A 144179-nucleotide genomic window follows, 5' to 3' on the forward strand; every position below is an offset into this window, starting at 1 on the left:
GTCCTTGAGATTCTTGTCATTTATTCATTAAAGCATATCATTTAAGAGCCTAAAATAGATAATTACTGTTTTCGCCATGTCTGTTCTGTATAGCATATAATGTAGCTTGAGGTCATAACATATGAGTGGTAGAAGTGACTCAGTAAAAAACAGATCCTGAAATCATTTCAGTGTCACCCGAAAAAATGTATGAAGGTTGATTCAGTATGAACTTGACGCTGCTCAGCTATTTTTAAGGTGTGTCATTACGTAGTTATCAGTATAAATCACTCGGATACTGTAAAGATATTTTTGCGAAAATATATTTTTTTAATTATAAAGGATGTTTTTCAAGAGATACTTTCTTAAATTTTTGTTAGTGCATTAATCAAATAATTATATAAATGTTTTTATTAACAAGCTTAATGAATAATTGCCCATTTTTAATCAGATTTCTTAATCTTAGGTATAATTAACATGAGAACAATATAATTGATAATATACTAATGGTGTAACTACTTAACTTATACAACTGTAAAAATGTTTTTGTGAAAATACATTTTAATTGCATAAATATACGCGGTTGTTTATAAGGTAATTTAGGGGAGCTGAATCCTTATTCTTTTAAGGTGGTTCTGCTTTTCGAAATACTCAGTAATTTGATTATTTTGCGAGTTTTGATCATTGACGGTAATTTATTAAATTAAAAAGTATAAATAAGAAATTAACAGAGGTTAAACTGAGATTTTTATATTACCTGGGATGTATTCCGCTCGTCATGCTTTCGTCCCAAAATCCCTGGTATTGCATTTCGGTTTTCGCTATTTCTGGGTGTAGCTGCTATCCTTGCTCATCGCTCATTTCGTCCAAGATTTAAGAATTGTGAACAACATTTTGAAATAATGCCCATGCTGCTGCTTCAGCAGGCGTTAAACATTTTATAAGCTTTGCGCCAGCCATTAGTCAAACAAATATCTTATATTATTTCGACTGTTACCTGTGATCTCTAGGGTAGAGAAATATTATACTAGACCATCAATTGGCTTCCGCAATAAACACGGAACAACTTAACAAATACATAGATTAGTCAACCTAATTAACAAAAACTTAAACGATAACCAATATTGCTCCGCTGCATTTCTCGATATTTCTCAGGCCTTCGACAAGGTGTGGCATACTGGACTGCATGTTAAATTGAAAAAGCTTTTGCCCCATATGCACTTTCAATTGCTGAAATCAGACTTACGCTCAATATATTCGGGAGTTCCGCAGGTCAGTGTTCTTGGCCCATTGTTATATCTATTGTATACAGATGACCTACCGACCTCAAAAAACGCTACTGTTGCAACATATGCTGAATACACAGCGTTTGTTATCCAACATCACAAGAAACCTCCAACTTCATATTAACAAATTCGAATTGTGTTTGAAAACTTGGCGTATCAAAGCAAATGAGACAAAATCTACCCATGTGACATTCACTCTCTTTAGAAGAATATTTCCCTCAGTAAAATTGAATAACCATGAAGTTCCGCAAGCAGACAACGTTAAATATTTGAGAATGTATTTTGATCGACGTCTAACGTGGAAAAAAACATATAGTAACAAAACGAAAACGACCTGGACTTATATATATGGAATTATATATATATATATGTATATATATATATATATATATATATATATATATATATATATATATATATATATATGGATAATCTCTAGAATAAGTTAGAACAGTTTATAGAATAAGTTAGGATAGACTTTAAAATAAGCTAGAATAGTATCTAGAATAAGTTAACTAATTTATAGGTATAATACATAAAATTATCTGTGCACTGTTACCTTTCAAACACGCTATATAACGTTAATATAACTTCATAGGATAAGTATTACTAGAGATACCAGGCTTCAAGGTCATCCGTTAGGAAAAAATTGAAATAACTTTTTCCCAACCAAATATTTTAGATGAATTCAAAAAATGGTGGTAAGCCGAGTAAATAATACGAGGACCAAAAGAATTTTATAATGCTTTGTAATTGCGAATGTTATGTATATCAACACGTGTCTGTCTTTCATTATATACTCGTATGTTTGTAGACATTTAACAAGTCAAATTAGAAAAATCACCTGAAAAATTGGCACTTTGAGAAAGCGCCTTGGCATCTTTTATTTAACGAAAGCGTTTGCCCAGAACATTTTATAAAAATTAATCTTGTTCAGATTTATCCCAACGTATAGAGTAATTTACTGATTATGAAAATAATTTTTTTATTACTCTTCGTAATTACACAATTTGCCCTATAGGCAAGAAGTATTTATTATGTCAATATTATATATACATGGCATGTAGAAAATCACTTCATTAAGCAATCTTCTGTATCAAATATTATCTTAATTTATTAATCTTATTTAAAAACTTATTCTAAAGTATACATAAGTCCAGTAATCAGATCAGGTGGTGTTAAACGTTTCAATCTATGCACTTCACTATCACGTCGCATATTTAGCTGATTAGCGAGTACATTGGGATGCACTGACACTCTCTCGAAATACTTCACACAAACACGTTGAAGTACACTCGTTATAGGTTCTAGAGGAATATCGCGTTGTATCACTTTATTTGAAATATAGTACGGAGCATCAACAATGGCACGCAACATCTTATTTTGGAACCGTTGAATTATGAATATATTAGATTTGCTAGCAGTATCCCATAGTTGGATTCCATATAACCAAATAGGCTTGAGTATAGACTCATACAGCAATACCTTGTTATCTAATGATAACTTGGATTTGCGCCCGATGAGCCAATACATTTGATACAATTTAAGTCCAAGTTATTTCCGTTTAGAGAGTATGTGCTTCTTCCAGGTTAGGCGTCGATCTAAGTGTATACCAAGATATTTAACATGCTCTGCTTGGGGGAGTTGACGATGATTGATATTCACTGGTAGACATGTTCTTCTACGCAGGGTAAACGTTACATGCGTGGATTTTGTTTCATTGGCTTTAATGCACCATGTCCTCAACCATAATTGTATTTTCTCAAGGTGGGTTTGTAGGTTTATTGATGCTGTTACTGGATCTTCATGGGATGCTAAGATTGCTGTGTCGTCTGCGTATGTTACCACAGAGGTTATTTTTGTGGTGGGCAGATCAGCCGTATACAGAAGATACATTACTGGACCCAGTACATTACTTTGGGGAACTCCTGAATATATGGCATTTAATTCGGTATGTTCATACCTTCATTTACAATAAAATTTCTATGAGTGAGATACGATTTTAGTAATTGATAGTTCGGATGAGGGAGAAGTTTAGTTTAACCTGCAAGCCAATATGCCATACTTTGTCAAAAGCCTGAGATATATATAGATAGGCAGCCGAACAATACCTTTTGGCATTTAGGTTAGTGTTTATTTTGTTTACAAGTCTATGCACTTGTTCTATAGTCCCATGCTTATTGCGAAAACCAAGCTGATGTTCTGGAATAATTTTTCTTTTTCTATTATATAGTTTAGCTTCTTTATGTACAATTTCTCGAATACTTTCGAGATTATCGGTAATAAACTTACAGGTCGGTAGGAGGTCACATCTTCTGGTATTTTTCCTGGTTTAAGAATCATAAATATTTTAACTACTTTTCAGATACCAGGGAAGTAATTATTTCGTAGCATAGCATTAAATATAAATGTTAATAATTTTATACCCTTTTCTGATAGTTCTTTTAAAATTTTACCAATAATTAAGTCATAACCAGGAGCTTTTTTAATATTAATCTCTCTCATTATTTTTGTTTAACTTTTTTGACCGTTAATTTCTCGTGCGGTAAGTCCATTTGAAATGTTGAATCTGGAAAGCTAGTAATTTTATTATCCTCATCTTTATGTAGCTGAGACTGGAATGGTTTAAAAACATATTTTAAATGTTTTGAAAAAATGTTGGCCTTCGCTTTATTGCTTCTAGCCCAATTATTTTCGTTTGTTTTAATAGGTGGGTTATGCTGCTGGGATCTCCTAAGCTTTTTTGTTCCTTCCCACAACGAATAGTTTGTAGCCTCAGTTGGTGTCAAGTTTTCTAGGTATTCTTGAATGCCTTGGTTTTGTTCAATTTGGATTAGTTCTTTCAGCTCTTTTATTGCCCCGTTAAATTTTCTTTTATTCTTTTCAGTCCTTTGCTGTTGCCAATTCTGTAATTGTTGTCAATTGTACATATATGTGTATTGTCAATTGTACATATATATGATATATGTGTATTTTTTCTTGGAAATGTTTCACTGCTGGGAGTCTCGGAATGTGCTGCCTCCTGTATATTTTTTGTAATGTTTATTGCTGCTATTTCTATATCCATTTCAGTTTTTAACGGTAAGTTTAGAGAGATGTTTCGGTCTAAGTTTTCTCTAAATGAGGGCCAGTGAGTTCAATTATTGCACAGAGAAGGGGGCTTATCTTTGATGGTAATTTTTGAAGAAATTGTTACTATTATTGGTGATTGATCAGAGGACAGGTCGAAACATGATTCTGCATGACACTTTTTTGTATCAATATTTTTTGTAATAGAGAAATCTATAGTATCTGGTTTTTTATTTCTGTCTGAAGGTCAATATATTGGTTCACCAGTAGATATATGTTGTAAGTTATCTGTCTTTATTGGTTTTAGCAGTTCTCTACCTTTTAAGGTTATTGTTCTTGAATCCCACATTAAATGTTTTGCATTGTAATTTCCTCCGGCTATAAATTTATTACCTAGCATACTGAAGAATTCTTGAAATTGTTCTGCCTTGTTGTTATGTTTGGGTGGGCAATAAATCGCAGGCGTTGTTAATGGTCCATGGACTTCCTCTATGGTTATACTGGTGGCTTGCAGGTAGTCTTTGCGGAATTTTTCTTTTTCGAAATGCTTTATATCATCTCGAATAATTATGGCTGTACCTCCATGTGCTTTATCATCAGGGTGATTTGTATGATAATGTTTATATTTGGGAATTTTCAAATAATATTTGTCCTGTAAAATGTGTTTCGGAAACCATCATAACGTCAATATTCTCTTCAGTTATGAATATTTTCTGTTCCCTGACGTGTTGTTGGCGCCCATTGGCATTCCAGACGGCCATTTTGTAGCTAATGGTTTCAGGTATTAGGCAAGTTTGCTGACGACGGTTGTGAATAGACCAAACATAGCACTCATTTCATCCATTAGTTTGGTCATCATGTTTTCTAATCTAGAAATGTTGTTGCTAGCTTCAGTAGGTTATGATGTGATTTCTCGATTTTGTGCTGAACCATTTTCAACCATTTGGGCATAAGTTATGTCTAGTTAACTTGGCCTGGTGGGTGACTAGTAGGTGTGGATTGTTTTTGTTGCGGTTGGTGCCTATTTTCTCTTAAGACAGCGTAGAATTTCCGCTGTAGTTGCTTGTGAACTGCGCAACCATTGTAGTTCGCAGCATGATTTCCGTTACAAACGTTAAACGTTGTCTGTAAATGCGCCTTTTCGGCGCTTACAGACGCTTTCTTTTGAAGTAGGCACTGGTGGAAACGTGATAACGGATCGACCGTCTTAGAGAAAGTTTCGGGTGATTCTCGAAAGCGCAGGTAGGTTCGACGGACTGGACACGACCGTTCTCTTCGAGAGCTAGCACGGAACTAGTGCATCCCAATACACTCTCACACTATATGTGTACGATAACAGTGAAGTTCGCAGGTTCAAACGTAAACTACCATATGAACTGATTAACAGACACATATGTGAGTATACACACATAAAGTGAGATATAATAATCTCTAGAATAAGTTAGGTGAGACTGCAGATAACGGAAATCATATAATAATACTTATTGCCCACGGGCAGATTGTTGAAGTTCTAAGAGATTAATAAAAAAAGGAAATAAATAGTTTTTGTTTTCTTAGTGTGTACTTAACGTATCCTTCACAATTGTTGAAGTATGTGACGGACCGTTGCCATGCAAGAGGATTACTTTGTGTATGTTTCTTACTATTGCTGCTATATTGCTGTGGTTGAATTTGTTCAATTAACAATTGATTAGGTAGACATGCTGCAATAGTTTGTAAATGAATTTTAGGAGCTCGATATATACTGCTTATTGATCCCACCATATACACAATAAGACGTTATTGTCGTAATAGATACGCTTTTCATCACTAGTCACAACAAACCTCTGAAAAATCTTCTTTATCTAGAAATGAATGAAACCACGATGTTGAAAAGACTCGAAATGACATTTTCAGTATATTCTTTTCTTAGCCAATTTTCCTGCTTCTGGATCTCCCTCATTGTAAGTAGATATATAACTGTTAAGTCGTCTAAACATTTTTGAGACAAGATTTTGAGACAAGATGAGATGAAATATGACCAAACGACATCATTATAAGTTTCTCAAAGCATTCGATGTGTTTCGGCAGAAGATTCCTTCAACTCAAACAACAAAAGTAAAAAATTTTTAAAATGTCGACTTTACGCGTCTGATTCATTGAATAATGCAACGATTTTAAATTCAAAACTGTTATTTTATGTAGAGAAATGTTAAAACCAAAATAGCAGTAAACTCACATCAGCACTAGATATGTTATATTGCCTATTGCAGTTTGTAAATTTGTTTTAATGCCAGACAATATGATCTTTCTCATTTTATTCCATTACAACATGTAACCGAATCAACCTATAAAATTTGTGTAGTTGTCAAATGTCTGCAAAATTTCTCTAAACATTAATGATATAAAACATAAAAGGTTCTAAACTGGCAACGATTATTTTGGAGCGTTGCTTATTTTGATACATTTCAAATCGTTGCTTAATATTTATAATTACTCTAATTGAAGCTGTCGAACAGTAACGAAGTAATGGAGGCCTCCTTCTTACCAGTAAAATACGTTAGAGAGATAAGAATTTTTTTATTATTTAATTATTACATTGTTACTAGTCGGTTCCGACTAACCTACAATTTGTCTTTATGCTAACTTAAATCTAGATATATAACTAGGAAGACCCATCGGCCCTAACTCAGTCTCTGGTGAAATAATGTTTATACATGTCACTGCTGAATTTTTTAATATATGCACTTCACTACACAACACTACACAAGATCAGATGGTTTGATTCTTTTGAGTCTGTGTCCTTTTCTGGTGGTATCCAAAGGTTGCAATACTTCAATATTCTCATGACAATGGAGGCTTTCCGCATGCCCCGTTGCAATTCTCTGGATTTATTGACTGACTGTGGATATTTGAAGGTCTCAATGTAGGTAATCAGTCCTATAGTATTTGGGTGTGCACACGATACCTCTCAGGACTTTATTCTGAAAAATGTGTATTTTGTTTATGTTACTCTTTGCAGAACATCCCCATAATTGAACTCCGTATGTCCATATAGGTTTCAGTATTTGTTTATATAATAGCAATTTATTATATACTGATAATTGTGGCTTTCTTCCTATTAGTCAGTACATTTTCCTATATTTCAATTCCAGTCCTTTCCTTTTCTTCTTTATATGTTCCTTCCAGCGAAGTTTTGCATCAAGATTCACTCCGAGATATTAAGCGTTGTTGGTATATGGAATGATAGTATTATTTAATGTTATTGGTGCTTGTACTGTCTGTTTATAGGTGAACTGCACATGTACAGATTTACTTTCGTTAATTTTTATTTTCCAAGCTTGTGTCCAATTATTTGTATTGTCACTTGTCTGTTGTAATTTTCGTGAGGCTTCTTCACTATTGTCTCCGACAGCTATAATCGCAGTATCATCAATCAATATTCTCCGTTTCTGGTATATCACAATTGTAGAGTAGATAAAGCATTGGCCCCAGTACACTTCCTTGTGGTACATCTACTTTAGCTTCTTTTATTATAGAGTAAGTTTCTTCCTGTTTGACTCTAAACATTCTGGTTGTAATGTACGATTTTAATAGTTCTATGTGTTGTTTTGATAACATTTTCTGTAGTATGAACAAGGCCTTCATGCCTAGAGAGGTAAGTATTGATTCCACTAAACATTAAGTAACTGGGATTTTTATTGAAAATATTTTATTGTGTTGCTGGCGAAGAGCTCTAACGAAACATCCAGACATCAGCTGTTAAATATCTAGAAAAAACAATCAGTTCAGTCATTATCAGTTCTTATTATGGACAATGCAACATACTATAGCATACTGGTGGAAAAGATACCAACCAGTGGATCGGCAAAGGCTATAATTAAGGAATGGCTTACATAACATAAATTAAGTCTTCAAAATACCATGTTAAGGAATGAACTATTTCAAATTATAATTCAGTGCTGACAACTACCAAGACAAGGGATAACTGTAGAAAATCACTTTATAACTTTAATTATTTTATTTATCTTATTTATTTGCATGTTATGCCCAAATTGACTAAAAATCAAAGTTAAATGCGGCAACATTTCAACTTTATGACGTCATAAGTTTAGATGATTTGAGATCAGTGTTTGCTAGTATAGACTATAGCAATACAAACAAAGATCTAATACTCAGGGTACACTCATAAGTTTAGAGATTTTTATTGTAAGTTTGAAGTTTCATTCATTACTTTCTAAATTGTATTTAAATTCTTTGACAACTTGGCTTTTAATTCAAAAGTTATAGCTGTTTTACTGAAACGACTTTTTAATGAATTTTTAGTCGATTAAATCAAAATCAACGAACTACATTTCGAATTGCTTTGCCTCCCACATTATAATTCAGACCCTGTTGTGAAGTTACCCTGTTCTGTTGTAGGATCTAAGAAAACCATTTGCACAATCATATATTCTTATTTAACGACATATTATTACGAATATTGCCACAGTATTATTCAAAAAACGAATAATTATATAATTACATTAACGAAATTGAATGTTTACCAATAACGTTCTAAAAATAGAGTGATTGATATATTTTTTAATATGGCTAATGGGTAATGGGTATTTATAATCTCTTTATATATAGAAGCAAAACAAATTTCCCAATATAAATCTTCAATATCCTACGTCAGGAACGTTGTCAAGAATGTGTTTATGTTTTTTATATTGATGATCGGTCTCAATAGTTTATTAGTGACGTAAAATAAAACTGAATCGATTCTGTTTTCAATTCAAAACCGCCATTTTTGATTATATTTATATCTGTGATCTTGTTGTACTATTTCGCGATTAAAAACAAAAACATAATTTTAGCTTGAAGATTCATTGATCTACGACTTTGTAGTCAGCTTTTATTTTCACGTTTCATGAATCGACATTTAATGGTCACGAAAACTTAGGAAAGAATTCTCTACAAGGTATAGCAGAGAAATTTGAGTTAAAACAGTGTTATTTCAAAGATCTTCTAATCGAACTAGTAGATAAAATTTTACAAGTCCAAGCTGTTCAACAACCACGTACATCCCGTTGATCACTTCTTTAAAAGCGAAGTGTATAGCCGTTCGAAAAGTCGCCTCTGTGCTCGAAACCTTTTCCTATTTTATTAAAACACTTAGTATTGTTATTGTCTATAGTATAGCTTCATTGAATTAATATTACTAGAAATATGGACACTTAATAATTAACATTAATAATTACATTTCTAATACACATACATCTGGTATCCCATAGAGAGAACCCCATATCCCAATTTACAGAGCATCAAAATCATATTATTTTTAGTGTTGGGAACTATCGACTGAAATCGACTATCGACTGTTTAGTAATTGACTACTTTAAACTATCAACTGTTTCAGTGGCTATTTTTGGTTCGACTGATATTACTACTTTTTACCACTGACTGTTTTTAGTCGCTATATTCGGTCACTATTTTAGTTAGTATTTTTGGTTCTACTTGTTTTTTGGTACTGCCGTCCTAGCCGGGACCTTGACAAAAATATACCCAATTTATGCTTACATAGATTTATATGTAATATATATAGTTTTATGATTTTTTGGTAGTTTGCTTGTAAATAACAATATATTGTATATTAATATTATAGCATTTTGTTACGATATTTTTCAAGATTGGTAATGTAAAAGGGTAAAAAGATTAAAATTAGGAATAATAAATAGTAAAATATGTTTTTATGGCAATAATAGGTAATATTTCGATTACTCTCTCGATTTTTGTTAAAAAATATTCCCGTTCAATAATAAATACAGCATTTATATCATCTCATTCAGATCATTTTTAATTATGCCATGGATTTTTTTTCTATGATTAGATATATGTTTAATTTGTATATAGTACTTATGGTTATTGTACATCTTTAGATTTTAGGTTTTTTTTTAAGTTTTATTGTATTGTCTATATTTATTATAGTATATTACTTAAAAATAGCAATTTAACACATTAAAATACAATAAAACATTTGTGGGGTATTATTCCATTCCATAGAAAAATTCAATTCCTTTTTACAGATCCATAGATCATTCAAATATAAAAGTGAATCTACTTTGTTCAAAATTAAATTATAAATTGGATGTTATGTATAATTATTATAATAATATTCAGTAATTATTTTTTTCCTTCTCTTTTTTAAAGTTAGTTTGTGAAGGAATTTATACATCTCCATCTCTCTTACCGTTGGAAAATATAACTACATATAAAAATAACTACCCAATCAACTATCACTATTTATGCAAAAAAGGATTCGTACATCTTCATCAGACATCACGGTTTGAAAAAAACAGTCGAATCGTGCATTTGACTGAAAATAGTAATTACTATTTTCAGTCGCTAGTTTTTTGACTATCCATTGTTTCAACTGTTTTGCGACTTTCGACTGTTTTCAGTCGATAGTTCCCAACACTAACTATTTTAAACCTTAAACTGAATTAATATAATCAAAATATTTACGATGTTTTTACAATTAATTTCTACGAAATTCTAATTCCTTCTGACTTAAGGAGTACCTTTCCAATTGGTTATAGAATAGCTTCAATGAATAAATATAACCAGAAATATGTGACTTAAAAATTATTTCACCCTTTCCCCATTTACATTATTTTACGTCAGATAATTTTAATATAATTTATTTGTGACGTCTTGTTTACTGAACGATTGAAACTTATTTGTACAACTAACGACTTAATATAGACCAAAAATGTTAGGTTATATTAGACCACCTTGTACAAGCAATAAACACCAGACTAGTCATTAAAAATGACGTTAACTTGTTTTTAGTTTTTAGTTTTTTACGACGTTTGATACACATGTAAGCAGATCGTTGACAGTTATTGCAATCGAACGTCATTCTATAAATTATATGTTGTTGCGAATAAAATTTGTTATATATTTGTTGTAAATTTTGAAATATATGAGCTAGAACTGACATAAATTATTTTTGGACGAAAAGTTTTAGAAGTGTATGGTTTATAAGCTCGTCATAAAATAAATTTCAATATTAATTTTCCTGATATTGCTTTATATTTTGTATTTCTGTTAATGATAACTAATACTACTTATATTACTTTAGTTAGGTATATTTAATATTATAAATTAATATTGTTAAGTCAGAAAAATCAGAAGAAAAGAATTGGTTTAATTTTTATTTTGAAGGTTCATGGGAATGTTTCATTTTGTAAGAGTTATAAAGGAGATCGTGAAACTAATGTTTTACATATATAAATAACTAGAAAAAAGGTTTGTACAGTTTGCTTTGTCAGAAAAAGACTAAGATAAGTACTGCAATTGTTTTTGTAAGTCAATTCACAATCTTGTATTAAATAAACGGTAAACTACAACTTGCTATTATTAATATTTTGTCGTTAAAACTTCAGGAAACTACGATTATAATATTCGTGAATAGCACTGAAAAATTGATGCATTATATTTTATATGAAAATTATTGAGAAATTATAGCAAATAACTATAAATTAATATTAATAGATAATAAAAACAGTGAATTTAATTGCTGGCTTGATAGGTGCAGTGGTAAAGGTCCGCCTGCTGTTGCTATAGCTATAGTCACAGATTCGAATCATGCAGGGGCATGGTCATAACTTCATGTTTGTGACTGTTTAACATTTGTGATTGTCCTTAGGCGACAGTGCAAAATCCGACAAGGAAAAAGATTACTGTCAAGCCTGTAACCACACTGGGTAAGACCGGATGTCTTCTTGGATGATTTCTGCCGAAGACCGTGATTTGGAGCCCACGTTAAACTGTAGATCCAGTCCAGATAAACCCCAGTTGATAAAAAGGAGATTTTAAAATATATAAAAAAGTGACTTTTAATTCACTCGTTTATATTATATAGAACGGAGAGAGCTTACAGCTTACTCCAGGATAATATTCATGAAAACGAAAATAATTGAAAAACAACAACAAAAAAATTATATGTATCTAATATAACTTTTCATTATTAATTATTATACATCTTACATTAGATATCATTAATAAAATCTTAATTTACAAATTAATTTATTACCACTGTTCTGTTGTACTTGTATTAACAATACACAAGCAAGGCACAAAGTAAGCAAGTAAGCAAGTAAGCTAAAGTTATAAATACATTTATACACTAAATTAGTTCGATTCGTTCTTCTGATTCCCTACACGTTATCCGGTAGTTGTACTGCTTCCTTGTTGCTGTGATTTACAACCTTCTATAATGTTTTAAGAACTAATCTTGGAAAACTTCGTGGATTCATTTGATTTCGAGGTCTTCGTTGGTTACATAGAGATCAGCACTGATAATTAATCGAAGAACACTATGTTCGCAGGGTTAGTTTAATGTTTTAGTGCAAACCCATAGGTCTAACTTAACTTTATGATTGACTGATAAACCAATCTCGAAAGTATAATTATTTCATTTTAAGTGTGATCTGCTCTGTTTTTTGTTTAGCATGACAAAAACTAATGTTTGAAATAAAGTAATTTTAAATGCACTCTAAAAGACATGAAATGTGTGCGTGAAATAGTTGTTTTGATCGCACTAACCAACTTACGTGTACGTAAGTCTTATTTCTACATTATTTTAATAAGTTTGTATTATAACTAGGCATACTCAAATATAACGATAGTGTAAGTTTCTCTAATGTAATTACACAATGGTAGAAACTCCAAACAAACTATAGTTTATCCAAAGTTTGTTTGTACATACGTCATCAAGATGTCTAATGTATTGCCTGCCGCAATTTGTAAATTTGTTTTGGAATTGGACAATATTTTCGTATTCATTTAATTCTAGTTAAAAAAAGACACAATACTGTCTGATACGTTCGGACGCGTAACCGAACTAGCCTATCAAAATTGTTCGGATTTCAAATGTATGCATTATTCAAAACAATAATCATAAGAGACTATAACGCTTTGCTTGTTTTAATAAATTTCAAATCGCTGCTTATTTTTACTCTGATTAAAAATTCCGATGTCAGACAAAACAGATTGCATCAGTTACCTTGAACAGGAACGAGATAATGTAGCCCCCCCTCTTGCTAGTAAAATTCGTTAGAGAGATAAGCATTTTTACTGTTAAATATTAAATTGTTGCGATTTTTATTGCAAATATTTTTAGCGTTTTGCCGCTGCACTGAATATTAGTATACGGTCACTGAAAGAGATTAAATATATGAAATGTATAAATACAGTGAGCAGTTTTTGAATACAATCATAATATAATACATTTATTTCAAAAGAAACTGTTAGTCTGAAAAGTATCGAAGAGATCTAATGGAACTTCCGGATATTACTTTTAAAAGAATAAAAATTTTAATCAAATGAAGGAAGACTTATTATTCTAATTCATATATTTAGTTAGGACATGAATATTTCAGAATGGGAATAATATACTCAACGGCCAGTCATGGCAAGATGATAATAAAAATAGTGTTATGACAACAAAAGTTGAAAAAGGCAAATATTGGAATAACAACTGATTAGGCTTTATGGTCATAACATTTATTAATAATTCATTGCAGATATATGGACTTCGTGCTGGAAATGGAAATGGTTTATAACACCTTCGGATTGGATGAAGTTGATAAGACACATTGAAGAAGAAATTGAAAAATGATGGAATTGTGAACAAATGCTAGATAGATCGAAATTTATATAACTTACTTATTCACTTGAATAAAACATTCTGAATATGATATAATTCAGTGCTGGCAACTTCTGCAGATTTCTTACAGTTATCATATATTAATTATATACTCACCCCCACCAAGAAAAGAGGACGGAAGCTTTGGCTTTACTTGATGTAGTGAAATGGAGTTAGGGAAAAAGTATCGCCGCTGAAACTGTAAGGTTACAAAAGGCTCAACGACTACTAGCCATGAACTATTCCAAATCAGAAACATTCCTTTGAAAACGCCCCTAATCCGTGGATTCCTAGCACACGTATCACAGTTGTTGGTGTAAGGCCACCAAAGAGGGATTTAAATTGCTGTGAGTTAACATAGTTTACTCGAAATTGGACAGAAACTTGCAGTTCAGGGTGAACGGCCATTTAACACAACTCAATTTCTTAACTATAGACTATTGGAGTCTGGAGTCACCAAAACTGGTAAACCATTCCATAGAGATATACCATGGAAATTTTAACAAAAACAGTGCCATTTCGAATATCTGCAAAAGCAAAATAGCAGACCGAAATGCAGGCAATACTCAAACATAATTTTACAACAACTTAATTAATAGTTTTTTTATATATATATTTTAAAGTCTCCTTTTACCAACTATGGGTTTATCTGGACTGGACCTAAAGTTTGACATGGGCTCCGAACCACGGTCCTCAGCATTAAGCCTACCGACTGGCGAGTGACCAACTTTAGAAATCATCCCAGAAGACATCCGGTCTTACCCAATCTGGTTACTAACGTGACTTGGATCATTTTCCTTGTCGAATTTAACACTCTTGCCTAGAACAATCACAAACATAAATGTACGACCATGCCCCAGCAGGATTCGAACCCGGGGCTATCGCAACAGTCGGAGGACCGTCCCAGCGCCTTTACCACTGCGCCACCAAGCCGGCAGTTTTTATCTTCTATATATATATATATATATATATATATATATATATATATATATATATATATATATATATATATATATGTATATATATATATACATAATCAACCGCCACTATTAAGTTTTTTCAAGTAAACAGACATTTTTCATTTAGGCGAACAGTGCGAATTTATTTTAATATGATTAATTCAAATAATACTAAATAAAAACAATAATGTTTAATTGCGAACATGCTAACACGTCTACCAAGAAATTACTTATCCGTTATTTTAGGATTTCGGAACTTGAAAACGGCGCAAAAATAGACCCAGTTCCTCCCGTTGCATCACCGAAATTCGGGATAAAAAACGACGAACCGGATGGAATGGGGCCCCCCTCTTCACGCCCCCCTGAATGCACCCCGTCACGGATATGGGCAAGCGCCGAATCGGCGGTCAAGACCGTTGTTTTTCCAAAAATCGGCCGGTTTTCGCCCAAAAAAAGGCGGCCGGGAAGGCCGCCCCCGCAACCGTCTACGTCATCGAGGCCTCGTAAGACGTCCCAAAACGACGCCGCTCGTCTCGACGCAGTCAGTGCCGAACTACAGTCGCCGATCTCGACTCGTTTTATCGCCAACTTAGTAGGTTAGTAGAGAAAACTCCCCAAAAAAAACACACATACACTCACAAAATATATCGATATTAGTGATTTGTCATATTATTTGAAAGTGTTAGAGAGTTCAGCTCAGTACCAAGCCCGTGAGTATGTAAACTAAGTATTTTGCAGCCGCTGGAAGTGAAAAATCAAACGGTATTCAAACGGTTTTTAATCATATTTATAACAAAAAATCGATCAACTTTCTATTATAATATCTAGTGATGAAAGCTTAGTAAAATATTTACATAACGTATTCTATAAATAGTAATTCTTACCCAACAATATCTATCTCAACTCAAAAGTTAAAATACCGCACCATTATTACTCTATAAAAATAAAATTTTCTTAATTAAAAAAAAAACAAAAAAGATTTGAGACTAGCCATTTAAATTATATAATATTTAAAAACACGGTTTCATAAAACCCACAATTAATTTTATTTTCCAATATTTAATTAAAATCTTAATTAATGCTAAGAAATTCATAATTTTTAATCTTAACAAATTCAGTAAAATTTTTGCCATATAGTCACAAGAATGTTTCAATTAGCATTACTTACTGCAATTAAAGATATATACTTAATATATACTTAATTGTTAGACTACTTCAATTATACCATTAAATATACTATAACATTAAATATAAATATATTAAATAAAAAAAACTCAGTTCCGTAGAACCTACAAATAACTCTATTTTCTAATACTTAATTAAAATCTTATTTAAGGTCTGGAAATTTCTAATAATTAGTCCTAGTAAACTCAATAATTTTTTGCCATATAGTTATAAGAATGTTTTATCAGTCTATGTATATTCACTGAAAATATATACTTGATTGTTAGACTATTGCAATTATATCATGAAATATACTTAACTTAAAATTGTAAAAACTCAGTTCCATAAAACCTACAATTAATTTTAATTAAAATCTTATTTACAGCCAAGCCAAATTTATAATGTTTAATCCTATTAAATTCCGTGACATTTTTGCCATATAGTCACAATAATGTTTTATTTAGTACTACTTTAGTAAAACTACAATTAAAGGCTTTTTGAAATTTTAATAATATAATTACTAGTACAATTAGTTGATATGAATAACCAATCTACTTATATTATTTAATTGTTGGACTTATACTTGAAATTATATCAATAATTCCTTAGTATTGATCTTAGTAAATTCAACAATATTTTTGCCATATCTCCAAAAATATTTTTTTTTATTTAGAACCACTATAATAAAAATTTTAAAACAAAAACTTTGTTTGTATTAAATGACATAATTATTAATACAATTAGTTAATTGATTGCTAGATTATTGGAATTATTTTAGTTAGTTGATTGAGTAAAATGATTATATTTTCAAACAGGAAATAAATAACAATTAAATGAAAAAATGAATAACATTATTTAATGTTGTTATAGTTTTTGCAACCTGATTTATAAATAAATGAATGATTATATCTCAGATTATTTTCGGACGAAAATATCTCATTTCGCGATAGATCTGGCCGCGTGTCTTTTTTCACGATACTCACACGTCTTAGTGTCTAAATCGGGCCGGTGTACAGGCCGCACAAAAATAGTAGCGACGTTATATAAATTCGTGTTAGCGAAATTTTATACGATTACTTGTAACTCTCGGTTAGCCGCAGATCCGGATAGTCTTGGCAGTGGCTACAAATGGACATTGTCCGTTACGTAACCAAGAATGTACTATAGATAAATATTTACTCATTCATGCGTATAATATGCCTCCTAAACACAACGAAAATAAACAGATCTGTCATTCAAACGGGCATATATAAGAGCGCGATCTCTATTTGTGCGAGAATCCATCCATCTCGGATACAAAAACATTTTTACTAAGTGTATTTTGATTTACAAGGTTATATCCGAAAGAATACCGAAAAAAATACAGTAAAACTCAAAGGAAAATAACACAGAATACCATAAATCTATCTCTCTCTCTCTCTATCTCTTTCCGTGGACCTTTTAATTCAACTAACGAGTCTTCTTCCCTCGGGGCGATTTTTCCTCGAACCCCCCACCCCGCACGGGAATTTTAATTTGAGACAAAACTCGAGCCGGCGATGACGTCATCGGACCTCGCGATTTTCAACCGGCCGAAATCGTCCGCGGTCTAAATTTGCGCGTCTATTTTCGTAGAGGTTTTTCGATTTTTGGCATGCCATCGCCCGCGATGGGGAGGCTCTCGGATCGGTTTTGTTTTTCGTAAAAATCAATTTTGATTTATCGAGAAATCCGTAAAGCCCGGCTCCCGCGCCATTTTGTCGTCGAATCAATTGAAACTACATTTTAATATACTTATGAAAGGTGTTTAAACGAAATAATGTAATTTTTATGTATACTAGTTCATAATTTTGGCATAAAAAGTAACTAATATGTAATAAAATAATATTAGTGCAAGACCTTTTAAAAAATGAACCTAAATGATTATTATATCCACGACTTAAAATGAATAGTGCCAAAATAACATAAAATACGCTAAATAGATACTCACCTTGAAGAATATTCACCACCTGTACAACAAGCGCTCGAAATAGATTGAGTATTTTAAGTTCTTTTTATAGCACAGTTGAAAACACGTTGGGATTAACTTGTTATTCGAAATATAACTTTCAGAAAAATACACATACAATAGTTAATTTCCAGTAATATTGATATATCATATACGTATATTTTATACGTAGTAAAAATTATAGTCAAAATATTCTAATTATATGACAGTAATGACAGTGACAAGCAGAATTGTCATTAATGTCAACTTTAAGTCATCACAAGAAAGATCAATTCTTACGTTATCATTTTTTTTTATATAAATATAATATTAAATTTACTAAATTGAATAATTGAAAGTATTATCTTATTTAAAGATGCCAAACCAATGACTACGTTACGTACAAACAGCCAACATATTCTGACTAATTTGATGTAAACAAACGGTTTCACTCGATCGGTATGCAATTCATGTGCTATTTTTGGTCAAGATGGCGAGACCCAACCACAGTTCAATCTGTCAGTAGTCTGCTTAGTCAACATTCGGATAAGTCAACTTAATTATTACTGAAAAATCTAAAATTAAGCCTAGACGTTGTTAGCTGTGCTGTAATTTTAGTTAAAATAATCGAGATTATTAGTGGTTGCTTATACGACAGTATAAATACATGGCGCCCTAGTTGATTCATAACAAACTTCACTAAATGCAACTAAATAAATAATAACAGTTGAAACAAAATGAATGAAAATCGGTGATGTTTCGACGTTGTCGGATCTATTAATAGGATGAGTGAGTAGATGTCGCTATGATCGGACAAATGACGTCCGCGCGATATCAAACGCATTTGCCTTGATGGAAAGCCGAATCGAACCCACGTCAATGATATCAAGTGCGTTAAAAATAGACGAAAAAAAAGCCGGGCCCGGCTGCTCTCCGACATTCGCCTCTAATCCACACCAAAATAGTCCGCATCGGTCATCTTACTGCCCGATACGTTATGGGTTCGAACGAAATTTGGGCATTTTTTATTTACTCGCTTGCGATTGTACTAATCGGCGTCTATCTGGCGGTCATCAGCTGAACATTCTCATCACAATCACACTTACTAACGAAACTAATCAGGTTGAAGTCTTGTCGAAATCGACGACCGTCATTTTTTCTAACGCAAAATCTCTCCTTTCCAGACGAACGACTCTAACCAGTAGATAAGTAGCCGAGGACAGAGAAACCGCCATCATGTTCAAGAACCATTTGGAAATGATCAGTCTCAACGAGACCCCCTCGAAAAAGGCCAAATTCTGGCAATCTTTTGTCAGATCTCTTAAAGGTCAGTTCCTAACATAGACTAATAGGTGGCGCGCTGAATCGTCACTTGTTGCTACATTCACTACAGTCACAGGAAGCAAATTACCACCTGTGAACAACTGATAATATCGTTTTTTTCTATTTTTAAGAATCACAACATAACCTAACTCTTCTCAATTTCCATCAAACTTTATGGGTGTTAGTTTTTTCCCCGTGAACGTTGCAATCATTCCTCGGTGATAACCAACGAAACATATTCTAACCAACAGGATCCGATGATTTGAGAGCTTCAGACTCATACTCAGCCAGACCAAGAGGTATCTTCAGACCCCTCAGCGATCTGCCCGAACTGTCGTCCGGCTGGCCCTATGGCAAATCCATCTACGACGAGCCCAGCCATGCCGCTGAACGCATCCATGTTCCTGGATATCGTTATGATCCTCTCCACCGTGACACCTACGGTTACTCACCCAGACCAATCTTCCCACACAACTTTGGATCCTTAGACAGATACAGGCCTGGTAAGTCCACCTCTTACAGGCGCTAAATGATACCGATTTGTAAACAATAATTTGTAAAAGGGCTCAATATATATATTTTAGTCTATAGTTTAGATTTTTATTACAATTTCTTTTTTGAAATTCTTTTTTTTAACACCAAAGCCCTATCTGTAACTCTTTTTTTTATGTAAACACGCACACACATATACACAAGAAATCTGCCTATATCAGTGCCTTTAAAGAACAATTGTTATACGTTAATAGCTTGTGTCGTTCGCTAACGATGATGTCACAAGGATCATTACGTTTTGTCTCTAGACCACGTCTATGTATGTAAACAGGAAAATACTTAGATATGTATAAATATGAATGTATATTAATCTATATATAATATAATTTGATAATGATGATTGTACAGCCTAATAACCAAATAAAATATTTCGTAAAAGTCACATTGAGTGCAAGCCCCGCAAAAGCTTGAGCTGACTCATATCACGTGATACATCTTGTTTAATTCCAGTCCATATAGCCTACTTTTTCATGTCGTTAACAAAGAAAACGTGTCTTCTAACAACACTCTATCGTAAACACTTTGTCGTCTTACTGATTTGTTATTGTTTTCATGAAAAGGCCACTACAAACCAAATTGTTTCATATCTAGATACAATACATTAATATTAATATGTCGTGAGTGTTAGACAACCAAACCTACAAATTTCTATTCTCTGTACAAGTTAATTATGTTTAATCAAAGATATAATTAACGAAACCTGTGCATACTGTTTGTGTATGCAGTCAAGCAAAAAGTAGGCTCTAATAAGATCATAATCAATTAATTCTTGACTAACGTGGCTTTTTAACAAAATATACCGCTCCAGCATTTGCCAGGGCGATCACCAAACTGTTTTTTTTATATTTACACTCAATCCCCGTCCTCATATAATCTACGATCACCTACGATTTTTTTTTGGTACTGGACCATTTTTGGAGAGTCGAAACTCCGAAGAAGTCGCCTTGGAGGTAAGAACTTTCATATCGAGCTCATCATTTCTCTTTTTGTCACTAACATACCCAGCATGCGATACTCCTGGCTTAAGCAGCTTTGGTTTCGTTTGTGTATATCGTTAATTCAGCAAAATGAAGGCAGATTTTTGCGAAAATATAATACAATAGATTACCTTTTCAGAAAAACCGTATATACTATTAGGTACAGGTTCCACACTAACCAGGTTTGCTAGGTGGTTGTTGGTAGGCAACCAATAAAACAATGGTAATAATCGTAAACTATCCCCGTATATATATACAGACGCATATTCCTTGGAACAGCTGGAAGGTCATAACAACTATTTATAAATTCTATTAATACATATTATTTTGACGATATGGGAACCGTAAACGTTCAATTCCTTTATTGTACAAAAAATATATTCCAATTTTCTTGCTCTATATATGCCGAAAAGTCAAATAAACATATCTAAAAATGTTACTACGACAAATAGCACTAATGCACGTTGTAACTTATGACCATACGATCTACTGATCGGTAACCCAATAACCTTTAATAAAAAAAATCTAATTTTAAACCGATTCAAATAACATCAAGGCACAGAGATAAAATTGCATAACAATGGGACGTTCCAAGGAAATGTCGAAATATAGAGAATGACGTCAGGTAGTGGCGAGCAGAGTGGGGGGATAGGGGGGCCACTTCTCGATTTTCTTAAACGCCGTTTATTCTGTTCGTGTTCAGTCGGTGGCTGGTGAATAGAAATAGGAATGGGTAAGCTTCCGTGGAGTTTTTATTTTTATTTTTAGTTGTCTCCTATATGTACGTTCTGTTTGTCGTCGATTCAATAGATCATTCCAATAGATTATTATATTTACTTTGTCTCGAGTTTGTAGTGATTGAGTTCAACAGTCGTTAAATGAATTAGTTTTTTTTTAAGAATTAAGAACGGAGTATCAGACCTTTACACATTATGACTCCGATACTCTAACTTAGTGAAAAGTAGTTTTCATTTGTATTTATTATTTACTCAATACTTTTTAATCATGTAACACTTTAAATAGTTTTATTTGTTATTTGCTTTTACTGTTTGGCATATTTTCCCAAATTCTAAATTGAGCTTTAAATTATTTTTAATGAATTCTATATTAGATTTTGTAATCTTCAATAACTTATATATGATTGCTTTGATTTTATAAACACTTAGAATCATTAAGAAATAAATATGTTAACTATTTCCTAACTAATTTTCATATTCCAACACCAAACACAAAACATATTCGACGAGGACAGCTCCCCGGCTCTGTTTACTGACAGTTGTGGAGACATTTATTAAATTTACATCTTCCATTGATATAGCTTTCCACGTCACTAAACCAAGGCCCTTTGACGCCGACGCAGCTTGGAGAGACCACGTCGACCGTGTGAAGGGTCGTGAACCAAGCCAGTGGCCCAGCAACATCTTCCACACCACTTATCCATTCTCGCGCTACCCACTCTACTTGGTCTACAGCAAAAGGCCCCCACCAGCTGCCGACAAGTACGACCCCCACCGCTCCTGGTTGGATCATTTGGACCGCCTGGCCGAATTGGACAAACTCTATCCATCCCTTTGGCCTCTGTCCGGCAGCAAACTGAGCCCAACACCCATCAAGGTACGTGTTATCGACCGAATTAAGCTTTACAGTAGCTGGACTTATCCGAAGTGAAAGTATTTTGATTGGTGCCTATAAAAAGATTCTACTTGGAGGATATTTTTATCCAGGTATTTTAATGATGAATCACAGTTCGTTAATTTCAATTAGTGTCGACTGAAAGATCATCAGCTATTTTTAAAATAACAAAACTATTATATTTAGCGATCTAATATTAACTTGGATACATTTCCATTTCTAGTATACATATATTCCACACTATACAGAGTTGCATGTATTAAACCAAACATGTTCTAGCTAATTCTTACCACTTCTGTAAAGCTCCAATTATTTTACCTCTATACATTACTAAATAAAGGCATTTTCATAACATTTATGTCATTGAAGAATATTGTTTAAACAACTTTATGTTAAATGTTAACGTCAAACAAATGTTAGAAGTAAAGACAACCCATGGAAATATATTATTTAGCTGCTTTAGTTAAGTAATGATGTGAGTTTTTATGTTTTTTACTACTGCTATAATATTTTATAGTCTATATTTATAATAAATTCCAATATATTCTTAATATACACGATCTGTTTACAAAACAAATGAAAAATTGAATCAAATACTAAATTAAAATGAAAAGTGTTTTTAGCTCAACCCCTAATAAGACTTCATCCTATTTAAACACACAGTACATTGACAAAAATATATTTAGTTCCATTTTAATTAAATTATTTTACTTTAACTATTAACATATATTGTAATAACTCCCTTTTACTATTTCATTATTTAGTGTTCAGTCTTTCAATTATAAAGATATATATTTAGGAAGATTGTCTCAATATGCAAGAAATATTACTATATACAAAATTACAATAATACAAAATGTTAATTTGTTTCCTATATGTCAGGCAACCAAAAATGCGCATAGCACAAAAGAGCTTTATTGACAACTTTCTGACAAGCGACACTGACAGATCGACAATATTTTTTAAAATAACAATAAAATAAACAAATTATTAATTTACTAGCTAACTCCAGCTAAGCTTGGCTGTAGATATTCACACAAACATATATAAACATAACTAAAAAACAATACATAAAATAAAATGATTTCCAAAATAACACACTGTATAAAAGTAACACATCATTTTTCAGAAACAGATAACATAATCACATTATAGTTATATTTTAATATTTAGAATATTTGGTCACTCAACTGAAATTCTAATGTTTGATGCTCTATTAACATTAATTATGCCTAAATATCCAATGCTAGTTTTACAGAAACATACTTTATAGTTATTTACATAAAACATATTAAAAATTCTGTGTTTATAAAAGTTCTAAAAATAATTCTTCAACACGTTAACATTGGCAACGGATTGACTAATTTTATTACGGCAATATTTTAAAGCTAAACCTGAAAATATTTAAGCTGAATTATATACATATACTATAAACAGACTAACCACGTCATCGCCCGGTTCAAGAAATAAAAAAACGACGTTCAAAGGAAGAACAAACACCAATTAACGATTCGATTTCTATTACAGCCTGGACGTTTCGCTCCCCGTCCTTCTGAGGTGGCCTTCAACTATGCCGGTCAGCCAATCTGGTCCCCAAGTAAGAGTCTTTTCGACGATCTTTTGAACCCCTCTCCCTCCCTGCCCATTTCGGCCGTAACTCGCGACCCCTTCTGGTGGGATTCCCCCTTAAGACCAGTGTCAGCACGCACCCCATTCGGCAAGTCGCCCTTCTATCTACGCGACTCATACCTGTCGCCAGTCAAAAGGACGTTCCTCTGGGACAAGCACCCCATCAGGCCATTCGGTAAGTCGAACGCTTGCCGACGAACCCAGCCGTTCGGGTGGTCACAGTAGGCCACTGATGTAACCAATAACAAGCTAATGCGGTTTTGTTTTAAAGTTATTAATTGCACACGTCTGCCATTTAGAATATATCAAGCGAGAACTTCAAAAATGTTAGCACCTTTTGTTAGACAACCAAATACACATCTACATAAGACAGAAGATCAGAACTACCCAAATATCCATTGGATATTTTCGCTAATCGGCTATTTTATTGCATAAAGGGTTATAAAATATTAAAATACTAGAATCGATTCTTAAAATTTACTTATATATTAGATATTAAATTATTTTAAATAGCTTATAGTACGACATTCAGTTTTTATTGTCTAATTGAATGTTAATATTATCTAACCCTTCGTACTCCAAAACTTTTTATGAAATTATGCAACTGAAAATACACAAAAATAATTTTACTATAATGTGTATTCTCGTAGTGACATAGATAAATATTTTTTACATCGTTTAACTAAATACATTTTAACTAAATGTCAAAAATTAATATTAATTTAACGATAATAATAAACAGTGTTTAGAGTGGTGCATATATTCTAAATAGGCAGTGATAAATATATTTTATAAGAACGTTTTACGTCAACTAAATAACCTTTGAAATACAATATCAACATTGCTTTCTTATGCTAAAAAACCGCTTAAACATGGCTTATTTTATTTTTTTATCAAAATAGTATAATTATACTGCTTTCGAATGTAATATTTAACCTAATACATAACCAATTTGCTTGAATATAAAGTACGGTATATCTTAATGATTTGGTAGTTTCGGACTAACATTTCATTAAGATATCTTATCAGTACGAACACAACATTATTTTTAATAAATAAGCATTTATTTACATAAACCAATGACTATGGATATTTATTGTGTTAGTAATAGAACTTAAAATAGATTGAAATAAAGAATGAATTAAAACAAAACTCATATAAATTAATTAATGTTGCTGTATAAGTAATATTGTGTAATTTACGTTTCCAAAATAATTTTCGGGATATAGCTACCATCATGACAACCACCGAGACAAGGAATAATTAATTATTATAATTAATTAGAACATTTTCGAAGAAAAAGAGTCGATAATCAAAAAATAGTAACTTTTTAACAATAATCTCAAATATGTTTCCTCTTAATTGCTTGTGAAGTGACAACGTCTCGTAATGACACGAAAACAGCCGAAGTTAACCGATAACCGATATCGACAAAGAGTTACTGAAAGTAGACACTACTTAAAATTAGTTACATATTTTAACGCCACTTTGAATTTATAAAATATCTATCTATCAAAAATCATCAGAACTTTTTTAAAAATAAATAAAAAGTATTATGTATTGTTAATCGGGAATATTTTTAAATTAGTGTTTACTAAAACTTCAGCAGAAGAAGTACCTTTATAAGGATTGAACAAACGTCGAAAGAGTTAGAAAAAGTAACCAAAAGACGCGTTACGTAATAGTTTCCAAGATAATATAAAAACTATAAAACTATATAAATACAAATACATTATTATCCATTATACTTTTTACCCTATTACATTAATAAATATTCATAAAAAATAGAGTTTTTAAAGGCTGTTATACAAAACATAAAACCATATTTTTAGATATAACATCTCAATTGAAAAGTCACCGGCCCACCATAATAAAACACATTTTCTTGGCAATTTTTTTTGTTCAACATAATTCCGTTCAAGGGTGATATATTGATTATAGCGACCCTCCAACTTCTCGATACCATATTTGTAGCACGGTTTGTCCTTTCGTCGATTACCTCTTCATTCGACAAAAATTTCTTCCCAGCGAGCATTCCTTTGAGATCTGAGAACAGGAAATAATCGCTGTGAGCCAGGTCTGAAGAATACGGTGGATTAGGAACCAATTCGAAGCCCAGTTCATGGATTTTTGCCATCGTTTTCACTGACTTGTAACATGGTGCATTGTCTTGGTGAAGCAGCACTTTCTTTTTCTGCATATGTGGCCCATTTTCGGCGATTTCGTCCTTCAAACGGTCCAATAACGCTACGTAATAGTCGCTGTTGATGGTCTTTCCTTTTTCAGGGTAGTCTATGAAAATTATTCCTTGCGCATCCCAAAATACAGACGCCATAACCTTGCCAGGCGACTATTGCATTTTCCCACGCTTTGGAGCGGGTTTATCGTGTACAGTCCACTCGGATGACTGTCGATTGGACTTCGGAGTGAAATGATGCAGCCATTTTTCATCCATTGCCACATATCGACGCAAAAACTCGAGTTTATTACGCTTGATCATCTTCAAACACTGCTCCGAATCATCAACTCGTCAATCAACTAGTGCCATCTATGTGTCAGGCCGGTGACTTTTCAATTGACCTATTAAGCCTATGTAATCTTAAATTCCGTCCTTTATTTACATCAGGCCAGGACCAGAATGACAAAACCTTGAAACTTGAGTCAATACAACAAATCAGTCACTGTACGTCATCAAAATTTATGACGTCAACACGTCGCAATATTACCGCACTAACATAGAATTTTAGTTCACAACGTTTGCTGGTTTGTGACCTCTAATTATTATCACTAATTTTTTGAAGAACTTTGTAGGCATTTGACAACAGTGTTGGCCAGTACCAATACAAATCCAAATTTATAGACTGAATAGATTACGTATTGCGACGCATCAGGACACATTCTGTCTCATTTTAACTAAGATAAAACGAAAAGGAAATATTCGCTCCGAGTTTAAAACGGATTTCACATTTTTACAAACTGCATTTGGCAGTATATTTGGCGTCATCTATGATGTGCATTGGCTGTTTTAATGGAAGAACCATGGTAATGACTGAAACGTTCGAGTGAAGTGAACGTGAATGAAAATAGTGACAAATGTTTCAGTTGATAGTAAAAAGTAGTCACGAATGAACCGTCATTCGATGGTGATTTGTTTTCGCATTCGAAACTTCCGAACAGTACTAAATATCCTCATTAAAAGGATGACATGCCGCTTGGTGGTACTTCTTGTACAAGCTAATAATGTCTTTATGATTGTCCGCACTCCAAATGCAGCAAAAGTACAAAACACAATTATATTTCTTCGTATTAAATCAATTTCCATGGAATAACACTGATCCGATTCAAAAGTCAAAAAGAAAAGGTTATGGTGACACTATAGGTTATGTTGTTGACATTGTCATAACTGATTGGTGGCGCCTTCTAATTATTACTAAATTTAAGTATCGAAACAAACTGTCACTGTCAGACAAAATTATTTACATAGAATAAAGAAACGCAGAAATTAGAAGCGCATCTCCTATGTTAAAATTCGTTCTAAGTTACGCTCGGAATCCCCGTGTGAGGGGCCGTTAAAAATATGAGCGGGAAATTTAAAAATGTATAGTTAAAAATTGTAGCGGGAAATTTAAAAAAATTACGTGGGACCCAAATTTTCCATATAACTTTCACTTCTAAATTTCTTTATTCTGTGATTATTTAATTCAAAGTTCTATTACTTTATACATAATTATACACCCAATAAGTCAAATGTTTGGTAAATACTCAAATATTAATTTTGAAATAATACTTTTTTTCAATGAAATAATTAAGATGGTGAATATTACATACAGAAATCATTATAATTCTACGAATAATAAGTATACGTGTTTTTTGTCTGTTGTACCAGAATATTTTTAGTGATTTGGTTACATCAGTGCTTACTTTACACCACAATGGGGTAGCGCTGTTGACATCGTAAACGATTTGGTAATTTTTCAAAATTGTCGTTCGCAATTTTTCAAAATCCAAGCACCCGCAAGCGTAAGAGTATGGCCATCGCACTTTATTTTGCATTTTTACCCATTGACAGCGACCCAAGCAAACTTCTTTTTGGTTCAGAGGAACAACGAGTGGTGGTAATATAAATATCTTTAAGAAATATAATCTACGCCTGTCAGTGATTTCTGTTTAGTTTCTCGTAGAGTTTTTTTAGTTGTCCCTTTGTCAAAATGTATCGAAAAACTAATATCGAAAAAAGTTATGTAACCCTCAAATTAATTTTAGATATGTTTCCTGCTTGTCCTGTGCTTTGGTTTGATTTCGTTTTATAAACCGCAAATGACCAAACATTTCCTCTTCATCTCATATAATGTGATTGTTAACAAGATTCTGTTTCAGCTGCCGTCTACTAAGTCATAAAACCATAAGACGTCGATGATCATCAATTCAACAATAATAACAAGCAACTGACTGAAACAATAACTGCTCTTGAACCACATGTTCGTATTTTGAACTTGTGTATCAAAACGATAAGTGTTCATTTACTAATTTGCCACCCTTATACACATCGAATGAAGTGCCTTATAATATACAAAATAAATACTTCTTTGTTATTATAAGTTTTTCTTTCTTATATTTTGTTTTGTGATCGCCGTTTGAGGACCATATATCAAAATCGTGTCTCTCCATTCCATCCTCATTTGTGTATGGTCTCAAATGGTCGAGTTCATATTTTAATTTATTGTTACAATATCATTATTATTATATTGGTCTAGATTTTCAGGCGTATAATAAGTCAATAAAGGTGATTTAAACACATTAACCGTATTTTTATTTTTCTCTAAATACAATTTATAAAAAAAATTACAAATGTAGAAACAAATATCCACCCATTACAAAAATATCAATGGTTTAATACATTAATTAAACAATTTATAACATCTTTGATAAGACCCTGGTTTTTTTTTTTTGAATATATAAGAACTATTTATATCAATCAAAACTTTTATTTTTCGAGATAATATATAGACATTTAGATTTCCTCATATATGACGCTAGTATATATAAGATATAAAAATATGCAACCAGAATCAGTAAAGTGTAAACATTTATTCAGATAAATAATTTCAGATCAGAAATCAATTATTTTTGGGATATAAGTTATAATTCTATGGCGTAATGTCATTATAAGTTTCAAAATCAACATGTCATTAAGACAGTTCATTAATAAAATTTATAGATTGGATAGTTATTGAACACAAAGTAATAATGTTCTGGCAAAGATATCTTTTTGATATCATTAACTGATATTATATATTATTTGTTCCACATAAAGAATATTTTATATTTTCAGGTATATAATAAGTAATTTTATGAGAGAAAATAAATTTTTATTAATATCGATATTTTTAAGAAAAAATAAAAATAGTTTAATATTAGCCTAAAAAAAGATATATTTTTTCTAAATATCTTAAAAAGTAGTGATATTTTTTATAGACTTTTAAAATTAAGTATAATTTATTAAAAATTTTATTTAATTTATTCTGAAAAAATATGGGCTAAAAAAATTACAATATCTAGATATATCGGCCAAAATCGTGGTGGCTAACACCCCTAGTTATGATTATATAGGGACGTCAAAAAAATATTTTTTTTGATAAGGCAGGAGATAGTATGCCTAAGCCAGAAAAAGAAGAAGACGTCAAACAAGATATCCTAACCTAAAACATTTGTTTTTGTATAAAAAATATAGTACTGTGTTTTAACATATAGATTAGGAACATATATTAGTTTTGTGCTTATCGAATATCTAAAATGTACAGTATATTTAACACAAAATCGAGGAAACGTTATTATTTAGAAGAGGGCGAAGCACCACCAAAGAAAATTGTAACTGATGGTGACATTCTAATTAAGAGCTTATCTGAAAAACAGCTAAAGACTAGCACTTCTTTAAATGAGTAAGGTGATTTTAATTATATTACTACCTTAAATTGTAATGCAGGATATTCTTATTACAGAGAATTAACATTGAAAAAAGATTTTGTATCAAGTGAAAAATATACAGATATTTCCAATCACATTAGTGGAAAGATTAACTTGAATACATTCAAGCAATCACTAGATAATGTTGAAAAATTAAATATATTAAAGAATAAACATTTAAGTGAAAGGGATATAGAAATGTTAAGGGACTATAATGAAATGGATGAAAAATTTTGGGACAAATATAAGCATATGAATAAAGATATTTTGATTGATCAAATTACGAATATAATTGATTTGCTTAAATCTAGTGAAAAATCTAAGTAAGTATCTATACTAGTTTTACACATTTATATTGTTAAAGTTACTTCTTGATTATTTTAGTACATATATAAAATCATCTTTATCCAGGCATCAGGAGCAGTATTTGAATTCCTTGAAACCGGATAGTTTAGAAACAAAACTGTTAAAGTTTGTCAGTGAAACCCAAAAAATTGTTGATTTACCAGGGCCCATGGATGAATTACCCGATATAGAAAAACGATTGTCTGAAACAATTAAAGATTATTCGAGTATTGATTATAAAAAAATTCAAAAGAAAGCTCGTTCTATTGGGAATAAAATAACCAATTTAAAATGTGAAATTAGAAATATTGATAATTTTAAGAATAATTCCATTATTCCTTTGAAACAACTTGGTACTGAATCTAAATGGGATGTTCATGAGGAGAGAGTTTCTGGTGAATCTAGCAAAATAATAAATAAATCTAAAATATACGATTGCAAACCTCAAAAGTTATATACTATCAGAAATGGACAAATTGTTCAGTTAAACTCTACACCGCAAGGAAATCAGGTTTCTATAACTGATAAATCAAAATTGACATTAGATGAAATCAAAAAAATTCCAAAGTTTGCTAATTATGAACCCGGCATTCCTTCAAAAATATTGTTTCTAAAGAATCTGGCAAAAAATACTAACCAAGATGATTTTAATAATTTGCTAAGATGTTTAGGTATATCTTTTACCATTCGATTGATGACTGGCAAAATGAGAGGACAAGCTTTCATCCAATTTGAAGGTAGGCATTATAAATATTTATTTTTAATAAATTATATATTATAAATTCTAGATGTATCACATTCAACTCAAGCCCTGGAAATACTAAATGGTGTAATATTGAAAGGAAAACCTGTTATTGCACAATATGGTAATAAAACATAAAGTCTCTTCTGTTTCTCCACGAAACGTCAACTTTTGTTTTTCGGTTTGTCCGGCAATGCCGCGATAATGCCCGGCGCATTCATCAAATTGTGGAGGTTTATATTTAAAAACCTAATTAAAAATTACATAACCTACTATGCACTGTGATATTAATATTAATTAGTTGTGGCTTATATATGGAAGCCAGGCATCAAGTTATTAACAATTTAATCAATATAATTATAAATATATAAATAAATACATACAAACAAAAAGATAGAAATTGTTATTGTAAAATAATTAAGTGGAACCATATCAATTTTAAATATTTTCTTCCTACTATTCAGTGGTTAAGATAACAACTAAATATATCTGGAAATTTTGTGGTGTTTGTACAGTAAAGATTAAATATATATATATATATATATATATAGACTAGATATGATATGATATATATAGACTTTGATGATATTTATATGCGGTGATTTATATATTTTCATATTATTTCTAATATGCATATTGTGAGCCTAAAAAATTATTAATTGATGATATATTACAAACGACTGTAATTACATTATTTTACTAAACAATGTTTTAATTAATGTGAGATTATTTACCAATTTAAAATACTGTTACATTCTGATTCATAATATATTGAGGTAGAATATAAAACAACAATATATAAATAACGTTTTATATTTTGCGGGTTGCATATATAGATCATTAAAAAAAGATATTCTATTATTAAAATATGTCAATATTATCAATTATGCACATTATACTGTTAATATACTGCCCGTTATACTGTTAATATACTGCCCGTTATACTGTTAATATACTGCCCGTTATACTGTTAATATAATGCCCGTTATACTGTTAATATACTGCCCGTTATACTGTTAATATACTGCCCGTTATACTGTTAATATACTGCCCGTTATACTGTTAATATACTGCCCGTTATACTGTTAATATACTGCCCGTTATACTGTTAATATAATGCCCGTTATACTGTTAATATACTGCCTGTTATACTGTTAATATACTGCCCGTTATAATATTAATTATTAATAAGTCACTGTGGTATATATAGGCAAGTCTTGAAATTCAATTATTAATCATTTATTCATCGTAAATATTAAGATAAATAATAGCGAAAAAAACAAAACTTGGGCCATCTCCATAAAACATTGAAATCTGTCAAATCTATATATTTTGTGGCCATATCATAGAAATAATGAAATAAATTCATAGCAACTTTAAATATTCCATTTTGTTTGTCCTTTAGCGGTTAAGATAAAAGCATGTATGAATTTTTGATGTTTATACGATAACAACTATGTAAATAACCATTAACATTTAAATAAATTTAAAGAGAGTTTCTTCCAATAATATATTGTAGTAATGCACATATTAAATTAATGTTGTGTATGATTTTTCTCTTTTATAATGGTTACTTAATTTTAAAGGTTTTCTCAGATATATTGATCTTTTCAAATATCGATATTTTTCTCAGTGACCAACACCCCTAAACCAACGAATAAGTTTTATAGTCTTTGTATCATAAAAATATTAATTTTTCTATTAAAGGGGCTGAATTTGGATCGCACAACACCCAGGTTTAATAATTTTCGTTCGATTAAGTTCGTGAAACACCACCTATCCATAAACAATAGAACCAAATATTTCGCAGCATTTTAATATGTCATTTTTCATAACATTTAATTACATGAGTCTAGTTCTGGAAAATATCTGCATGCGCATAAGCGCTTGAGCTTGCAACGTTGCCAGCTGTTGAAAATTATACGGATATTTGAAGAATACGTTAATCAAGTTAACATATTGTCACAAGCAAATAAATCATAGGACCTAATATTTCTGTTGAGATCCAAGTTAAAATGTTTTTATACATTTTTCGACCCCTATAATATATATAAAAATTTAATATGAAGAACGTTTTATAAATGTTTCATTTTAAAATAATTTTGAAAAGAAAAAATAAAACAATACGTAATTATTTATCAATATATAAACACTGCAATAACAAACAAAAATTGTAGTTCAAAATTAGCCTAAAATCTTACTTGAAACTCAAGTTCCAATTTATCCAAGTCTATTATTTTAAGCTTATATATTATGTCTGTCTGTATTTTTGAACTCATTTACCCATGCCTGCACACTTATAGCCTTGTACCTGTAGAATTAATTTGGTTTGCTTGCTAAATATTACAAAATTAAAATAAATATTGAATGGATACACACCTAGACACGGCATGTCCTCATATGTTCAAAGTAAAAGTGGCGTAATAGCGTTTTGACAATATTAAAGGATGATTTATCCATTACAGCCTACCATTTATATTCAAAATATGAACAGTACAAGAACGAATAAACTATAAACAATTCTTAAACTTATAAACCAGCACTCTTACCAACTGTTGCAGTACGTTCGATTCAACCTCTTGATTCCTTGTAAATAGCAACGTCGCATAATCCCAACATCCAGAGGGCGTCATAATTTAAATTCCCATTATAGGCACCTGTAAGAAGAATATTTTACTGTGAAGACATTTGATTGGCTCATTGTTTGTTGACTTGCTCATTGGCTCATGTTTGGCATGTGACAGCCTTGATGTCCTTGTTTAATTGACCAATGAACTTTAAATAAAAAACAATTTTTTTCTGAAATAAATTTATTAAATAATAAAATTCAATTAAATATAAATAAAAATATAATATGTAGAAATAATATATATATATATATATATATATATATATATATATATATATATATATATATATATATATATATAATCTATAACAATAAATAAATATGAATATATAATATAAATTTATGTATAAAATATAAATATTATATACATATATACAAAACCATAAACAAAAAGCTTTGCTGCATTGCAAATCAAAATTATCTCTTCCATCTATTTCCTCTTTCATATTTGTTTAGTGCCATCAATTTAATAGGATCTATCTAGGAGTTCTGTCTTTGAGTCTTTCCCTCTTAAAATTCTGTTCACTTGTTTTACTCAAAAGTATATAGCGCACCTTGTTATTACTTTTAATATTCTATCTGAAAGATCATTATGGAATGTACAATTGAAGGGTTTTAAATTTACTTTTTTTTTAAACATTTGATACGAATGTTGTTATATTATCGACGTCGCTGAATAAAATAAAAGAGATAAGTCTTAGACCTACTGACAGTATAATACAACAATTTTGTTGAAGTCTGGGACACAAGATATTGTTTTGCCTCTATAATTGTATGTAAATAAAAATCACACTTAATTTCTTTTTTCAAAAGTTTTACTAAATAACCTGAGATGTACATTAAGGTACAACGTTAAACTTTGTTTGCTCCTGCAGGAACTTCTGGAACTGAAGTTATAGAGTCAATTAATTATCGGTAAGAATGAGCAGAAAGGGGGGTACTGGCTTAATTAATACAAACTTTACCATTACTTTCTGGAGTTTGATCAAATGTCGATGACACTTGCTTCGAAGACTCAGGTTGTGGGTCTGGAACCATGGAAATAGGCACTAAAAATAGAGTAAGACCGTTTAGGAATTAATGCTAACAATTATGAACAGAAATGTGACTCCTTCAATATGCCTTCCATATCATTTTGATTTTGATCCACCTCGTGGCTGGTGGTATTATTTTCACCATCACTAAATTGTTCATAAATACGAAAATGTCTATGACACACGCGGTAACGATCATAAACCTGTTTCATGTATAAACCAACCAACCAGTTTAGGATTTTTAATGTTTTCTGTCCATTTCTTAAAGATCGCCGGGTACTTTTTTAACGAAAAACGATGATGCATTTCATCACTATCTGTACATCCGAGCACACAACACTTTCCAGAACAATAATGCATTTCAACTACCTACTTGTAAATACTAACAAAATAAAATAACGTTATAAAAAGCTGACCACACTGTTCTCTATATAAAGCACATTGAAAATGGTGTACAAAATAATTAACAAACCATAGAACGAAATGAACCGATCAGATCCAGCGACGGCTCTTAGCATAGCGATTAGAACAAGTAACATGTTAAAAGCAGCAACATCTACATGTTGGACGTCGCGAAACATTCCCCGAAAATTTCCTATAAAGTTAAATCTTTATTTTTCTGTGGCCACTACACATATATATATCAGTTCATTCGTTGTTGTTAAGCTGATGTGTTCGCGTGGGAAAAGTATCAATGTGCAGTTAAGAGCATCAACACCAAAAATACAGAGTATTATTTGGGATGGCCGTGGATTCAAATGGAGAGATTTAGTAGAATTTCTTAGCATTTTACTAAACACAGTGAGCAATATTTTAATTGAATTTTTGAGTTTCGTAAAGTTGTGCCTCTAAAGGGTACGACAGTCGCTAATAATTTTCTGTATAATTCTTAATAATTTGGTGTTCTAGTCTTCTTCAGACCCCTGGAAGGCTTCTCGGAAAATACAAAGATGAAAGAAAATGAAAATGCAAAAAACAGAGCCAAATAATTCCTTGGGACTGGCTCTTGAAGCATATAAGTTACTTCTTAGAGCAGCCTACAAGTTTTGCTCCAACTAGAAGTAACCCCATTATATCGTCATGTAGGCCACTATCTAAAGACCAGTTTTTTTAAGGTTGTATAAATTATCGACCTTCACATACTACCCCCATGAATTTTTTCATCGTTACCTAACAGCATATAGTAGAATTTTAGCATCCTCAAAGGTCTTTTTAACCATCTTCTTTTACGACATCCGGGCTACCAAATAGACATCATGTAGAGATAGACGATAATGAGAAAGAAAGACTGCATGCAGCCTGATGGAAGTATAAATATCAATCAACAGTATTAATAAAAAAATTATTTCATTTGCAATCGTTCAACTTTTTTGTCGTCAAATTACCGACATTGCTATCGTAAAAAAGATCGAAAACTGTCCTCAAATGAAACAATATTATTAAACAACTTAAATTTAAGACATCAAACAAAATACTTCCTAATGGAAACCAAAAATCAATCATCATTAGATCCCTACCTCACTGTAAGTTTCTAACACGCGGTATATGCAGGGTAGACGATACATTTTGATGATTGAAATGTGTGAAATTTATGGCAAAACAATCGAACAGCATTACGAAGCTGCGGGTATACTTTGTGAAATATAATGTATACACATCTTCAGATATATTATATTAGATATGATTATCTAAAATATATGCACAAGACGCACTGAGATGAACATATTTTATAATCTGGCAATGAAACAACAAATAATAATATTTCCATTAATAATTTTTTTAATAAATGATACTACATATTGCAAAATCCAATACCGTATACTATTTATATTTTCTTAAAACTAATTCAGGACTTCGCAGAGGACAAGCACTCAAACTATAAATAAATATTAATTCACAAAAATACAATTTTAATGAGTATAGCATATTTCCGAACCTTGTAAAAAATACAAATATTTATTAAAAAAAAAGGATATCGTGGCCTTTCCAACACAAGTATTTCGAAATTAATCAGTGACATGGTCAAACGTTAATTAATAAAGGTCTCACCACGATATACTTACTTTATTTTGCCCATAATCTCAAACCCCATTATGATATTTTTAATCATATAGTATTTATCACTGATAGTTTAAATCATACAAAGTTCATTCTGGTACCATAAGCAAATATACATAGTGCTATAGGTATGTATAGAATAAAAACATAAATATATTTAAGCGTTAAACCGAATAAATTAAATATACATTTAACATGCAAAGAAAACGTTGGCTCACGCTATTTGCAACAATTTTTGAATATAAACTTTACGCTTTAGTTAAGACCAGGATTTTTACACTACCTATGTTTAAAAACAACACTGTAACATGTTATGTGAAGTATAAATATCCCAGTCAATAATATTATAAAGTATGTTTATTAATATATTTTTTACTATCTTCCAACATCTGTGTTTCTATTTACATTTTTATCATCTAATTACATAGTTTGTTTTTATTAATATAAAATGAATATCGAAAATTGGCCTGAACACAATGTTGCAAATAACTTATATTTAATAAGATATTAAACAAAATATTTCCTGATGGTAATAGAAGCCATAGAGATTAAAACGAAATTATCATTAGAATCTAACTCATTGTAAGTCTCTTACATGCGCCTTTTGCAAAATTACTCAGGATTGGTGAAAATTTTTGATGACTAAATTGTGTAAAATTTAGATTCATAATGTAAAACAGAGGAGTAGTCTTTCGAAGTGGCCAGATTCCTATATGAAAAAGGGAGTATACATGTCAAACTATTGTTTATTAAAAATAACAGTGGATTCACGTACCTAAGATATATTACCTAACGCAAATTGTAAATTCATTTAAAAATCTAGTTAAAGAGAGACACAATGCCATCTGATTCGTTTGAATATGTAAACGAATCAGCCTACAAAATACGCCTGGATGTCAAATTCCAGCTAAATTCTTCGAAACATCAGTGATAATAACTAGAGGTTGGCAAACGTTGTTTTGGCGCTTGGCTTGTTTTCATAAATTTTAAATTGCTGCTTATTATTGAAGCTGTCAAATGTCAATATGTCAAAGCCAAAGTGAACTAAAACTAAACATTTATGCGGCAACATAGCGACGCTTTGACGCAATAAATTTAGATGACGTGAGTTCACTGTTTTATTGAACGTATTATATATTAGGTTAGGTATGATTATCCAAAATATATACATGACACCCTCCAAATTGACGAAACATTACATACAGTGAAAACATCTATAATCAGAACTATATTGATAAAGGCAATGAAACAACAAACAATACTATTTCCATGAATTATTTTTTTATTAAATTATACTGTGTATAGCAAAATCCAATACCGGATGTGTACTTAATATTTTCCTAAAACTAATTCAGGAGCTCGCAGAGGACAAATCACTTCCAAACTATAAATAAATATTAATCCATAAAAATATAACTTTAATGAGTATAACGTATTTCCGATCCTAGTAAAAATATACCTATACTTATTTAAAAAAAGGATATCGTGGAGAATAAAGTGGCCTTCCAATAGGGGTATTTCGAAATTAATAAGTTACATGTTACGAATACTCACCACGATATACTTAATTTATTTTGCCAAAAACTATATTTATATATAACGACCTGACTATAGGTTTTAAACTCTAAACTCTATTCATGATATTTTATCTTTATAATATTTCTCACTGAAAACTAACATTGTACAAATTATATAAGTCCATTATGGTATCAAAAACATGTATATAATGGCATAGAGTTGTATAAAATAAAAACATATAAATAGCTGCTGTCTTCCGATTATGTCCTACTTAAACATAAACCATTTAAGTGTTGAATCTACCAATTTAAATATATACTTTGCTTGCAAAGGAGCCTTGCAGCATGCCGTTTGCGATCATTTTTGGACTATACTAAACCTAACTAACTTAAGACCAGGATTTTTACACTGCATACATAGGCTTAAAACAACTTTACACTATTTGTAACATATAATGTGAAGCATAAATATCCTAGTCAATAATGTTAATATGCATGTTTATTAATATTTCTTCAACTATTGTCTAATATTTTCTCATTTATATTTACATGTTTTTATCATGAACATATTTTATCAAAAACATAATTAATTCACATCCATACATATTCCTTCTTATTCATCTGCAACAATTAAACATGTATAATATGCGATTTTATTCGCTAGTACGGTATAATTTCAAACCGATACAGTACCTTAAAAAGAAATCCTCGTACACCTCCAGATACACAGAGGATATTATAAAAAGACTAATGTACATTTCACCGCCTTCTTTTCTTTACTCTCTTCCATCGCACAGAAGTGGAATAACGAAACAATATTTTTGTTAATATAAAACGAAGATCGGAAATTGCACTGAAGACAAACAATATCACTAAACAACTTAAATGTAATAAAACATCAACGACATATGACGAATGAAATTATCATTTTTATTACCAACATCGTTAGCTCCCTACCTCATTGTAAGTTTCCTACGCTAGCCATACTTCCGCTGATGTGCGCGGAACTGCCCAGGGTCGATGAGAAATCCTGATAGCTGAACTGCGTGAAATTGAGGAGTGGCTCTTCCTGAATGAAGCCCAGAGGGCCGCTGTGATCGGGTGGCGTTAACTGCACGCTCTCTCCGGTGAATTCCTGATCGAAATATCTGGTGTCTATGTCGGACGTGACTTGGGGCTTGAATGGGGGCGTTATCTGGAAAATTACGTTACGGCTATCACGCGGAAACCTTAATAGATAGCGGGATAATTTACCCTTTTTAGTTCCAAATCTTTCCAGTTGATACTGCTGAAGAATGCATGGGCCATGATCTCTTTGGCATCGTCAGGTCCACCGCCCAACCTGAAACAAACGTTTGCGCTCGACAAAAGCCGCAAAACAAACCGTGACATAAACTTACCGCTTTTGCGGATTCTTAACCAGCAGGCCGGACAGCAGATTCTTGGCTTCCGCGCTGAGATTTCTGGGAAATTTAACGTCCGACATTAAAATCAAAGTGAACAATACATCATGGTCTCTGTTATAAAACGGCAGTCGACCGCACATCTGAAAAACAAAGCCCATGTTTACCAAGCCTCGGATATAGGAAAACTATAACCGAATCAAATATATGCGGAGTACAAATAAGTTTTCATGATTTTTGTTCGTCTCAAAAAGGCCCCTCTTTGAAGCGACCCAATATTGTTACCACCGGAAAAAGCGGTAGTGGGAAGGAGTTATGCCTGGGGAATACGGCGATTTGGATATGACTATATCAAATGCTATTGGTAATTGTTTCCAGAAGTTCACATTGCCAGATGTTGATATAAAGTGCTAGCAAAAACTCTTACAAATATATTAGACCATCAGTACCACCTGCCTCTTGGTAGAGAGGAGATTTATAGAAAGCCAAATCTCATCGTCAAAGTTATATGAAAAATTTAGACAATCGCATCATATTTGTCGGTTTTCTGCGGAATAAGCGATAGTCTTACCGATTTGAAATAGGGGACGATATAACATAAAAATTATAACGATATACATATATATATAACAGGTCCTCAGACTGATACATAGATAGTGCTACTAGAATTAAATCCATATGTTTTTAGTTAGCCCTAACCCTCAAAAGATGCGTGTACAAATTTGACAGCTGTCGGATCATAAGTTTGTGAATTATAGCATTTTGAGTGAAACAACTTTTGTTACTCTGAAAAAAATGGATAAAAAGGAATTTCGCGTGTTGATAAAATATTGCTTTCTGAAGGGAAAAAATACAGTTGAAGCAAAAACTTGGCTCGATGCCGAGTTTCCGGATACTGCCCCAGGAAAATCAACAATCAAGAATTGGTATGCTAAGTTTAGACGTGGTGAAATGAGCACCGAACACGGTGAACGCAGTGGACGCCCAAAAAAGGTTGGTACCGACGAAAACATTAAAAAAATCCACAAAATGATTTTGAATTATCGTAAATTGAAATTGAATGAAATAGCAGACACTTTAAAGATATCAACTGAACGGGTACATCATATCATTCACGAATATTTGAGTATGAAAAAGCCCTGTGCACACACACACACACACACAAAACAACGACGAGTTAATGATTCGGAGCAGTGTTTGACGATGATCAAGCGTAATAAACCCGACTTTTTGCGTCGATATGTGACAATGGATGAAACATGGCTCCATCATTTCACTCCGAAGATCAATCGACAGTTATCCGAATGGAATTCACACGATGAACCCGCTTCAAAGCGTGGGAAAACGCAACAGTCGGCTGGCAAGGTTATGGCGTCTGTATTTTGGGATGCGCATGGAATAATTTTCATTGACTACCTTGAAAAAGGAAAGACCATCAATAGCGACTATTACAGAGCGTTATTGGACCGTTTGAAGGACGAAATCGCCGAAAATGACCGCATTTCAAGAAAAAGAAAGTGCTGCTTCACCAAGACAATGCAACGTGTCACAAGTCACAAATCAGTAATAACGATGGCAAAAATCCATGAATTGGGCTTCAAATTGCTTCCTCATCCATTGTATTCTCCAGATCTGGCTCCCAGCGACTATTTCCTGTTCTCAGATGTCAAAAGAATGCTCGCTGGCTGAGGCAGGAAACAGGCCTATTTTGAAGCAAAGGACAAATCGTGCTACAAAAATGGTAATAATAGGTAATGCTCTTTTTGATTAACCTTTTTGATTCGATCTAACTCTCTCGATGTTCGTTTAAGCCTTTTGAATGTTAGAAAGTCTTTCAATGAATAATAGTCTTAACAAAATATTAGTCATTTTAGTTCAGTTTAACGATAAATAAAATTACTGTATTTAAAAAGGATGCGAGAGTTAGATAGTTGATAAAGATTTCATGAGAAAATACATTTTAAATATTTAGTGGTTATTACTCCATTCCTCTTTAAACTCAAGTCAAATATCTAAAATATAAAAATAATTTTACATCATTCAAAATGAGACTTTTTCTTAACGTAACAGAATCAATTACCTCTTTCTTTCTCTTTTCCCAGAGAAAGTTCGAGAGGGAATGTGTACATATTCGTCTCACTTATGGCACAGTTGAAAAGAAAAACAGAACACGTTGGAATGAAATAGAAATAAACCAACTACTTTTATTATATTATGTCATTGTTACTATTAAAATATTAACATACTATGAAAGATATTTGGTACTATTATTCCATTCCTTTTTTCACAGTCTTTTGTCAATTTAAAATCATTTAAAATTAACTAATCTATGCAACACAGATAATTAAACAATTCTTTCCTCTCTCAAAATTAAAACCACAAGGAATTCGTACATCTCCTTCTGTCTGCCACACTAATAGGAAAACAGTGGAAGCGTGCATTCGACCGAAATAGTAGTTAGAATTTCCAGTCGCTATTTTTTTACTATCGGCTAGTTCGATTGTTTTCAGACGGAAGTTCCCAACGCTAATTATTACCAATTGGCACAATAGCACCTCTAACTTAACGTCACAAATGTTTCCCTCACGTTCCTTGTCACTGACGTCAAATCGTCGCTTTTGAAACGCCGGAACCTGTACTCACCTGGCTTGGCGCAAAGATGACGATGACGCTTTAACATAAATATAAAACCAAAATGGATCCGAGTGAACACTGATCGCGTCATCCTTCAAAACTTATTTGCACAGCATATACATATAACAACACAACATGCAAAAAGCGTCCTACCATTTCATACATAACAACGCCAATTCCCCACCAATCAACGGCCCGACCGTAATCGTTATCTTCCAGAACTTCGGGCGCCAAATATTCGGGCGTACCTAAATAAATTGTGAAATAGCATAAAAGCGACAAAGCCATGTTGAAATGTTACCGCAAAAGGTTTTCGTCGTCCTGCCGTATGTAATGTCCTCCTTGCACAAACCGAAATCCGTAATTTTTATGTGGCCATCCTGATCCAACAACAGGTTTTCTAACTTTAAATCCCTGTAAACGGCGAAACAATCAAAACACGGCTAAATATACAGCAACTACGACAGGATCTTATCTGATAATATATTAATTCGTTATTAACCAAAGCAACAATATACTTGCCTATATATAATGCCTTGCGAGTGTAAATAAGCTAAGGCGGAAATGATTTCGGCTCCATAAAAACGGGTCCTGTCTTCCGAAAATACTTTTTCCCTAGATAGATGGAAAAACAATTCTCCGCCATTGACGTACTCCATTACAAAACACAGGCGGTCATTCGTTTGAAACGAATATTTCAAAGACTAAAAATATATCAATTATAAGCTTACGTTTAATCCTAAGCCATCATTTTCCATAAGGTACCGTTAAGAAAGGGTGATTTGTTGTCCGTAATACTCTGTTTTCGGTTTGGGTGTGTGCTACCTCGTCTTTCTGTATAATGACTTCTTTCTTCAGTATTTTGATGGCGTATAATCTGCCTGTCGCTTTCTCCCGGCATAAGATGACTTTTCCGAACGTTCCTTTGCCCAGAACTTTGAGAAATTCGAAGGACTCCAGCGTAACTTTTCGTTTTCCGGTCGACCTGGATACGGAGGTGCCTGAAAATTAAAATTATTCATATTCTATCATCCAATTATGAAATGGATCAATAATGTTAGAAAATATAATAATCTCTTATATGTAATAATATAATTCAAATTATTATTTAATTCAAAATTCGATCTGCTGTAAAAGAAGCTACACCGATATCAAGAGAGAAATCAGAATATGAGGTAAATTACCCCCTTGAAATTAGGGAATTGATAAAAGAAAGTCGAAAACCTAGAAGAGTATGGCACAGAACCAGAAATGCTGCAGACAAAACAATATTTAATAGAATTAGTAATTAGGCAAATCAAAATATTAAAGAATATAAACAGAGTTGCTTCGAAAAATATGTAACTGAATTAAGCCCGGAAGCAGACATAGACTCGCTATGGAAAGTAACTCGGGAGATTTAAAAGACTAATTATTAGAGTACCACCTATTAAAAATGATCGAAATCAATGGGTTCCACGCAACGATTAAAAAGCTGAATTATCTACAATAGATATAAATTCTGTTTATCAGCCAGATGTAGCTGTAAATCTGATTTCTCCAATGGAAGTTGCTACAGAAATTGACAACAATCTCAATTCTAAAAATGCTCCTGGAATATTTAACCTGGTTCAATGCCTGTTGGCTGGATTAGAACTACAAAATGAGCAAATTGCTACCGCGGAATTACTGTCAACTGCTGCAATCTATAATTAATTACCAACGCTTATCGCTGCGTAACCCACGAAGAGCTACACAATGACCTCGAAATCAAATGGATACACCAAGATTTCGTCTTAAAACATAAAAAAGGCTAAACGCGAAGGAAATTAGAAGATTGAAGTGAAATAAACAACACGAAATTGTATAGTGTATAACTGTTATTCTTAACTTTAGCTTAAGTAGTGTAGTTTTATTTTAATTTGGGAAATACATATTGATCTATTAATCCCATACTGGCCTTTCTTGTTTATTAATGCAAGTGCAACAGAATAGTAGTAATAAATTCACTTGTAAATTAAGATTGCACAAAGCATATATAATGTAAGATGTAATTATTAGAAAAGAATAAAAATTAATTCAAATAAAATGATCGAGATTCATATTTAAACATTTATAGATATTGTAAGGAAAGCAACATGCATGATGACGATAACGGTAACTGAAATTATGGTTTACAGTAATAATATGTTTTTATTTTGGTAAAAATAAAAATACAAACAATCCTCTATATTACGTCAAACGCCTAATCAGACGCGCGTGACGTCATGCTTTCGAACTTGTTGACGCATTTCAACTTTATTTTCCATCATTTATACGATATATCATGGCTATAAAATTGGTTCTTTGCTATCGAAATTACCTAAAAACAATGTTGGTATTGAAACAAGGATTCATCCCAGAAAATAGCTCAAATTTTGTACTTTTATGATTGGTCATAGACAAGAACACAAATTTAGAGTCACCCTAGTAATTAGGCTGGGTAAGACCGGATGTCATACACATTAATGTGCTTAAAGCAGGTTATTAGGCAGTTTTGATCACATATATGTATCCACTGTATAGCCTGGACCTTGCCCCGCCCGACTAACAGTTGTTCCAGTCTCTGCAAAAGACTTTTAACTGTGTAAAGTTGGCTTCAAAGAGGCTTGTGAACTTGAACTGAAGTGAACCACTTGTTTAGGTCTTTCGCCTAGGAATCTCAGAAGTTCTACAGTGACGAAATTATGATTAAAGGTGACAAAAGGGTCAGAACGGCACAAAAATACAGAAATCACTTTTTCCCTAAACAATAGGTTTGATATACTTGATAAACCTCTATTGGATCATTGTGATATGCGCCAAGTAAATCTCAAGTCGGCAGTTCATTGAATTCCTTGAACTTGTATCCTATGCATCTGACATAGCATAAACACTTGAATATATACTTGAATATATAATATCTATAATTTCTATTACAGTTAACAGACATGTTAAGTATTTATAAAACCATGACGTTACATATAGACGCCATGATTATTCTAGTATTTTGGCGGGAGATTATTCAATTACGTTATTTACAACTTTTAATAAAATATATAAAAAAATATTTTTAAAATATTTTTTTAATAAAATAAATGTATAAAAAAATTTCAAAATCAATTGTCATAGATATCTCATTACTAATATTAGTTCGCAAATACTATATACATGTTAAAGGAAATTATTTACAATCAGTGACCTCATTAAAATTATACATTGTCAACACTTAATGCATATTTTGTGGGATTTATAAATAAATATATGGTTTACTGTCATATATTCACAACTTAATAAAATAAAAATCATATAAAATCAAAATAAATCATATATAAAACAAATGAATTCAACTCCTACCTTGAAGAGAACACTTCTCCCATAGGTCTGCCATCATATCGGAATTTGCTGGATTCATCTCAATATCTTCGCAATCATTACTGATCTTTTCTGACACTGACTTAATTGCCATTACCCATTCATCCCTGGAAACAACGAACTTTAACTACCACCTAAAATCTGAGACAATTATTTAACCTTTCTTGCTGTGTCTCAACATGAAACATTCTCTCAATAACGGTTGTCCATTGCAAGCCCCTGATAACAAAGGTGTAGGGTTTAGGTCTATCTGTCGTCATTATCTGACATTGCCTAACGGTAAAATTGTTTAATGGGTCTACATTATAATCTTCTGGTTTGGTCTTAAAACCACTAAGTGCACCATCATCATACAAAACAAAATATCTAAAAGTAATACATGAAATTAATAATTACATTGGCATAACTATTCTATTATAACATTATATTAGCAATAAATATTTGAAAATAATATAAAATAAATAACAGTATAATGTGTTCCTACCTTGATCGCCAATTTTTTATGTGTTCTCCTCTTTTAAACAACCAACCTTCTTTAACTATATTGGCTCTTCCACCAGAACCTGAGGATCTAGCTTCTGCTGGTGTTACATTCATTTTTTTTTACTAAAAATAAAATATTTTCACACATATGCCACCAAATTTGACAAGATTATTAATAATATTTTTAAGAACTAAGAAAATATAATAAACACTAAACCTAGTAGTGTAAAAATAATCAAAACAAAACATAGCTGATATACTAAAACAAGTAAACAATTTTTTCATGAGTTAGATCAATGACCATATTATTGGATAAACAAACAATACTATCTAAGTAATTAAACTACAATAAATTTGAAAATAAGTTTATCTAAATTTAAAACATTTTTGTTTTTACTGTAGTGATAAATTACAGTTTTAGATTTCAATAGGAATTGCTCCTACTAGTAGTATGTCTATTTAGCTTTTAAGTTTCAAATTTGTATCTAATCACTTAATTATTCTCTGGCGAATTTTTGATTCATATTTGTTGCTAATGTTAGGTTAACTATTTAAATTATTTTATTTTATTCTGGTCAAAATTTAATCAAACAATGATTCTGATATTAAACATAGTACTTACCTTAAATGTAATATTTTACCATCACTTACAAATTATTTTAGAACTTTAGAGCTTTGACCTTCTAAATTCAAATTGCGATAGGCAAAAATCAGTAAACTAACTTACGCATTTACAACGACATGATTGTTTTGACTGGGATATTTTTACCAAATATTCGCTTTTCATCATTCATTCAAATACAAATATATAACTCTAAATCATTACAAATATATCTGACAGACTCAACACGCACAAAAACACTAAATTTGACGGAGGCAATACCAACAGTATTTTAATAATCCCAAGGCTAGTGACGCGTGTCACATGAAGCTTGCTTTTGCTCAAATCCCGATAAGACCTAATACTATAAACTGTAAAAGTTGGTACAAATTAATTGACTAATTGATTTTTTGTCTTTAAGTTTTTTAATCAAAGGAAATTGTTTTAACTTAATTTACTTAGAAACAAGGGTTCTATTATATAATAATTATTTATTTAAAAATTTTAAGTAGGTAATCAACAGCTATTACATTAATTTTAACGTTGGCTTAAAATACATAAAGTTCATGTGTAATTTAAGTCTTATATAATATATATTATATATTATTATTTAAATTATTTATTGTATTTATAAAAACAACGTATTTATTATTATGCAACCGAACAAACAGTTGGGGAAAAAAATGTAATAAATTTTCAGTACAGTGCTAACTCACGGAGAGCGTGGTTCAGTTCGCTGAAACTACCTCCAATCCCAACTGTTGATTGTTATAAGGTTCCTGGGAGTCATTTTCTACTGACGGCTGTTCTGAAAGCAACACATCAACGAACGTAAAACTCGCGGTTCTAGAGGCATGCTGCAAATGCTGCGTTGACTATCTAACCGTCACACAGGTGCTGACCAGAAAACCATACTTAAAATATATTCCTCCATAATCCTTCCTAAGCTAGACTATGGCTCCCTCTTCTTTGCCGCTGTTGCCCCAACTTACCTCAAATCCCTTGATTCCCTTCAAAATACTGCACTTAGAATATCGCTGGGCACCTTTTGATACTCCCCTGCAATTAACTTGTGCAAGTTTACATCCACCCCACCTCTTTCTTATCGTAGGGATTTGTTTGCTCTACCATCTTCCTTAAATCTGACCGTACCACTTGAAGTCATCCACCTGTCTTGGACCATCTTATCCTTAACTACTCCACTCATACCTCTGATCCATCCTCTGTATCCATACTGACCTTATCCCATTCATTTCTTGTTTCACAAAGAACGAGGTACAACGTCGTTGGGCCTAGGAGGCCAACCACAACAGGCTTTTTCAGGTAAAAGTTGATTTTCTCTCTTTTCTTCGCGTTCCTTCCCTTCGTCACCATGCCATAGCTCAGAATCGACTGAGATTGGGCCACTGTCGTTTTTCGCACGGTCACTTGATGACTTCGAGCCCGCCTGCTGACTGTGAGTTTTGTCACCTTGGCCCTACCTCAGTTTACCACATACTGGATGACTATCCACGATTCACCTAGCTTAGGAGGATATAGGTATGGGCTGCAAAATTTTAGAAATGCCTCAACAGAAGAAAATACAAACAGACTCCTCGGATTTCTACGAGAAATCGATTTTGCTAATCAAACTTTAACCTCAACAGCAAACACTGTACCAACCGCCTCGGCCATTGGATTCCTTCAAAAGAAAAAATCCGACCTATAGTGCTCCATGAGAAGAAGAGGCTCCCGGAGTTGCTTAGAATCTCCAGGGCACAATCAATCAAATTCACAGACATCGGAAATAAAAAGGAGGGATCCTCTTATTCGTCCCTACAAGCGAGGATTACCGTAAACTTAATATCCCGCTCGAGAAAAGGAATTATCCTTACCACTCTTTCTGTCATCCGGAGGAGAATTAAACATCCCAGAATCACTCTTCACTGACGAGGTACGTGCACTTTGTGAAGAGCAACAAATCGTCTATATGACGAAACTCGGCTTCGTCATAGTTAAGATCGAGATCCAGAAGGGAAACTGACAACCAGTACAGTGCAACTGCCAGCTCTTCGGGCACTCCAGCTCGCACTGCCGAGCCCCTTCCCGGTGCGTCAAATGTGCCAGGCATCACAACAGTGCCAGACACTAAAACTGTACCAAACCTCCAGAAACACCACCAAGGTGCAGTAACTGCGGCGAACCTCACACCGCAAACCAACCAATAATTCCAATCTTAACCAGACTTCCGCTAGCTTCAACATGGAACAACCAAGGTGGCAGGAAGCTATCTCAAAAACTAGCCAGCGTCACTCTTCCACTACACCGGTCTTAAACTTCTAATCCAGACGTTTACTGGACCTCAAGCTTTCCTGCAAGTGATCGCCCTGGCTCACCAAATGTTGCCGCTCCAATATCTCTGGTACTGATGACATGGAATGCAAACAGTTTACGCGAGAAGCAAGCAGAATTTGAAGAAGTCATGATAACATACCACGTCGACATCGCTCTCATCCAGGAGACTTTCCTGAAACCCTCGCGTCTATAGAATCCTGGGCCAAGGCAGTGGAACGGCCCTTCTCTTCAGAGAGGGAGTCAAACACGAGCTGCTACCCTTTTTACCAGCAAACAACCTCCATTAAAATAGATACCGAAGAACGTCCCTTCGTGATTACATCCCCATACAACTCTACACAATACCGATCACTCGTCCATGGAAAATTTCCAAAAATAATAGGTGGCGACTTCAATGCTCAACACCCCACCTAGGGTAACTCCAAAGCGAATTCCGCAGGCAACACCATCGTAGCTCTAAATGCAGACTAGGGTTATGGTCTTACACTGCCAGATGAACCCACCCACCATCCCAGCTCGGTTTCTCAAGGCGCAGCAAGAGTCCTCGATTTCTTCATTTTCTAAGACAAAAATCGTCTTTCCGAAGTTCTTGTCCTTGACGAACTAGACTCCAAAATATCTGCAGACTATGATCGGCAAACTGCAAACCAAAAAATCTCCGGGTTTCGACGGAATATCGATTACCCAGTTAAAAAAGCTCCCGCATAAGCTGCTCGCGGAACTGGCAAACATCATTAACTCTATCATTAGGCTGCAACATTTCCTGGCGTCCTAGAAACCCGCACATATAGTGATTATTCCCAAGAAAGGAGCAAAGTCATCTCAGTCTGATTACAGACCCATCAGTCTTCTCAGTGCCATTTCGAAGCTTGTCGAGAGGACAATACCCTATGCTCTCAATTGTTTCAATTGTTGTTGTTTCTCAATTGTTGTTGTCAAGGACGTTTACAGAAGAAGCACGATCAAATCATCAAGTGGTACAAATTCTGGAAATTTCATGGCTGGATAATGTCACCTACGTAGTGTTAAATATGTGATTCATGTCGAAACAAGAGTAAATTCTTAGTATGTAAAAAAGAAGAAGAATAACAAGTAAAGGGCGTTTTAATGTGTATTGAGACTGGTATAGAATAACAGCGATGTAAATAAAGCCTCTCTTTTTTTCCGAAGCCATAAGTGATATTAATAATTCCGTCCCGTGCTGAATCATAAGTGATTTGTAACATCTAGGTCTCCACTTCGACGGTTCGGTTGGCATTCCCAAATCCAGAGAGGTAAAAATTTGAGAATTGAATTGAGAATATATATATATACTTATTTCAAAAATTGATATATCGAAATATCGAGAAATTTTTGGGTATCCAACACCTCTAGTCGTCTTCCATCTGCGACCGGATAGGCGTCGTGCATTCCACCGCCTGATTTTAGGCCAGGACAAAGATAGGAAGGAATAAATTTTCATAACAACTTATGTTTTATATTTTATAATTGAATATTCTTTTTCAAACAGCCTAAAATTTACTAGTTGTATATTTTTATAAAGTATATTTAATTAAATTATATTAAGATAGCAAATTAATCTATTGTATAATTTTCTGAATGTATATGCAACTAAATAAACATCGGTATGAGTAATATATATAACCTATTTTTAAAATACCCAGAATCGAAAAGTTTTGCTTGTATAACTATTTTTTTCTAAATTAATATTTATTTTTGATTAATTTTAAATTTTATTTAGTCCCTAGAAAATAATAACTAAACAATTACTATTTTTGTTGAAATTTTATGTTTCTTTGCATCAGTTCAAACACCTGTTTAATTTTTCTCTTTAAAATCAGCTAAGTGAAGTAAGTTTGTTTTTTACGGTGTTTATTATTAACGCTTTCAATATTAACCTGTACTTAATAAGTCGGAAATTAACGCCTAATGTCCGTAAACAGAGATTTGATTAGTCTATTAAGGGCACTGAAATTAATTCTTGATGCTCAGGTTAAGCTTCAATGTGACAGCTTAAATCATGTATATAAGACTTCTAGTATTCCTCCTCTTATTCAACGTTGCTTGGAGGAGGGTAAGACAAAATCGGTCACTATTAAACCTAATAATATAGAGGATGTTGCTAACACTGTTAAAGAAAGTGCTGAAAGGATGAATGTTGTGGTCCAGGGTTTGAAAGTATATGCGGATCTGACATTAGGCAATGGTAAGATAATATAACTAATAAATTCTAAATAAGCTACTAACTACGATAATATTTTTGAATTTGTATTAAAGGAGGATCTTATAACTACACATTTTCTAGCCCAAAACAAGACTAGTAGGCAGTCATATTTGGATACAAGAGACCGTTTGATCATAAAATCATTGGATAATCCAAATAAAGACCAATTATCAACTTTGAATTCTTTAAATGTATCTAGTAGTATATCAAATTCTGTAGTTGATAACTTACAACCACTTGAATATCAAATTAAATTAACAGAAAGTGACAGGGAACTGTTAGAAAAACTAGATATGGAGCATAGAGCCAAATTAATAAAAAAAAGTGAAGTAAAGGAAAAATATGAAAATGACCATAGGGGAAAAGAAAAAACAGTTGGTGAAACTATAAAAGAAAATCAAGCCAAACCATCAGCAAGTCCTCATCCTAAATCAAAGTTAAAAGTAGGTGTGTTAAGCTTTATTAAATCTTCACTATTTAAACATGAAAAGGTACATCGTTATTATTTCAGTTAACAGATAATGCAAAACAACAAAAAGTGCCTTCTAGTAAAATTGGAAGGATGTGGTCTTTTGGAACATTAGCTGCAGGTTTAAGTATTGGCACAGCAACCGAATATTTAAAGAAAACTTTCTCTGTTGATAATGTTGAAACTGATGGAACTAATATAATGCTAAATGAAGCAAATATGAAAAGAATAGTTGACACATTGTGTAAAGTGAGAGGTAAGTTATTTATTGTGATTAAAATATGTTGTATCAAAGCCAAACAATCAATTAATGATAAGGATAATTTACAGGTGCTGCACTTAAACTTGGTCAAATACTCAGTATTCAGGATGATTCGATTGTTAATCCAGAACTAGCAAAAGCATTGGAAAGAGTTAGAAAGTCGGCTGATTTTATGCCTAATTGGCAATTGGATCAGGTTATCATTTATTATTTTTATGCTGGGTATCATTGATTTTTAACAACAATGTCATTGTTGAAGGCATGTGTACAGGGTTTGTTTCAAAACTTCTCCAGAATATAAGGAGAAGGCATTTTTGTACTAGCTGATGATCATATTATTGGATACTGCAATGTTGCCAGGCTGTATCCAATTTATTTATATATGGGGAATTATTAACACATGAAATCTCATTTATTTTATTTTAGACAACTATTTTGTTTTATAGAAAGATGTGGCGACTGTTGATGGCAAGCACAAAACAATACTGATGTTTTAAATCTATTCTAACATAAACTAAATCTATATCTAGATGTTTCACTCATTATTATTCATATTTTACTATCACTCACTATCAGTCTTAACATAAACACGCAATCTTATACATTTTATACACAGGGTCGTATGAGTCGCGCAGTATAGATATTCTGCAGTCTATTTTTATTATGATCAAATTTATTAATTGTATGAAATTATATGAGTATTGAAATGAACAATAATTACCAACTTATTCAAGTCAAGCAATATTTTTCTGCCTTTTTAGTCAGTCTTAAAGAGATTGAGTTATAAATCCGTTCAATAGAACAGTGAACTCACGTCATTTGAATTCATGACGTCAAGATGTCACAATGTTGCCGCATCAACTGTGAGCTTTAGTTTATTTTGGCTTTGACATACAACATTCTAATTTAAATAAAATAATTAAAACTAAACTACAGTTATCACTTATAATTTATTTTAACATAGTAGGTACATCAAATGCATATATTATTGAAGGACCTAAAACTACAAATAATTATAAAGTTATAATAGTTTGCAGGTTAGAGTTTTGTTTTATTGTATTTCCGTTGAACTCTTCACAACCATCTATGAGTTCTAGGGGCATATTTTCATGTTATGAAATATTCAGCATTGAATCATAATCCTATATTCAGAAAATTTCATTCAACTGAATAACTAAGCTGTTAATTTCTAATCTATCTAACATCTGTTCACAATTTCATCATTTGTCAATTTTTTCTTCAATGTGTCTGAACAAGTTTATTCGAACTGAAAGGGTTATTAACGCCTTCTGTTTCCAGCATGAGGAACAATATATCTGCAGTGAATTATTAATAAATGTTATAACTAATAAAACTCAATCAATTGTTATTCCATTACCTTATTACGTTTACCTTTTTCTATCAACTTTTGTGATCTTAACATTAATTTGATTATCATCTTACCATGATTGACCATTGGGTCACTTCCTCTGGGTCATTGGGTCCAAGACCTCTATCTTTACACATTTTAAATCCTATATTACTCAAAGAGCTGCATATTTCTAAGCTTTCTAAGGATACTTTTCAGATTAACAAAATTACCTTTGAAAATTAACATTATTTTTATATTGAAAACACTGTTTTTTTACGTTTCATATATTTGGTCTCCAGACCTTCTCCTTTCGGTGATTCCAATATTATATTTTTCATTTTTTAAGATACTTCAAGGATCGCGTCCATACTAATAATTTGAAGTAGTTCAGTTTTTAGCATATTTTCTTTAAAACTTAATCCATGTTTTGAAAGTCATTTCTTTATTACAACCTTTGTCGATGTTATTATTGGGATTTTTTCTACCAGTGTGCTATGATATGGAGCATTGTCTATTACAATAACTGATAAAATATGGTTCCTCTAGGTTCTTTAACAACTTTTGTTGTCTTTACACTTTTTTTTGTTAGTCTTGCCAAGAGTGGCCCAATGAACCATGATGAAATATCCAAGTCTCGTCAAGACACACAAAGTCAAATAACATATCTTCCTTGAATTTATTGTATGCTTTTAAGAATTAAATTCTTTTCAAGGCAATGTCTGGACGGTTCATTAGACCTCTTCGAGGGTTATCTTTACTCGATTTAAATCCTCTGTCTCGTAAGAGTGTATGAAGGGAAGACTTAAAAAGCTGCTTGTCCCTAACTTTGTTATGTATACTTTCTAGACTAACAATTTTCTCTGAAATAATTTGATTAAATTATGTTTATATCGAGAAAATTTTTGTATACTCAGTTTTTAACTATTCCGTAATATCTCGAATACAGCTAATATCAAGATGATCTTTATTCGTCACCCACTTCGTATATACACGGGTTTTCTTGTGTGAATCTAACATATTGTTCTTCATTTTGTTAGATATTTTAATCACAGTGCCCACACTAATATTCAGCGCAGCAGCAACACACTAAAAACATTTTCAATAAAATTGTAGCTACTTATAATATTTAATATCATCAATATTTACTTCCCTAACGGAATTTACTGGCAAAACAGGGCCTCCATTATCTAATTCCTGTTCGAAATAACTGATTAAAGATGCAATCAGATTCTGTCTCTATCTATTGGTTTCGGCATTTTCAATCACAGTAATATGATATATTAACCAGCGATTTAAAAGTTATCAAAACAAACAAGTAAAATGCTAAAAGAACGTTTAGTGTTTTATAAACTGTAGTAGACATTTACATACGTTTGACAACCGGACGTATTCGAACTTATGATACAGCGTCGTGTCTCTTTTTCAGTAGAATAAAATGTTAAGGAAAATATTCTCTGATTCTAAAATGAATTTACAAATTGTAGCAGGCAATACATTAAACATATTGATGATGTATGTTCACAGCCATTTTGGATAGACTGTATTGTATTTTTTGTCGCATTGGGAAAACACACAGTGTTTGGTCAATTTTTGCTTGAAACTTAAAATAAAGCCAGCTTGATTTGCCTATGAAAACAAAATTAATACATGTCTATAAAACGTATCTATGCACAAAAAGCTTACTTTTATAAGTTTAAATGCATGAACAATAAATTGTCTACAAAAAAATCTGGAAACTTTTGAGACAGACCCTGTATTTTAACATTTTTTTAGTTGATTTACTTAACAGTCCCATTAATATCAGCTTTTATTGTTAATATTTTCCTATAGGTGATGTCATCTGAGTTAGGAACAGAATGGAGGAAGAAGTTCGTTGAGTTTCACGACAAACCTTTTGCCGCTGCATCTATTGGACAGGTTCACTATGCTAAATTAAGTGACGGCCGTGAAGTTGCTGTAAAAATTCAGTATCCAGGTGTTGATAGAGCTATTGAAAACGATTTGGACATGCTGGGTATAATCATCAGGGTTAAAACCCAAACTTTATAAGGATGTTTGTAACGTTTTTTTAGGGGGAATTATGACCATGTGGAACATGTTTCCTAAGGGAATGTTTCTGGATAATTTAATGACAGTGGCAAAGCGAGAACTAGCTTGGGAAGTCGATTATATCAGAGAGGCAATTTGTACAAGAAAGTTTAAGGATATTTTAAAGAATTATAATGCCTATTATGTCCCTTATGTCGATGGTATATTTCTTGTCAACGTTTACTTATCATACTTTAAAAAATGTTCTTGGCTTTAGCAAACATCTCAACAAAGAAGATATTGACGACAGAACTTCTTGAAGGCTTGCCGGTAGATCAGTGTTTTGATTTGGACTATGAGGATCGGGAATTTATAGGCGAAAATGTTATGAACCTTTGCCTTTTGGAAATCATGCGCTTCAAATATATGCAAACCGATCCAAACTGGGCAAATTTCTTATATAATCCAACTAAGAAGCAGGTAACAAGATCACTATTTGCAATATAATGACTTCAAAACCAACATAACAAATCAAACCCAATAAACTGTTTTAAAAACATCTTATTGGCCACATTTAGCTTCCTTTGATTTTTGGGCGTTTTACATAAAAAAATGCTGTTGTGATAAATGTTTTCATAAAACGAAATTATGGAGTGTTTTGATAAGATAAGTTTTGATGCTTTCCTATCACTTGGAAACAAGTCTTTCTCTGGGAGACATATAAAGAAGCTTATAATATGTAATATCTAAGAGCTAAATCACATTTTCTTACTTTAACCAAAAATTAACAAACTTATCCTATGAATATGGCAAGCTTGGTTCCCATTTTTTAAAATATCTACGTTCATGTTAATTTAAAACTATCGTTATATTGTTTTACATATTTAGATATATGATATATGAATATTTAAAAAAAATAGAAATACGCAAAGAAACAATATAATATTACACAAAACACTAAATGTCATTAGAGACAAGTATAGTCAATGAATTGCAAATATTAACGGTGCTAATCATTTGACAGTGTGGTGCGACCACCGAAATATTGTGATTCTTAACATTGTTGAACAATTTGGCAACATCGCGTACTGTCAAATAGTTTTTAGATATAGATGAGATAGATAGGCTAACTTTAATATAACTAGTTCTAGATATTTATTAATTGCACGTTTTTTTTATTTCTAATATTTCAAGGTTATGTTGTTGAGATATGTCAAATCTTAGGATATGTTATTCGATTATATTAGGATATTATGCCATATTGTTTTGATATTTTTGTAGTTTCTGTTTTCTCTACATATCAGTGGAACAAGTATATTAAATTAATTAGTAAATTCTATTAATAGCACGTTTTTTTAAATTTCTAATATTTCAAGGTTATGTTGTTGAGATATGTCAAATCTTAGGATATGTTATTAGATTGTATTAGGATATTGTGCCATATTGTTTTGATATTTTTGTAGTTTCTGTTTTCTCTACATATCAGTGGAACAAGTATATTAAATTAATTAGTAAATTCTATTAATAAAAAAATTACTGAAAACCTAGTATATTGTGTATAACTAATTACTAACATAAACATTGCTTCCAGTTGTTATTACTGGATTTTGGTGCAAGTAGGGAATACCCAAAGGACTTTATGGATAAGTATGTCGTCATATTAAAGGCTGCTTGTGACGGAAATACTGATGTTGTACTTAGCAAGTCACGTGAAATAGGATTTTTGACAGGTTATGAAAGCAAAGTAAGCATACATATTTCTAAAAGACGAATTTATTACACTATATGTTTTAGATAATGGAAGATGCTCATGTCGACGCTGTCATGATGCTCGGTGAAATTTTCCGCACTCCCGGCAAATACGATTTTGCCCAGCAAGATTTAACTGCCAGAATTCAGAATCTGGCACAGACGATGCTGGTTCATCGATTATGTCCTCCACCCGAAGAAGTATATTCATTACATAGGAAATTATCAGGCGTGTTTTTGCTCTTGTCAAAGTTGAGGGTGAAAATTAATTGTAGAGATAGATTTTTGGAGTTATACGAGGAGTATATCCGAGAAAATCCCGTAAATTAACTTGTTTTTGTTTCTTTTAATGTTGATACTAATAAACTAGTCCCTAAATATTAAGTATTGATTATTAAATATATTAATATATTTTAACAATATATTTTGGATTAAATACCGTTTATTCTTTTTCTGGTATCTGGTTTTGTTTCTTGATGACTAAAAACACTGATTCATTTTAATAAATTGTTTTATTGCTCCCTTGATCAATTCATTTGATATTGACTTTTCTACTACCCCCTTGGAGATATGAGTGGATAAAATAATGCTTCTAATTTAATTTTTGTTTTGAATATTTTTTTAAGGCATGAACAAATTTTTTTGAAGAATAGTGTTAGCAGCTGCTGCCATTATTTTTATGAGTATATTTTATTGGTTTCACTTAAAAGTTACAAAGTTAAGGGATATTTAATATGTATCAAACTAGTAAAGTTATTTGACGATGCTCAACAAAAATTAAAAATATATTTATGATATGAAGAGTCATGATAACTTGATTTTGAGAAACTACTTTACGATTTTATATGTGCTACGATATAAATATACCAAAACTTAATAAGAAATGCAGTTTTGTTTTTGCAAAAAATAAAGATTTTGATGAAAAATTATGTTTTAAAAATACAAGTGACGGCTTGGTTGGCGCAGTTGTAAAGGCAAGAGGACGGTCCTCCTGCTGTTGCGATAGTCGCGGGTTCGAATCCTGCTGGGGTATGGTCGTAAATTTATAATTGTGATTATTTAAAAGACAAGAGTGCAAAATATAACAAGCAGAATGATCCTCCTAGTCACGTCGGTAACCGTATGTCTTCTGGGCTGATTTCTAAATTGGTCACTCGCCAGTCGGTAATTGTAGTTCAGAATGAACGTTACTAAAAATTGTTTCTTTGAAAATTGAAAATGAAAATAAACCAAGCCTCTATTTTATTGTACTGATTCTGATGTACTAAATATTAAACATGAAGGAGGGCGATCTTTTCTAACGCAGGGGTTACTTCTGAGATGATCGAGACCAAGATCATCTTCCTTTTGTGAAATTTTCTGAGCTATGGACACGATCTTTTTCGTACATTATTGTTATAGGTGATCTTTCATCGACCATAATTATTCGTTTCAAAAATGTCCTGATTTCATTTGGTTTTACTATTAGTTCATATGGAAGCCAGCATCAGAGTCTAATACTTTAAAAGCCTGTCACGCGATGTTGCCAGTTCTTATAAATTATACGTATATTTGATGAATATAATATAAATATAATTAGAGTAAATAAATTAAATGAAAAAATAAATTGAATACATTTTCTAGTATAATTTTCACCTTCTATAATGAACCTGAAAAAAAAAAGAAAATATGTAAATAATATATAAGATAATAAATATAATTTATTTCTCAATATATAATAATTACATTAACAAACCAAAGTTCTACTTCTATAAAAATAATCGATAAACTCTTCTTTACATCATGAGGTAGAATTTTAAGCATACTTTTTTATGTTATGTCCTACTTAGGTGCAGTCACAGATTAATATATCATACAAGCCACAAACTTGACATATTAACTGAACGCATTGTCCTATTTCTCATCATCTTCGATAACATTGTTCGGCAAACAAAATTCAAACCTATTCGTGGCAAAATTCTTACTTCTATTTTCTTTTTGACCCCATTTACCAATGCTTCATTACTAGAATATCTTTACGAGTCAATAAGTTGAATCGTTAAAATTACGCCACTGCAACAATTATCTTGGATTTGACCTGATATAGCCTAAAAAGCACCTGGAATAGATGATATTTCACCTGGATTACTTAATGCCTGTTTAAGACTGAAGCATGTTCCGGAATGCTTTAAGGTGGCAAAAATAATTATGCTCAGAAAACCTGACAAACCTGCCGGACAACTCGAATCTTACAGGCCTATTTCTCTGGTATCTGCAATATCAAATCTATTTGGGAAACTAATATTTAAAGGAGCTAAAAATTTTGTAATAATACCAGATTTCCATTTTGGTTTTCGAAATCACCACTCAACAATCGATCAAGTGCACAGAGTAACTGCGGCTATTGAAAATACATTTGAGGAAAAGTAATACTACCCTTCAATATTCCTGGATGTCTCACAAGCTTTTCATCGGGTTTGGCATTTGGAATTAATCTGTAAGATGAGCAAATTGTTACCGCGTGACTATTGTCAATTGCTGGAGTTATATTTATTCGGAAGAAAATTTAGAGTATCACATTTAAAATATCTCGGCTGGAGTTCCACAAGGTAGCGTCTTAGGACCTCTCCTGTATCTGCTCTACACTGTTGATATCCTAACAACAAAAGAAACACTACTTGGAAACTTTGCTGACGACACTATTATTATGGCAAACGACATAGAGATATAGGGCAGTAGAAAAAGTACAAGTGGCAGTCAACAAAATCTACAAATGGACGAAATATTGGAAAATTCAACTTAATATGTTAGCTCCAAATCTGTTCATGTTAATTTTTCATCGGCATCCATCTTGACGGTAGATTAAATTGGAAACATCATGTTAGACAAAAAGCAAAACACCAAAATAAAACAACTATGCTGGTTAGTCGGAAGATACTCTCTACTTGATCTAAAATCAGAGATTAATTTATCAGAAAATCATAAAGCCAATTTGGACCTATGGGGTGTAAATATGGGGTTGCACTAAAAATTTAAATCATCCAACGCTGTCAAGATAGAAATTCTTCGATTAATTACTAATGCCTATCGCTACGTAACCAACGAAGAACTGGACGATGACCTGGAAATCAAATGGATTGGCGAAGTTATCCAAGATTTCGCCTTAAAACATGAAAAAAGATTACTAAATCATACTAACATGGAAGCAATAGAACTACTGGACAACGCGCAGGATATCAGAAGAAACGAACCAAACCATATGAACTTCTAGAAAGTTTATAATTGAGGAATATCTATTGATATATTTATTTGATATCTATATATATATTACGTCTTGCTGGTGAATTAATCCAAGAACAAATGAATTGTAGCAATAAATTAATTTATAATTAAGATTGTATTAAGCACATTTAATAATAATGTTATCAAAAAAAAACAAACTAATATAGCATCCACTAGAATTTTAGCTGCTATAATATTTCCATCTAGGTTTTAATAGAAATAACTTATCCAATTCATTTCCATGCACTACACTTGTTTTAATGTATTGTATTTTACAGTCTCGTCTCTGGTCTGCCGGTATTATTCCATCTGGATAACTAATAACATCTGGATATAATTTATTTTAATACTTCCTTGGAGTTTTTGAATGTTTTTTCATTTCAAGAACTTAGGAAATAGGATTAGTTATTTCAATATTCAATATTATTTTTCCACACCGCAAAATCTTCGAGCGACCCAAATCTGATGTTTTTTATTCAATTTTAATGTCGTGGAATGACTTTATATGATTAACGATCTGTGATTTTGATGAGATGTTCTTACATAAAGGACATCGGGTCATACTTATCTGCATTTTTACTCTTGCAGGGTCAGTTATGCCTAAAATATAATTAATTTGGTATAGAATTGAATGCAAATTGCAAAATTAAAACAAACATTGAATATGTATGCACCTGGATGGAATTTTCTCGTATGCCTTTTCATATTAGAATTGCTACAAAAGATTTTTTGACAATATTCACAAATTAATGATTTATCCATTACTGTCTACTATTTATAATCAAAATATGAACGGTAGAATAAGAAATAAACTGTAAACAAATACAAACAATCAAGAGCAACCAGAGCTCCCACCATCGCCAGGGCAAAAACTGAAATGACTTCCATAGAAAAACATAAATTTCACTGTATAGGCGACTTTGGGAAAATGTTTGGCTTAGTTCAATCAACGGTGGCGCTGCGATCGCAAATTGTGATTGGCTAATTTAAATTGATGAAACCGCTACTAAAATGGAACGTGATTGGTTGTTTAAATTGTGCGAAGCCATCATCTTTTATGGGCATCTATTTTTAAGCCAGTTGTTTAAAAGTTTTGGTGTTTGTTTAGGTCAAGAAATATACGTTTTACGTTTGTGAATATTTTCTGTTTTACATCAATTATTATGGAGTAATAATATAAAATAAATAATATATTCCGTCTTTTTCCTTTTTCATATTTCTGTAAATTTAAAATGATCTATCAGAGTTCTGTCTTTTTGTTTTCTTATACCGAAATCAAACTTTGAGTCTTTGTCTCTTAAAATTTTGTTTACCTGTTTTACTCAAAAGTATATAGCACACCTTGTTATTACTTTTAATATTTTATCGGAAACATCATTATGGAATGTATAATTGAAGGGTTTTAAATTTACTGTATTTTTAAACATTTGACAAAAATTTTGTTATATTATTGACGAGGCTGTATCGCTAAATAAAATAAAAGACATAGCTCAAAGACCTACTTACAGTATAATAAAACAATTTTGTTGGAGTCTGGGGCACGAGATATTGTCTTGCTTCTATATAATAAGTCTCAATTTGTGGGTCTACTAATTTATTCATAATTGTATGTAAACAGAAATTACACTTAATTTGTTTTTTCAAAAGTTTTACTAGATAACCTGAGCTGTACACTATGGTAAGACGTAAAACTTTGTTTGCTCTTATAGTAACATCTGGAACTGAAGTTATAGAGTCAAGTAACTAACAATAAGAATGATCAGAAAGGCGGATACTAGCTGAATTAATAAAAACTTTACCATTATCTTCTGGAGTTTGTTCAAATGCTAATGACACTGGCTTCGCACACCCTGGTTGTGGACCTCGAACGATGGAACTAAGCACTACAAATATAGTAAAACAGTTTAGAAATTAATGGTAAGAATTATGAACAGAAATGTAACTGACTCCTTCAATTTACCTTCTATATCATTTTGATTTTGATCCATTTCCATTTGTACATATTCTGGGCTCGTGGTATTATTTTCACCATCACTAACTTGTTCATAAATACTTAAAGCAAAGTATAAATGTATCACAAAAATGTCTATGACACACGCGGTAACGATCATCAATCTGTTTTATGTTCAACCCAACCAGTTTAGGATTTATAATGTTTTCTACTCATTTCTTAAAGATCGCCGGGTACTTCTTTAACGAAAAACGATGATGCATTTCCTCACTATCTTTGCATACGGGCACACAACACTTCCTAGAACACATTTCAACTACCGATTGGTATATACTAATAAAATAAAATAATAATTTAGCTTATAAAGGTTATAAAAAGCGAACCACACTATTCTTTATATGAGGCACATTGAAAATGGCGTACAAAATAAATAAACAAACCTTAGAATGAAATGAACCAATCAGATCCCGTCGCGGCTCTTAGCATAGCGAATAAAACAAGTAATATGTTAAAAGTAGTGACATCTACATGTTGGACGTTGGGAAATATTTACCCAAAATTTCATAAAATTTCTATAAAGTTCAAACTCTATTTCTTTGTCTATTACTACTCATTACTTTTGTTATAGATATACGTTTCTACTAACAGGTAACACACTAAAATAAGATTTTATAACTATTATTATTATTTTTATATTATATTTTAATTTAAAATTATATTAATGAATTACCCGTGAAGTTGAATTAGTTGATTTTACTTGTAAAATTACCACTTTCAATTTTCACTGCCAGTTGTTATTCGCTATGCAAGAGTGTATGCACATTTGGTGAAAATGTCATAAATCAGGTAGTCGACAATACGTAATATGTATATGCGTAATGTGCCATAAATTTTCAGTTAACTGTGTATATACCGTAAGAGAATATACTGTTAGTATTTGTCTGCATTAAACACAGTAGGTTTTTAACTGATTTTTATATTTCTGTTTTGTTCCACGTTTTTAAATAAATCTATTTTTATAAAGTCTATCCAAAGAAGTTTTGTACATACGTCATCTAAATTTGTGACGTCAAAACGTCGCTATTTTGCCGCATAAACTTTAGTACTAGAGTTTTAGTACAGTTTGGCTTTGACATGTAACAAAATTTTAATCTAAATAAAAAAATAATATATTATCGAAGGACTTAAAACTACAGTTGAGTACACAGTTGTAATAGTTTGTAGGCTTAAGTTCTGTTTGATTATATTTACGTTGAACTCTTTTCCACACCACCTATGAGTTGGGGTTCTAGACGCGTTTGTTGTTGTATCACCTAGAGGCGTAATCCACCTAATTAACAATTTTAGTATATCCAAGTAATATATTTTACTTTCATTAGGGAGCACCATCTTTTACGCTTAGTTCTTGTGTCCTTCGGTACAGTGTTTCCTTGTAAAACATTTTGATATCACTATATTTCTCCTTAGTTTGTTCTGTTAATACCTGTATACACTTTTCTTGATAAAACTAGATTTAATCGCTGCATTCTCCTTCAAGCATTTGCCATTTATGCAAATTACTATTCTTTCTTTTCTGATACATTTTAATCAAATGCTCATGTATATTCTGAATAATTACACACATATCTGTGCACATAATTTTTTTACACTCTACAATAATATTTCCTACAGTTATATATTAATTATATACCCACCTTTACTTCTTCCCATTTTCATCACCCTACCATAGAAATTGGCAGCATTGGATCCATATCATATTCAGAAAGTTTCATTCAAGTAAATAATTAATTAATTTCCAATCTATCTAGCTTTTGTTTACAATTCCATCATTTTGTCAATTTTTTCTTCAACTTGTTTGATCGAGTTCATCCGAACCGAAGTTTTTATGAACTAATAAAACATAATCAATGGTTATTCCATCGTTTACTCTTTTCCATCAACTTTTGTTGGTGGAACACTATTTATTATAATCTTGCCATGAGTGACCATCGGGCTTATTGGTCCTATTTTGCAGTATCTATGTCTCATTTAAATACATAAATTGACATAATAAGACTTCTTTCATTTTATTATATGCTTTTAAAAATTGTATTCTTTTAATCGCAACATCCGTAAAGTTCCATTAGACATCCTCGAAATTTTCAGACTAACAGTTTCCTTTGAAACAATTGTATTAAATTATGTTTGTATTGAAAAACTACTCACTGTTTTAATATATATTTGATATATTATATAATATATTTTTAATAATATATATAATATTTTATTTAATATTTTAAATTTTAATATATATTAATATTTTAAATATATTTTACATATATTTAATCTCTGATAGAGCTAACATAACATAACACTGATAGAGATTTTACTGACATGAGGGGCGTTCATTATCTCGTTCCTGTTCAAAATAACTGTTTAGAGACGCAGTCTGTTCCGTCTGGCTTCAGAATTTTCAATAAAAGTAATGATAAGCAGCGATTTGAAATTTATCAAAACAAGCAAAGTATTAAAATAACGTTTGCCGGTTTAAAAACTCTTATCGCTATTGTTTTGAAGTATTTTGCAACCGGACGACTTTGGCAGGCCAGTTCAGTTACACGTTCGAACGTATCAGATAGCATTGTGTCTATTTTTAACTAGAATAAAATGAGAAGGAAAATATTGTCTGATTCTGAAACAAATTTACAAAATGCGGCAGGCAATACATTAAACATCTTGATGATGTATGTACAAAACTTCTTTGGATAGACTATATTATTTTTTTGTTATGTTTTAAGCAACACACATGAGTATCTTTGCTTATTAAGAACTTTGTAGTAGTCGTTTTAGGACTACATAGTATTATCAATAAAAAGGTAAAATAATAATTATGAGACAAGCTAGATATTTTAACTCAGGTTGTCTCGAGATTCCTTTAAGTCTGTTGAGCACGAACTTAAATATAAAAATTATATCATTCTCTTCAACTTCAAGTGATAATATAGGTCCAATAATCAGATCAGATGACGCACTTCACTATCACTTCGCATATTTGGCTGTTTAGCGAGTACACCATTAACAAATAAAAAGTTTATTTTGAAAAGTAATTTATAAAGACACTTTCATGTGATACTCTGTCATTGAATTGAAATTTTGTTATCGAATATATCCAGTATAAATAAAAACATGTTTGTTTTGATCCTGAATATTATTACCAGAATTATGTAAATCTCAAGAACTGTCAGTGTCACTGTTATTTTGATAATTGTTTCAATGCTTAAAGATAAAGCAATAAAAATATATAGAATACTATTTCTTATGGATAAAGTTCTAGACAAGTTTCCGTTTTAACTGCACGAGGGCACACCAAGCGGGTATATTTATTACACAGGAAAATCTAAAAAAATTGGATTTTAATAAATTATTTGATTCAAATGCTATTTAACGTTTATATAAAACACTATTTAATCTAACAACTGACAACTGACAACTTATTTTCTAATTATACATGTTTATTGTCCTAAATGTTATAAAGTATAATATAAATAATGAATGTATTTATAAAGTCATTTGTCCGAAATATACTTAAAAAAAGATTTTCATATATTTCATATAAAGGGTAATTTTATCTTAAATGGACATTGGTAATATTATTATTGTTTTTGTGAAGTGGTAACATATACGCCCGTCATTGTGTGACGTTTCTTCATTGTCAATTATTCTCAGTTATTGTTATTGTTACAGTTATTGTCAGTGTCTTCAGATTGTGAGTTAAAACGCGCACTTTGCAATATTGTTGCTATATTGCCTAGATATTATAATGTCATTTCTTTTAATAGAGTTTTGTATTTAAAACAATTAAACGGTCAGTAATGCTCCGTATAAATAGTACCTTTGCCCTGGGTTGGTCTACGAATATATATTTTATTAATAGTTCGATGCGATTACGTCAAATTTTCAACTTTTCAGGAAGAATACAAACGTTGTTACAGCATTCCACACATTCCCAGAGAGGGATACTTTAGTTTTAAAGTTCGTCGTTAATTCAATTAATATTAAAATTAATAATAATATGCTTCTTGAGGCAAATCGCATAGAGTAATAGAGAGAAAACTCAATGGGGGTCTCTGGCGAAAAGTTTTGCTTTGCCCAACATCCAGATGGGGTTATATCGGTCACTCAATTAATTTGAGTGGTCAATTTAAATCTACATTATAGGCACCTGCGAAGAAAACATTTTGCTGTGAAGACTTTTGATTGGTTCTTTGATAAAGTTTCCAATGCTGGGGCGGCAGATGACAGCCCTAACGTTACGTTTTAAAAAAATTGTTAAAATTAAGTTAATAACATTTAAGTAAAAACAACTTAATTTCTGAAATAAATTTATTAAATAAAATTCAGTGAATGAAGTAAATATACTCTGTAAAAATAAATATATCTATAAAATACAAATATTATATTTTTAATTAACGAATATATATTTTTTTTGTATGTTAACTAAAAAACCCGAAGAAATATTGAGTAATTAAATGTTGTTATATTTATTTATATATATACAAACTTTGCAGTATTTTAATTTTGTTTATTGACGTGTTTTTATTTCTTTCTGTATGTTCGAATGAGAAGAGAAGCCGAAACAGGGTCTTATAGCACCATATAAATTTATATTCCGTTAGATTAGCTTGAAAGTGTTTTCGTAATAACAAAATATTTAACATTGATTGAGCAAATGTAAATATTATTTAATTTTAACTTCTTGTATAGCTTATATTTATCAATTCAGATAAATAATCTTAAAAGTGAAGGTTGTTCGAATTAAAAATCGATCACAAGTCGTTAGCAATCAAGAGAAGTTCGCTATTTATTTATTTTCGTGGATTTTAGAAAGAGAAAGACAAATGGCGAATTTAATAGTCTAGCAAACGGACGTGATTTGTAAGATATTTTCTATATGGGGTCGGGTAACTGAAATCGTTCAGTTTTTCTTAATGGAGATATTTTAATTGAAATAGGAGACTGTCGATCAAACGGTCGTTTTCATTACGAATGACCGCTTAATGGGCATTTGCCTCTGAAAACGGTGAAAATACACGAAATAACTTTCTAGAGGAATGCGATCAACGCCTGTGATACTGCTAACGTTCGTTATACTTCGTATTTTTTCGCATAACTCGTTTGTTGATATGGTCACATGGTTACAATAAGTATCTACTCGTATAGTCTATCTAAAGCATAGATTAATATATAGAGTTTTAACTTAAGATAACGTTATTTGGCTGCATTTCATTGGTTAGTTTAAATTATCATTACAGACATCTGTAAAGAAAATATTTTATTAGGAAAGCATTTCATTAGTTGAGGATTTCATATGCATTATGTGACTAACATCTGACGTCACATTCTACTGACCAATTAAATTTGAAATAAAACCCAAATGTAATTTTTAAAAATAAACAATTAAATATTATAAAATATTGTAAAATAATTTCTTTAGTGCTATCAATTTAAATAAGATGTATTAAGGTTTCTATCTTTTTGTTCCCTCATACTGAAAGCAGAGCAGCAGAGCTGAAAATCTGTGTCTGTTAATATGTCAGTCTATAAAGTTTGATATTTGTTGGTAATGGTCGACAATATTGTCAAATATCTACAAAATTCTTTAAAGCTTTAGTGATACTAGGGTCACTATTTATATCTCAAAAACTGGCAACACTGTTGTTATGTGAGTCCATCTGACAGTTAGATAGTAAAGTTTGATATTTTTGACGATATACGTACTCAGAACATTTTGTCGCACGGACGCTATTTGTTTATTTTATATTTAGTTGAAAGTTTCGTCTCGGCAAGAAATCGAACTGAATCGTGAACATTTTCGTGCGATGGTTTTTTACGATTTTGAACGTGGATTATCACAACACAATTTGACAACTTAATTTTACATGAACACTTAGTTGTGCGAAAGTTATGTTCCCGTTAGATCCCACACAATTTGATAATCGCTCAAAAAAGGCTCTTGTCCATTGGTGCAAAGAAATGCCTAAGAAATTCAATCGCGGTGCTTCGAAACACGTTTATAAAATCGTGACAAGTGACGGATCATGGATATATTCGTATGAGCCTGAAAGTAAGAAGCAGTCGACTGTATGGGTGTTCCAAGAAGAACCAAATCCAACAAAAGCTGTTCGCGCACGAAGCACTTCAAAGAAAATGGAGGCCTGTTTATTCGGGAAAACTAGTCATATTGCAATAGTGCCTTTAGAGGATCGTAGAACAGTAAATTCTGATTGGTACACAACCATTTGTTTGCCAGAAGTCTTCTGTGAAATAAGGAAAACAAAGAGACGCTGGATTGGTCTTCATCATGACAATGTGAGCTCTCACACATCGGCTCAAACAAGAAACTATTTAAGTACTCAAAACATCGAATTGATAGGTCATCCACCGGGCAGCCCTCATTTGGCACCCAATGATTTTTTTGTTCCCATCCGTGAAGAATAAACTGCGTGATCAGCGATTTTCATCGCCCGAATACTGAAGCATTCAAAAATTAAGTTTTGAAGATACCTCATTCGGAATGGAGTAGCTGCTTTGAAGATTGGTTTAAGCGTATGCAAAAGTGTATCGATTATCGTGGCGAGTACTTTGAAAAACAATGAAAATCTATTCGCAGCTTAACTATTTGTTTTTTTTATTCCCGAAATATAAATAGTGATCCTCGTATGTTAATGCGGCAACATTGTGATGTTTTGACGTTATAAGTTTTGACGACATGTACTGGCTATTTTATTAGGACTATAGTTAATTTTATTTCCTCTCTGACACTATATTGCCATCTAGAATATGTTATAATTTTTGTTCACGTTTTAAATTTCAGTTACATTTCTAAATTAATTTTATTCAGTAATATATATTAGTATACTATTAGAGACTTACTGGGATTAATATATATTCTCACCTCATATCAATATCAAAACTCTTTTTTTACCTTCGCTATAATTGAATTGAATAGAATTTTTTATGAATTTCATACAATTTTCACAAACATATATATCAAGGTAACAAGTCCGTAAATGTATAACCATAGAATTAGCAGATAATAAAGTCAATCTGAAGTAGATTATTGAAATGCGCATGCCCACAATGAGCCAATCACATAGTATAGTGCGATTAAGAAGTATGTTTTGTAAGATTTTCAATAGGTAGAGACATGGAACAGAGTTTGTGTTAAATTTTACAATGTAAATGGAACTGCGTGTGCTGAAAATACTAAAGAAAATTTGGTGTGAATCGAGATTATCCAAAATAGGTAATGAGTGGTGTGAATAGTAGATTTGCTTTGTTATGGTTGCTATCAATGTCTCTAACTGTGGTGAGGAAAGTGGCGATTGAAAATCGTCGAAGAAAATGATTCCAAATTCGCCATATTTATGAAAATAAAACTTGGATTTTATATCATAACAACACTCCATCTAATAAAATATCATCAAAAACTCAATAAACACCACGGAACAACTACCGGATTCATCTTATATGGCCCCGTTCGACTTCTTTCTCTTCCGAAAACTTTATTTCACAGTAATAAAACTATCTTATTTGCTTAAAAAATCCAATATCTGGTACTATTGACGCTGTATATAGTTATTACCTCAGTTGCAATCAAAGAAAGCCTTGGTTCAATAATTAGTTGATTTATTTTAAATATATATATAAAATTTCAATAGCATTGGTACCTTAGTTTCTGAGAAATGGTTTCTGTCTGCTTTAAAAGCACTTTATAGATATATTTGCTAACCAATATGCAACGGAAACAATTATATAATTAAATAATACCTGTAAAGGTTGCTTATGCTGCAGCAAGTTTTTTTACATCATGATGTTTTTATAATCTACTATTTATAATGTACACTGCTGAATAATCTGAAAATGTACATTTGTAGTCCCAAAAGGTTTTGTATTTATATATTTTATGCATTAAATACAAAAATAAGATAATATTTTATATATTAGTCTAAAAATTAATTTTAAAGGATTTACAACAAATGGTTTTACTATGTATTCAATCACATCGGGTACTGTAATCAATAATGTAATCAATTTCATGTAGAAGTCTCACTACCATGCTTTTTGCTGACGCTTTTCAGTATGCGTATTTTCGTAAAAGTGAAGAAAATGTTTTCAATGTCTTTAAAATGTCTGACTCTCAATCGAGTAAATCACATTTGTAGGGAGTTTTACTTTTTTACTTCAGATTTAAGAAAGGAGCGCGAAAAGGAGCGATTTGTCATGACCTTCATCGAATGCTGTGTGTAGTTTATGACAAACATGCTTCATCGACTTCAATATTTAAATTTTAATATTTTAACGATATTTTAAAAATGGCGACTGATACCGAAGACGAAGTTTGTTCTGGACAGCCAAAAAATTGAAGACGAGGCTTTGAGTGCATTACTCGATGATGCTTCTTGTAAAACGCTATAAAAATATACAGAATTGTTGGAAGTAAGGCCAGAAACCATGTTCAATCGCTAAAAGAACATAGGAATGATCCAAAAGCTAGGATATTTAGCACGTTTTGAACTGAAGCCAAGGGGCATTGAAAGGACCATTTGGTCATGTATCATCATCAATAGCAAAGCCGAATATCTATGGCTTCAAGCTAATTCTCTATAAACAGTGGGATCAGGTTGGTGTGGTATACTACCAGCTGCTTAAAAGTAATGAAACCTTCAATGGGGACAGCTACCGACTGCAACTAATGCGCTTTAGCCGAGCACTGGGCGAATTATTTGAGCAAAGACCAAACAAAGTTTTTCTTCAGCATGACATTGCTTGACTACATATTGTAAAACTGGTGAAAACATACTGGACAATATTTTGAATATAAAATATAAAAAAAACCGACTTCAAAAAATAAATAAGGAACTTACTAAAATGTAAAAAATAATCAAACTTAGATTTTTGCACAAAGAAGAAACGTTTTAAAATATAATATGTAAATCATAATCGTTGTAATAACTAAATAAAAATTAAAAAAACCTTTAACCTATCTACTATACGTTTTTATATTCTACTATATACACACAATTTAGATTAATACCTACTTAAACCTAGTTATCTATTTGCAATGTTATTTTAATTACAACGTGGGGCAAAAGTCTCGCTACCATTTTGATTGTCTATAACTTGGCTCGGGGAATAATTAAGTAAGTTCGGTTTTCATAAAAAGTTTATTTGGTCTTTATGTTTTTTTTTCGTTATGATTAAAAAATCATATCGGCTAACTGTTGACCGCGATTTGCTATGCAACTTTTGACTCTTTTTAAGGCACTTTTCATGACATCCTGCAACATCTGAGCCTGTATTTCTTGAATTTCGTGATAAATATTGTCTTTAAGATGTTGAATCGTTTCGGACTTATTCAGATAAACTTTTGGTTTTAAAAACCCCGTAAGAAAAAGTGCTGTTAAATCCGGAGGCTATGCTAAGTTGCTACTTCGCGAAATTAGTCTTCGTGGAAAAACGTCATTTAATAATTAAATTGTTGAACGAGCTGTGTGTCCCCATCTTGCTGAAACCATATGTCTGCTAGTCCTTGCTCTTCCATTTCAGACACAAGAAAATTTCGAATCATATCTTGATGCCGTTCAGCAGTAACAGTAACTGCAACACTTTGGTCATTTTACAAAAAAATAGGGACTAATGATGTTTCCAGCATGAATTCCATACTATACAGTTGTTTTTAGTGGATGCAATGATGTTTCATGAATTAAATGAGGATTCTGTGTATACCACTGAGAAGAAAATGGACTTCATCGTTCATTATCAATTTAGACCAAAAATCGTCAATTTCACTAGACAGCCTTAGGATTGTATTACTGTACCCAACTCGAATTTTGTACGGGAACATTTTCAAATTAGTTTTCAAAATTCGCCTTAAATTGCGCGAAGAAATGTGTAACTTGGAACCACATCTCCAAATTGTTGTTTCTGGAGACTCTGCATCGCGTTGTAAAATAAAAATAAACAAAAAACTTACTTAACCTTTTTAAATATTTTGGATTCTACTATATACATACAATTTAGCTTAATACCTGCTTATTCTTTTTTGACATTGCTATGTAATATCGGACATACACCTTTTTTTTCATTTATTAATATAAATAAAGGATTTTACGAGAACAATTTGCATAAATAATAGTTATAACAAATAAAATTACATAAAATGTATTTTTTTTGCTAGAATGTCTGTTGATGAAAATATTTTCCACATATGTCATTTCAAATATTGTATTTTCGTGTCAGTTAGACGTTAATATATTTATACTTTTTAATAAACTGTATGTGTAGCAGTTTGAATTACAGTGAATGAAATACTATGTCGGGAAACTGTACCATATGACATTGGTAAGCCATGGTTTTTACCAGGTAAGAGAGAAAACGGCAAATGCGAAGATAATTAAAAGTAATGGACTATCATTGGTACAACAGGAAGCACAGGCTATTCGACGTCTATATATCTAGCGGTTTAAAATTATTATTTTAAGTAGCTATATAAACATAGTGTGTTTGAACACAAGTATCATAAATACTGTATTTTTAAAACTTACAAATTTAAACGTTAATTATATATATATATATATATATATATATATATATATATATATATATATAATATAGATATGTATATATTTATTATATATTATATATTTATTAGTGAAATAGTAAACAATACGTTTATATCGTTGGTGTTTCATATTACATAATAGACAAAGTTAGAATTCGATCTTCTCTATATAAAGTTTTACCCAAATTTTGTTATAAAAATTTTGCAATCACAATCATAAAGTATATCCATGTCCCAGCATCATTCGAACCGGCAACTATAGTAACAGTAGGAGGCCGCGCTGTCGCCTTGACCACTGCGCCAACCAAGTCCTCTAGGGGAAAATTGAAAAATAAATTTACAATAATAGTAGCTAAAATTTCTATCAAAAATTTTGAAAATATATAACCGTTATATAAATATCTTATTCATTTTTACTTTTTGTAATCCTATTTTGTTTATTCACTAAAATAGGCAACACGTAATTATTATGACATTGCCTTTGTTCAGGATATTCGACATAATTAATCGTTTTAAAAAAGATCATTTTCTGACAGTATCTGAATAAGAATGTTTGTTAAATTGGGTTTTATACATTTTTTGCTAATAAATAAGAATATCTAGAGATGTCTTCATAACATAATGCAGAAGCATAAAATATATATAACAATTTTTACTTGAATTATTACCACATTTGTTATACACGTAGTTCTTAGCCCTTTTAGTTTTAAACTGTCAGGTTTTTATCAGCATGAAGTTAACGTACAGATTTGTCTGTTTCAAAAGCATATGCGGAGACATATTTGTTATAATTTTCAGTTTCCAAATCTCCCAATTTACTTCCTTTGAAAATATATTATATTTGTACTTATTTCTAGTTCTTTTTGAAGATTCTAACGTGAGCTGAGCAACTGCAGATTTCCATGTATAACTCGTAGCCTTATTTTTCTTTTCCATGATTTAAGTGAGATGGTGTATGAGTATACACATATTATGTAGTTAAATTCAATTATCAATATAGATGCTAATAAAAGACTTATTGTTAAAATTATACTTAGGAATTGCATCTTGGCTAAGCAAATATATTCCATATTTCGGTCCATAATCATCTGGCTGGTTTGAAATGTAAAGAATCAAGATTCCTCTTCGGAAGCTTGATGTGGGAGACCATGAGAGGTTTCCTGATATTTATCATTACTTACTTTTAAAAGCCGTTTTTGCGCTAGAGTAGAATTCTTTTGAAAGTAAGAAACTTTATCACATCCTGGAAAGTAACATCCTTATTATGCATTTCCTTTTATAAACAAATAAAATTTTTCTTGAGTTCTATAAAAATAAGGTTATAACGAATTTCCTTAAAATAATACACAAAAATGGAAGAAAACAAATTTAATCTGTCTCCAAATTTCAATTAATCTGTGATCTCCGGCCCTCTAGACATTCAGTCGTGCAAAACATTGTTACGTTATGTTTATGTTTTCTGTTCTATATTGGGTTGTTCATTGAATAAATGAATGCTAATTCTAAGGGTTAATTTCTGTGTTCTAAGAAATATTGGCATTTGTCAATAATATTACTGTTTTTCGATGATTAGTCAGAAAACTAGAACCAATTTAAAAAATGGGGTTTCGGCTTGGATCGAGCCTCTCAATTTACTTTATAAACAGGTTTTTGGTTGCTCAGGTCCAAAACCGTGTATCAATTACTAAAATCGTATCTCACTGATAAATATTTTACTGTAAAACAAGGCGATGAACATATCGAATTACATCCACTACTCTCAGGAGTTCCGCAAGGTGTACTGTGTCCCATATTATATTTTCAAAAACGGTCGATCTACCGACCACAAAAATAACTACTGTGATACGCAGACTACACAGCAATCTTAGCATCTCATGAAGATCCAGTGACAGCATCAATGAATTTACAAACCCACCCGGAGCAAATACAACTGTGGTTGAAGACATGGTTCATTAAAGCCAATGAAACCAAAATCCACCCATACAACTTTTATCCTGTTTAGAAGAACGTGTCCACCAGTAAATATCAATCATTGTTAACTCCCCCAAGCAGAGGGTGCCAAATATCTTGGTTTGCATTTAGATCAACGCTTAACTTGGAAGAAGCGCATACTCTCTAAGCGGAAACAACTTTGACTGAAATTATATGAAATGTATTGGCTCATCAGGCGCAAATCCAACTTATCATTAGATAACAAGGTAATGCTGTATGAGTCTATACTCAATCCTATTTGGTTATATATAATCCAACTATGGGGTACCGCTGCAAATCTAATATATCCATTATTCAACGGTTCCAAAATAAAGTGTTGCATGGCATTCCTCTAGAACCTATAAGAAATGTAATTCAATGTGTTTGTGTGAAGTACTTCGAGAGAATGTCAGTGTATTCCAATGTCCTCGCTAATCAGATAAATATGCGACGTGATAGTGAAATGCGTAGACTAAAACGTTTAATACCATTTAATATGATTTTTGGACATAATTTAGATTAAGGGTTAGAATAGGACTAATTAATTAAATTAGTAATTACCATATCATTATATACCAATGCCCATCATTGGTATATAATGATATGGTGAAGATATGTCGACTTATAATACAAATAGAATGTGGTTTTGATGTTTTAAAAATGATGAGAAAATATAGGAGATTACTAATATTTTGTGTAAATGTACTCAATACTTTTATAGTACAGTACTATTATAGTTAAGAGTTAGTTATATTACGATTAGTCACGTTCTGTAATGCATAACAATTACTTTTAAAACTATTTCAACAAATACGTTTTTCTTACGAGAACAATGTAGTTATAACAAGTAAAATTATATTAAGAGTTTTATACTGAAAGGCGTACGTGTTTCTAAATATAGACAGTTTCTCTTCCTAAACTAACCGTTCGATAAATGGAATAAATTAAGTTTGGAATATCTAGTTTAATGAGTGCGTGTTAAGGCAGTGTTTAAAGCGGTTTATTCAACCAAGACATCCAACTATTATTTTTACACAAAACTCGCTTAACTTCTACTATCTGGACGCTATTTGTATTATTCGTTTTTTGATAATATACTGTTACTAGTGCAGAATGTGAAAGTTGGTTTATCAGGCTGTATATAATGTCATTTTTTTGGAAAGTATCTTGGGAATTTTTTTAATTATATTGATATATATTTTATATATTTTAAAATTATTTTTTACAGTAATCAAATTGTTACTAGTTGTTATTGATTAATCTACAATTTGTTTTATTGAAAATATTACTATTACGTTACGAGTTGTGGTTGTCTACAATATTTTTATAATATTTTTTTGCTATTAATTATATTTTACATTAGATATGCTTAGCACAATTTTAATTTACAAATTAATTTATTACTACTGTTCTATTGTCTTTGCATTAATAGACAAGCAAGGCAGGTGCGGGATTAATATATCAGTATGTATTTCCCAAATTAAAATAAAACTAAAATACTTAAGGCAAAGCTAAGATACACTTATACATTACACAAGTTGGTATGATATAGTTCGCTCCAATCTTCTGATTTCCAGCGTGTTTTCCAGTAGCTGTATTGCTTTCACGTTGCTGTGATTTAGTAATCTTATTTTGTGTTCTAAGGCGCAATCTTGGATGACTTCTTCTATCTATTTGATTTGGATGTCATCATGCAGCTTTTCGTTGGTTACGTCGAGATAATCATTGGTAATTAATCGTAGAACTTTGTTTTGGGTACGTTGGATTACTAGTTGGTTTGATATTTTAGTGCAGTCCCATATTTGTACCCTGTATAACACTAATCATTTTGATTTTAGGTCAAGTCAAGGGTTTATTCCGACTAACCACTATAGTTGTTCGACTTTTAGTTTAATCTGCCCAGGTTTTGTCTAACGTGATGTTTCCAATATAATCTACTATAGAGATGGATGCAGATGTATTTAGCTGATTCTGCTTTAGAAATCGGGTATCCGTTAAGTGATTTAACCAGATTTTTGTCATTTCGCCGCAACGCAAATTTAACATTTGGGGTTATTAAGCTGTATTATCCAGTATCTATTCCATTTGTAGTCTAATTGGTTGGTCTAACGTTTATCAACAGGAGTTTTTAAAACAAGTGCCTTAGTTATTATCGGTAGCAGAGAAAGAGGTCTAGATGTTTTTACTTCATTTGGTGTCTTTCCAGATTTCCGGATGTTAAGCCTTTAGGAATTTTCCCTATAATATAAATCTTCGGAATTTAAATTATTTACGGAGATATAGCTGTTTTAGTGGCGCGACATACAAACTTATCTTAAAACGAAAATTTTGTAAAAAAGGCATGTATATTACATATGCCAAAACAGCAAAATATCTTGGCATGATCCTGGATGCCAAACTAAGATGTATGGAGCATATAAAAAAGAGACAAGCAATGAACTCAATATCAAATTTAGGAAAATGTATTGGTTGATTGGCTAAAACTCCCAGCTATCAACTTACAACAAGCTTATTGTATTATAGCTATGAATTCAGCTGTGGGGCGGCGCCAGTGACTCCAATGTGCAAGTGCTTCAGAGGTTCCACAATAAGGTGTTGAAATGTATTGTGAATGCGCCTTGGTATGTACGCGTTTGTGACCTCCATCGCGACCTAGAAATTGATATGGTTACGGACACATCAGAAGATTTGCCGATTGCCACCAAAGAAGATTCCAGAACCACGTCAACACGGAAGCGCCCAGATTTCTAAATGTAGATAATGTCATTAGAATTCAGTCTCAAACAGAAAAACTGTAAAATATATATTTAATGTCGATAAAAGAGCCAATTCGTAGTATGTAGAAAGGAAGAAGAACAAATAGAGAGCGTTGTAGTTTGTCTCTACTCGAAGATGTTTAAAAACGATCATAAGTGATTCGTAATGGGTTATGGGCCCAGATATTTCGATATAAATGGAAAGCAGCAGGGTGTTGAGGATGCGGATTGCATGGGTATGGAGGTCATGTAAAGTTTGATTTCTGTAGAGCATATATATAACTATTATGAAGATGGTTGTATGCAATAGGTAGCAGAATTACGTTATTGAGCACTAGCGCACTCCAGGACCAATGAAAGCGTAGAAAACTAGAAACATGGGATCCAGAGTTATCGGTAAGATAAAAGAAAATATTGATACCAATGTAGAAGAGTTTAGTAATGTAGCCTTGTGTAATTTACAAGGACAAGTGAATCACTAGAAAACCAAAAACATGTGGTCCAAGAGAGTTACAGGTAGGGTAAAAAGCCATTGAAATCAATAGAGAAGAGTGAGTTTAAGTATCAAGTGTTATAATTTTGATATATATATCAATTCAAGAGTATCAGAACATAAAACAAATTGACGTTCGAATCGTATTCTTCAAGGATCAGTAGATACCAACAATTAAATCAATTTTTTGGCTAAGCTATATGTAAGAGATTCACCAGAATGTCAGAATGTTGGCGCATAAGATTTAATGAAGTGAAGAACAAGTTACGATTTAAGAGGTCACATTGTGATTTGCTCGTCCACAAAAAAGTAGTAATTATTCGGTAATATTCAATGCTGATGTGCTATTAATGAAAGCATACAAAGAGCAAACAGCGGAATTATGGTAAGTCTTTAAGAAGTATATCAGAAATAGAAAGCTTCTCTGGATTGGAAATATAGGAGATAGAAGAGGGATTAAAGATTCACCAAAAACACATAATTAACTACTTCTCGAGGAATACAACATGGAAGAAAGTAACAACACCGATGGAAGATATGTGGATACGACAATGGAAAGCTCCAAACAGGAATTCTTGAAAACCCAAAAGCTACCAAAATATCATAGACCAATATAAAACGATAGTGGACATGAAGGAGTCATATTGACTGGTGGTGACCAACTAGAAAAAGTGTTAGTGGATTCATTCCATTTAATAAAGGCAACCCAATAGCTTAGAATAAATGCATTCGAAGATAAATGCACATATGTAGGATACATTACTCCATAATATATGCAGATTTGGTGCATACGCGTATTGAGCTCCATTTAATATTAAAACCGAGAATAATCTGAGTTTGACGCATGCGTATATACAGCTTTATTTACTTATTTTTTTTAATGTCGAATATATTAAGCAGGTAAATAGGTTCAGGAAGTAAATTAAAAAGGTAAAATTTTGGAAAGTAACATATTTTATTTAAAAATATTGTATTGAATAAAACGAAATAATAAATATATAGTATATACGTGTTCAGCTATTATATTTTTATAAAAACATCATATTACACATCACCATTATTTTTTATAAATAAAAATGCATAAATATGATAAATAATTGATTTCATGTTGAAACTATAAGAAAGAGAAATAAACATTGAACATTTTTTGAAATAGTACATTTTATTTAAAAAATTAAATAAGATGAAATAAAAATAATTTCTACATTCCTTTCTGTTTTTATAAAAACACAATATTTAAATAAATTTACATATTTGAACAATTAACAAGAACTCCAAGATCCATATAAATAAACATTCCCATAAAAAAGACCAAAATCATTTAGATCAAAAACAGCCAATATAGTTAAAACCGAAACGAAAAGGCCACCCCTATATATGAAAGCAGTAAAATTTTCCTAAAAATCTCCAAATATTATCGCTGCTATTCTTGATCCACAAACCCCATTAATGAATTAACTACCTCGAGCTTTCGATTAACATATTGTACATTTATTATTTTTACGAAACAATAATTTATTTACCTATCTTTTATACAACAATGCATTGTATTTTCCTTGACATTAGATCATCAGGGTGTCGTTGATAGTTTTATATTTTGTTTATTTGATCCAGGTCTACTTTTGTTAGCAAATTTTTTGGCACTGTTCTTATATCTTAGCAAAATGCTGTCTAATTTATTCTTCTCTGATTCTCTGAATTTCACATTCTTTGATTTTTAGTCTCAACAAATTCTAGCTACATTTTAGCTGTAAAATAAAATTTAAATCATTACTATAATATATTATGTTTAAATTAAATGTCTAATTATTACCAGCTACTACAGTTTTTGCTACTATTGTTGATGGACAAATCTCATTAATGACTACTTCCAACAAAACAAGAATCATTTTCTTCTCTCTTCTTGTTATCATTAAATTTTGGCATATGTTGATACCTATTCCAGGTCGTTGAAAATGTGTTATAAATTTGGCTGCTAAAGTTCCCATTATAAATAAAATTGATGCTGTTTGGATATTATAACTTTTAAAAATTTAACCTTACATTCTGCACTTACCCTTGTTCTTCCATATTTGAAAACCACTGTATGTTAGACCACCAAGAATAGCACAACAATTTAATTATTATTACTATAGAATTATTATTATAACACAAAATCTGATCGGCCATACCGATCGACTCGAAAAGAATGGACCACCATTAGAAAAGGAAGACAATATAGTTTATTCTTTTTATGGTTTATGCTATGCAGGAGATTGCGCATGCGCCAAATCCGGAGATGTTGCGGAGTAATGTATCCTCACATATGTAGGTTGGGCAGCCCAAGAACAAACTAAATAATTGACATTAAAAGTGGACAGTTCCTAGACGGTTATTTCTATGATTGTTCAAAGTTTTCAAGAGTGTACAAAAAGGGAATTGTGTTTGTTTATCAGATAATTGTGCTGATTTATTCATTAAGCCTTTAAGTAAAGTTAAGTTTACACAATTCAAAATTAAAATAGCTCTAAGTTCACAATAGCCATATCGCCATATAGTATGTAGAAAAGAAGAAGAACAACAAGTAGAGAGCGTTGTAGCTTATCTCGAAACTGTTTAAATAGAAGCCGGTATAAAAGACCAGCGATATAAATAAACTTTCTCTCTTGTTCCAAAGCCAAAAGTGGTGTTATGAATTCTCTCCCGTACCGAATCATAAGTGATTCATTACAAAAATCTTCTGATCTTGCAAACTGCGTTGAACACTAAGTGTTTCAACGGAAAATTTCAGAGATAGGTCAGATTAAAGTTAATTGTTTGTTGTATACTAGTGTTGATAAATAAATTTATATTATAGTTCAATATTTGTGATTCTTTGTTAGCGTCCAGAACAATAGACGCACTTTTTAAACACGAAATTCCAACAGAGAAACCGAAGCCCTCGCATCCGCTGAAACAGCTCTTGCCAAGGCCGAATAATTGCGGTGTAAAATCGGAAAAACGCACGCTTACCATTTGCACAACCGCCCCGACAAAAATCTAGTGCCGACAAAGCGAAAAAGTTTTGAGCAACAACAACGGCGACGGCAGCAACGCAAGAACGAAAAAAATCCATCCGTTCAAGTACGCGGACTTAAGGTCCGCGGTCGCTCGGCTATCGGATCGTTACTCTATTCGGTCATTTTAATTGTATACAATTACATATTGAAATTAGATTGCGGCATAATATCTCTCGGATAGAAAATTTAACATTATATAAATACGCGGTATTCGAGCGAATTACCTCGATAGGTTCTTGATTTAATCGACCAGAGAAATATGTAGCAGTCGTTAAATATCATAACCTTATGCCGGCCAGTTAAGAAAGCCGCTGTTATATTTCGACAGAAATGTTTGATATAACGTTGTTCCGTTCCAAAATAATTCACATATTACTCTATTTTCATGGTCCACTTTCGTTACGCTTGATTTTATGACAATTGAGGAAGATTTTTGCTCATTGAAATAAAATGTAAATAAAGAATGTTTTCTAAACAGCTTTAAAATCATCAACACCAATTTATGGTTGTCACCTGCTTTTTAATCGATACCCTGCTATTGGTGCCGCAGGACTTTAAATATTCTTCACTAAGCCTTGCCACTAAGTCTAGTCATATTAGGGATTTCAACTCAGAACGAGAGATAATAAACTGTAACTTCCGAACTAATAGCTTCTAACTGATCACTTTAGATACGTTTGATTTTATAATAATTGGGAAAGCTTTTTGTGAAATAAAAACTGAAATAAAACGTAAATTAAGCATGTTTTCTAAACAACTCTGAAATCATCATCATTTTATAGACAGCTCTTGGGAAGAGTAACATCGAACTATCTTTGACTTCGAACATTCTTTCACTAAATCTCTCCACACTGTCTAGTCATATTGGCAGTTCAGCTTTTGTCATTCTAAAAGTTGTCTTAAAGTTTCATATAATATCGCCCTAGGGATAGATATGTCTCCGTCTTAAGATACCAAAGGTCAAAGGTCAAAAAATCGTAATATTTATTTATAAATACTATAGGAAATAAAATTCGCTATACTGAAACAAAAGAGATTGTTATTAACTCAACCGCTTTTTAGATAGATTGCAGAGAGCGCGTAGCCGTTTAAAATAACATTTGCCGACGACACAGTTATCATGATAAAAGATATGTCTGGGCCTAAGCCTGTAGAAAAAGTACAAGTAGCAGTCAACAAGACCTACAAATAGGCTAGAGACTGGAAAATACAGTTTCATAGTTCCAAATCTGTTCATATCAATTTTGCGTTGCGACAAATTTACAAAAACCTAATTATATCACTTGATGGGTGCTCGATTCCTCAAGCAGAATTAGCTAAATACTTCGGCAAACATCTCGATGGTAGGTTAAATTAGAAACATTATATTAGACAAAAACCAGAGCACATTAGACTCAAAGTCAAGCAACTGTACAGGTTAGTCGGAAGGTACTTCCAACTTGACCTAAAATTAAAAAGATTGGTTTTTTAGTCATAAAACCAATTTGGACCTACATAGGTATGGGGTTGATTGGTATAGTAATAGAACTCAACCAAAACAAAGTTATACGATTATTTACCAATGCTTATCGCTAGTTAAACAACGAAGAGCTGTACCATGACCTCAAAATGAAATGGACATACGAAATGATCTAAGATTTTGGCTTAAAACATGAAATAAGGTTGTAAATCACAGCAACGTGGAAATACAGCCATTGCACAACACGCAGGCAATCAGAAGATTGAAGCGAACCAAATCACACGAACTTTGTTAGAGTATAAGTGTATTATCTAACTTTAGCTTAAATAGATTCGTTTTATTTTAATTTGGGAAATACATACTGATATATTAATTCAGTACTCGCCTTGGTTGTGTACTAATGCAAGTAAAACAGAACAGTAGTATTAAATTAATTTGTAAATTAAAAGTGTATGAATATATTAAAAGTAAAATGTAATTAAAAAAGTTACTTGGACGTACTCAAGCACATGCAACAAGGAATTTTCTTTAAAAAATCGTGCTGAATTAAATTATTACTGGCATAATACGGGGCGTCAACAATGGCACGTAGCACTTTGTTTTGGGATCTCTGAAGGATGGCTATGTTGGATTTCCTAATAGTATCTCACAATTCGAAATCATAACAGGTCAATTGAAAAGTCCCCGGTCTGACATATAGATGGTGCTACTATAATTAATTTATTATGTTTTTTAGTTAGCACTAACCCTTAAAAGAGGCGTGTATAGATTTGACAACTGTCGGATCATTAGTTTGTGAATTATAGCATTTTGAGTGAAGCAACTTTTGTTATTGTGAAAAAATGGATAAAAAGCAATTTCGCGTATTGATAACATATTGCTCTTTGAAGGGAAAAATTACAGTTGAAGCAAAAACTTTGCTTGATGCCGAGTTTCCGGACACTGCCCCAGGAATGTCAACCATCAAGGATTGGTATGCTAAGTTTAGATGTGGTGAAATGAGCACCGAAGACGGTGAAAGCAGTGGACGCGCAAAAGAGGTTGTTACCGACGAAAACATTTAAAAAATCCACAAAATGATTTTGAATGACCGTAAATTGAAATTGAATGAAATAGCAGACACTCTAAAGATATCAACTGAACGTGTACATCATATCATTCACGAATATTTGCGTATGAGAAAGCTCTGTGTAAAGTGGGTGCCGCGCAAAAGTGAGCTCACTTTTGACCAAAAACAACGACCAGTTGATGATTCGGAGCAGTGTTTGAAGATGATCAAGCGAGATAAACCCGAGTTTTTGCGTCGATATGTGACAATGGATGGAACATGGCTCCATCATTTAACTCCGAAGTGCAATCGACAGTCATCCGAGTGGACTGCACACGATGGACCCGCTCCAAAGCGTGGGCAAACGCAACAGTGGGTTGGCAAGTTTATGGCGTCTGTATTTTGCGATGCGCATGGAATAATTTTCATTGACTATCTTGAAAAAGGAGCATTTGAAGAAAAAGAAAGTGCAGATTTGGCCGCCAGCGACTATTTCCTATTCTTAGATGTCAAAAGAATGCTCGCTGGGAAGACATGTTCGTCGAATGAAGAGGCGATCTCCGAAACTGAGGCCTATTTTGAAGCAAAGGACAATTCCTACTACAAAAATCAGTGTATCCCCCTTGAAGGGAATTATGTTGACCTGTTATGTCCATATGTGTCTAAAGAATTGTTTGTACAGTAGTACCCCATTATTAAAAGTAATTTGTATTTGGGCAATACAAGAAAATACATTTGGTTCAGTTTAAGCTGAAGTTGTTTACTCCTTATTAGTTTATTTTTCTTCAAAATATCACACGATCACACGCGCAGATTTTGTCTCATTCGCCTTGATACGCCATGTTTTCAACCATATATGGATTTTGTTGATTTTGTGAAATTGTAGGTTCCTTGTGACTGATATTGCAACCCCGTGAGGTGATAAAATCACCGTAAAGTTAGAACAACAAGTTAGCTGTGAAATATGTCAAGTTGGTTTAGTAAAAATACCCATGATCAGCGTGTACGACTTTCTGCTTTTACTGTCGTCTATTTTAAATAATTGAAACCAAATCTGACAACTGACAACTGGAGTATGACAGAGCAGCATCACTATAAGTTTCTGAAAGCCTTTGATGAGCTTCGGTAGCAAATTTCTTTAAATCAAATAATAATACTAATAAATGTAGAAATTAAAATTTTGAGCATTCAGTTCATAGCGTCTGTAATAACTCATAATCATCAATAATAAAGAGAAAATTATTATTGTTTGTAGTACATTAATACGTCGCATTATCACTAGTAGATATCCTTCATCAAAATACTGTAGGGTTATTTTTATACCCAGGGCGTAAAATAAAAATTATATTTAATAAAACAATATAAAATAATCTTACATCTTGAGTAAACAAAAAAGGGTCTTGCGAGATCTTGATGTCCAGGCAATCGGGTGGTAGTTCTGAAAACATAAAACCTGAGCAACCGGTTTTCAATGACAAGGGTGATATTAAAATATATTTGAAATATAACAGAGATCGATGATTATTACGATAGATACTTCTCATGGCTGGTAATCAATACATAGTATAAAACAATGTCGCCTTTTCTGTCCCTATATCCCTATGTGCGCTTAAATCTTTAAAACTACGCAACGGATTTTGATGCGGTTTTTTTCAATAGATAGAGTGATTCAAGAGGAAGGTTTATATATATAATACATGCATAATATACTAAGGCAACATTGCTAATTTTAGAGGTTTCTAACGTGATGCCGTAAATTAACCTATTTTTTTAGGCTTATTTAGCAATTAGCAAAAACGCTGCCTAACCCTACGAGTTAGATCAAATTAATGTACTACAGTATTGTACACCATAAAAAGGTCTACAAAAAAGTCCGCGATGGTATATATTTATCTTTTAGGGATAACCCACATTAACCATTTTTATTGTTTACATTTTACGTGAGAAAATGGCTTATTTACGAAGCTATTTTAAGCAATACGGCATTAATCCTTATCGAATTAAGTACCTTAAATACAGTGTGCAATTAATATAGATCAATATGGTTCCTTACAGCATGTAAATTAAACAAATATTTTCGGAGATATTACAAATTTAAAATTTGCGTTTAAAAATGTGTAATGTAATAAAAATTGTATGAATTTAGATATTCCAAAGATAGCAGGAAATCTTCATAGTAAGTATAGGGGAAGAGGAATTGTTTTACTCCAAATTTAATGCGTGCAGGCCAAGGGCAGTAATGAATGAACCAAAAATACTGGATCGATTTTAATCATGTTTTCATTGAGTGACATAGGCATATATATTTTATGTCCGTGCAAAGTCGGAGCGGGCCGCTATGTTTTTATATACAACGTTCATATTTTTTCTGTAGTGTATTTAATGTAGTATCAGCATTGCACCCGTGCGAAGCTGGGGTGGGTCGCTAGTATTGGAATATAACGGCACTGACAGTTAAAAACTGGTAGCTAAATGTACGGGTAATTAATACTCTGGCTGATCATAATACTGATAAATAAGAGTATCGATAAATAAATGTATCGACAAATATTTATAATAGATGGTACTGATAATCTCAATAAAAAGCGATAACAATGGTAGACAATTACAATGATGGAATAACCATGATGATTAATAATAATAATCTTAGTACCTAGGAGTCAATATTATTGATGGGCAATCATTATAAAACAGAGAATAATTGTAACTGACAGCAATGATAATCTATGCCAGGATGAGGTATGACATGTGCACACGGTACGAAAGAAGTACCATTCACCAGCTTGTACCCTAACACTAATCATAATGAATGTGTAATGAGATCAAGACATTTCTTCAGCTCCAGCTATGATGGTCGTGAAACGCGTACAAGGGAGGAAGCTGAAGGCCACACGCTAGATACTATCACTAACTTCAAGTACTATCCGTTGATTATAACTACACATCAGTAACTTAAGCAACATTGGCGTTAGTTTATGTATTATAAAACAGTGAAAATTTATATCTTCAGCTGCAACCATAAAACTGTTATTTTTGATTTACTATAATTTAAGAATTGTGGGGAATATACGACGTTTGGAAAAAATACTAAAATGGATAAAGATATATGGATAAATAAATAAATACGTAGAGGAAAATGAATAAAGAATAACACGTAGAAAATAATAAATAATAACGAATAATAAATTGAAAATAAATTATTATATTAAATTAATATATTTGATAACATCTTTATCAGATATGCTTAGTACAATTTTAATTATAAATTAATTTATTACTATATTTCATTTGTACTTGGATTAATTCGCAATCAAGTCGACTGCGAGATGCAATATGTATTCCTCAATTATAAAATTATAATAACTTAAGTTATAGTTTGCATTAAAGGTATAGACTTTATATAACTTTCTATGGTTTGGTTCGCTTCAGTATTCTGATTTCCTGCCCGTTGTTCAGTAGTTGTATTGCTTCCACGATAGTATGATTTAGTAATATTTCGTATTTTAAGTCGAAATCTTGGATAACTTTGCAAATCCATTTGATTTCCAGGTCATCGTCCAGTTCTTCGTTGGTTACGTAGCGGTAGGCATTGATAATTAATTGAAGAATTTTGTTTTAGCAGCTTTGGATGACAAATTGATTTGCATTTTTAGTGCAACCCCATATTTGCACCCCATAGGTCCAAATTGGCTTTATGATTGTCTGATACATCAATTTCTTTGATTTTAGATCAAATTGAGAGTATTTTCTCACTAACACTTCCAACTAACTTGTTTTATTTTGGTTCTAATGTGATTTGTATTTTGTTTAACATGATTTTTATAATTCAATCTACCGTCAAGATGGATACCGAGCTATTTAGCTGATTCTGCTTGATTAATCGGTCATCCATTGAGTGATATAATTAGGTTTTTATTATTTCGCCGCAATGCAAAATTAACATGAACAGATTAGGAGTTATTAAGTTAAACTATCCAATCTTTCGTTTATTTATAGATTTTGTTGACTGCCAATTGTACTTTTTTACTGCTCTAGGCAGAGATATGTCGTTTGTCATAATAATTGTGTCGTCAGCAAATGTTTCAAGTAGTGTTTCTTTTGTTGTTGGAATGTCAGCAGAATAGAGAAGATACACGAGAGGTTCTAAGACGCTACCTTGTGGAAGTCCAGCCGAAATAGTTTTAAATGTTTTTTGCGAGACTCTAAATTTTCTTCCGAAAAGATATGACTCTAGCAGTTGAAAATAGTTACGCGGTAACAATCTGCTAATCTTACAGATTAAACCGCAATGCCAAACCCGATCAAAAACTTGTAAGACATCCAGGAATATTGCATGCATGCATTCAATTAATCGAAAGCAAGTAAATATAAAATAATAAATAGAAAAATAATAAATGGGGACATAATAATATATGGGAATTAAAAAGAGGAAACTAGCATACTCTATGAACAAGCTCACCATTTGACGAAACTCAGCTTGGGCGGTACAAAACACGGTAAAATAAGATACATAACTCTAACAGTCGCCTCTTTAGATGTTAGAGTTCTTATGAAGTTCAAATATCTCTAAGACATCAGAAAACATGTTACCATTTATGGTGATTATTTCTGTTGGAAAGACGATAATTCCAATAATTAAACAAAAGCGGCAATCTCGCCTAATTTTTTTACATTGTCGTTTAAACCTTTTTTAAATAACACTTAAACGACCAACAATTAAAAGGTTTAAAATATCGAACTATCAGTTTGAATTCTAAGTAGCACAAATATTCGCAGATATTCACAGTTTTCTTAATTATCATGTCAAAATATAAACAAACAAAATTTGCTTTTACAGAACTAAACATAAAACGTTTTATTTCATTAATAAAGCAATAAATAAAATTCCTTCGTAAGAGTTCAAAGTGATTCATTAAAATTTTCTTCATCGTAGTGATTTCGCAAACGTCTTTAAAGGAAACGGTAGAAGATAGAAATCCAAATTATAACTTAAAAAACTGCAAGCTAATTAAATGACTGTTAGTCTACCGTTATGATTACTATAGATTGCAACACTTTGCCTAGAAAAAACAAACGCTTACAGAATCCAAGCTCGAACAATCACAGTCTAGAATTATTTTAATCATTCGACGCAGAAATGGCCGTTGTTTCATTTTTTTTCTAATCTTATTAGTTCTTTGTGTTGAACGAAAATGAACAATTAGTATTTTGAAATTTACTGAGTTTTGGTAATTTCTCTATTCGCACAGGGGAAATGACCGCTCCGAGAGCCGTGGTAATATAAGAATTGTTTGTTTTTAACGTAACCTTGATCGGAAAGTTGACAGGTGTGTTTTAATTATTTTTCGGACATGATGTTTATGGAAATAATCTTGTAAATGGTATATTTTTTCCGTAGCAATAGGTGTAGCAGGTTTTTTTAAAACATTTTTCAAATATGTTTTTGTTTTTTTTAATTATTTATTATAGAAATCGAGACAATTAACACTAATAAGTGTAAAACCGAACTTTATTTGTTTATATTCGATCGACATATTTTTTTCTAAAATGCAGACACAGGCATGTAGCATTCAAGGAAATCATAAATCGTTCCGAATTTCCGATATGTTCTAATTATTATATTATATTTATTAGCGTTCATTTCTCATATTCTATTTATTATTTTCCATTTTTATTGTTCATTTACGGTTCTCTATTTATCATTTTATACTTATTATTCTCTATTCACTATGCTTTATTTATTTATTTATTTACTCATCCATCGTTATATATTTTATTCTACTCTATTTTATTATTTTTTCGAATCATCGTATATTCTAATCATAAATTCGAATCATCATAATTCTTAGATTATGGTAAATCAAAGATAATTGTTTTATGGTTGGAACTGTAAATATAAATTATAACTATTTTATCATTCAGAAAATAATGTTAAAGTGCTAAAGTTACTGATGCGTAGTTATGATTTATGAATAACTTTTATATTAATCTCCTAGAAAGTCAACAATATCCCCGTGGGCAATAAATATTATCATATGATTTCAGTTATATAATACAACCATCCTGACATGTAGAAAATCTCTTCAGTAAGTGATGTACTCTACAACTTATAATCTAAATCTTATTCTAGATACTATTTTAAAAACTATTCTAACTTATTCTAGAGATTATTAAATCTCACTCTATGTGTCTATTAATTAGTTCATATGGTAGTTTGCGTTTAAGCCTATGTACTATATTGTCATCGCGCACATTTAACTGTTTGGCGAGTGCATTGGGATGCTCTAAAAGTTTAATTATATTTCATCTACAATTAAACAAAAAATTACCGAAAAGAGGCAAACCTGACAACAAATCAAAACAGAAGAAAACAAGAGAAAATTCAACAAGACCACAAAAGAACAGAAAGAGCTAGTAAATAAGGACCGTAATGGCCACTAATGCAACGGAATATTCTCTCTGTATAGTAACAAAAAATATTAAAACTTCAATACCATAATCCACCCATTAAAATTGACAACAATACCTGCCACATGCCACATGAGAAATTTACTGTTAAAGAAGTAAAACAAACAATACTTAAATAAATCAATGATAAAAAACTCTTGGTTTTGACCTAATTACTGGAAGAATCTTGAAAAAGCTCTCAGGAAAGTGCATCAAATTAATAACATTCATATTTAATGCCATGCTAAGCTACTTCCTTAAATTACTTTCGTAACACTTGTCACACAGGAAAATGACTCAGATCATTATGATTCTGAAACCTGGGAAAAAATCAGAAGACGTCTCCTCATATCGTCCTATAAGCCTATTACCTGTGATCTCTAAACTATTCGAAAAACTATACATTAAGAGACTCAAAATAATCGCAGAGGAGAGAAATGTTATTCCAGACCATCAATTTGGCTTCCGTAATAAACACGGAACAATAGAACAAATACATAGATTAATCAACCAAATTAACAAAAACTTAAAGGATAAAAAATATTGCTCCGCTGCATTTCTCGGTATTTCTCAGGCCTTCGACAAGGTATGGCACACTGGACTGCATATTAAATTGAAAAAGTTATTGCCAAATACGCTCTTTCAACTGCTGAAATTATACCTCACAGACAGGCATTTTATTGTCAAACAGAGTGACGAATACACTGACCTACACCCAATATATTCAGGTGTTCCGCAGAACTCAAGAACGATACAGTAGTTTTATCATCACACGAGGATTTAATATCAGCCACAAGAAACCTCCAACTTCATCTTAACAAGGTCGAATTGTGGTTGAAAACGTGGTGTATCAAAGCAAATGAGACAAAATCTACCCATGTGGCATTCACCCTTTGTAGAAGAAAATGTCCCTCAGTAAAATTGAATAATCATGAACTTCCGCAAGCAAACAACGTTAAATATCCGGAAATGTATTTTGATCGACGTTTGACATGGAAAAAACGTATAGTGACAAAACACAAACAGCTTGGGGTTAAAGTAAACCAAATATACTGGCTGATTTTCTGAGATTTTCTTATAATTCTCTTATAATAACTGATGAGTGATCAGATGATAGATCGAATCATGATTCAGCTTTACACGTCGCACGCTGAATTTCACCCTTTCACAGTGTTTTATGTTTTCAGAGATAATTATAGACGTTCCTCCATGTGTTTTATCATCTGGGTGTCTTCTGTGATACAGTTTGTATTTCGGAATCCCTAAATAATTTCTATCTGTGAAATGTGTTTCGGATACCATCATGATATCAATATTTTGTTCGTATAAGAACATTTTAAGCACATTTTAAGGTGTATTGGAATTAATGCAACCTGTCGGAGTGAGGGTTCCACGTTCGCTCAGTCGCCCTGACGACAAGCGCAACCATGAGACAACTTTAGAGCAGTATTTGACTCTGTTTAGGCCCAATCCGAAGGAGTTTCGTGAGTGTCAACGAAATATTGATTGATCCAGTGACCCCAGTGACCATGGAACAGTTGAAACAGTGAATATCACCCAGCGAAGATGCTACGAAAAGGGCGTATAATGTCCTACTGGCTGGGAAGGTAATAGCTACCGTTTTCTGGGATTCACAAGGTTTGCTCTACAGCGACTATCTGGAGAAGGTCAAAACGGTTACAGCTATATTATTCCAAATTATTGGACGGTTCCTGTACCGAATTGCACAGAAATCTCCTCATTTGGCGAAGAAAAAATTTCTCTTCCACCATGAGTCACGGCTGAATTGGTCAAATTGGGCAAATAACTGCTGCCTCATCCATTGTATTTTCCAGATTTGATCCTTTGATACTTCTTATTATTTCCTTGATTCTTATTGTTTTAACTTGAAATAGTCACTCGCCCGTCAGAAAGAGATTGGGATAAGTGAATCGACCTAAAAGAGACTATAGTGTACGTTTTCAAAATTTCAGTTTTTATTTTGTAGGCTAGGTACTTTTGGACCAGCGTCATATATTAAATATATACTCAATAACCAGCATGTTTGGCTATATTTCCGTATGCGGAGCTACTTGTTAATTTATATATAATGACCTATTCTTGATTCTTTTGTTCGTGAAGTGAATATGAACTGATTTATTTTGATTCATTTTATTTCATATCTGTTCATAGCTGTTTGTAAATTTTTGGTTGATTCAGTGTTTTTTCTCCAATGGCTAGGATCATCTGCAAAGGTAGTAATAACGTTTTCATCGAATGTAGGCAAGGTCCTAGTGTACAACCTGTCCCTGGGTAAAGGACTGGTCCAAATGCTTCGCTGTAATATACCTGTTTATATTTTGCTCAAGTGAGAAGGCATCTCCTTGTGTCACTCTGAAGTACCGGTGAGTTATGAGAAACATTTTAATCTTATGCTTTAAACCTTCGAGCCAAACTCTATGAAAAGCTTGAGTAACATTTAAAAATATAGTAGAATAAATTTTATTTTCTTCTAGTTATTTTTCTATAAGAGAAAATATGAAAATTGCAAAGATCACAAATTTCCACCGCCTAAAAGTCTCTAAAATATTTTATTTTTGAGTGAGGATAATAGTAACCGATGTTAACAGAAATTTACTTATTTAAAAATATTTTTAACTTAAAAATAAATTGGGTGCATTTTTGTCAAGGTCGCGGCTAGGACGACAGAGCCAGAACGTTAAAAATCAGTCGAACGAAACTAGTAGAACCAAGAATAGTAACTAAAAGTACACGACTGAAACAGTTGATAGTAAATAGTAACAAAATGAGTCGGATCGAAAATGGCGACTGGAAACAGTCGACTGAAACAGTAGTAAAAAGTAGTAAAACAAGTCAAACGAAAAATAGCGACTGAAACAGTCGATAGTTCCCAACGCTAATAAAAACTAAAGTAAGTACAGCCTATCTGGCACTGGATACTTCACATTACCTTATTATATTTAAGGAATGAAGGAATTACTCAAACGCTAGCCACACATTCCAATCTATTAGAAACACAAACTTATTGCAGCAACATGACAAAAAATCATACGTTCTACTCGAAAAACTAGTAGTTTAAATAACACGGTATAAAGTTCTGCACGCAATGGTAAGGTCACGGATAGTTAGAGCACTTTCTATATTACACATTTTCTGTAATAGTCTATATATTTCCGAAGCATAAAACAAATAGTTATAACATTATATCGTAATTTTTTCACGTTCAATATAACGCATATTAAACGATGTTAATGTCATAGTTGCTTAATGTAAACCACTGATTAGTCGGATCATTAATGAACTATTAATCTTTGTTTAAATGGAGTATATAGTTTCCTACTTAATTGTAATTTATATAACAGTATGCTATTTAAAATTCGGAATTAATGGTAATTTATCTTTTTCATTCATCTAATAATTGACCAGAGATATTATATAGCACGGGGGCTTACACCAACAGTAAAAATTACAAAAATAATGCTAAATGATGCAATACTAGACGCATACTCATTAAAACCAAATCGTATTCTCTTGAGTAGTTGTGTAGTGAAATGTATTAAATTGTAAAAACTGAAAAGTTTTATCTTTTATTTTTATTAGATACTAAGTAAGGGACAATGGATCTTCCTAGAAAAGTAGGATACAATATTTACCAAATATCTCCGGATCTTGCGCGTGCGTATATTGAATTCCATATACTTTTGAAACAGAGAATAATTCGAGTTTGGCGCATGCGGCTATACAGAACATCACTTACTACAAATGAAATGCAATGTAAATTTGTGGAAATACAAATTTACATCACTGTAGTGACTGTATGTAGCTATTTATAACATTTTTGTTTAATAAAAATCGTTTTCACGTATTTTGTCGAGGATTTAAAAAAGTGATAGGGAGTTAAATCTGAAGAATAAGCTGGTTCTTTGATATATGTAAAGAGTAGTTTTGTCTTGATGGTAAAACATTATTTATTTTATAAACTAGGTCTGGTTTGAGTTCATTTCTTAACTGATTTTCATCTCTCTAAAAATTTACGGTCTTGCACCTATTTAGTTAATGTTTTCCTTATTAGGTTTATATATTCTGCTAAAGAAACATAAAGTATTACGTTTATTTTTGCATAAAATTTAAATATATTGCCTAAACTATTCTAAAAATGTATACCTATCTAGTAGTAGTAAAAATGAAAGTATACTTCCGTGGTCCAAACAAACGCAAATTATTTTCATCAGAGGTAATACTCTATGTTAAATTTAGCAGAAGCAAAAAATAATTTCGACCGAACAATAGTTAAATAAATCAAATGCCTTGTCGTTATCTTGATGAAAGTTGTTGCTAGAAGCCTAACAAAAGCCTAAGGCCATTTCTAACTATTTTTACGCAACAGACAGACCCATACAGTTCTATAGTCAGATTGTCTTATACTTACTGTGTTATTGATTTATCTAGATGTCAATGACATTTCGTTAATATTCATGTATATATATGAGTGTATATATGTTGGTTTTGTTTGTACAATGTTGTTAGTTTTATAAATATAAATAAAGATATATAAATTTATTTGTAGTAATATGTATTCAATCAATCTTTACACACTTCTCTAATATAAACCGTAAAAACTTTGAAACTATTATATATATAGTAGTTTTGTTCGATAACGTAACTCTTTAAATAAAAATGGACCTCGTTACTGAATATTAGGTTATTTTAGATAACTTTAAAGCCTCTTGATAAACAATATGTTTTTTGTATATGAAATCCATATTTGTAGATTTTGTATAATTTATCTTTGTTCGCTATTTCTTTACAATTCAATAATGCTATGCTATTTGTAACATTTTTACAATTGTCTCAATATTGTTACTTGTAGCGAGTCAGACATCAGAAACTTTCAGGAAATGTGTCCAATATTACTCGTTCCCATTTAGGGTTGTAATTGGTATAAAGTACAATATTAGTTTAAGGATATTGTATTGTATCATGTGGTTCAATTCTATTATTATTCTATTATCATTGATGGCCAGAAATGTAGGATCTGTTAATCTGGCCCAATTTAGTAGTTAATTTATTTGTTAATTTGTATTTGGAATCTTCTAGTCATACTTCACCAATGACTTGAAGACTTTTGGAAAAAAAATTTCTTGACATATATTTATAAACGTGACTTGTTGAACTTATCGCATATATTTTGTTTATGATACAGTAGTTAGACGTGGATCTGTAAATAGGAATTGATCACTATTTAGTGGTGATGGCAATAAGGCTAGAAAATGAATTAATGGTATAAAAGCTGTTAAATAAGACGAGTTCATATTCATTGAAAATTATAAAATGAAAATATAAGCAGAAAATATGCGGAATGAAATATGCATCAAGAATATCTGACCATAAACAAACAGTACGATGATCCGAAGATATAAGAATGGAAATAAAACAAAAGGAAAAACGTTGAAAACTACGAGATACACAAAAAAATATAGAAAGAGTAAAACGAATGATAGAAGAAATAAAAGAGAAGAAATGGATACAATTTGGAGAAAGGATGGAGACAAAGAGTGAAAAATCCTAAAACTTTTTTACAAAGCTTTAAAATATAAAAAAGAGGATATAATAACTGAAGTTCTTAAACAAAGGGAACATGACATTAAGATAATGTGGAATAATAATGAATCAAAAGTAAGAACAAAGTCATGATGATTGAATAGCTAGAAGTAATAATTATCCAAACTGAGAAAGAAAAAATAGAAAAAGTAATTGCTGCTAAGTAGCCGATTATAGAAATCGAAAGCAATTGAAGCCAGGAGATGAAAATTGTTCCAAAATTGGGAAACCATGAATTGGTACTTCGCTATAATTAACAACTTCACGAATCAAAAGAAACATTAAGCAAAAATAATAAGATGAAAATTACAGCAGAAATGAAATACCTCAGTGGTTTAACTAAGATGGACACTAAAAGAAATAAAGAAATAAGAAACTATCTTAATAGTAAGAAGTGGAGAATCGCTGCTATAGTACCTAGATATTAAACAACTTAGTTGGTAGGAATATTTACAACTTATGGATGTCACAAGACGGGTGAAGAAAATACAAGAAGCAAGGACAGGAAGGAGAAAAACCAGAGGGTGATCTAAGAGAATATCGAATAAAAAACATTGGACAGGAGCAAACACATTATTCATAGAGCAAAAGAGAGTAGGCACTAAACATAACATATCTACTCTACTGTGTAACACAAAAGGTGTATTATTATAAATAAAAAGAAAAATTAATAATTTTATGCTTAAAAAAGTACATTGTCTAAGATTATACATTTTGATAACTAACCTAAAAACACAAAAAATAAACATTATACTGAAATTTTAGAAATAATACAGTCAGATCAGGATTTGCTTTTCCCGATAGATTGATTTAAAGTCTTATTTTGTCATGCTATGGTGCGTTTGGAAGCTAACAAACCAGATAATCTTTTAGATCTAGGTTCATTCGTTTACTAAGTCAGAAGTTACCGAGTTTTGGAAATGGATAGTTCAGAGATCATGTTTCTAGTAATTTGCTTGCTTGCTATTGTGGTTGGTCTCCTGGGTCCAACGACGTTGTACCTCGTTTTTTGTGAAACAAGAAATGAATGGGATAAGGTCAATATCGATACAAATGTTTGTGATGGGGAGGGAAGAGGATGCTGCCGATTTAGCCGCACTATTCGCGCGCTCATTTCCCGATATACCAATGTGAAAAGGGATGCACAGTAAACTTGTTCTGATTCTATTTAGATAGAGTTACGGATGATTGACAGTGAGTCGGTGACCAGGGGATGTTCCTGTTGCCAAAGTTCTGTTCCTGGAAATATTTGACAACATTTCGGGAGTCAGTAAGGATTAGCCATTCTTTGAAGGATTGTGCTGTGATGTAGTATAAAGCTTTGAATATCGGTCTGGATAAAAATTTGGACTGAATAAGTAAGAACAATGTCGTCTTTTATAAAATTGACATAAGGGTATGTTTATGAAGGGGATAGTGAAGGCCAATGGGTAAAGTTGGACTATCCCAATGTCCACCAGGACAAGGAGGGTATTCAACAAGCTATTTCCAGCCCTGGAAAAAAGATTAGCAATTATATGAGAGGTACGAGTGGAGTAGATAGGGATAAGAGGGTCCAGTTGTTCATTGACCTTAACCAAATCATTAGTCCAAATAGTATGAATACTATACAATGTCGTAAATTCTGTAGTATGTTGGCAACGCGTATGTATTGCTCAGTTTACATGTCAAGTCTTGTAAGTACAGTGTATTATACATTTTGTTCTGTGAGGATTAAAATCGGCGGAAGTGTGATCTGTCAAACTTCCAAATAGAGGGAGCATTTGTGATGAAAACAAATGATTGATCAACGTGTCACGAGCGACACGCTAATGACAGAGCACACAACACATGGTAAACGAAACAAAACATCATCGGCGAAGAGTAATAGTGGCCGAAACCTAATTAACCTGGTTAACTGACAGAGGCCGATGCATATTAAATGGTATTAGTGATCGCCCTGTAGTCTAAATTTGACCACAATTTACTAAGTTAATCATGTTTCTCTGATACTAGAGTAAAGGGAACAAATTAGAAATAATATACAACATATCAAAATATATGTAAACTATCTCAAGAACTAACGCTCTTAAATTTAATGTTAATTAAGTTGCAATAATCAACAAAGTACGTTTAAATTACTAGCATAAGTAAGATTATTTTCAGAACTGAAACAACTTCGGAGCATAAATATAAATATGAAATAATAAATGAATGTGTTCTATCTATTCAAATTATGTAGGTAGTTTCATTTTAACCGGTGCATAATTTCATTATTTCACTTGAGTATTCCAACAGTCTTTTTCTTTTATGTATAGTTATCACCTAAAATACACATTGAATAAACAAGAAATACATCAGGCGGATTAAAATAATTGTCTCTTTACCTAACTTTTTAAATAAAATTGCACCATTCGTTGCTTATTTATTTCACTCTACGATCTCACCCTTACGATCATCTTTAATTTGCCTTCTGTGGATTTTGCTTTCAACTCTCAAGAAATCTTTATGAAATTTTATGATTAAAATTCATTAATTTTCTATGGAGCTATTTTCAACTTTTATTTTAATTATTGACTTAACTCTCTTAAAACCTTAAATCAACAACTAACTTTAATCAAATAAACCCAAATCAGAAGTCAATATCACTAAAAGTTACAGAAAAATATCAATCACGTTTAGAATTACATTTAGTGCAATGGTATACTATGTCTTTAGAACCGTATAAGTTATTATCAGTCTTTAAACAACAACTATTTTTCTCAGCGGTTCTTTATTAACCAGTCATCAGAATCAAAATATAATTCTGAAAATCTGAATATCTTATAATAACTGAGGTCACGTGATTCGTGTTATTCTTGAATTTCGTCAATCTATGTTCAGATGAAATTTCTGCCTATAACTATGCTTTTCTTTCACTGTTGTATATAGCTTCTGATAAAACGAACATATTAATTTGTTGTGTATATAAGAAATGTAAGATATTACTTTACCTGATCCATATTACTCTTAATCGTTTTTTGACCAAACCTTCCATAACTCCTGTATTAGTTCCAATAATACGGAAATAATGAAAAGTAACATAAATTTAAAACTGATTAAAATTAAATAACTTTTAAAACCGTTTGTTGTTTTTTACTGCAGAATAGGTCTATGTTAAGCGCTATAGGTATACATCGCGTTATTACTGCAAAATAATATTAATGCATGTTGTTGGATTGCAACATCGAACAAGAATGTTTATATTATTTTGTCCACCCCCTATATATGTTTATTTATTCGGTAAGAACTCATATTGACTGGGACGTTTTGATTTATCCACCGAAAACCCAAAAAAAATTGTTAAGATTATATTTTAACCAGGTCAATTAAATAAAAGTTAAACTAGAAAATGTTAGGCAATAACGAAAACAAAGTAATATTTCCAATGTTTTAAGGATAACGATATTCTTAACCTTTTACAAATGTGTTTGCTTGAAAAGATCGTATAACCCTGAAACCGTTTGTTGTTTTTTACTGCAGAATAGGTCTATGTTAAGCGCTATAGGTATACATCGCGTTATTACTGCAAAATAATATTAATGCATGTTGTTGGATTGCAACATCGAATAAGAATAGAAGCGTTTCAGAACAATTTCCATCGCTGGTGGGCGTTTCCTATGACTATTAGTGTTAAATACGTTTGTTATGTAAGTAAGAAAAGTTACCAAGTGATCCGTGCAAGGTATTCATCAGAAGTGATACAGATCATTTCTTGGGCGACCAATAGCCTCAATACCTACTGATACATATTCCATTGGCGGAGAAATAAGAGAGAAAAACGACAAACGCTAACATATGAGTGGCACATCTAATAACAACCAGAGCATACGTTTCTTATTTCGCATACATAATTAAATAAGAGTCGCTGAAACGCCAGCAGATTGATAACTACTCTACGAGGTGTTTCAAAAGAACATTTATATTTATCGGATTGATAAAAATGTAAGACTTTATCAAAAAGTGACAAACATATTGACTTAATATTATAAATTAAATAAATTACCGTGCGTTAGTCTCCCTAAAACTCGAGAACGGCTAGACTGATTTGATTAATGTTGCTTTTGAAATATTTATGCAAGTTCAGGAAAGGTTTATATGGTAGAAAATATGATATAATTGTAAGGAAAATAATAAAAACAACAATTTTGTTTCCTCAAACAAAGAACCATTGTCACGGTCATCAATAGATTTACTGTCACACAGGTTCGACATTTATGTTGCTTGTCAAATATTTATGGGTGCGTTCGAAAAGTTATTTTGTGAGTGACAAGGTTGAACAGTGAATAAAACCACCCGACATCATCATGAAACAGCGATTAGAATATATAATCTACTAAACATTGAAGATAATTTATCGGCACTGACCGATTATGTCAGATATGATACAAATAACTGTGTACTAACGGTAATTTACAACAAATATTTACTAAAAATGTAGTTGAAATATTTTTTTATTAACTACGTCACACATTAGTTCTGCTAGTTATGTGTTTGAATTAATATACAAGGCAGTCGAGTATGGGATTAATAAATCAGCATGTCTTTTCCAAATTAAAATAAAACTGAACTACTTAAGTTAAAGTTAAGAATACACTTATATTCTACATTAAGCAAGTTCAAGTGTGGTATCCAGGTATCTTGCGTGTTTTCCAGTTGCTGTACTGTTTCCACCTTGCCGTTATTTAGTAACCTTATTTCACTTTTAAGGCGAAATCTTAGATCACATCGTATATCCATTTGATTTCGTTGGTTACTTAGTGATAAGCATCGCTAATTTATCGTAGAATTTTGTTTCGGGTGGGTTGGATTACTAATCGGTTTGATGTTTTAGTGCAACTCCATATTTGCACTCCAGGTCCAAATTGGCTGTATGATTGACTGATATAGTTCAAATATGTAGTGATTGTTTATAACGAGGCATACTTTTGTAAATGTGTCTTACATTTGTTATTATTTAATCGTAAATTTAGTGTATGAGAACTTTCTTGTTATTATACAGTGAAAGACTGAAAATTATAATAGTAATGGAGTCGTGAAATCTGAGGAAGAATGCAGCGAGTTCGTCCACATCAAACAGAACAATAACGAATAGTAAGTAATTAATGAAATTGAGCGATGCCATTGACGCAGTGCTCCTGTGAAACAGAAATGCGCAGCTTTCTACTACGATCCGAAAAGTGATTTTGGGGACAACAGATCAATTAAAATAGGGGAAATGACAACCGTTTCTCAATAATGCAAGGCATTAAAATATAGCAGTGAATATATTGGGTTATGTTGTAGCGTGGGAAAAGCAAATTTGCTATAATTGGTCCCACTACCACATTCGTAACGTAATATATAATCATGTATTAGATATATTCTATCGTAAACGCTTTATGGTAACATTCAAATTAGTATTAAAAACAATTTAACAGAATCTTTGCACATACAAGAACAAATTTAACACTTACTAGGAGCGCTATTACCGCTATCAGATGCAGATCATCAGTTCTTACAATTTAATTTATGGGAAGTCCGGATGACCAAATCGATGGGCGTTCTGTTCCCAATGCAATAATCGAGCTAACTGTTGTCTAAGAACTATAAAAGTTCCTTCATCAGAGCAACAATTTAGTTAAAATGTTAAAAATATCATTACATCAGATGACATCTGATTGCCATAATGTCGTTATCAGACCTAAGAAAACACCTATTGAAGAACACTCAAGGAAATTTAATTCACCGACAATCAACGAAGTGTCTATTATTATTGTCGAAGAGAATTTGCAGGATAGATGTAGATGACACGAAGTTCACTCACTCGCCTAATAATAATACAGAAAAAACAGAATATGAAAAACAATGTGGTTTTAAATTAACAGTGTTTCTCACCTTTCTGTTACCATTGCTAAACGAAAGAAAAAGAAACGAAAAAATAGAATAAGAAATCATTAAGACTGATAGCTCAACTTTAATTGAATGTATATTTTAATATATTTTTTGTTTTTGTTTCAAGTTTTCGCTATCATCATATGGTCACAATTTATACTTGATTACTTAATAATAATAGCAGGATGACTAGATGGGAACTGCGTAAATAATATTATAGAGATCAAATGTCCCACAATTGCTAAGATTATCAATATTATTAACCTTAATAAAATTGTTATCATTAATATAATCATCGTCATCCTTTCATGAACATCAATCGTAAACAGGCACTGGGGGTAGTGGCTACTTCTTAAGTAATACATCGTTGTTGATGCCTCAGGATTTCTTCACTAAATCTCGCCACTGTTGCCGTTTTTTCGCAACTGGCTCTGACAATCTTAGTCTCCTATTTTTTTGATCAGTTAATATGATCTTGATCCATGTCTTTTTCCAAACTGTTCGCTGTATTCTGTATTAAAAAAGTCTATTTTATCACAGAACTTTGTGAAGAATGTGTTCTTCAATTATGTACTGATTGTCACATTTATTTTTGTGACTTACACGCACAGTGAGAACATTGTGAACAACGAATGTACCTATTTAACTTCCCATTCTATTTATATAAGTTATAAAATGTGAAAAAACCATTAATTTACTTTAAAAACTGTTATATTTAAGGAAAAAAGAGGTGACTTGTAACGAGTTCGTCCACATCAAACAGAACAATAACGAATAGTACGTAATTAATGAAAGCCATTGACGCAGTGCTCCTGTGAAGCAGAAATGCGCAGCTTTCTACTACGACCCGAAAAGTGATTTTGGTGACAACAGATCAATTATAATAGGGGAAATGACAACCGCTGTATTCTTCTGTATTCGCTGTATTCTTTATTAAAAATTCTATTTTATACAAAGAGATATTTTTGTGACTTACACGCACAGTGAGAATATTGTGAACAACGAATGTACCTATTTAACTTCCCATTCTATTTATATAAGTTATAAAATGTGAAAAAACTATTAATTTACTTTAAAAACTGTTATATATAAGGAAAAAAGAGGTGACTTGTTGAAAGCCAATACAAAGAGATATTTTTGGAATTTATATGTATTTGAAAAGAGGCCATTCAGTTAGTTTAAAAAAAGAGTTCCTTATACATGGCCATAACGTTGTATTGTATAGGATCTTTCACTTAAAGAAGCCGTCACAGGAATGTATATGGTCGTTATCCCATCTGGACAGCTTATAGTTGTAAAATTGTTTTTGAGTATCGATTATACTTTCGTCTGCTAATTTGCCTTTGAAGATCTTCGAAATGACAGTATTTATATCCAGATTTCTATGGTATCTTTCTACGTTTTTTTTTGTCCCTGTCTACAACCAGGCGGTGGAACGCATGACGTATACCTGGTCGCTGAGACTTGCCCTGGAGTGACAATTTGAACCGGGTTATGTAGGACTGCCTCTGAGTTTACCTATACACTAAACCGAAACCATCTCACAGTTGACCCCTGTGGGTCGCTACTAGTACTACTGCATTAAATTTGGGGATATGGCACCTGCTAACCGGGCAGCCGTTATTGGGTACGAGGACCCGACGAAAATACCGCTAGTTAAACTGACTATATATTCGCGAACTTGAGTTAACACACGGTTCGATGCTGTCGTATGAAGGCAAAATTTATGACTACAGTAACGGATGAGGTCGTTTCAGTCTGGAAAAGGGTAGGTTAGCAGTGACGCGGTGCTAAGCTCTCAGCATGTCCATCAGCTCGCGAATAAACGCGTATTCAGAAAACTTGAGCTGAGTTGTTGTTTGTGGAAAGATTGAGATATGAAGTGCTTGATTTCTGGAGTGTCAATTTCCTAGTGAATTTGATTATTTCTAACCAACTATGGAGAATTTAAGATTCTACTGAGGAGCTTATTTTGATTGAAGCCATTTCACCCGGTTGTATGTAATAAACTTGAAGTAGACATTAGATCCGTAGAGAAGTACGGACAGAATTAACATCTTGTAAAATAAGAATTTGTAGTATTCCTCTACGGAAAAGTTGTCCAAACTTTGGTGATGTACATATAAATGTATATATTGTTAAAGTACAGTATATAGAAACACCTTACAGCTAAAAAATAATTTTGTGTAGGCATTTTAAGTCAATTTACTGAATAATTTCAAGTTTATTTCGAAATACAAACATATAGATGCCTTATTCTTGTATGTAAAGAAGGGTTATTTTATTAACCATATTGATAATTTAATCACTATTAATTAAGAATATTCATGAAAAATAACATTTAAACTAACTACATCAATTAATGTGTATTGAACTGTAAGACAACTAAGCCATTGAATTAATTGCTTGTTGATAGTTTATTGTTAAGTTATGATCTGAAACTCTTAAAATATATAATCAGATAATCGATCGAAAATATCTATAATAGTAACGCCACTGCAGCTACCGACGTATATGGTTGACCGTACCACTCTAGAGTAAATTATATGAATTTATGTGTAATGATTTCGTTGACTTTCTTTCTCTAGCCAATAAGACCTTTTCCTGTAAACTGGTTATATTGCTCAACAAACAGCCGTCAACGAAGAGAAAAATGCCAGAACGACATGCTGCACTGTTTTGTGCAATATTAGATAATAATAAATTAATTAAAATATTAAATGTAACTATATATAACTTTATGATCTCAAATAATATTCAGGTTCTGTGGAACATTTTCTTAACATAAATGGCATGGGATATTTTTGTAAAGGTTAAAGACCAAGTTACAGATGGAAAACTGCCATGCATTAATCGTGATCAAGTTTAGATTTGTGTTACGAATAGAGGGCGTGACGATCACCAAATATGAGTAATGGGATGTAATGGTAAATATCATATAATATCATAGAATCATATAATAGTAATAACATAATAATAAAATGCATTTTAATTTAGTATGATTAGTTTTAATTATATATATCGAAAATATATGTAAAAATGCTATATAGTTTTACAATTCAACTCTGAGTTTTAGTTCAGTTTGATTTTGACATACAACAAAATTCTAATCTAAATAAAATAATTGAACAAAAATGTTATTAAATATAATTTATTTTAACATTATAGTACATCTGAAAACTACCGTTAATTATAAAGACACAATAGTTTATAGGTTAAAGTTATAAACATATAAGTCTTATCACTATTGCTTTCAAGAATTTTGCATACGTCTGACAACTGGACGACTTTGAGAAGCTCATTCCTTTACGTGTTCGAACTAATCAGACAGTATTGTCTCCTTTTTTAACTACAATAAAATGAGAAGGAAAATATTGTCTCAGTCTGAAACGAATCTGCAAATTGCGGCAGGCAATACATTAAATATCTTGATGACGTATGTACAAGAAAACTTTGAATAAACTATATATCGCAAATATGGAACATTTTTAATTACAACAGCAATTAATTAGCAATATTATTTTAAATGGGATTTTATAGAGTTCTTTTATTTTTAATAACATTAAATATAACGAAACTAACATTTCATATCGCAAGATACACGTAAAAATACTATATAGTTTTACAATTTTTATATAATAACAAAGATTGTCTTTGATACATATTTATTATAGGCATATAATTGTAAAATATCCATATAAGCTGAATGATATTTAGAGGATCCTCCGCATAATTTATTATAATAAAACATATAGTAATATTTGTTTGTGTGTTTTTATATTAAGTTTTATACATAATTTTGGTATCAAATCGAGTCAATATCTTGATTAAAAAGGTATATGTCTCCAACTTTATTAGTTTACGTCTATCTGCCTCCAATTTTTCTAAAGAATTAGATTTAATTTAGAAACCCTTTCACTCAAAACTCACTTGATCTTTTTACAGATTCACTTCTTGCTAATGTGGACAGAATGATTTGTATCCGTATTTTTATTGTCGATTGGTAATCACTACATAGTATAAAACAAAGTCGCCTTTTCTGTCCCTATATCCCTATGTGCGCTTAAATCTTTAAAACTACGCAACGGATGCGGTTTTTTTCAATAGATAGAGTGATTCAAGAGGAAGGTTTATATGTATAATACATGCATAATATACTAAGGCAACATTGCAAATTTTAGAGGTTTCTAACGTGATGTCGTAAATTAACCTATTTTTTTAGGCTTATTTAGCAATTAGCAAAAACACTGCCTAACCCTACGAGTTAGATCAAATTAATGTACTACAGTATTGTACACCATAAAAAGGTCTACAAAAAAGTCCGCGATGGTATATGTTTATCTTTTAGGGATAACCCACATTAACCATTTTTATTGTTTACTTTTTACGTGAGAAAATGGCTTATTTACGAAGCTATTTTAAGCAATACGGTATTAATCTTTATCGAATTAAGTACCTTAAATACAGTGTGCAATTAATATAGATCAATATGGTTCCTTACAGCATGTAAATTAAACAAATATTTTCGGAGATATTACAAATTTAAAATTTGCGTTTAAAAATGTGTAATGTAATAAAAATTGTATGAATTTAAATATTCCAAAGATAGCAGGAAATCTTCATAGTAAGTATAGGGGAAGAGGAATTGTTTTACTCCAAATTTAATGCGTGCAGGCCAAGGGCAGTAATGAATGAACCAAAAATACTGGATCGATTTTAATCATGTTTTCATTGAGTGACATAGGCATATATATTTTATGCCCGTGCAAAGTCGGAGCGGGCCGCTATGTTTTTATATACAACGTTCATATTTTTTCTGTAGTGTATTTAATTTAGTATCAGCATTGCACCCGTGCGAAGCCGGGGCGGATCGCTAGTATAAAATAATCTCTAAATAAATAAACATAATTAAAATCCATTCAGTACAGTTACCATAATACGTACTATTTAAATTACAAGTAGAAGCAGCACCTGTTAAATAATGGTTTTCCACATTTAGTTTTTGAGTCAGTCTGTCTAAAATGCAAATTATAAACCTATTTGTATTACATAAATAAGTAAGATTCTTTTCCTATAGAGCAAGATATCTTGAAAAATTTTTCAAAAATCCAGTATTCCCTTAAACGATTATACGGAAATTTATATACATCAGCAATTTTGTCAGAAAATTAGTTAAATGCGAGGAATTCAAGCCGAAGTACAGAAAATGTACTGGTTATTGGGTAAATATTCAACCGTGTTAGTATATAATAAGCTTTGGCTTGTTATGGTGTTCAACTCTAGGGTTGTACTATAAAAAGCAAAAAAGATAGATCCTGAAGGTCTGTCGACAACGTTATCAAGAACTACGCCACAGACATGAACAGAGGCTCCATCAACACATCAATGTTGTGATTGTCCAGCTACTGAATAATGATGACTTTGTCAGAAGATTAATAAGCTATTGCTTTAGCAACAAGTCTTGAAACCAGTGTGGTGTTATGGTGTTCAACTCTAGGGTTGTACTATAAAAAGCAAAAAAGATATCATACTAGGGAGTCAAAACAAGGCACTGTAAGGTATTGTTGATGCTCCATGGTACATTTCTAACGACAATTTGCATAAGGTCCTGTAGGTCTGTCGACAACGTTACCAATAACTACGCCACAGACATGAACAGAGGCTCCATCAACACATCAATGTTGTGATTGTCCAGCTACTGAATAATGATGACTTTGTCAGAAGATTAATAAGCTATTGCTTTAGCAACAAGTCTTGAAACCAGTGTGGTGTTATGGTGTTCAACTCTAGGGTTGTACTATAAAGAGCAAAAAAGATATCATACTAGGGAGTCAAAACAAGGTACTGTAAGGTATTATTGATGCTCCATAGTACATTCCTAACGACAATTTGCATAAGGTCCTGAAGGTCTGTCGACAACGTTATCAAGAACTACGCCACAGACATGAACAGAGGCTTCATAAACACATCAATGTTGTGATTGTCCAACTACTGAATAATGATGACTTTGTCAGAAGATTAATAAGCTATTGCTTTAGCAACAAGTCTTGAAACCAGTGTGGTGTTATGGTGTTCAACTCTAGGGTTGTACTATAACAAGCAAAAAAGATATCATACTAGGGAGTCAAAACAAGGTACTGTAAGGTATTGTTGATGCTCCATGGTACATTCCTAACGACAATTTGCATAAGGTCCTGAAGGTCTGTCGACAACGTTATCAAGAACTATGCCACAGACATGAACAGAGGCTCCATCAGCACATCAATGTTGTGATTGTCCAGCTACTGAATAATGATGTCTTTGTCAGAAGATGAATAAGCTATTGCTTTAGCAACAAGTCTTGAAACCAGTGTGGTGTTATGGTGTTCAACTCTAGGGTTGTACTAGAAAAAGCAAAAAAGATATCATACTAGGGAGTCAAAACAAGGTACTGTAAAGTATTGTTGATGCTCCATGGTACATTCCTAACGACAATTTGCATAAGGTCCTGTAGGTCTGACGACAACGTTACCAATAACTACGCCACAGACATGAACAGAGGCTCCATCAGCACATCAATGTTGTGATTGTCCAGCTACTGAATAATGATGACTTTGTCAGAAGATGAATAAGCTATTGCTTTAGCAACAAGTCTTGAAACCAGTGTGGTGTTATGGTGTTCAACTCTAGGGTTGTACTAGAAAAAGCAAAAAAGATATCATACTAGGGAGTCAAAGCAAGGTACTGTAAGGTATTGTTGATGCTCCATGGTACATTCCTAACGACAATTTGCATAAGGTCCTGAAGGTCTGTCGACAACGTTATCAAGAACTACGCCACAGACATGAACAGGGGCTCCATCAGCACATCAATGTTGTGATTGTCCAGCTACTGAATAATCATGACTTTGTCAGAAGATGAATAAGCTATTGCTTTAGCAACAAGTCTTGAAACCAGTGTGGTGTTATGGTGTTCAACTCTAGGGTTGTACTATAAAAAGCAAAAAAGATATCATACTAGGGAGTCAAAACAAGGTACTGTAAGGTATTGTTGATGCTCCATGGTACATTCCTAACGACAATTTGCATAAGGTCCTGTAGGTCTGTCGACAACGTTACCAATAACTACGCCACAGACATGAACAGAGGCTCCATCAGCACATCAATGTTGTGATTGTCCAGCTACTGAATAATGATGACTTTGTCAGAAGATGAATAAGCTATTGCTTTAGCAACAAGTCTTGAAACCAGTGTGGTGTTATGGTGTTCAACTCTAGGGTTGTACTATAAAAAGCAAAAAAGATATCATACTAGGGAGTCAAAACAAGGTACTGTAAGGTATTGTTGATGCTCCATGGTACATTCCTAACGACAATTTGCATAAGGTCCTGAAGGTCTCTCGACAACGTTATCAAGAACTACGCCACAGACATGAACAGAGGCTCCATCAGCACATCAATGTTGTGATTGTCCAGCTACTGAATAATCATGACTTTGTCAGAAGATGAATAAGCTATTGCTTTAGCAACAAGTCTTGAAACCAGTGTGGTGTTATGGTGTTCAACTCTAGGGTTGTACTATAACAAGCAAAAAAGATATCATACTAGGGAGTCAAAACAAGGTACTGTAAGGTATTGTTGATGCTCCATGGTACATTCCTAACGATAATTTGCATAAGGTCCTGAAGGTCTGTCGACAACGTTATCAAGAACTACGCCACAGACATGAACAGAGGCTCCATCAGCACATCAATGTTGTGATTGTCCAGCTCCTGAATAATGACGACTTTGTCAGAAGATTAAAGAGATTAAGATAATTTGATCTAATTCTGTGAATTTAAATCGTAGCAAATTGAGATCAAAACAAATAGCTTATTAGTGTTAAGTATTAGATTGTTATAATAAATAATTTAAAAACAAATTTATGTTATGTTTTACCCAATGTTGAGGCAACTTTAAATAAGCAAATAAATAAAATTTTAATCTTGATTGCGTTATTTCCTTTATTCCACGCGCACCATCTTATAGAAGATCTTACAGCTTGGACGATTCGGCGTTTTGCTTCATCTGTAAATCACTTTCCCTATATTACTAACCCCAAGTACTTTAGCTCCTGCATTTTTATCAAATCGATTCCGTCGAGGACTTTCATTAGCAGGCGCTCCATCAGTTCTAAATAGTGTTACCACTTTTCTTCATGAATTATCACACCATGTGATTCAATGCGAACTACATCATGAAAAAAGTCTCAGCATGTATTAGCGAATATAGTGCTAACCTCAGGGGAATTCAGAATATTGCGAGAAGGTAATCTACAAATTACACTATGTTTTATTTTTTCGCACTTTTCCTATTAAGAAAATATGGATTTATGCTTTAAACGATTCCTCATAGCCCTTTTAGTTCATCTTGTTCTCTTTAGAAGCCCTTCAGAATAAGAACGAAATTCCTCCTCTCTTCACGTTCCTTTTTTCACAATCTGTCACAATTAATCATTTTTTTGAATCGACTGAGATTGGGTCACTGTTGTTTCTCGCACGGTCACTTGATGACGTGGAGCCCTCCTGCTTGCTGTGAGTTTTGTCCCATTGTCCTTTTCAGTCTACCACATACCGGGCCTATCTTAAGGCTATAAATGGGCTGCACACTGTTAGGAATTTTTTAACAAGTTCGTTCAAAATGAAAGTCGTAAATTGGAATACGATTACCTGAATATTTATTGTAAAGTTAGGGCACGTTTCATATCTATTTTTTCATTTTTAGGACGAGAGGGCCCTGATATATCGATACTTTTTCCCGCCATATGCAATTATAGATTACTTTCAGATAATGCCGATACAACTGTGCTGGCACGCTGTTATTGCCGAACTAAAGACAAAGCTTAGAAATATTATAAATCCTCATATTACGCACTAGCGCCTTTTGGCGTCGAAAATTTTAACTGTTTTACCAAGTTTCAACAGTTCGTAATATAATACGCCACTCTGGTCCCACCAACCACAAAGTATTGTTTTGCAACCAAAACGAATTGACCTTGAAGCCGATGGGCGGCTTAGTAATAGTGATAGTGACCATGATTTTTTGCGCTTAGGGTTTTCAAAATAAATGCACTTTTCATCACCCGTCACTATTCGATGCAGAAATGATCCCCGATCATACCTTTGAAGCAGCATTTTACTGACAATTTTTCAATTTTCCATTTACCTGTAATTCAATTAATGTGGCAACCTTCTTCCCATATTTTGGATTTTATCCTTTGCTCCTAATCGGTCGTTAATCGTTTCTTGGGCCACATGATAACGCTTCTTAAATTGTTTCTGAGTATGGGTTGGGTTTTCATCCAATAACTCTTACAGTTTCGCATCTTCGAACTTTTTCGGTCTACTAGAACATTTTTTTTACTTGCAGATCGAAATCACCACTTTTAAATTTTAGAAACTATGCCTCACATGTGTTTGAGTTTATAACATGTTGACCGTAAATTTGTACCAGCAATTGATGACGATCATTGGTTTTTCTCTTTTGGTTAAATAAGAAAAGTAATATGTGTCTCAAACGCAAGTTTTCAGGTACGAAACTTGACCTTTTTAAAGAGATATATTTCTATGATAATGTTACTTTCGTAAAATATAACATGTATAGCTTCGAAGCTTGAAGCAAGTAGAATAAAATGACATATCTGTCAAATAATAACATTGCGTACTTAAGCCTAGCGACGTCTGTTCTAAAAAACTGATAATGTCTTTTCGGTACACCTACACCTAATATTTATGATTTTAGTTTCCCTGATTGTCTTATTAATTTTATTTAATTTTTTTAATACATATTTTAAAGTCTCCTTTTTACCAACGAAGGTTTATCTGGACTGAATCTACAGTTTAACGTTGGCTCCGGACCATAGTCCTCGGCATAAAAAATCATCCCAGAAGTCATACGGTCTGACCCAGTCTGGTTACCGATTTAATTTTTTTAATACATATTTTAAAGTCTCCTTTTTACCAACGAAGGTTTATCTGGACTGAATCTACAGTCTAACGTCCGCTCCGGACCATAATCCTCGGCATAAAAAATCATCCCAGAAGTCATCCGGTCTGACCCAGTCTGGTTTTCGGCGTGATTGGGATCATTTTCTTTCGTCGGATTTTGCACTTTTTCTTAAGGACAATCACAAATGTTAAACAATCACAACATAAATTTACGACCATGCCTTAGCGGGATTCGAACCCGCGACTATCGCTACAGTAAGTGGATCGTCCTGTCGCCTTTACCACTGCGCAAACCAAGTCGGGTATTTATGATTTTATATATACACTTTGTGCCTTTGCCCGTCCCGTTTTATAAACCTGTAATGACATTCATCAAAGGGACACAAAAGTTCTTCATATCCAAGAATTCATGGTTATAAAGTTTGGCTTTAATTAAGACATAATATTCGTTATATCACTATAATAAAGTTTTAGATTCGAACTTGAGTGAATAGAAGCTAACCATAAACGGCTATAAAAATCGATACAGATGGCAAAGACTATGTAATAAAATTAAATACAAACATTGAATGAAATTTGTAGTGTCGCACGGTACATCGATTAAGTACATAGAGGAAAATATACGGCTTCTACATGTAGTAACATTGGTGGTTAGAGTAAAAGTACCCATTTTATAGTCTATTAACTTCGGTATTTTCACGATGGAGTTTATTGACATCATGCAAAATGGCGAAATATGTCGCGAAAAGAAATAAGAAAGCATTAATAATTTATAGTGGCTGCTATAATTTTGCAGTAAATGCGTACGTGACAACTGCGTGGTTTATGCCTCTGATTTACGATTTCGATTAAGAATATTTATCTATAAATACATATAAGTCATTTATCTTAAATAATATAGCTTTTAGAATATTTGTTATTTATTATAATCAGATTTTTTTGAATATACTAATTTTTTCACGTTAAAATGTATTTATTGATAAAAATTGGTATGTATTGTATTTCAATAAAAAAAAATCCATCGTTTTCTATAACTTAGTTCTATCTTTAGGGCAACATGATGACGTTGTATAGAAAAAAATCATATTGGTTTGGCAGCGATTCAACTATAGAACCATTTTGAACATACTCGGTATTTCTAAACCGTGTGTGAGATAAATTATGCTTCATCGAACTTAAAAAGTACTAATCAAAGACTTTAGGTTTGGTGGGTAATCTGGGTAAGGTAAGGCCCTGTAAAATCACTTTAGCGTATTTTCGAGCCCATTCTGGACGTTTTTCGATCAATACACGGTTCAAATTGATTATTTGTTACCGTTAGCGATCCCTATTAACACATTCGCTGCCGATCTGGGATCAAATATTTACCCCAGAAGCCGACTACATATAAGTTATTTATCTTAATTAATATACCATTTAGAATATTTGTCATTTATTATGTTCAGATTTTTTTTTCACGTTAAAAAAGTATTTATTGAAAAAAATTGGTATGCATTGTATTTCAATAAAAAAATCCATCGTTTTCTATAACTTTGTTCTATCTTTCTGGCAACATGATAATGTTGTGTAGAAAAAAAAATCATATTGGTTTGGTAGGTATTTCTAAACCGTGTGTCAGTCAAATTATGCTTCATCGAACTTAAAATGTAGTAATCAAGAGAGTTTAGGTTTGGCAGGTAATCTGTGTAAGGCGAGGCCCATTCCCATATAACTTCAACAACTTTTGCAACGTGTAGCAAGAAGATGGGTTTACGCCTCTTAGTCGATATTGCTATTGATCTTTTTTTTAACAAATACAGATGGCTAAATTATTAGGGACAATATTGTGATTATTTAATTTTCTAGTTTAAATGGATTTCAGTAACTAATTATTAGTTGGGGGTCTCTTATATATTTTTATTTATATCTGTAATTTATTGGGATCATAAAAACTAGTTTTGTAATATAGGTTTTAGTAATTTTAATATTATTAAAAAATAATGGAATTAATTTTAATATTTAGTGATGCCACCCTTTGCTGCAATAAAAGTTTCTATGCGTCGGGGTATGCTCTCAATACAAGTTTTCACATCTTCCTGGAGTTTGGAGTTGTGATGCAATTCTCTGATGAGAGTTTTAATTAACTGCTGCTTGGCGGTAACCACTTCTTTTGCAATCGCCTGAGTTCTCACATGTTTTCTATGTGATACATGTTTGGTGAATAAATTGGCCAGAGAAGACCAATTTAAAACAGTAATTTTTTTCCGCCAAATATACAGTAACATTTTCGGCTTTATGACATGGTGTCGAATTATGCATAAAAATATAATTATCATCGTCAGGAAGCTATTCATTGATCTGCTATAGTAACCGCGTTTCTAGTACGCGCTTGTGTCGGCCTCCTTTCATTGACAATTTTACGTGTTCTCTGCCTTTGGGTGAGATAACAGACCACACCATGATACTTACCGGGTATTTAACCCTCTCTACAAGGCAATCGACAGTCGAATTGTTTAGCGGGGCATCGTTTTACAAAAAAATGCCAGTCAACATATGGAGGTCAACCTGTAAATTATTATTTATTCTATTCGAAGTTTTTTATATATGCGTCATAGAAATTTATGTCGTCAAAAAGTCGCAATATTGCCGCATCAACTCAGTTTTTGTTCAGTTTGACTTTGACATACAAAATAATTTTAATCTAAATAAAATAATTGAACAAAAAGGTTATTACAAATAATTTATTTTAATATTATAGTATATCTAAAAACTACAGTTAATTATACAGCCAGAATAATTTATAGGTAAGAGTTAAAACCTCTTATCACTGCATTCAAGAATTTTGCATACGGCTGACAGCTGGACGCCGTCCGGTTGTCACAAGTACGTTAAATTATTCAAAATATTAGTTATAATTACTACAGGTTACAAACCGGCAAACGTTATTTTAGCCCCTTGATTATTTTGATAAATTTTAAGTCCCTCGGTAATAGATCAATATCACTTTGTTACGTTTTTATATGTTAGATTCAACCGAGAAAATTAGACCATCTTGATATTGACTCTATTCGAGATCAACTATACGAAATGTATAAGAACAGTGAGTACGCAAACTATTTTTTCGATATAAACATAATTTAATAAAATTATTTTAGAGAAAATGTTATTCTGGAAAGTATACATAAAAGAATTAGGGACATGCAGCTTTTTGAGGGATATAATGCATCCCTGTCTTACAATTCATGGGATTTAAAAGGTGTAAAGATAATCCTCGAAGAGGTCTAATAGAAGTTCAGATATTGCCTTAAAAAGAATTCAATTTTTAAAGGCACACAATAAGACCAAGGAAGATAAATTATTTGACTTTGTCTATCTTGATGAAACTACCATGAAGAAATGAACCATTTTTGTTTTTTTTTTGGTTTTTGTTATGGTTCGAAATCAATTGTTAAAAAACTTGGGGCACCATCAGTTAATATTTTGAACTCCATAAATCATACAGAGGAAGTAATAGATAAATGGTGAATCGTGAACATGTTTTAAACAGGTTGGAATTTAACAGTTTAGTGATTGCATTTGACAATGACTCGGAAAGTGAAAGTGACTAAAAGAAAAACGAAGAAATGTAAGTGAGTATTTCAGGATATATGATAATGCTGGAAATTCCTGAGACAGAGTGACAGGAGTGCGAACAACTAAAGGTATGCACATAATTAATAGACTATAACTCTAGAAAATGGAATTGTAGGGTGTGAAAAATTTGTGTGTACAGATATGATTGTAATTGGTCAGAATTAAACATGAGCATTAGGTTAGAATGAGGAGAGTATGAATGAATGTATACTAACTATTTTGTAGATATGGTAAATGCATTAGGCAGAATTTAGTGATTAATTTTATCAAGAATGGTGTAGACGGGTAGTAGCAGAAGAAATAAAAAATAATGTGATATCAAGATGACTTGACAAGTAAACACACCATCGAAGGAAACAAAAACTAAATGTAAAAAGGTTAATATGCTCTTGAATGAAAGTAAAATACATTAATTTGATACATAATTGTAAATTAGGTGGATTAGGCCTCAAAGAAGATATCACTACTTAAAGATATGTGCTTAGAACATTACCTCATGGGTGGTGTGGAAAAGAGTTAAAGGTAAATATAATAAAACGACACTAACCTACAAAATATTATACCTTTGTTCTTAGTTGTAGTTTTAAGTCCTTCGATAATATATGCATTAGATGTACTATAATGTTAAAATAAATTATATTTGATAACAGTATTTTTGTTTAATTATTTTATTTAGGTTAAAGAATTTTTTGTGTGTCAAAGACAAACTGACGTAAAACTCAGAGTTGATGCGGCCTCATTGCAAACTTTTGACGTCACAAATTTCGATGAGGCATATGTAAAAAAAAGCTTTAAATAGACTATAAGTTATTCTAGAAAATCGGTTTTCGCCAATTGTATTATTAAAAAAAGTTATACTTACTCGACTCTAGTCTGTAACAGCCATATTTCGATGTCGTCTGACCCATTGGAGCCGTTTCTTTTTCATGCTGTGGATTAAACGTAGCTTTCTGGAAGTTCGGTGTCCTATTAGATTATCTTCAAGCAACTGCCTCCGCATTTTCCTCTCGAAAATCTTTACTCCCTCGTTATTTATTACAATAGTTAAATGAGCAATGCTCAGTTTACGATTTTAGAGGCAGATATTGCTGATTTTTTGATGGTACAATATGTGGTGATTTTTTTTGTCCCATTGGCCAATACTCTTTCTACTCCAATACTACTTTGACTCATGAGGCTTTTTATTATCTATTTTATATTTTAATTCTATTGACGACAGTTTTTGAAATTTCTGCAATAGCTGCTATTTCTATCTGACAATGTGTGGTATACCGGGAAATCAGCTTGCCCTTAATACGGGTAAATCGGCAGCTTCCCCTCCCCTCCCCATTACAAATGTTTGTGTCTACACTAACCTTATCATATTCATTTCAGGTTTCACATACAGGGGGCACCACTTTCAGGACTGTTCACGATTCACCTAATTTCGGGCTAGGTATCGGGTGCATAATTTTGAGAATTTTTTAACTGGAGAAAATTCAAACCGACTCCTTGGATTTCTACGTAAAATAGATCTAACTGAGATTAAGATAAGTATCGTTGACATATCACCGTTACCGGTTTGGTGTAGGTGATAGTGTATACGGTCTGGATGCAGTTTCTATTTTGCCATGCTTGTGTCTGTAGACTTGAGTTTGTATCTATTTTTAAACTGTATACACTAAAACACAGTAGTGTTTAATAATTGGAAAAATGACAGTTGCCAAAGCGATAAAAAACATCTTATAAATAAATTAGTTAAATTATTTATAATTTCAACATATCTCCTTGTAGATATACAAAAACGCCAATATGAACGAATTTCTGTATCTTTTTTCTATATTGCGTTCGTTAAGTAACGATCTAATGATAGCTTGTCTTTGAAAATAACATCTTAAGTTCTTACTCAATCATTTTGATAATATCACATTGTAATTCGTTAACTGTGAGACAAGATCGCGCTTTCTTAAGACAGTTTGTTGCGGACACAGCGGGTATTCAAACATCCAACCAAAGAATTAATACAGTAAAACCTTACCAAAAAAAAACTAGTTTATCATTAAAACTATCCGCTTTCGAATGTTCTAATTTATATTTTGTAAATGTAAAGTAAAATGTAAAATAATAAAAATCAATTGTATGTATATAGTAATCCATAATAACGAAAAAATGTATGGTTTGTTGTGTAAAGGATTTTACACAATTTGAGAATTAGTACTTATTAGTACGTAAAAGTAAATATTTTCAATATTAAAATTTTTTTCAGATTATTTTTTAAAGGTTAGTGTAGTACTACAGTTTATCCAATAAAACAGTGGGCTCTATATAAATTTACGACGTCAAAGCTTCTCAATATTGCTGCAACAGCTTTGAGTTTTAGATCATTTTGACATAACAAAATTATAATACAAATAAAATAATGAAACAAAAATAATCTTATCAAATTTAATTTAGTATAAATTTAAAACACATCTAATTCTTATATTATCAAAGGATTTTTTTTATTTTTTTATTACTCTTCGTGAGCCCACAATCTGCCCTATTGGCAATAAGTATTTCTTCTGTCTATATTATATATACATGGCATGTAGAAAATCACTTCATTAAGCAATCTTCTGTATAAAATATTATCTTAATTAATTAGTCTTATTCTAATGCTTATTCTAAAGTCTACATAAACCAGTGTCCAGTAAACAGATCAGGTGGTGTTAAACGTTTTAGTCTACGCACTTCACTATCACGTCGCATATTTAGCTGATTAGCGAGTACATGGGATGCATTGATACTCTTTCGAAGTACTTCACACAAACACGTTGAATTACACTCGTTATAGGTTCTAGAGGAATATCGCGTTGTATCACTTTGTTTGAAATATAGTATGGAGCATCAACAATGGCACGCAACATCTTATTTTGGAACCGTTGAATGATGGATATATTAAATTTGCTAGCGGTACCCCATAGTTGAATTCCATATGCCCAAATGGGCTTGAGTATAGACTCATACAGCAATACCTTGTTATCTAATGATAACTTGGATTTGCGCCCAATGAGCCAATACATTTGATATAATTTTAGTCCTAGTTGTTTCCGTTTAGAGAGTATGTGCTTCTTTCAGGTTAGGCGTCGATCTAAATGCATACCAAGATATTTAACATGCTCTGCTTGGGGGAGTTGACGATGATTGATATTCACTGGTTGACATGTCCTTCTACGCAGGGTAAACGTTATATACGTGGATTTTGATTCATTGGCTTTAATCCTCCATGTCTTCAACCATAATTGTATTTGCTCCAGGTGGGTTTGTAGGTTTATTGATGCTGTGACTGGACCTTCATGGGATGCTAGGATTGCTGTATCGTCTGCATATGTTGCCACAATAGTTATTTTTGTGGTGGGCAGATCAGCTGTATACAGAAGATACAGTACTCGACCCAGTACACTACCTTGCGGAACTCCTGAATATATGGGATTTAATTCGGTATGTTCATCGCCTTGATTTACAATAAAATGCCTGTCAGTGAGATATGATTTTAGTAGCTGATAGTCCGGATGAGGGAGAAGTTTCTTTAGTTTAACCTGCAAGCCCCTATGCCATACTTTGTCAAAAGCCTGAGATATGTCTAGGAAAGCAGCCGAACAATATCTTTTGGCATTTAGGCCAGCGTTTATTTTGTTTACAAGTCTATGCACTTGTTCTATAGTCTCATGCTTATTGCGAAAGCCAAACTGATGTTCTGGAATAATTTTTCTTTTTTCTATTATATAGTTCAGATTTTTTATGTATAATTTCTCGAAAACTTTCGAGATTATTGGTAATAAACTTATAGGTCGGTAGGAGGTCACATCTTCTGGTATTTTTCCTGGTTTAAGTATCATTAATATTTTAGCTACTTTCCAGATACTATGGAAGTAATTAATTCGTAGCATAGCATTAAATATAAATGTTAATAGTTTTATAGCCTTTTCTGATAGTTCTTTTGCCAGTAACTAAGTCATAACGAGGAGCTTTTTTAATATTAATCTCTCTCATTATTGTATGTTTAACTTTTTTGACCGTTAATTTCTCGTGCGGTAAATCCATTTGAAATGGCGAATCTAGAAAGCTAGTAATTTTATTTTCCTCATCCTTATGTAGCTGAGACTGGAAAGGCTTAAAAACATTTTTTAAGTGTGTTTAGAAAATGTCGGCCTTCTCTTTATTGCTTCTCGCCCAATTATTTTCGCTTGTTTTAATAGGTGGGTTATGCTGCTGGGATCTCCTAAGCCTTTTTGTTGCTTTCCACAATGAATAGTCTGTAGCCTCAGTTGATGTCAAGTTTTCTAGGTATTCTTGAATGCCTTGGTTTTGTTCAATTTGGATTTGATCTCTCAACTCTTTTATGGCCTTTATCAAAGGACTTAAACTGCATTTAATTATACAGCTACATTACTCTGTAGGTTAGAGTTGCTTTATTATATTTACATTGAACTATTTTCACACCACCTATGAGGTAGAGTTCCGGGCGCGTTTTGTGTAGGGGTATCCCCTGAAGATAGTAGGCGTAATTCACCTAATTAACAATTGAATATCCAAATAAGGAAATTTACTTTGATTAGAGTGCGCATTTAAGTTGTAATGTTTAGTCCTTGTTTCTTTCGTTGTTGTGTTTCTCTATCAAATCACTTTGATGTCGCTATTTTGATTTCTGCTGTAATATGTTCTGTTATTCGTTCTGTGTCATAATGACAGGTAGAGGTAGATTAGATTTAGGTAGGTTTTGGGGCGGCGTCATTTATATGTCAGTATTTATTAAATATTATATAGTGACCAATATAATGACTGCGAAGTTTACTAAGAACTTTACATTATCGATACGTTTATCAAAAACCTCAATATTACAAATATTTAATTGTTGCAGAATATAGATAGACAGCATTATTGGCCTCGGATCAACGAATTTTTTCGTCTTATAACCTTTACATAGTGTATCCTATCAATTATTCTCGTTTAATGCCACAATAAATCAGGTTTTGACAGGTTCAAGCACGTTAAATTTTTCGTTAGAAAGTCACTGTTGTTGAAGCTAAGGAATGTAAACAATGCTATTTGTAATTGCTGTAAAATAGTAATGTCTGAGAAACGAAAACGAAAAGTATTGCAGAGCAATATGAAAAATCATTAATTATGCAGACGAGAATCCTACAAAGAGCAAAATTAGAATCGCCAAATAGTTCACTATTTCTACAAGCACATTGGCCACAATTGTAGAGTTCTGAAGAAAAAAATTCTTACGCGTGCAAACAGAAATAGTTTGAAATTATGTAAATACACGGACGTAAGGGTTTAAAATCCTTAAGCTTGAATGCTTTTTAATGCTTTTAAGCTTTGAAATGGTTAAAATAGTGAAGGGATAAAAACGTATCAATCGCAGGCTTTATTCTTCAGGAAAAATTTCAACAGTTAATATTGGCAGTAGAATTGGAATGTGCAGAATTCCGTGCTAGCTACGGCTGCTTTCATTATTTAGAAAAAGAAACGAGATTATATTTAGGAAAACATATAGTGAAAGTGAAGAAGTAAATGAAGAAGTATATGATTTGTGGAAACTTGTAAAGTAGACTGAGGGATATGCCCCGAAAATATCTTTAACGTCGATGAAACAGGATTTTTTCACAAATGATTACGGGACAGAACCTAATAACTAAAAGGAGATAAGTGCCATGGAAGAAAAACAGCAAACTTAGTTAAAAAGCCTTAAACAGTGTGTACGAACCTAAACCACCCATCATTGGAAAATACAGAAAACTATGATGTTTTAAAAATATCGATTTTCCAATAAAGGATAGCCCAAATACTAGGGCTTGTAACACCGGTGATGCTTTTAACAACCAGCTGAACGGTCTTGATAAAGAGATGAAGAAAATGAAGAAGAATATTCTTATATTTTTTTCGATAATTGTACTGCACGTGGAGACATTACTAAACTAAAAAACATAAAAATAAAGTGCCTGCAAACACCACTTCGAATCTTCAACCACTAGTACAATCATTATTTAAAGCTTGCTTCAAATTGTGCAATAGGAAAGAAGTTTTCAGACAGAAGACAGTTGTCGATAATTGAATTATGTCTAAAGTGTCTCATAACAGTGACACAAGGTAAATTAGCATTACATTAGGTAAATTAAAACTCATTTTATACTAAAATTCTACTAAAATTCTTCTGTTGTCAGTTACAAAAAAGCAAAAAGAATTATATTTAATATAGTGTGCTGGGATTGAGTTTAATACAGTGTATTTTTGTGCATAGGAAAACTGGCTTCTATTGTTACTACAACCTTATATTTTTAATATATAAAGACAAATATTAATTATGTTACATAAAACTATGACCAAATATCTAGTTTCTAGTGTATCAAATAGTCCGATTTACCAGATTACGGCAAACAACATGGTTTTGTTAAGCCTCTACACTCTGGCATGAAATCAAACCTTGTCTCAGAAACATAAATTAAACAGATATCTAGTTATAGCATTCATGAGAGAGCATGTCTGAACTCAGATTTTGATGAAGTATTGCAAATGCTATACTCTTATAAGTTTGTATGACTATTACTAAAATAAACTTGAAAATTACGATGTGTGCACTTTAGGTTAAAAAGTGCTAATTTCAATGGGTAATACTGAAATGTTTTTGATAGACTATATAAGATTTAAGATATGAAATTCAGCGGTTGTTGAAAGAACATCTGAATTTGGGATTAATCTACAAAATGAGCAAATTGCTAATCATATATTTTCGAAAGAAAATTCAGAGTCTCGGTGAAAGGGCATTCTCAACACTCAAATCTATTTCGGCTGGAGTTCCACAGGGTAGTGTCTTAGTACCACTCCTATATCTGCGCTATACTGCTGATATACCAACAATAAGAGAAACAGAACTTGGAACATTTTCCGATGACACAGTTATCATGGGAAAAGATGTATCTCTGTTTAAGACTCTAGAAAAAGTATAACTAACGACCTATAAATCTAGAAATGCACTAGACGGTCCACAAATGGACTAGAGACTGGAAAATATAGCTTAATAGTTCCAAATTATCCATGTCATGTTATCCAGGTTAAAAAGCACAGCAGATTAGGGTCAAAGACAAGAAGCTTTATTGGTTATTCGAAAGTTACTCTCAACATGACCTAAAATCAACAAAATCAACCAATCTAAAATTGGTTTATCAGTTAATTATAAAACCTATTTGGACCTATGGGGTGAAAATGTCGGCTTACTTAATACGACTCAACTTAATAATTCAACACACCCAAAACAAAATTTTACGATTAATTACCAATGATTATCGCCACATTATCGTTAACAACGAAGAGCTGCACGATGACCTCGAAATAAAATGGTTACATAAGGTGATCCAAGGTTTAGCCTTAAAACATGAACCACAACAACATGGAAGCAATGCATCTACTGCAATATGCAGGAAATGAGAAGATGGAAAGGAACCAAACATCCGAACTGGTTTAGTGAATTGAAATTGGGACAAATTGGAAATTTTAAGTGCTTGTATGTATTTTGGTGTGTCATTTTCTGGTGGAAATGTAAAATATCTACAGGATATAGTAAAAGTAATATAAACACTTTACTCTTGCACAATATTTATTTATTAATAAAGAATTAGACCCACTATTTGCCTTAAAAACAGTTGTTATTTCTTGCGAAATAGCTCCAGAACATTGTTCTATGTGGCTAGATTTTTTAAAAACTACTTTGTAATAATTTTACCTATTTATTCTATCTGGAATAAAAGCGATTTTTGCAAAAGAAAAAACGCTTAAAATAGTGTTATTTTAAACATGCGCTAAATCTGCGCGTGACGTAATTATTTTGGTCGCCCTGGACGGGTAAATATGAGGGTAAAGATTTCATTTAAACATTATTACATTACTTTTGTGTTACAATCAGATATTCTGATATGTATCCTTGGCTCTAGAGTCCCTAATGTAACTATGTATCGGTAAACGTTCTAAACAAGTTCTGTATTTTCATTCCAGGGCAGAAAAATGTTAGAGATGTGGTTAAATCTTGCAATGCGAATCAGCCAGCATAATTTGAATAGCGGTAATCTACAGCAATAAAATCATTCTAGTGTAAGTATTTATTATTTTATGTACCTTTAATTATGTATAAAGTGTAATTAAAGTTATAATGAGATAAATAACAGTGTTGACAATGTTTGAGCTTAGGCCTCATTTGTCTTGTTTATTGTGTATATGAGTTCGTAATAACTTTGCTCTTTCTTCAGTTACCAAATACGGAAAAACATATTTAATACAATGTGATGGGTTTAATAGTATTAATTCTCAAAATACGAAGCAAAATATTAATTACGACATGGATTCAGAAATGTAGCTACGTCTCTATCATATAACATCTATTCATAATCCTTTATAATAAGAATAGTTTTCATTGCATTAGGACTACTGAGGCATCCGGTAAAGCGGGCTATTTGTTTACAATGTTTCATACTAATACACATCGAACAACAGGTTATTACAGGACTAGACATTCTAATTACTCATTATTTTGTATCCATGGCCCTAGAGCCTCTAATGTAACTCTAAATAGGTAAGCAATCCTGTATATAATTCTGTATTTTCCTTCCAAGGCAGAAATATGTTAGCGATGTGGTTACGTTGCAATGCGAATCAGCCTGCATAATTTGAATAGCGGTAATCTATTCACAGCATCAAAATTAATTACGTATAAAGTGCACTTAAAATAGTATTGTGAGGTAAATAACAGTGTTGATAATATTTGAGAATATGGAAAAACATATTTAATACAATGTGATGGGTTTAGTTGTATGAAGCGTGCATAAAGCCAGTATATTCACTACAAAATTCGATTGCCAACCGTATAGAAGAGAATGGAGTTCTTACTGAACTCACTGAATATTCGCTGCTCTTCACTACTGAACAACTATGAATTCTCAGAACACGACAAAAGTATTAATTAAGACATGGATTCAGAAATGTAGCAACGCCTCTATCATATAAAATCAGTGCACAATCCTTTACAATAATAGTTTTCATTGCATCATGACTACTGAGGCATTCGGTAAAGCGGGCGCTATTTGTTTACAATGTTTCATACTAATACACATCGAACAACAGATTATTACAGGACTAGACATTCTAATTACTCATTATTTTCTATCCATGGCCCTAGAGCCTCTAATGTAACTCTAAATAGGTAAGCAATCCAAACAAGTTCTGTATTTTCCTTCCAAGGCAGAAATATGTTAGCGATGTGGTTAAACCTTGCAATGCGAATCAGCCAGCATAATTTGAGTAACGGTAATCTATTCACAGCATCATAATTAATTATGTATAAAGTGCACTTAAAATAGTATTGTGAGGTAAATAGCAGTGTTGATAATATTTGAGAATATGGAAAAAACATATTTAATATAATGTGATGGGTTTAGTTGTATGAAGCGTGCATAAAGCCAGTATATTCACTACAAAATTCGAATGCCAACCCTATAGAAGAGAATAGAGTTCTTACTGAACTCACTGAATATTCGCTGCTCTTCACTACTGAACAACTATGAATTCCCAGAACACGACAAATGGATTCGGAAATGTAGCAACTCCTCTATCATATAAAATCAATGCACAATCATTTTCAATAATAGTTTTCATTGCATCATGACTACTGAGGCATTCTGTAAAGCCGGCGCTGTTTGTTTACAATGTCTCATATTAATACACATCCAACAGCAGATTATTACAGGACAGTTCATGACCTCCATACCGCCTCGCGTCGCAGCTGGGTATCGCCTCCACCTTCCTCCAATAACTTAGGCCGAATCTAGGGTAAAAATAGTGAAATACCGACCGACCATAACGAGCGGCCAACATTCGCCGCCACATAACGTGGTTCGAAAAATGGTTCGTAAACTCAGGCGGCAGTTTCGAATTCCTTCGGTGGATATTGCGCAAAACGGTACTGCCAACGTAAAAATGGTCCGGACCGTTTGTGTTAATAATAATTGCGGCGTTTGGCGTAATCATTTTTCACCATACACTTTGATATTTAAGATAATTGAAAGTATATTGTTGGCAGGGATATTATTCAACTAGGAAATATTAAACGCGAATATATAAAAACCCAATACAATAAATATAAAATGATTAAACAATCAGAGAAAATTGAAATTGGAGCAAACTGGAAATTTTAGGTATTTGTAACAGACCAATTGAGAAGTATCCGGTCTGACACATAGATTGCACTACTAGAATTAAATCCATATGTTTTTTTAGTTAGCCCCAAAAAAAATGCGTGTATACATTTGACAGCTATCGGATCATTAATTTGTGAATTATAGCATTTTGAGTGAAGCAACTTTTGTTGTTATGAGTAAATGGATGGAAAGGTATTTCGCGTGTTGATAAAATATTGTTTTTTGAAGGGAAAAGATAAAGTTGAAGCAACAACTTGGCTTGATGATGAGTTTCCGAACACTGTTCCAGGAAAATCAACCATCAAGGATTGGTATGCTAAATTTAGACGTGGTGAAATGAGCACCGAAGACGGTGAACGCAGTGGACGCCCAAAAGAGGTTGTTACCGATGAAAACATTAAAAAATCCATAAAATGATTTTGAATGACCGTAAATTGAAATTGAATGAAATAACAGACACTCTCAGGATATCAACTGAAGGTGTCCATCATATTATTCACGATTATTTGGGTACGAGGTAGCTCTGTGCAAAGTGGGTGCCCCGCAAATGTGAGCTCACTTTTGACCAAAAACAACGACGAGTTGATGATTCGGAGCAGTGTTTGAAGATGATCAAGCGTAATAAACCCGAGTTTTTGCGTCGATATGTGACAGTGGATGAAACATGGCTCCATAATTTCACTCCGAAGTCCAATCGACAGTCATCCAAGTGGACTGTACACGATGCACCCGCTCCAAAGCGTGGGAAAACGCAACAGCCGACTGGCAAGGTTATGGCATCTATATTTTGGGATGCGCATGAAATAATTTTCATTGACTACCTTGAAAAAGGAAGGACTATTAACAGCGACTATCAAATAGCATTATTGGACCGTTTGAAGTACGAAATCGCCGAAAAACGGCCGCATTTGAAGAAAAAGTAGAAGAAAAAAGTGCTGCTTCACAAAAACAATGCAGCGTGTCACAAATCATGAATTGGGTTTCTAATTGCTTCTTCATCCACCGTATTCTACAGATCTGCCCCCAAGCTTTTATTTCCAGTTCTCAGATCTTAAAGAATGCCCGCTGGGAAGAAATTTTTGTCGAATGAAGAGTTGATCGACGAAACTGAGGCCTATTTTGATGCAAAGAACAAATCGTGCAACAAAAATGGTATCGAAAAGTTGGAGGGTCGCCATAATCAGTGTATCACCATTGAAGTGAATTATGTTGAATAAAAAAAACTAATTTTGTCAAGAAAACGTGTTTTATTATGTTAGGCCGGGGACTTTTCAATCGACATTACCCTATAAAAGTTTGTGTGTTGTACTGTAGCTGTATTACTTCCATGTTACTTTTAGAAACCCTATCTCATATACATATTGTAGATCACTTCGTATGTACATTTGACATTGCTCTTCGTTGGTTGCGTAGCGATAAGCATCGGTAGTTAATAGCAGAACGTTGTTTTGGCTGCGATTTGGAGCAGATATAGAAACTTGAATTTGAACTTGAAAATACCATCTCTGTCTATGTCAAGATTAACACACATTCAACAAAACGGACGTTTTACAATCGTCATTTAATAGGATGATACAACAGAACGACTTGAACGTGGATTACGAACGTTGGAGATATCTGTGCGATATTTCGTAACTGTATCGGTCGCCCATAAAAAGAGAACCATTTTAAATTAACGATGGATATCGTAATCGAAATGTACGCCCCCAATGGGGAACGCAGTTGATTGCATAATCGCAAAAAAAATAGTTACAATACTAAAAGTATAATAATTAGTGGATTCGAAAATATAGATTTCTTTTGTTGTGTGTTATTGGGCCGATTTTGAACTTACGGTGAAAGGCGCAGCTCGTTTTCATGCCAATAAGCCGATGAAGAAAGTATCGAAAATTAATGCATTATAATTTATATGTATCATTTTTTATTTGATAGCGATATCAATCATTTAACATTTGGTTTGGATGTCGGCGGCGCAGCAAAATATCGATATTTTGCTATATAGATATTTCTCAAAATAATCGATAAAAATATCGATATATCGAGATATATGAGATCGAGATATCTCAAAGCAAAACTTCGATATATGTATTTGATGCTCTATTTATTTTAATAAACCCTAACTGGTGTGTAACAGGTTAATTGAAAAATCCCCGGCCTACCATAGTAAAACACCTTTTTGGGCAAAATTCGTTTTTTATTCAACACAATTCCTTCAAGGATAATACACTGATTATAGTGACCCTCCAACTTTTCGGTACCATTTTTGTAGTACAATTTTTCTTTTGTTTCAAAATAAGCCTCAGTTTCGGCGATCACCTATTCATTCGAAGAAAATTTCTTTGAGAAAGCGAGTATTCCTTTGAGATCTCAGAACAGAAAATAGCTGCTAGGGACCAGATCTAGAGAATAGGGTAGATGAGGATGCAATTCGAAGCCCAATTCATGGATTTTTGAAATCGTTTTCACTGAATTCGAATATTCGTGAATGATGTGATGTAAACGTTCAGTTGATACCTTTAGAGTGTCTACTATTTCATCCAATTTCAATTTATGGTCATTCAAAATCATTTTGTGGATTTTTTCGACGGTAACAACCGTCTTCGGTGCTAATTTCACCACGTCTAAAATTAGCATACCAATCCTTGATGATTTTTCTTGGGCAGTGTCCGGATACTCGGTATCAAGCCAAGTTTTTGCTTCAACTGTATATTTTCCCTTCAAAAAGCAATATTTTATTAACACGCGAAATTCCGTTTTATCCATTATTTCCACAATAACAAAAGTTGCTTCACTGAAAATGCTATAAATCACAAACTAATGATCCGACAGCTGTCAAATTTTTACACACATCTTTTGAGGATTAGGGCTAACTAAAAAACATATGGATTTAACTTTAGTAGCGCCATCTTGTGTCAGGCCGGGGAGTTTTCAGTTGACCTGTTGGTGTGCTTTTTTCCTATAATCGGTTTTATTCTTTTCAACAAGAGTTCAAATACCTCACAGATCACTGTCTGTGATTTATGTGTTACATAATAACAATTTGTTTTGGAGTAATAATTCTGATTGTCGTCCAAGTAACCACCAGAATTTATTCAGCCTCATACAAGGTTAACCTCGATCCTTCTTAAAATTGATTTATTTGAGTTTGATATCTAGTATCATAGTCAAATATTTTACTGTCTTGACGCACGGAATTATTCTAGAATCAATTGTCTCTAGTAGGTTATCTAAATGTTTCTATGTGAAGTCCACATTTGTAGACTTTGTTGACTCAATGTTCGCCGCTGTTTGAAATAACAAAACATAGAAATATAGAATTTGAACTTAAATGGGCATACCCCTAACCACATTTTGTGCGTCCTAATCGCTAAAGGTTTTTGTAGCATTTTAGGTAAATATTATTTAATTCAGTACGAAATCATAATATGAGTATTATTTTACAGTATATGATGGTTCAAATAAAATTAAGTATAAAAATGTTCTGGTCTAGTGCAGAAATGGGTTTTAAAAGTAAATAATGATAAAATTCGGTAAATCTCTTATGATCTTCTACTTGAAATTTTCGAACAGGAACAGAATAGGATAAACTCAAAAATGGAATATCATTGCTTAACCAAGATGCGATTTGTCATTCATTAAAATCTACATTGATAATTGAATAGATATATGTAATATATATTCTAATTAACCATCTATAATATATAAAACATAAACATATAAATAAAAAAGGAGGGTTTCTTAATCAAAATTGTAAAAGGTATTTACTATATTCACTAAATCTAATATTGCTTTTTATATATTTTAAAATCTCCATTTACTAACTATGGGTTTATCTGGACTGAGCTTAAAGTTTAACTTGGGCTCCGAATCACGGCCCTCAACATTAAGCCTACCGACTGGCGAGTTTATTATATTATATTTCCCTAAGGGACACCTCAGTGTATTTCGTGGTGTTCAAATTATTGGCCATTTGATTCTACACATCTTGTCCACCTTTCAAGCAATTTATGGATGCCATCCCAAAAAAACTGTTGAAAAATATGTTCTTTGAGCAAAACCATTCATCAAGCTATTTTCTAGCTTTTTCCAAATTGGCTCTTCTCCCATTGACGCTAAAAGTTGATAGTCGGACGAGGCAAGGCCTGAAGAGTACGACGGGTGTGATATTATGTTATGTCCCATCCAAGTACTGTTAATGGTTCCTTGGCCGGTTTTGCTTTATAAGACGGGGTGTTATCGTGCTGCAAAATCACTTTAGCGTGTCTTCAAGCAGATTCTGGATGTTTTTAGACCAATGCATGGTTCAAATTAATCATTGGTTATCGGTAGCGGTCACTAATACCTTTTTCAATAGGCTTCAACACTTCGTAATACATCACGTCACTCTGGTCCCACCAAACAAAGAGCGTTGTCTTGTAACCCAAATCAAAGCCAAATTTGGGTCGATCGTCTGGATAGGTGATGAGGATGACTTTTCGCGCTTAGAGTTTTTCGATGCAGAAATGAATTTCGATCATACATTTAAATATTTTTCGATATTCCGTTTTTCTGTCATTCAATTGGTGTGATCTTTCCATTTTTTGGATTTTCTCCTCCATTGTTCGTCATTGGTCGCTAATCGCTTCTTGGGCCACATTTAACATCACATCTTCAAACTGTTTCGGTCTACCAGAACCTTATTTGTCTTGCCCATCGAAACCACCACTTTTGAATTTTTAAAACTACACCTCCCATATACTTAAGGTAAGAACATGTATAAGCAAACTAACTTTCAGAGGCTTTTTTCTTTTGATTAAATAAGAAAAGTAATGCGTGCCGCAAATTCAGGTTTTCAGGCAAGATAATTTTTCACTACATTTTCAAAGAGATATAAATCTATTACGCTATTTTCCAAAATATAACATGTGTAGCTTTGAAGCGTGATATCAGCAGAACAAAATAACATATGTGATAATGATAATATTGCATATTTAAGCCTGGTGACTAGCCGACCTGGTGGCGCAGTGGTAAAGGTGACAGGACGGTCCTTCTACTATTGCGATACATCCTATAATCCTAATTTGCTAAAGTTTACTTATTCTACGATAGACACTTTGAACTTAATATCCATATCATTGTTTTTAGTGTGCACTTTTGAGCTTTCCATATAACTTCTCTGAATTAGAAGGAATTGTTTTAGTCTCTTTAATCTTCTGAATAAGCCATCATTATCTAGAAGCTGGAGAACCTCAACATTGATGAGCTGACGGAGCCTCTGTTCATGTCTTTGGTCATAGTCCTTGATGACGTTATCGATATATTCTACTTTCAAGTCTTTATGGAGCATCAACAATACCTGGCCCTACCTTGTTTTGAAATAATTGTGTTAAATATCTGTTGATTTAGCTGGTGCAATTCTAGAGTTGAGTATAATATTCCACACTGGTTTCAGGACTTGTTGGTAAACCAAAAATTTATTATATAATAATGGGGTTGAATATTTACCCAATAATGAGTACGCACATGCACGTTTTCAGGCACGAAACTTGACATTTCCAAAGAAGTATAAATCTATTACTGTGCTATTTTCCAAAAGATAACATGTGTACCTTAGAAGCATGATATCAGTAGAATAAATTAACATATGTGACAATGATAACATTGCATACTCAAGCCTAGCGATTAACCGGCTTAGTGGCGCAGAGATAAGGGCGACAGGACGGTCCTCCTACTGTTGAAATTATCGCGGGTTCGAATTCTGTTGTGGCATGGCCATAAAATGTATATTTGTGACTGTTTAATATTTGTGATTGTTCTAGACAAGAGTGTAAAATCCGACAAGGAAAATGATCCCAGTCACGCCAGTAACCAGGCTGGGTAAGACCGAATGTCTTCTGGGATGATTTCTAAAGTTTGTCACTCACTAGTCGATAGGTTTTATGTCGAGGATCGTGGTTCGGAGCCCACGTTAAGCTGTAGGTCCAGTCACTAAAAAATCCAAGAGATTAACTTAATCAAAATCAATAGAACTTTACATGAGCCGATCTGTTAGCCTATCTGTTAAAAACAAACGGTAGTGAGTTTCCGATAGACCCTGTACATTAACATAACTTTTTCCAATTTATTTTTATTATATTTCGGTAGGAGGGTTTTACAACGGCATCATAATTAACCTGAATGATTGGCCGTAAAAATTTCAACCATTTTTTTAAACGCCAGTACACATTAATCTTTTTCTAATTAACATAAAGCATATAAATCATATGAATGTGTTATGCAATTGATGAGTCATAACTTAATAAATAGATTTCGACAATAATTAAGTTTCCATTAATTTTAAAAACGTCATTTGTGGAACGGTTTCGTAAGCGACTCTCGACGGGGTATGCAAATCAATTTTCGAAGTTTCTTAATGTAACGTCATCCGTGAAACTATTAAAACAACTGAACTGAAATTTCGCATTGTTCCAGCAACATTTTATGGTATCGTTAATTCGGTTTAAACAGCGGTTGCGTTAATTGGAGATTATCTGCTAATTGAATACGTTTTAATTATGAATTAGTTTTATTATTTGCGGTATTAGCACATCAGAATGTGGTTCATTAAAAAATTACTGGCAATAATTTATTAAGGTTAGTGTATATTATTATAGTGGTCGTAAAAATATCTTCTTAATTATCGTTTATTAAGACATTTTTTTGGGTTAATAAATAGAACAATAAGTTAAATACCCTTCAGTCTGCGGTTGACAAATGATAATACGAACAATTAATAATTTATTACTCTCTCTAAAATGGAATAAAAAATCAGTTTTAAGGCTTCATTTGTTTATTTTTGTTTTAATTTGTGGTACAAAAATATTATACCACAAAGTGGCGTAGTTACTACTATATTTAACATGTTAAAATTCTTCCGCCGGTTGTTTCTTCCTGCCAGTTTGCCCACATGTCCCACATTGCTATCCTATATACTTTTTTAACATATCCAGTTTGGCATATCTGTGTTCCTTACCATTTACCTTGTTGAGTTTATTTGATTTAATTTTGTTCGCACTCATCACCACACCCTCCCTTACTCTATTTCACGCCATTAAATTGTTTTTGAATATATCTTCTTTCTTTCTCTCCCTCTCTCTCCCTCTCTCTCTCTATCTCTCTCTCTCTCTCGCTCTTCTAGAATATATCTCCTTTTTATCTCTCTCAAATCCATCTATTTGCAATTATAGATTTCCCAACAGTTTTGCTTTTCGACGTTCCTTCATTCGCATTATTTCTTATTTTCCTCGTATATGCATCTGTTCATTAAACAAATCCTGGTTGGTATATATTGTTTATTTATGATTTATTCTTATTCTTCATGATCAAATTTTTACTTTCGATATTTTCTAACTCCATTAGACAGATCAGGCCCACCAATTTTGTGGAATTTTTTACTAATGCTTCTATACCCATTCTACTTTGCATGAAACTCATTGCATGTCATTCTTCAATTCGTTCTTATTTTATTCTGATTATATCTGGTATGAGAGGTTTTATTAAGTTTCTGATATCTACAAAATTTAAGGATAAATAATAAATATTATTCTTTGATCATTAATTTTGAGGGACATTTTTGGAGAAACAGGAAAATTTTCTCCACAGTTTAGAAAATTTTACTCGAATTTTGCGTCATTTGGTATCAACAAGTTTTGTTGATATTTTTAAGGAGCTTGTTCAGATTTGGAATCCATCTATAAAGGTGTGCTACAAGGTAGTGTCTTTGTGGCAATATTATATTACATTTTTAAACAACATGTGATATCTCCAAATATAACCGAGCAACAATAGTAACATTTGCTGATGATGAAATCTTATTCGCTACAAGTTGTGACATTGAGACAAATACAGAGAGATATATTTCAGCCATAGAACAGACAAACCTAGAATGTGATGTCCCCTGTATAAAGGTGTAAACAATTTTATTCATCCTAACCGTCTAAGGGCACGCAAAGCGGGTTCATTTACTAGAAAGGGAGAAATTAAAAAATAAAAATTCAATAAAACTATTTCAATATATACTAGTTAACATATATAAAAAACATTTTCATAATGCAACAAAAAGCAAAATCTAGTCGGAAAACCAATAACTTATTTTTTATTTATACATTATTATTGCCTTAAATGTTATAAAATAAAAAAATGTAAATAAAAAACTTATTTGTCCAAGATATACGTTAAAATTCAATATTGCCGGCTTGGTGGCGCAGTGGTAAAGACGATAGGACGGTTCTCCTAATGTTGCGATAGTTGCGGGTTCGAATCCAGGCATGGTCGTAAATTTATGTTTGTAATTGTTTAATATTTGTGAATGTTCTAGGCAAGGGTGCAAAATTTGATACGAAAAATGATCCCAGTCACGCCAGTAACCAGGCTGGGTAACACCGGATGTCTTCTGGGATGATTAGGTTGGTCACCCGCCAGTCGGTAGGCTTAATGTTGAGGGCCGTGATTCGGAGCCCAAGTTAAACTTTAAGCTCAGTCCAGATAAACCCATAGTTAGTAAATGGAGATTTTAAAATATATAAAAAGCAATATTAGATTTAGTGAATATAGTAAATACCTGTTACAATTTTGATTAAGAAACCCTCCTTTTTTATTTATATGTTTATATTTTATATATTATAGATGGTTAATTAGAATATATATTACATATATCTACTCAATTATCAATGTAGATTTTAATGAATGACAAATCGCATCTTGGTTAAGCAATGATATTCTATTTTTGAGCCGGTTTTGGATTTGCTATAGATTGTTATATATTGCTGTGACAGTTTTTTCGAAGCATAAGCTATTATGGTGACAGATCACAGAGATAATTAGAACCCAAAAAGGTAGTATTTCATTTTTATTACAGTTAATAATAGTTACTATTTCCTATTTAAATAATAAAACGGAAATAAAATGTTCTTGTTACTTCTAATTTTTTTTAAATGTATATTTCAGGACACATCAATTTTGTGTCCCATTTGCGAATAGTGTTTTAGACAGTGTAGTGTTGAATATGAAATTATATAAGAATTTGAATGCAGTTGGTGTGATGAATAAGAACGTATCTGCATAAAATAGTCATTTTTTATTTTAAAATAAGATTTACAGATCTGTGAATTCCATCAATATATAATTATTGTTTTGTTTGTTGTTTTGGTTATCCCAATATTGGTTGTATCCCAGCTGATTATGGAACGCAGCTATTATGGAACGAAAATAAGCAGAAGGGTGATAATAAAGAAAACGATATGGACAGTGATAGAAATGAGGACGTTCCTATTGAATATAGAAGTGTAGCAAATAACATGCAAGTTGTAGATATTTTTAACCTATTCTAGGTTAGTTTTAGAAAAGAAAAGAAATATCATGCACCAATATTTTAGTTATTTGTAAATTACGGACGCAGTCATTGGAAAAGTTAAGAGTAAACATCAGTTTACTCATCAGTTCTAACTAAAAAAAATCACGTATGTTAATGTAAATATTTCAATAATATGAACTATACTTAGTTTGAATTAGTTCGCATTAAAGGGTGTTTGCTGTATCTGGATTCAGAAATCCTTGTGCAATTCTTTGAATATTTTTGTCTGAAAACATTTTGATATATAAAATATTTAAATATTTCTTCTAATTAATTCCGTGTTTATTCATCTAACAATGTACATGGTAATGGTTCCTTCTCATCAAATATTTTGCACTAGTATAATTATTATTTAACAGCCAAATACAATTAGTTTTATTTGACAAATGATTAAATAATTATTGAACAACCATCATTAAGTTATGTTTATTATTGTTAGATAAAAAGTTACTGAACTTATGGATAAAAATAGTATAATTAGTGAATGTGCCGTGGAATGCAGTAAATTATATTTTATCGATATTTAGATAGTTTACTGCTCTGTCAGAATATTTTTTTTAAAAGAGTAACAAAGTTCTCATAGCGAAAAAAGTAATCGCTTGATTAGCGAAAATAATATTTGCCGTTAGCAATTAGCAATAATATTTATATTTATTTTTCGGTAGCTGATTTTATCTGTAATTTAGCAATTTAAACAACGGTAAAGTTAATTACAGATTGTTTATCGGCTTACCGGCTACGTTTTTGTTATCAATCAATATAATTTTAGCCGGCTTAGTGGGCGCAGTGTTAATGACGATACACCTTTTGTTGCGATAGTCGCGGGTTCGAATCCTACTGGGGCATGGTCATAAAATGCGTGTTTGCGATTGTGTAATATTTTCGGTCGTACTAGGTAAGAGTACAAAATTCGACAAGGAAAATGATCCCAGTCACGCCAGTAACCAGGCTGGGTAAGACCGGATCTCTTCTGGGATGATTTCTAAGTTGGTCACTCGTCAGACGGTAGGCTTAATACCGAGGACCGTGGTTTGGAGCCCACGTTAAACAGTAGATAAACAGTCCAGATAAACCCTCGTTGGTAAAAGGAGAGAGACCTTAAAATATTAAAAAATATATATAAAAGTTTGCAGGTTTTCACCCACATACGTTTTGTTGTCTTGATTCGCATCGAGAACTATCCAAGAGGAATGTGTTGAAGAATATAGACTTATAGAGACTTATTAACTTAAAGCCCTCCTAAATTTGATGGGGGGTGGTGCCGAAATAATTTCGAAAAAGCAAATGTATTTGCAGAACATCTGGAAGAAATATTCTATCTAAACTAAGGAAACAATGTTCTACCATGCGTCAATCATAATAACTGTTCTGAAAAGATTGCATTAAGGAAGGGGGATAGGTTTTGTCTAGGGAAGTTTTAGAACAAATTAAGCACTACTTTAATTTGAAAAAAAAAACCAGGCTATGACCTGATTACGGGAAAGATTCTTAAAAGATGCCAAAGAAAGCCCTTGGTTAAATTAACTAACCTGTTTAATGTTTGCATTTCAAAGCATTTCAAGTCATAATGATCCCAAAATCAGATAAAAATCTAAGTGAACTTCAATGAATCATACCGCTATATTTCTTCTATTTTTCAAAACAATTCTCGACTAAAGAAAGGTGATAACATCTCACTAGTTTACCTTCAGTTTGGTGATCAAGTACATCGAATTATAGATTTAATTGAAAAATCTCTAGAAAATATAGGAGTGTGTTCTACTGTCTCGATGTTGTACAGACTTTTGACAGAGAATGGCATGAAGGCCTTCATTTAATTAAAGTCACTTATTCCTAAGCATTTCTACCTGATATTAAAATCTTATTTGATCAATCGATACTTCCGTATTAAACATGAAGGAATATACTCTAATCTCAAACCGAAAAGGGCTGGCGTGCTTCAAGGAAGTGTGTTGGGGCTAGAACCTTATCTCGTTAATTAACTTCAGTAATCTCCCCATAATGTTATATAGTACAATTGTTATCTTGGCCGATGATACGGCAATATTTGCAGTAGCAAAGACTATAGAGAGTTTAACCTGGAAACTCCAATCTTCTTTTGATAAATTTGGTTGCCGTCTGGACTAAAATATGGCGAATGTGTCTTTATGGTCTTTGTGTTTTTGTACTTATGTGTCTTTTTATTAATGGCATACAAATTCCATTTGCCATCACAGCAAAATACCATGGCATGACCTTGAATCTCAAGCTCAGATGGAAGGACCGAAAACGCAATGAACTGAACATCGAGTTCAGGAAAATGTATTGATTGCTTGGCCGAAACTGCGAGCTATTAACTTACAACAAGCTTATCTTATAACAGCTATATACTAAGACCAATGTGGAGCTACGGAATGCAGCCTTTGGGGTGGTGCCAGTGACTCCAATGATCACGTAGTTTTCTCAGTTTCGATTTCTAGAAACTGAAAGTGCAGACTATAAAATATGTAAATTTTACTGGTATCTTTAAATCTAAACAAAATCGATACCTTCTTAGTAATTTTTGAATTTAGCAGATAAAAGATGAGGATAGGCTATTTAGAATTGGAAATATTTTTATGACTGAGTATTGGAACCAAATTTTCTCTGACTTTTCTAATATTGTGTCCAGTATAAAAGCCCAAGTTTACCAGTAAACACTAAATATTTTCAAAAACAACCATCTGAAATCTTGAGAATAACAACAATGAAAATTATTTTTGAATGTCTAAAAAAATAGTGAATCCGGAATAAAGTGATTCTGCAAAAAATAAATAATAAACAAAAAAGAGGAATATACTAAAGATAAAGCTTTTAAACGAAAAGATAGATATATTATGTACAAAATAAATATGTCTGAGTTGACTGTGAACATAATTGACATAATTTTCTGTAGTGGTTTGGTATATTTGGAAGGTACAAAGGAGACAAAATCTAAAACCAATCTATTTAATTGCTTAATCACATCATTATGTTCATTTGTTATGAATTTTATATTATAAATAATTTTATACATACGTTTAACCACTTAAATTGCTTTGATTTATTTACGAATTAAGAATTATCAATCTCCTATTTTGTGGCTTGGTATGTTGAAGGTTCGAGTCCTACTGTGATCATCGATATTTGTAATTGTTTAAGAGAGAGTACATAATCTAACCCACGTTACATAAATCACTATATTCTGTGTACAATCTCCATTAACGACCAACGTTTTATGAAAAATTGGAATGTAAATTTTATTGACACGTTTTCTTAGTAAAGTAGAATTTCTCAAGTTCTAGTATAATAATTCACGGTAGAGCATTATATGTTTTCATACATCTCGTTTTTTATTTTAATTAGTTAAGGGAATTGTTAAATGATTAAATATGATATTTGAGTTATCATTATTTATTATTTGAATTTTTTTTAAATGTACAAACATTAAACAAAACAATGAAAAATGAAACATTGGTGTCTGTTGTCTTATGTTCTCTATACAAATTTGGTTTCTTGTTGTTTTTGCTCCATATTCTTCCTTTTCTGAAATATCTACCTGATATCTAGCTTTTAGTCAATCATCGAGTTTTTCTATTTTACTTGCTTGCTCGGCCGACTTTAATGACCTAAACCTGTCTTGTCTCACCAATTAAGTTCACTATACTTCTCTAACATGTCAATTAAAAAGTCCACGGCCTACCGTACTAAAACACATTTTTCGGCAAAATTTGTTTCTTTTATTCAACATAATTCCCTTCAAGGGTGATATACTGATTATAGGGACCCTCCAACTTTTCGATACCATTTTTGTAGAACGATTTGTCCTTTGCTTCAAAAGAGGTCTGCGTTTCGTCGATCACCTCTTCATTCGACGAAAATTTCTTCCCAGCGAGCATTATTTTGAGATCTGAAAACAGAAAATAGTAGCTGGGGGTCAGATTTGGAGAATACGGTGGATGAGGAAGCAATTCGACGTCCAATTCATGAATTTTTGACACGGTGTATTGTCTTGGTGAAGCAGCACTTTCTTTTTCTTCAAATGCGGCTGTTTTTCGGCGATTTCGTCATTCAAATGGTCCAATAACGCTATGTAATAGTTGCTGTTGATGGTCCTTCCTTTTTCAAGGTAGCCAATGAAAATTGTTTCATGCGCATCCCAAAATACAGACGCCATAACCCTACTAGCCGACTGTTGCGTTTTCACACGCTTTGGAGGTTCATCGTGTGCAGTCCATTCGGATGACTGTCGATTGGACTTCGGAGTAAAATGATGGAATCATGTTTCATCCATTGCCACATGTCGACGCAAAAACTCGGGTTTATTACGCTTGATCATCTTCAAACACTGCTCCGGATCATCAACTCGTCGTTGTTTCTAGTCAAGAGGGAGCTCGCGCGGCACCTACTTTGCACAGAGCTTTCTCATGCCCAAATATTCGTGAATGATATGATGTACACGTTCAGTTGATATCTTTAGAGTGTCTGCTATTTGTTCAGTTTAAAATCATATGGTCATTCAAAATCATTTTGTGGATTTTTTAAATGTTTTCGTAGGTAACGACCACTTTTGGGCTTTAACTGCATTCAGCGTCTTCGGTGCTCATTTCACCACGTGTAAACTGAGCATATCAATCATTGATGGTTGAATTTCCTGGGACAATGTCCGGGAACTCGGCATCAAGCCAAGTTTTTGCTTCAACTGTATTTTTTTCCTTAAAAAAGCAATATTATATCAAGACGCGAAATTTCTTTTTATCAATTTTTTTCACAATAACAAGAGTTGCTTCACTCAAAATGCTATAATTGACAAACTAATGATCCGACTCCTATCAAATTTATACACGCATCTTTTGAGGGTTTAGGCTAAGTAAAAAACAAATGGATTTAATTCTAGTGGTGCCATCTATGTGTCAGGTTTTGTTTTGGTTTTATTTTGAGGTCTGCTGAGGTTTTATATATTTTTTAATACTAAGTTAGAATTGGTTGATTCTATCTAGCAATGCCGAAAAAATATCGATATACCGTTATATCGATATTTTCTTCAAAAGATATTGATATTATTTTGGGCGATATATCGATATGTCGATATTTTCTTCAACCGATTATTTTCGATACAATTTTCGATAAAAAAATAATATAAAGATAATTTTTAAACATTATAAAAACTTCCTAAAATAGTTTCTTAATTTTTAAGTTTTGTGTGTTTTGGTACTTAATTTTAATGGCGTATTAAAAATATCGCTATTGTTACAAAACTTTTTTCGGTGTTTTTTTTCTCCGATATATTGATATTTTTTAAAAAATATCGAAAACGATATATCGATATCACCTAGCGAAACCCCTAATAGATATATCTTTTTGCATTCTTCCATTTTGTTTTGTTAATAAGTTTACTCTTCATGTTTTTCCAATTCTGGTGTTAATTCTCTTCTTTTGACTTAATTTCTTAATTTCTATTTACATGCCCAGATATTTCAATGAATTTACTTGTTACTTTTTCAGTTTGTGTATTTATCTCCTCTGGTTTTTATTAATCATAACCACCATACCTTCGTTAGAAGCACGAAATAATTAAAACTATAACACATAATTGCTATTGCATGTTTTTAAGAAAATAACATCTGTCTATCATTATTAATAACGTTGATAAAAGAAGAATATTTTAAATTAACAGAGATAACTTTTATATTTAATGTTATACTAGATATAAAAAAACAAAGCCAATATACAGTTGCAAATGAAAATCATTTCTGGTAAACGATTTTTCTTAATCACTAAAAAAGAGCAGACATTGTTTCAAAAAACACAAGGAATCTATTTGAAGCAAGGTTATCGTGAACGTCTAATAATGGAAACCATAGCAAAACTAATTTAGAGGTCCACCAGTACGTAAACCGTGGTACGAAAAAACAGCCAGATTGGTTATTGGAAGCTGAAATTGCTTTCGAATTTTTAAACTCGGAATGATCGGCTTCGCATATTAAATACATGCACCACAATTATATTGAAAGTTAATTAAATTGTACATTGGATATTCGAAGAACCATTTCGTTTAATTATATTAGATAGCAAATAGTCGTTATATTATTATATATTAGAATAAGTACGGCTGTTATGTGATAGTAATTATACAATTTTTTAAATAATTGGTTATACTTATATATTAATTTAGTATATTAGTAGTGAACAACCAATAAGTTGGTGGAAATAACCACACCAAAGTGTTTCATGAAAGTTTTACCTTCAAAATGGTAAGATGACAAAATTATTTATGTGACATCTACTGAAAATTCTTCAAAATATTATAATTACGGGTTATAAACCGGCAAACCCTATTGTAACGCTTTGTTTTAATACATTTGAAATCGCCTCGGTTTTTTGCGCATTGCAGCTGCACTCAATATTAGTACGAACATGGCTACTAAAATATCTCAAAAAATAAAAAACAATATAATTTTAAATTTATCAAAAAGAAACCGTGTTTATGCGAGACACGTGATGAATCGAGATCAAATTGATGTTTCAGGGATCAAATCTACAAAATGTATAAAAGCAATAAGTAGTTTTTTGAATATAAACATTATTTCAGAGAAAATTGTTAGTCTGGAAAGTGTTCATTAAAAGCTAAAAGATATACAGCTATTTGTGGGGCGTAGAATATCCGTTTATACACTGTTGGGTAATATAGTATTTACTTTAGTGGTGTAAAGATAACTCACGAAGGGTTCAACGGAATTTCCAGAGATTGTCTTTAAAATAATACAATTTTTACAAACAACGAAATCAAGGAAAAATTATTATATCAATTTATATATTTAAATGAGACATAAGGAATGGGTTAAAGTACATAAAATAAGTTTCGACGAAATCATGTTAGAAAATGAACTATTTGAAATTGTTACTCGGTAAATATAAATAAAATATTTAATTGCGTTTATGTAATTAACTTTTTTAGAAATAAGCCTGAGCAAGGATACATAGTAGATTACTGAATGTTATGGCCACAGAATATTACGTCTTCCTCTCTATCACTGCATTTTAATCCAATTGCGTTTTTATGGGGTATTGCAAAGAATTATTACAATAGATATTCAGGTCGAAGAGGATATGCAAACCAAAACTGTCTGTATTTATGGAAAGACGCACTGTCAAAACTAACACTTTTGGTTTGTGTGAGCTTGATCAGACACATTGAAGGAAAAATTGACAAATGGTAGAAACTTGAGCAAGTTTTTAATAGATTGGAAATAAACAGCTTGGTTATTATTAACTTGACCAGTGTCTTTAAAAGTGACAGTGATTGAATTAAACTTTATGAATGTTGGTTTATGATTCATTGCTGACGGTTACCAAAACAGGGCGATGAAAGAGGAAGCCACTAAAGGTCAGTATACAATTAATATACTTTAATTGTAGTGGATTTATTCTCGTTATTTTTTAGAATATATATGAACGTTTGTTTAACATGTACGAGGAGAGAAATAACACTAACTGTTTTGTAGATATGGCAAATGCATTCAGGAGAATGCAGTGATTAAATGTAGTTTTATCAAGAAAGATGTATACAGATAGTAACAGGATAAACTAAAGAGAAATATAGTAATATCATAAAGACTTTATAAGGATACATTGCATCAAAAGAAACAAGAACTAAGCGTAAAACATAAATATGCTCTCTAATAAAAGTAAAATTCATTACTCAGATATACAATTGTTAATTAAGTGGATTAGGCCTTCGGGGGATATGACTACACGCGTCTAGTACTCTACCGATACTAGTGTGAGAAAAAGCTCAATGTATATAATATAATAAAACAACTAACCTATAAATTATTGTGGCTGTAAAATTAATTGTAGTTTTAAGTTCATCGATAATAAATGCATTTGATGTACTATAATATCAAAATAAATTATATTGAATAGAATATTTGTTCAATTATTTTATTTATATTAAAATGTTCTTTTATGTCATAGCCAAAATGTACTAAAACTCTGCGGCAACATTGCGACGTTTTGACAGGTCTCCGTGTCACTGCTCTTTTGAATTGACTATATTTACATATTGAATTCCTTATTTTATATCCTCCAGGTCATCATTAGGTCTGCTCTGGTTAAACAAGGCGGCAATATCTATATATGTTGCATTTCGGAAAAGTCCATTGCAGGGAGTGAAGAACCACTCAATCTGCACATGAGTGCAATGGTGCTGAATTATTATTGTGCCCTTTTAGGTTAAACGATTGTAACAATTTGTGATAAAAGACCAGTTTTATATAAGATATATGATTTTTAACAAGATAATGCTTAATCAAGATGAATTAAAATATGATTCGTTTGAACACCTATTTTACTTACCAAACTTAGTCCTTGTGATAAAATGTTTCGTCATTAACAGAATAAATTTGATTTTTTTATAAAGATAATGCGTCAGTCTTCAAAAAATGTGAACCACTAAAATAAGCGTATTAAAATTTCATTTGTTTTACCATCCAGCTTACTTACCATATTTAGTTCCGGGGTTAGTGATACCAGTCTTTCTTCTAGAATAGTTAGATTAGTTTATTGAAGGTCAGTGAAATTATGCAGGAGAATAAAATAATTTTTATAAACACAAATTTGTTTTATTTATTTCCCCTTCATATTTGTAAAATTAACAAACTAATATGCTAATATAATAGTTTAAGTATAAAAATGATGTTTAAAAACCAGTAACAAGATATATTTTAAAACCCTATAGTTGTAAGTTGTTTTATATATTTACAAAATACACAAAACCTGAAAAAAAAACTTGGTCAGATAGTTGCTTTTAGATATATTTATGTAGTTTCTAGTCTATAATCGTTGAAATCATCAAAATAATGATCAACCGCAAAGTGCAAGAAATGATTAAAAACATTTTCAAACATTTTACCAGATGGCTGCTTTTTCTCAAGTTCGAAAACAAGAAGCGAGTAACATTTAATGAATAAAGGAAGAAATAAGAACAGCATCAGATGGCTTTTGCTTTGGGTATTTATTATCTCAAATTATATATTATCATTCATATATGTTAACCATTCAACCAATTCTTCTTTACGAAATGTGAAGCATTTGCC

General features: G+C 32.2%; 4 protein-coding genes and 1 long non-coding RNA gene across 17 annotated transcripts; 3 read left to right on the forward strand and 2 right to left on the reverse strand.

Moving 5' to 3' along the window:
• Positions 1-15394: 15394 nt before the first annotated feature.
• On the forward strand, positions 15395-29006 carry Mf (Myofilin). Of its 6 annotated transcripts, XM_076417256.1 has the most exons (7): positions 15407-15562; positions 19281-19423; positions 19671-19922; positions 22267-22562; positions 24108-24177; positions 28279-28324; positions 28587-29006. In XM_076417256.1, exons 2-7 carry the CDS (start codon positions 19333-19335, stop codon positions 28624-28626), a joined length of 795 nt encoding a protein of 264 aa, XP_076273371.1. In that variant the 5' UTR covers positions 15407-15562; positions 19281-19332; the 3' UTR covers positions 28627-29006. The 6 variants fall into 6 exon arrangements, with proteins under 6 accessions (XP_076273368.1, XP_076273371.1, XP_076273372.1 ...); XM_076417253.1 differs by lacking the exon at positions 28279-28324 and having other exon boundaries at positions 15395-15562; positions 24108-24384; XM_076417257.1 differs by lacking the exon at positions 28279-28324.
• Positions 29007-29886: 880 nt separating this feature from the next.
• LOC143204584 (uncharacterized) lies at positions 29887-31652 on the forward strand. The gene is made up of 4 exons (XM_076417247.1): positions 29887-30148; positions 30209-30496; positions 30558-31255; positions 31307-31652. The coding sequence occupies exons 1-4, from the start codon at positions 30003-30005 to the stop codon at positions 31396-31398; spliced, it is 1224 nt and encodes a 407-aa protein (XP_076273362.1). The 5' UTR covers positions 29887-30002; the 3' UTR covers positions 31399-31652.
• Positions 31653-33387: 1735 nt separating this feature from the next.
• On the reverse strand, positions 33388-47331 carry Akt (AKT serine/threonine protein kinase). Of its 6 annotated transcripts, XR_013007635.1 has the most exons (13): positions 47013-47318; positions 46392-46513; positions 46067-46273; positions 45890-46014; positions 43301-43536; positions 43058-43239; positions 42837-42949; positions 42689-42783; positions 39899-40044; positions 39753-39840; positions 39456-39693; positions 39192-39351; positions 38244-39119 (listed from the first exon to the last, which is right to left on the reverse strand). XR_013007635.1 is itself a non-coding variant. In XM_076417244.1 (12 exons), exons 2-11 carry the CDS (start codon positions 46502-46504, stop codon positions 39457-39459), a joined length of 1542 nt encoding a protein of 513 aa, XP_076273359.1. In that variant the 5' UTR covers positions 46505-46513; positions 47013-47318; the 3' UTR covers positions 33388-33917; position 39456. The 6 variants fall into 6 exon arrangements, 5 of the variants coding, with proteins under 5 accessions (XP_076273359.1, XP_076273361.1, XP_076273358.1 ...); XM_076417244.1 differs by lacking the exons at positions 38244-39119; positions 39192-39351 and adding an exon at positions 33388-33917; XM_076417246.1 differs by lacking the exons at positions 38244-39119; positions 39192-39351 and adding an exon at positions 34815-34938.
• A 3612-nt stretch (positions 47332-50943) lies between these two features.
• Coq8 (ubiquinone biosynthesis protein COQ8, mitochondrial) lies at positions 50944-57915 on the forward strand. 2 transcript variants are annotated; one of them, XM_076417203.1, is made up of 9 exons: positions 50944-51531; positions 51631-51992; positions 52061-52274; positions 52349-52476; positions 55462-55645; positions 55704-55880; positions 55937-56139; positions 57251-57403; positions 57454-57915. In XM_076417203.1, the coding sequence occupies exons 1-9, from the start codon at positions 51255-51257 to the stop codon at positions 57736-57738; spliced, it is 1983 nt and encodes a 660-aa protein (XP_076273318.1). In that variant the 5' UTR covers positions 50944-51254; the 3' UTR covers positions 57739-57915. The 2 variants fall into 2 exon arrangements, with proteins under 2 accessions (XP_076273318.1, XP_076273317.1); XM_076417202.1 differs by having other exon boundaries at positions 50951-51531; positions 51631-51996; positions 52041-52274.
• A 1020-nt stretch (positions 57916-58935) lies between these two features.
• On the reverse strand, positions 58936-62909 carry LOC143204594 (uncharacterized). Of its 2 annotated transcripts, XR_013007637.1 has the most exons (3): positions 62630-62909; positions 62469-62552; positions 58936-59057 (listed from the first exon to the last, which is right to left on the reverse strand). It is a non-coding gene; the product is annotated as an uncharacterized LOC143204594 (long non-coding RNA). The 2 variants fall into 2 exon arrangements; XR_013007636.1 differs by lacking the exon at positions 58936-59057 and having other exon boundaries at positions 62327-62552.
• Between the last annotated feature and the right edge of the window lie 81270 nt (positions 62910-144179).

Source organism: Rhynchophorus ferrugineus, unplaced genomic scaffold, assembly GCF_030347505.1.
Source record: "Rhynchophorus ferrugineus isolate W39M unplaced genomic scaffold, kcgeb_rfMv2 rfM11, whole genome shotgun sequence".
NCBI classification, from domain to species: Eukaryota; Metazoa; Arthropoda; class Insecta; order Coleoptera; family Curculionidae; genus Rhynchophorus; species Rhynchophorus ferrugineus.

Bases quoted from the DNA above. Each gene is read 5' to 3' on its own strand.
- Mf (XM_076417253.1), top strand. From the start codon at position 19,333: ATGTTCAAGAACCATTTGGAAATGATCAGTCTCAACGAGACCCCCTCG. The intron at 19,923-22,266 runs GTAAGTCCACCT...CCATTGATATAG, and splicing joins CTTAGACAGATACAGGCCTG to CTTTCCACGTCACTAAACCA. The intron at 22,563-24,107 runs GTACGTGTTATC...TTTCTATTACAG, and splicing joins TGAGCCCAACACCCATCAAG to CCTGGACGTTTCGCTCCCCG.
- LOC143204584 (XM_076417247.1), top strand. From the start codon at position 30,003: ATGTACAGTATATTTAACACAAAATCGAGGAAACGTTATTATTTAGAA. The intron at 30,149-30,208 runs GTAAGGTGATTT...TTCTTATTACAG, and splicing joins ACTAGCACTTCTTTAAATGA to AGAATTAACATTGAAAAAAG. The intron at 31,256-31,306 runs GTAGGCATTATA...TATAAATTCTAG, and splicing joins AGCTTTCATCCAATTTGAAG to ATGTATCACATTCAACTCAA.
- Akt (XM_076417244.1), bottom strand. From the start codon at position 46,504: ATGAATGTAACACCAGCAGAAGCTAGATCCTCAGGTTCTGGTGGAAGA. The intron at 43,240-43,300 runs GTACCTTATGGA...ATATATTTTTAG, and splicing joins CAAATCACCCTTTCTTAACG to TCTTTGAAATATTCGTTTCA. The intron at 39,841-39,898 runs GTAAGTTTATGT...CGTTTGTTTCAG, and splicing joins GTTAAGAATCCGCAAAAGCG to GTTGGGCGGTGGACCTGACG.
- Coq8 (XM_076417202.1), top strand. From the start codon at position 51,255: ATGTCCGTAAACAGAGATTTGATTAGTCTATTAAGGGCACTGAAATTA. The intron at 55,646-55,703 runs GTATAATCATCA...ACGTTTTTTTAG, and splicing joins AAACGATTTGGACATGCTGG to GGGGAATTATGACCATGTGG. The intron at 55,881-55,936 runs GTATATTTCTTG...TCTTGGCTTTAG, and splicing joins TTATGTCCCTTATGTCGATG to CAAACATCTCAACAAAGAAG.